The following is a 144,179-nucleotide window of genomic DNA, read 5'->3' as shown; positions in this document are numbered from 1 at the left end:
TGTACATAAACAATCATTGGCCTTTTGCTGTGTTCACATGTGCTGCGCAACGCAGTACACATGAAAACAGAAAAAACGAGGAGAAATTAAAAAAATGTCCTCGCTTCACCAGGTTAAGACTAGATTTTCCCTGGTCTTAATTCTGGTGCTGCCTCATATTTATGCCTCCCTTGTAAATAGTAGGCAGCGTCAGAATCAATGGGTGTTGCGGTGGAACGCCCACCGCAATACCCATTGCCCTCCTCTTTCATGCTAAGCATAGCGTGAAAGGGGGCCTTTTTTACAAGGCAGTGTTAAGCCACGTTAAGTGGCTTAACTCTGCCTTGTAAATAAGGCGAAGCCCCTATCGCCACAAGAATGTCGCAAAAAGTGACGTTCCCGTGGTGAAACAGGTTGTACATATGCCCCTTAATTTAATGTACTGGGAATGAGGGCCCAAATCAAAATCATGGATTCAAAAGCTTGAAGCAAATGTTTAAAAGTAGATACTGCAATGTTTAGAGAACATCAGGTTAGGCAAGGTGTTGAAGGTCACAGAACTAAGGGGCCTATTAGGATGGTGGTCTCCCCGACCGCCAAGGTAGCGGGAAAAGACGGCAAGCAAGGACCGCGGCATAACCGCCAGTCCAATTAGGATGCTCTGCAGTCAGAATCCGACCACGGCGGTCGGATTCTAGCGATCAACATTGCGGCGGTTGCTGCTGCCAGCAGCACCGCCACGGTGTGAAAATGAGCATGTCATGCATGTCAATGCACTGCGTGGCAGGTACTACACAATGCCTGCCACCTGGCACAGGGACATGTAGGTACCCCCCAAATGCACCCACACCCCCCCCCAACCCATTGGGGGCCCGCAATGGGCTCCCGGAGACATTCTCCGCATGCCTTTCCATGGCGGTTCCACCGCTACGGAAAGACTGGCTACCGCTGGCATCATAATCATGCCGGTGGAGCCTGGCTCTGCACTGGCATCAATGTAGCGGTCCAGTTCCGCCCGCTAGGCATGCGTGCGAATTGGTACCGGCGGAAAAGTGGCAGGAGGAGATTCTCACCGCCATGCTAATGGGACTGGCGGTTTTCAGGGTTGCGATCGCGGGCTGATGTCCGCCATCGGTCTGTCGGTTGCCACCGCCGACCCGGCGGCGCCATCCATCAGCCATCCTAATAGACCCCTAAGTGTTAATGTACAATTTTATTGCATATTTCCATGCTAATGGGAGTAGATTATATGTTCAGTTCTTGGTATTTCCCATTCTATTTATGCTTAACAATATTTCCGTCGATTGTTAACTTGCTGTAGCAATGGCTACAGCAAAGTGAAGTTCTCTTCTTCACTTTAATTTATTTCAACATCTTTTGCAAAATGTTGTTTTGTTTCTGACGCCGAAGTATGCCCTACTCTCCAGCTGCAGCTTTGCATCAGCCTCTAGTTTTACAGAGTATACATTTAGCATGCCAGCGGATCAATACACATTGGCAGTTTGGTGTACGATCATATGACAAGCAAATGGAAATGTCAAACAAGCTATGCTCACTATAAATCACGTCCTGCTGTATTTGCTGTGGTATTTGTTGCTCGCAGCATGTACAGGTATGATGTTTTGGCTCCTGCTGCTGAGATAGTGTGATATCAGTTTATGTGCATATTGCTGAGAGACATTAAATCCGTCACATTTTCAACTATGCATAACATTTTATAAAGCAATTCCAGGTGTAGGAGTATTTTAAAAAGATAGAAATTAATGCTTAGTTCAGATGTGTTTAAATTATCATAACATGGCCACAGTCGACATGAAAAAGGCACAGACAGCTATAGATATCTAGGAAATGTGCATTTTATTTCACATGAACAAGCCTATCCATCTGAAGTTCTTTGAATTATTTTTCCATTTTTGAAAAATAAGCAAAATAGAAGCTCTCTACATAGCCTCTGATTGTTGTAAAAACATCTGTATTCATTTGTCTCCACTCAAAGACGTGCCTGGGATAATCCTGTATGTTGTAATATTCAAGGCCTTTTGTGTAAGCTCAGACGAGAGAGCCATTCATGCTCAACACATTTTGGTGCCAATTCCGATCCGGTAAAAAAATTCCCCGTCCGACTCGTATCCGGATTTTTTTCCGTCCGAATCGTCAAAGTAGCGTACAAACTGCCAAGTACGATTCGAACGGAAAAAAGTCCATACGAATCGCATTGGGAAGATTTCCCCACACGTCCTCGGGTCGGGAAAAGTCACCGACACGTCCCCGGGCGAGAAACCCACCGTGCGGAAAAATAAAGTCCGACTGCGCAAGTACGATCCCTCCCGTCCTCCCCATTTCACAACCGTACGCAAAAAACACCGTCCGAACCGAACTCCCATAGCAACCATGGAGACATGTGCCCGCATACGCGCCGAACACCCCACCACCCCCCGCCCGCGTATGTACGCCCCGAACCCCCACCCGTGTATGTACGCACCAAACACCCACCCGTGTATGTACGCCCCCGAACCCCCCCCAGCCGTGTATGTACGCACCGAACCACCAGCCGTGTATGTACGCCCCCGAACCCCCCCCAGCCGTGTATGTACGGACCGAACCACCAGCCGTGTATGTACGCACCAAACACCCACCCGTGTATGTACGCCCCCGAACCCCCCCCAGCCGTGTATGTACGCACCGAACCACCAGCCGTGTATGTACGCACCAAACCCCCACCCCAGCCGTGTATGTACGCACCGAACCACCAGCCGTGTATGTACGCACCAAACCCCCCCCCCAGCCCTGTATGTACGCACCGAACCACCAGCCGTGTATGTACGCCCCCGAACCCCCCCCAGCCGTGTATGTACGGACCGAACCACCAGCCGTGTATGTACGCACCAAACACCCACCCGTGTATGTACGCCCCCGAACCCCCCCCAGCCGTGTATGTACGCACCGAACCACCAGCCGTGTATGTACGCCCCCGAACCCCCCCCAGCCGTGTATGTACGCACCGAACCACCAGCCGTGTATGTACGCACCAAACCCCCACATACGGGTGGGGGTTCGGTCCGTACATACACGGGTGGGGGTTCGGGGCGTACATACTCTGCTGGGGTGGGGGTTCGGTGCGTACATACACGGGTGGGGGTTTGGTGCGTACATACACGGCTGGGGGTTCGGGGCGTACATACCAGGGTGGGGTGGGGGTTCGGGGCGTACATGCACGGGTGGCGCTTGGGTGCGTACATACACGGGTGGGGGTTCGGGGCGTACATACACGAGTGGGGGTTCGGGGCGTACATGCACGGGTGGGGGTACGGGCCGTACTTCCACGGGTGGGGGTACGGTCCGTACATACCCCTGCCCACGCTCTGCGTGCCTGGGTACGGGCCGTACCCATGCCTTTGGTGTGTGGGTACGGTGCGTCCCACCATTGTTGCGGGCCGTGGGGTCCGCACCGTACACAGGCCTTGGGGGCGTGGCTACGGGTCGTACCACGCGTACCCCTACATGACCCCAGCAATGCTGGTACGAGCTGTACCAAGGCCTTTCTGACGTGGGTACGGGCCGTACCGCTATTGTTGGAGTGACGTAGGGGGACGCGTGGTACGTTCCGTACCCACGCTCTTGCGGCCTGGGTAGGGTACGTACCGGTTCGCGTGACCATCCACTTCCGTTGTGGCGGACGCTTGCGTTGCTGGCCTTGCCCCCACCCCCTGGAAGTGACCAGGCCCTGATGGTCAGGTATGTCCAGGCCATGTGTGATTTGGTACCATGTGTTGGTGTTGTGTGTCCTGCCCCTGCCCCCCCCTTTGCCCCTGGTTGTTGTGCTGACCTTCTGCGGCGTCTGCGTCGGTTCCTGTACGCCAGGTGGACTGCTAGGAGGGCAGGGATGGCACGTAGGTTCGGGTCCATGTCTGTTCGTCGCGTCCAGCTGCTCCTTGCGTGTGTCGTCCTGATTTCCCGGCAGTTTTTGGCAGCCGGTAAATATTTTCCGTGCGGGATGACGTCGGTTCGAATCGTACTTCCTGGTTCGTGAAACGTAGGCTGGATGCGTACCGACGTCACGTCGGCTCCTTTCAGGATCGGAATTGTGTTTAGTTTCTGTTCGGTCGGTGTTTTGTTCGAATCGTACGGAAATGGTGTTTCCGTATGAATCGTACTTGCATTTTCGGATGGATTTCGCACCGGGTACGAGTCGGACGGAGAAAAGGCTCCGTCCGACGGTTCGTACCCGGTTTTTACCGGATCGGAATTGGCACCTTTATGTTATGAGACATAAACACACTAACATTTCCTTCATTTAATATGTGAATAAAACATATTAATGTACAGCAAAGTAAGTGTTTACTTGATGTAACTTATTTGATGTATTTTGTGTATTCCAGTAGTCATTGGTAAATTCACATGTATCTTTGTTAATACAGCCATATTATGTCATTTCAAACCACGTCGAGTGTGTCTCTTCTGCCTAAAACCCTATTTTTATGGTGATGTTTTTGGAAAATGTGCCAGTCTTTTGGCTTAACACTTAGGGACAGATTTACAAGCCCCTTGCGAGACATTTACGCCGCCGTTGCGTCACTTCTGTGACGCAGCAGCGGCGTAAACCATGCGCCATGTTGCGCCTTATTTACAACGTGACGCATCTAGTGAGATGCGTCACGTTGTAAAGCCTTGCGCTATATTAAACCTGCGTCAGGTTTAATGTATGCAGGGTGGGCGTTCCGTCGGAAAATGCCTCGGAAAAGTGACGCAGTGAAATCTACAAGATTTCACTGAGTCACTTTTCCGACGCTGCTGCGTCAAAACCTTGCGCCTGCTTGAAGCAGGCGTAAGGCATGACGCAGCATGTTAGGTATGGGTAGCCCCTGAGCATTGCTGGAGTTGCGTCGTGCTTGCGACACGGCTCCAGCAATGCGCCGCCCTTATGCCATCAGATGCGTCACGCATCTGTTTATCCTTGCACCTCGATGCGCTGCATTGTAAATGCGGCGCATCGGTGGTGGCGCAAGGGTAAACTTGCGTGACGCATCTTTCCTGGCGCATCCCTGCTGATTTGCAGGGATGCGCCATGAAACATAAATCTGCCCCTTAGGGTACAGATTCAGTGCTAATCTGTTTATTCACTTTTTACTAAGACTTTTTATACCTTTCTAATTGTGCAGTCTCTGAATTAGTCTATCATTTGAAGTATACTTTGAGAGTTTTGCAAATGTTATTGAGGCAGATGCTTAGTCAGAATTTTTGCTGAAGTATACTTTGGTTCTGGAAGTTTGCTTACTTTTCGGATTTACCTTATGTTGATCCTCTTGCATTATTAGATTTTTATGTATTATACATGATAATTCCCAATGATTTGACTAACACATTTTTGTTTATGTAATGATCCTAATTCTGAATAAAACGATATAGTTTTGACTTGAGTTCTTGTGTTAGAAAGCTTTATTTATTGGTACTGGGACTTATTTTGTTTGAAGATATGCTGTCTTACAAAGACTCAGATAGTTCTGATCCTGCACTCCATCCCTCTAATCATTTAATTACAGTGTTGACACATGTTACTTAGAGAAATGAGATGCAGTACTTGTATGTAGCTATTCTGATACGGCTGATTTATGGAATTCCCTACATATTCTAAATCTGGGCAAGGCATTTTGCAGTGGGTTGCATTTGACATGTGCTCATTGCATCCTCATCAAACTGTATCTTTTCATTCTGTAATGAAAGGGTTCTCACACCAGAGGCATTGTTTTCCAAAATTATACATTCGAAGAAAGCTCCTATGTTTCTTCTAAGAATCCATGGGATTTCCTACCAGTCTTGTTGGTCTCTCTCCCATGGAGAATGATCTTGAATGCACTTTTACCAGCTTGACCAAACTTGTGTTCAATTTTGTAATTTTTTGTCATGATGCATTTCTGCAAATAATTGTTGGCCTAGATTGCGTACTGTTGGAAAGTGGTTTATTAGTAGGACCCAGTCAAGGTCTCAAGAAATTATTCAGTTGCTCATTCCTTGGTAGCTGGCTGTAAGCAGGCAGGCTTAACTTAGGAGACAGGTGGTTAAAGCATTTAAAAACACCAATACATTAAAGAAGTAAAACACCATACACAATACAAATCCAACACCAATTTATAAAAGTAGGTTATATTTTTATGAACAAAGAGACACAAAAATAATAAAAATCCAATGTGGAGAACCAGAGATATCGTTTTTTAAGATTAAAAGTAAAACCAGCTCTTAGAAGCAAATAGCATTCAAAGGGTTAAGAAAAGGAAATACTGGACCAGGAAAAAGTCAAGAGTTCTGTACACTTACTTCCAGAAGTGTTTCTTGATGTAGGATAGTGGTCCACAGCAGCAGCCAAGGGTTCAGATGCTGTGGTTTGCCTCATGGGGTCTGTGACTGCATCTCCCATAATGCACTCGGTCAACTTATGGAGCTTTTTACAAAAGTTGCTCCAAACTTCTGGAACTTCTTCCTAAAGTTCCTCTTGTGGGTTCAAAGTGTCCAGAACACCAATCGAAGGGTCTAGGAGCTCTGAGATGGTCCTTTGATTATTAGGATTGCAATTCCCACAATGCACCTGGCCAAATCCTTAAAAGTCCACTGGATGCACTGCCGCTGGGCACTTCTTGGAGTAGACGGTGCAGGTGAGCTCTGTTAACCTGTTGCTGTCGGGGAGTCCACTCCTTAATCCTTGTGAAGCCAGGCAAAGTCCTTAGGGCTGAAGTCCCAGATTGCGTGCAATTCTGTAGGTGCAGATCAGGGTTCCAGCAGGGGCAGTCTTTCTTTTCTTTGTTGTTTTGGGCAGCAGATCTGAGTTGCCATGCAGCGCTTCCAATTTATTCAGTGTTCCTGGGATCAATCAGGGGGCACCCTTGACCTATGAGATGCAGGGTGCCACTCAGGTGTTTGACCACTTCCTCCAAAGTGTGGCATATTCTTGTCCCAGAAAGCACTGTTCTTCCAAAATCCAAAATTTAGAAAGTCTCTTCTGAAGAGTTAGATGTGGCTAAGCCAACCCACTGGCGTGGCTAAGATTATCTAACACTCCCCTCGCAGCCCTTCTCTGATCTAGTTACAGGGGCTCCTGTGTGGCTGGGGGTGCAGGATGTGTGGTTGAGACTGTTCTGTCCCATAGTGTCATTCCCCTTATGAAGACCAGTTTGGCTACTCCATCCCCATCCTACCTTCTGCAATTTCAGTTCTTCTCCCACAGGAAATCCTTTGCCTCTCTAGCAGGCCACTGCACACCTAATTAAGACAGCTCGGCTTAGCCTAGCAGAGTCTGGCCAATGAGGAGAGGGCAGCTGAAAGTCAGGATTTTGGCTTACAGAAAAGAAAGTTCTATAACTTCTTTTCTGTAATAATTATGACAAATCTCAGAATGGCAAGGTGTTGGATTTATCATAACTATTCTTTTACTCCCTTGAATTATACTTCTAGCTCACTCCTGTCAATAGTTATACTTTATTAAAGTATCCCCATGTTAGCTTATGAAGTCAGTGCATTACAAAAGGAAAACATTGAATTGTCAGTTTTCCCCTCAGCAGGGCATAAACAAGAACTTTTATAAGTCCCTGCTTATAGTTGCAAGGCACTCTACCCCTCGGGCACCTAGGGGAGACGTTGGGGTGACTTATATGTAAAAATACATTAATTTACTACTTTGGAAGTACCTTGAATTCCAAAATCGAATTTTCATATAATTCTACTTTAAACGTAGCCTGCAAGGCAGGGCTGGTTTTAAAAATGACAGCAGACACAACAGCATTGCACACTCAAGTGCATTAAATCTACTGGGCCTCTAAACCTAAATGCTCTACTATATACTTGTGACTTACTAGTAGGTTGTCAATACCAATTCTAATTATACCTAACTACCATATACTTTTAATCAAAGCACAGGCCCAGGGTCGGGTTAGCAGAGCCCAGGGCACTGTCAGAAAACCAGCATCTAGTAGTCAAAATGGGGGCAAAGAGTAGGGGGATAATGCCATCATGTCCTGGTTTCTCACACGTAGTAACCAATATTCATGGAGTCTTGATACAACTAAGTGAAATTTATGAAGTGATTTAAATCATGCTGGTTTAGCCAGCTTCCTTATAGCTATGCCAAGAGATCATGGTACATTTTTCTGTCACTATTTGCCACTGATATTGATGGACTGTGGGGCACATTTATCAAAAAACCATGCAGCTCAGCAAGCCATCTTGCTGCACTGCACTGCGTGATAGAGAAAGGGCAGGAATGTGCCATATTTAACATTATATGGTGTATTCCTGCTTTTCCGTGTACTGGCATACAATGTGCTGCATAGCACCAACGCAGGCACCCTTGCACCATGGTGCAAGAGTGCCTGCGTTCTAAGCTGGATTGTTTTTGTGCAGGGAGGGACACCTTCCTGTGCTAAAACAGGCCTCTGGGGCATTTTCCTCTTTGTACGTGTGCTGCAAAATGCAGCATGCAGCACACATAGAAAAAGGAAGTCGCAAGGAGAAATAAAGCTATTTCTCCTTGTTACGACTCACCTGGGGAGGAGTAGCATTTTGACACATTCCCAGATCTGCCAGTAATGGTAAATCTGGGAGAACCCATGCTCCACCCATGGAATGCCTCCGTCGAGCAGAGTAATGTAACACAGTGATTTGCACTGCATTGCAGTGCTTTACTCAAGATTAATCAGCCTCACAAGGTGGCCTTGTGTGGCTTGATAAATCTTACTTACTAGTTGGGTCACTCTTGCGCCCAATTGCATGATGAAAGGGCAATGTAACCGCTTAGTAACTATGCCCCTGATTTTTCAGCAGGATTTCTCTCCAAACCCTGTATTCCTATCCAACCTCATTTGACAACAGTGGAGTTTCCATGGAAAGATTGTTGTGTATGAATTCAAGGGTGGTGGTACTGTGTTTTGTTTCCCCGTTACCGCCAGACAGCAGAAAGATAACCCTATATTAGTGGGTCCTAGTCTTCACCTATTAGACAGGCCCTCTGTTTGCTGGAGCCATACCCAGCATTACGACCAGTGCATACCATGTCTAATTTCAACTCTGAGGTTGCAGGATAAGCAAAAGTGAGAGTATAACACGTCACAATTGCTTAACCACTGCAGTTACTCAAAGTTACTCGAAGGTATTTGGCTGTTATGGAGGTGCATTATAAGGCCCTGTCATACATTTCTTTAAACCTAATCTTAAGCAATCAAGGGCCCCTACAGTTTTGTTTAAAGCACAAGCCCGATAGGAAAGTAACTCTTATATGAGTGTCCAGTTACTTTGCCTGTCCCCATTGCAGAATTTTAAAGTGTCACTGTTAGAAATGGGATTCCTGTTTGCCTGAGGTATGTAACCAGGCCAGGCAGGAATCACCACTCTAGACAGGGTAAGCTAGATACACAATATCATAACCTGTGCTAGCTCTCTGGTAGCTTGGCACAGAGCAGCCAGGCTTATATACAAAGGTAATGTGTAAAGTATTTGTGCAACACACACACACACTCACAGTAACACAATAAATACACCACAGAAATACTCCACCCAGGGTCGAAAAAATCTAGATTATATTTTTATTAATAAAACAAGACCAAAAGACAGAATAATCCAATTGGTAGAATTGGAGTTGTGAATTTTCAAAGAATAAACCAAAAACAGTGCTTAGAAGTCAATAGCAGCAAAAGATTACTTTAGGTCACGTTAGACTGGGGTAAAGTTCAGGTCAACTGTGACTGAGCGCGGCCGGATATAGTTCAAAACAGGTCCTGCTCAAGCTGAGCAAAGTGCCCTGTTCACGGGGGAGACAGTCACCGGGACCAAGTAGATCATTGCCAGTGTTGTTTCTGCTGGGTGCAAAGAGTTGGCTGGCCCTCGTGGTTGGCAGACAGGGCCTTGCAGGCGGTGATGCTCGCTGTGCAAGCACACAGTCCTGCGGCAGATTGCTATAAAACTTTGTTTGAGTGGCGCAATCCCAGTGAGAATAAGCCAATTTGCTGATGCGAAGAGCCTAAAAGCTTGATCTCCCAGGCTGCAGAACTCACTTCTGAGGCCCAAAACTTGCAGGGGGCACCTCAGGGAAGGCAGAGCCAGCTGAGTAAGCTTACATGTCGTCGCACGTTATGGGCAATATGAGCAAAGATATTTGACTTTGCTACTACGCAGGTTATTGACTTATGGTTGTGTACCTAACTTGCAGAATTAAAATGTATCTTATCGCATTGTAAAAAACATCACTTCAAGATGGCAGCCGCTCTGGCTCAGATTATTGAGCAGTCCAGCTTTATTGTTTCTTCTCTGAAATTTTTTATAATATAATACTGGTGTCCTAGAAACCATAAGTTTGTAACCATTTCCTTCATGATATTACATTTCTTTGTTTTAGTTTATTATAACTTCCGCCTAATCCTGACACTAGGCTAAGATGGCGGCCGATTGGGTTTCTTTGTAGGCAAGCAGATCTACTTCTTTCTTTCTGTTAATGCGGTACGCATTATAAAAAAAAATATTCGGCTCCAGATGCTTATTTCCCAGACTATGAGAGTGAATTCTAATCTTCTTGCATCCCGGTATCCGGAACACCATCATTGTAAGATGGCTGCCATAGGCGCACCATCAAATGCAGAATACCGGAAATCGGCACTTGTCACTGCACACAGCTGTTTTATGTTGCCTGGGATAGACGCGGGTATTGAAGCCGGGATTCGGACACTATTTCAATCTGTCCTGAAACTTCTGATAAACTTATGTAAGGAACTCACATACCGACTGATCCTGGTAAGAGACCCGACGCGGTTTGGCTTCTCTAACTTTTATCTTAGAGATTTGGTTATTTTACTTTAAATCTCCAAGTTTGTCCTGGGGATAGTTTAAATGTATATGGTTAATATCTGGTGCTCTTCGGCTGCTACTTTGTTTGTCTATGGGTCTAGCTAAATAGCCTAGCCCCATAGGCAACAGGTTCCCTTGCTCATAGCGGTAGCTAATTCTATACTTACTTTGGCCTAATACTTCTTTTGTAACTGGGGAATTGGATGGGTATAAGCCCCCATCCTTTCCTTATCATGAGGTTTTCTCTACAAATTACCAACTAATAAGAAATAGAATAGAAATCACTATAACGACTGTTAGGTTGATCTTGCTAGCTTTAGTATTATTTTTTCGGTACATTATTAACATGAGTTTTTATTATGAGTCTGATTATCTCTTGCAATCCAGGCCGGCCGTGGCACTTTTGCCAATTACCTTGGTTCCCTCTTATTCACTTTGGACCATGGATTGTTTCACCGTGGAGTGCCTATACAATTATTTGCCTTTCTTGGTAGATAAGGCGCTGTTTTAACACAAAGCAAAATGAGTATTGGGACCATGCTTTTTGCCTTATCACCTGCGCTCCCATCCAGCTTACTATTGCATAAACATAAGTGCCCAATTATCCTTACTCCCCTCTTTTTCAATTTTAGGTCAATTGAAGCCTTTAACCAACTCGATATCACTAGTGGCATTAATCTCTTGATTATCTGGACCACTTCCTTCGCTCAACATATGTGAAGAGCTCTTTGTCTATCCTACAATGTGAGTACAAAAGCAAATTTCTTTGGACTGTTCAGGATACTCATATCTCAGTCAAAATTGGAAAATGAAGTAATTTTACTTTTCCCCAATCTAGACAGTTAAACTGACGGAAGTATACCATATCCTCTCTCACTCCTTGGATCGTTCACCGCCCTAATAAGTGTACGGATTTATTTCAGTGGGTACACTTTATAGTTTTAACACATACTGGGAAAAGGTTCCTATGGCCTCTTACACTCCTTCTCTTGACGTACCACGCATTTGGTGTTTTATTCCCCTCATAGGCATTCATTTCATTCTTTCTCTCTGTACATACATATATAATATTCTTTTTGCGTTTCTCTTGATTCCTATCTTTTATCTGTAGGCTCTTCTTTTTTCTATATAAGCATGTAATAGGCAAGCTCCCGCCTGCCCGGTGTAAATATCAGATCATGAGTGTTTGTATTCATAAACCTCTTTGCTGTCTTTGTTACTCAATAATGCAAATTGATCTTTCTTCTGCATAATGACAGCAATAATTTAATGATTATTATTAGTGTTTTGTATCAGGATAGAACATAATTGATATATAATATTTACATACAGAGCAATTTGGTTTTAAATGTTTTTGAATGTTGTTATATTTCTGTCAATGTCCGTTGTTATACATATTTATGTTTGTATATATGTTTGTTAAATCAACAGCCCTGAAGAAGTCCTTTTGTAAGGACGAAACGCATCAGCTGTTTTTTGATCACCCTGATCATGTTTTTAAACCTTTATCGAAATAAAAGAAGAACTTGGAAGAATATATTTGTGGACACGGATTCAAAGATTCTTTCTCCTTGTCTGGGTCTCTTGGTGGTGCACCTGTGCTTTTGTTTAAAATGTAATATGAGGCACCCTGCCTTAGGGCTGTAAGGCCTGCTGTAGGGATGACTTACAAATATTACATGCAGTGTTAGGGGACATGGCACACAGGATGTGTGTCATGGTTTCACTTTTGTCTGCACCAAGACAAGAAGCCTGCAATGGCAGTTGTATGCGCATGGTGAGGGTTTCTTTAAGGTGACCCAATTCGTGCTGCAGCCCTTGGGGGCCCTCTTCATATCTCAGGCCCTATGTACCAGGTGTACCATTTACTAGGGCCTTTCAGAGGGCAGTAAAGGTATTGCTAATTGGGGATAATAATGGCACAGTTTTGGAAAGATTGGTTGGCAAGAACCCAGCGCACTTCCAGTCAAAATCAGATCAAATACCAGGCAAAGAGTGGGGGGTGACTATGTGACCATGCAAAAAGGTGTCAAAAAAGGCACTTTCCTGCAATAACGGTATATTGCCAATAATTTTCTCACCAAGAAGATGATCTCCAGCTGAGATAGACTGAGATAGTCTATACCTGACAGAATGTAAGGCCCTGATTTACAATGCTAAACGCCATGGTGAGTGCGTTGCCAAGTCTTTGTGTGTTGCAGTGCAAAACTGCCTTGTTCTTATCATGTTTTTGATGGTTTGATGTTGAGTCAGATTGTAGAGCCAACGAGAAATGTAATTTTGCATTGAGTCATTCAGAGACTCTCCTGCTGGGTGGAGAAAAATGGACAAGAGGCCAAAGTTAAAAACCGATCAATATATTGTTATAGGCACTTTGGTAATATTGGAGATGCAGATGTCTAGTTAGGTTGACAACAGAGTAAATGGAAGTAGGAATGGACAAGCGGATTTTCTGGTAATGTATAATGACTGCAATCTGCTGAAGGTTTATCAGTTTGATTCCTTATTGAGGCAGTCTTTTAGGGGAAATAGATGGATCAGAAGCAGAACTTTATCATTTGTTTTCTGGAAGGCGTGGCATCAGAAGTAGCAGTTGGTGCAACCACAGGCAGTGCCTGGAAGTTTGAACGTTGGGAGTCGGCATATCTTAATGGAAAAAGGTCTTTCACCACTGTCTCTTCAGAATTCGGGGGTAGTGGCAGAGTACAGTTTAAATATCCCTATTTGTGTGGTGGGAACATTTGTGCTGCAAAGGGAAATCCATTCACAGCATTGAAGGTTTGCCAAGTGGGTACCATGTCTAAAGCATCCACATTGCAGACTATTTTCTTCAGAGAAAACAAACTCTCAAACCGGAAGTTTGATTTCTCTAAAGAGAAAAAATAAGTGACCCCAATGCTTAGGGAAGTTTTTCTACATTTCCCTGCCTCAATTACCCATGCATAGTGTGGTGTACATGGGCAGTGATAATGAGTGATGGTCGTTGCACTCTCAACAGTGTTTTGTGACCATCACTGTGACCTGGCAGCCCCCTTATAGGATGGGCCACCAGGTTAGAGCTTTACACTGGCAGAGTGAGCAGAGGCTTTGCCAATATAAACCTGATGCTTTACTAGATTCTAAATAGAACAGGGAAGGGACAGTGCCAATTTACAGGACTTCTCATTCTAAATCAGACACTAAGGCACAAATTTACTATGGGTTTTGTGTCGGGGTTGCATCACTTTTTTAGTACAGCCTGACACAAAATCATTTTTGGCATTCATTAAGCCACACAATGCCACTTTGCATGGTTTAGCAAATCCAAAGTAACAGAAGGAAGCGAATAGCTCTGCCTTGCATTAGTTTGCATCGAGTAGGTGTTGCATGGGTGGAGCATGGGCGTTCCCATGCATAAACCCATGTATGTTGATGCAAACACGGACTTTTAAACCTGAGTTTGCCTCAAAATAGTGTGCCTACTCAATAGAGGCATAACAAACAGAAATATCTTGATTTCTCCCTGTTACTCCCTCTCTCCATGTGTACTGCATTCTGCAGCACACTTAGAAAAATGAATATTTCTCTTTGGATTGTGTTTGTGCAGGCAGGCACCATTGCATCATGGTGCAAAGGTGCCTGTGTTGGCGCTAGGTAGCACACAGTGCACAAGCACATGGAGAGACTAGAGATGCTCCATATATTTGTAAATATGAAGCATTTCTGCTTTCTTCCTTTCGTGCAATTACGTGTCGTATCTTTATGACTGCAGAGAATCTCCTATCGTATATGCAGAGTTCTCTGCAGTCGTAAAAATACCACTTGGAAAACTATGCTCGTAGTTTGTAAATAGCAAAAAAAATTACCTGTGGCGGCTCATCCACACTGCCAGGTCAGTTCCAGAGAATGTAAAATTAAATGTTGTTCTTGTATTGTTTTATTTTACATTTGCCAGCTCTTAGTCAGCGGTGTTGGGAGGGGTGGGGCTGCGGCATGGGAGCGGGAGGAGTAATGCTAGTGCACTCCACTCCCTAAGTGCTTAGGTGTGTTTGGCCAGCCATCTCAGACCGACCAAAACACACATGATCACTTAGGTTTTCTCCAGTCCAGCTGCATTGAGTAGCTGAACTGGAGAAACCCCACAGACTCCCTGGTCTGAGCAGGGCGTCTTTCCTGCATGCTCAGACCAAGCCTGCGCTGCTCTGCAGGAGAGGAGGCATGACGAGACACGAGGTGGCCGGGGGGAAAAGTTAAGGTTTTTTTTATATTGTATTCCCCCTCGCAATTCCTCCCGCACTACCCCACCAGCCCCACCGCCCTTTGTTTATGGCGCTGGCCGCCAAAACTTACATGAAAAGTGTAACCTTAATGAATAAGGCCCATGATGCATTGCAGGTGAACTGCAATGTACATTTGTGTGTTTGAGTTGAAAGTAGAAGTAGGGTGGTGAGGCGAACCTGAGGAGCTGGTGCGTGGAGGATGGGTTGCGTCCCATCCTGCACATTCTCCGCACTGAAATACCTAATAGAGGGCATGGTCACAACAACATTCAAGTTTGTCAGCAGAGGAATAAAATATCCAAACCAACAGCCTATCTGTACCCTTCCCCTGCGCTTAACTATCTGGTATTTGTGAATCCCCACTCAATATCCACATTATGTCTACTCCTTCCTTCAACACTTTCTACGCAAAGCTGACCTTATGGTGGAATGACGGAATGTGTTTTGTGCATGCTACACATTACATCAATTGAATTAAGAAAGGAAAGACTTTTATAAAAATTCATGCATTTAATTATTCTATTCAGGAAGTAGAACAGCGTTTTATTTTATTTGGAAGATAAATGAAGTACATTTCATTCGAAACCTCAGTGACTTTTCTGATCCTTTTTCCCAAAAAATAGGGGGAAAAAATCTAGTCAAATAACAACCATTTCAGTCTACAACAACTGCGTTGACCCCTTTTATAATGTTAACACAAATCATATATGAGCCATTTTGTGAGAGGTGTTGGCAAATATTAAATCAGAATTAATGCAGTTCTTATTCAAAGTACACTACAAAGTCATTAAACCTCACTGCCAAAATTGACATGGGCAATTGCTCCAGCACAGCACAGAGAAACTATAGTTTAGATGTCATTAATATTGATTAATTTTGGGCAAACTTATAGGAAAATGAAAACGTGTACCGAACACTGAATATCTAATGTTACACTTCATATGTGGCTGAAAATAAATGTGGTCGAAAATAAGGAACTGCAAAAATGATTCTAAATGAGTCTACCCGCTTTGCTTAAATTGAAAAGGAGCCTTTCGTACCCTGTTGCGTTTATCTGTAAAACGTCTGATTGTTTGTATCTCCGTTTGAGAATATGCCTCTTGCGAAACCAGGCCTAGGGCTTAAAAAAATGCAAATATATTTTGCCCGTATTATATATAATGGAAGTTCCTCATATGGTAAGAAATAGTCACATAGACACGTTTAGCCAACACATATTGTTTTAGCTAAAAGTAATAAGCCAGCGAAAGACGAAGGGGGTCGCTCATGTTGAGTCTTCAAGCAATAGCTGCAAGAACATCCGTGGCCTGAGGTTTTGATGAGGGACGTGCAAAGTTACGTAACTCGTCCATAACTTACGTCCATTCATCCATGCATTCATGCATCCATCCATCCATTTTCTGTAAATCAAATTAGAAAATATTGCAAGAGCAACACAGTTCAGACAATATACATCTAGTTTTAATGTCCATGAAAGGCATTTCAAAGTCTGGAGTCCAAATGCATCAATTATTGTATGTTTTGTGGCAGCAAATCTACATAGGTGGCAGGCATAAGCATTGGCGGCTCCTCCGCTAAGGCAGAGGAGCGTCACCCCACAGCTCACAGGGCAGTGCAACAAGGAAAAATAAAATGACAATAGTACATTAGTATTATAATTTTATTTTTCTGCACAGAGCACGGTTGGGGTGGGGCTGGGCTAGTTCGCACAGTGAGTGTTATAGACACTACTAAGTGTACATGACATTTTGTCCGGCAGTCTTGGGCCGGAGAAACTGTCATGCACACTTAGCATTTCTCCACCCGGCTGTATAGCACAGCCGGGTGGACAACTGTCCCAAGGCTCCCAAGCATTGCCTGAGCGGCCAAACAGGACGCTCAGATCAATCACAATGCTAGTGTCATGCTTGTGTCAGCAGCGTTGTGATTGGCTTCGGGGAGCCTGGGAGCTTCCTGCTTCCTGCTTCTGGGAGCCAGGAGAAAGAGAAGAGGATGGAGGAGAGGCGGCGGCCGTAACCAGGTAGTGATTTTTTTTTCAATCCCCACTCTCCCTCCCTGTTCCTTAGCAAACTGCCACTGGGCTAAAGCTACTAAAACAAGAAATTAAGTTACTTATGGGTAGCCCAGTAACCAGGATATGTACAAGATTATGCTTGTGTGATAAAAATTATGCATAACCATATTTGAGATCAACGTGAAGGAAGCTTGATCCAAGAGAGACACACATTTGAAGGCAGTAAGTAGACAACATATTGAACCCCAAACTGAGAGTTGGATCAATATGTTCACCACTGATCAGTTATCACTTTCTTTGGTTGCCTTCTCACTGTGAATGGTTTGAAAACTTAGTGGGTAAAATATATGAAAGATTACCCACTCGAAGCCCAGCAAAATGTTTTTGGAATTCATATATTTTAAACTCGACTCAATAGAATTACACCAAACCAAATATATTCTCATAGATGATCTCTCTTCATGCCAAGTAAACTTGTTGAGTAGTTTTCCCATAAAGGATAACAAATCTTTTTTTGGCACTTAAACTAGGGACTGTTGTCTTTTGGGGTGCCCTAAAAGCTCCTGTACTGTTCGCCCCAACCCCTGATACCTACTGAAGAGGGAATTCAGGACTATCCAAAGGTCTCTGGTTGCAGAATCAGGTATTTAGCAAAGCTCTGCAATTTATATCCATCTCTTAAGTGCACCCTGGCCATATAATAATCCAGGACCAGTGATATCAGGTTTAAGGATGTATGAGCAAGCAATGTTTAACACCCCTGCCCGACAGACCACGGTAATTGTTTGTTAGCTAAACCCATTACACCCCTGCCATTACCACATCTTCAACAAAGGACTGGAACCCATCAGCATATCCCTCCCCAATACTGACTGTCTCAACCATCACAGCCACCTACCTGGATACCTGGAAAACATCACAGTACTCACACTCTTCAAGAAAACTTCAGCAGACCAGAAGATGCTAGGCAACTACTGGACTATATCACTGCTACCCTACCTGGGAAAAGCCATGGAAAGATGATAAACAAAAGCCTAGCCACCCACCTCAATGACAACCACCTCCTGATATCACTCAATCCATATTAAGGACCAGCACAGTACAGAGGCCACCCTTATCATCGCCATGCACAACGTCCGGATGGTCATGGAGACATGATACCATGGTCCTGATTCTACTGGAACTTTCTGCAACCTTTAACATCGTCTCTCAACCGTATTCTTATCCAATGATGAATGAAGCAGGCATTTAAGAATCTGCACTTCACTGGATCTCTCCTTTGTGACAGGCCCCACCCATTTGGTAAACTTGGCCCCCTTCACCTCGGACGCAGTCAATGCCATCTGTGGAGTTCCTCAGGGAACCTCACTGAGCCCTAACCTGTAGTGAGGCAGCTTAGAGTAAAAAAACAACAGAATCAGGCAAAATGTGATACTAATTTGGCACTTGGCACAGTGTTAGGTAGTCATAAGAACATCATGTTTTTGTATAGAACCCAAAAATCTGACCCTAACAAACATGGGTAGTGGGTTATAGATACCACACCCACGCTGATATAGAAACAAAAATATATATTGCGAAAAATATATCACGAAAATACAATGAATTCTAATCAGATGTTCCAAAGTATGGTGATGTGTTAATCTAACAGCGATAAACTTGTTTGTATTGTTGTTTTCCTCCCCCCTTTTTTCCTTACAGATACCAATTTGGTTTTGAATCACTGGGGTCAATGTACCCTGGTTTACAGATCTACAAACTTTGAAAGGTCTGGTTTATTAGAATAATAGGCATACCAACAAATTAATAATTCTATATTGAGTGCAATAGGGATTACTAATTGTCGGTCCTGATGAGTAAAGCAGTGGGGACTGCTTACGAAACATGTTGACCCAGTAGGCAGCCACAAATTTGTGACACCTCCTACACTCTTCCCCATTTTTAATGCTCCCAGCTAGAGAACTGAATAAAACTGAATAAATTATTTTTTCTACTAGCCAGGGTCCTTTTAATTTTTGGATCTTACACTTAACCCTAGCACTCACATCCCCTCACTACACATAGCCTATCTATTCATAACAACAGTGCTCCCACGTATTCGTAGGTAGTAGCACGCCCCGCCCCGTAGAGGGACGGGAAGACCCCCATGATGAAGCATGACACTATGGGACTCATAGTGTGTGAGGGGTATTTTAAAAACACATATTGACTTCCGTGACACCTCATGGATCACTCATATTCACCTTACTTGTCATCACTTAAAAATAAATAAATATTATTAATTTCCATATCTAGAGAGGGTAGAACCACTTTTGTTTATGATATAATCATATAGGAGATAGGTTCTATCCAGTTACCTCTTCACTCCCCCTCTTTGATATTGTTTTCGACCTGATGTCATAATACAAAAAAGCAGCGGCAAGGGCCATTAAATTATAAATGTAATATTAGTCTTCCAGCACATAATTGCAATGGTTTCCTAGCCAAGGATTTAAAAAATGTTGCCATTTTATTGACTTATGGTACACTATGATAAGCATGTAGATATGTCGTAGATATACAGTACAGAGTGCTACACATAACTTGCTCTCCCCCCTTAACTTTTGAGTGGCTAAAGATGGAAATTTCAAACAAAAATCATGGGTCATCATAAGTGTGTAGTTTATGTTGTTACTATTTAATGGTACTTGGGTCTCATATACAAGGTGTACTAAAATTCTATTACAAAATTATAAATGACACTGCATATTTTTGCCATATTTTTTGTTATAATATAGAAATGGATTTTGGAACATTTAAACATGAAAAAAATATATTGAAAAAGAATTAAGATACACATGTTATTGGTATTAATGTTTATTGCTATTTTTAGTCAGTCAACAGCTTTTTTAAAGGTTACAATGTGTTCAGTCATCTAAAACGTGTCCTCCTGATTGCATTGTCCATCACAAACACAAAGACTAGTAGATGGAGGAGACAATTGTTTACATTTGCAATCATGGGAACCCAATGTTTTACTTCCACATTTAACAAGTTCCCTGCACTATTGTGAAGCATAAGGCAGCAGTTACCACAGAGGTTCGTATCCAGAATGTTTCCTCTGCCATCCCCGCTGAGCTGGATCAGGTATATCAGGATACATATTCCACCACTGAGACCACACATAACCCACTTGGAAAACATCTCTCTTGCTGTGCTGTAAACGAGCAGCCTCACTTGGTGGCACATTTTCCAGAGAGAGCTTAAGTTTGGTCATCATCATTCTTTGACACTCTGTAACAGAATCTGTTTTAATGTGCATATTGTATCATCTAATTACAAATTGCTGAAGATGACGGAGACTGTTATTTGAAATATTTTGTGAGTAATGAGAGAGCTCAATAAATGTTTGTGTGACAGCCTGGAAATGTTGCCATGTTTCCCAACCAGTTTTTTTGCTTCGATCTTCAAATGCATATACAGTGTCACAACCTGTATATGCATGGAAAAATAAAATACCATCACAAACACTTTTGCCAAGTTTATTAGCATACTCATGGATAGTTAGTAGCCTTTGATGTTTCCCAGTACCAAAATCAATCCAGACATTTTAGAGATTTCAGCTGCTAAATTCACAAAGAGCAATAACTGCTACATCGGAATCAACAGTACGTATTGTAATAGACCTTTGACCACTTTCACTAGCATGTTTTGCATGTAATAATATTTTGGTAGCAGCTTCTTCTTGGTAACATGGTCTGAGTTCAGATACATTCAGATTTTCTGGAATATTCATCACGTTAGCAACCTTTGTAAGTACTGCAATTTTACCTTCTGGTATCTGCCAGGAAGTTGCACCAGAGAGGACAGAACGGGTTTTGACTGGGCACAGGGCTTCTCTGCCACCAGAGAACAAAGGATTTTGCTGTAAAATTTTTGGGGACTAGACCCCAGAACATTAGATCACCTTTTGACTGCAAGAGGAACCACTGCCAAGAAGAAGAGCCGGAGAAACTGGAGGAGTACTGCCCCTTTGCTTTGTGCTGTCTGTAGTTGGCCTGCAGTGTCTGTTTTTGCCAAGGAGAGGAACTGTGTGTGTATCCTGCTTGTAATGTGTCTCCTTGTGTGGGAAGTTGAGCTTCACCCTGTTGAAGAGGTCTCACAAACAACAAAGACCTCCCAATCCTACTGGCCACCGCCTCTGGTTCCGCTGATTCCAGTCGCCACGAAGAAAAGGGCAACCAACCACAGAGTCTGTCGCAGACTCTGTGTTCTGAAGGCACTGCTGAGAGCACCGCCTCGCAATGCAACCCTGGTCGTACCGACTCCATTAAAGAGACACTGCTTGCACCGTGTCCTGTGGGCACCGCACTCCACACCGCTTCTCTACATGCTGCACAGACGTCATCGACTCCATTGCTGCCCTGGTCAAACATCAACTGGCTCCATCGCAGCACCGTGACCTGCCAGCACTGCATTGAGCACCCTGCAACGAAAGCCTTGGTCTCACCAACTCTGTAAACGAGCTGCTGCCTGCACCGAGCCGTGAGGACACGGCATGCTGCAATGCATCCATTTCACATTGCAACCCAGAGGGTTGCCCCTGGCCGACTCGTACCATTGTCAGCCGCAACAAGAAAGGTACTGTCTCCGAGTCTGTCGACACTTTAGCTACCCCATACTGATGTGGTTGGCTGGAATTGTTGGACTCTGTTGTGTTCAGTATCGCGGTAGCCCCCAAAGGAGCTACTGAGTCAGGGGAGCTGCGTTTTCACGGTGTTCCTGCAATTTAAAGGTTATTTTGCACAGTAACTATTTTTTCCAGTATTGTATGTTGGATTTTTGTTGTTTTTGGTCTTGTTTGCTTTAAATAAAGTTTTACTTATTTTTCTACACTGGTGTAGTGTTCATTTGTAGTGGTTTCACTGTGTTACTTTAAGCCTGCACAAATGCTTTAAACACTGCCTCTAAGATATTTTAGAAGTGTATTCCCCTTACCCTGACTAGGAAGAAGGGTCCCTACTTGAACAATGGTGCAAACCATTGCCAACCAGAGACCCCCATTTCTAACATGGCTGTTCCATGGAATGACTGAGTGGATGAAGATGAGGAGGGATTGTGATTAATATTATCTATTGCAGCACAAGTGAAAGTGGAGAGTTGAAGGCCTGTAGGACCCGCTACCATGTCACTGCAGAATTGCTTACATTGTTTGTTAGTTATTGTTGCTACCACTTCTCGGACACTCTCATATGCATACGCATACCTCTAATTTGTTTAGTTTGTCAACTAAATCCCATTTTCTAGTTTTAGCATGCACCATTAACCCAATGTAAAGAGGTAGTGGAGTTTCATTATCTTTTTTGTGGTGGATGTTTCCTTTAGGATTTGCCTTCTTACACTTACTGGTATGATACCGAACAAGCTGTGAGGCTGACAAAGCTGCACTCCTCTTCTTATTTACTGCGCTGACATTTGAAATGTTAGAACCTTCCATAATCAACCGTATTAGATTTGACATAGCAGTCCCTACCGACTTTTCTTGGCAATTTTGATCAAACTGTCCACTAAATCCATCTACTTCAAGTTCTTTTCAAATAATAGCAGCTGCATTGGATAGGCAGATACCATCCTGAAGAGCATTTTGTTTACAGATACTGAATTTATTTTCTCCTAAATCGTTTTTGCATATTAGAAGAATATCTCTACCTTTTGGTTCAGCTGTAAGTTCTGAGCGCAAGAATCTTTTCTTTTAATTGTGTGCTGTGTTGATATTTGTCTGCATTTTTTTCAACTAATTCTGTCAAACAACGAACTACAAGTGATTTGATAGATAAAGTAAATACTGGAGATACTTCAGAATTTTGAAGTGCATCTTCGAGATAGTTTACAATTTCAACTAATACCATGTAATAGATTAATGCCAATTTGCTGTCTTCACTTTTTCTTTGTTCTGTATTTGCCGAAGCAGGTTATAAAAACTAACAGTACACTTTTTGGGGTACTTCACTTCAGTCCCAACCATCTCACCACCACTTACATTGGTGAGTCACTTAATGCAACTGCAGCATCTCAAACTCGATTACTCAATTCAAGTGTACGCACATTTTTAAGCTCTGCCCCAGGCTCTTTGTCACAGAAGAAAAAATTATCTCTTAATTCGCCAACTATAAATGAAGCATGCGTACACATTGACGTACTCTCTTGAAAACTGTTTTGAACTAGTTTAGTTTTTTTTTATAACCTTGCAAGTTTGCGTTTGTCAAATTTGTTTCTACCCATTTTATGGAATTTTCCACAATTTTCATTTAACAGTTATTCAACTACATCAAGACTTTTTATTAATTTTGTCTTGATAATTGATGGAAGTCCTTTTATTTCGACTTTTGCAACCAATTCCTTTATTAGAATGCTTACTATTAGCTGGACACACTAAAACTTCTGGTGAATCTTGTTGACACAATACACACAGATCTACATCAATCTCAGTTCCCATATTTTGTATACTAGATATAAGCTCTTCATTAATATTTACAAATTCACCTCTTCTTTTGGTAGACATATTTACTCATTGACAGAATATACTCTTTTTACAATTTCAGAAATACGCAACAATAATTTGTTGGTTTACAAGGGCAGAACAACATACCCTTTTATTTACATCATTAGGTATTTATTTACTGGATCCATTATCAATTTCTCATACTTCGTCAGGGATCAACTAAAATGCAGACTTTATGCCACTTTTCGCATTCCTGACCAGAAAAATGTGTGAAATGATGTGATGGATGCCTAACATTAGATTCGTAATCGCTATGCAAATAATAGTTGTGGCCATTTTCTTTTATGGTGTTATGTGGGTATAGTAGCCATACGATTTTTGGGGTCTGTATCTTCACTTATTTTTTACCTTATTACTAAGCCCTGTGCAAAGTTTCATGTTGGTATCACCTTTTGCACGATTCTAACGCTAAGGTACCCCACTACTGTTCAATGTCTACATAACTTCACTTGCCAGCATCATCCATGCCCATACAATCAATATCATATTTTATGCTGGCAATAACCATCTCATACTCTCCCTCTCTGACAAGACCCCAAACACCCAGACCAATTTCTCCATCTGCAGGACCAAAGTTACCAGATGGATGAAAAACAAATGTCCCAAGCTCAACACATACAAGACAGAAGTAGTAATCTTCAGCAAAGACACCTCGCCATGGGACTCCACCTGGTGGACTGGAGAACTTGGACCCACGCCACTCCTGGCTACCCATGCAAAGAACTTCGGAATAGTATTTGAAAACTAACACCAGAACTGGTCAATTGAACGCAGTCTCCATCTTGTGCTTCCCCACACTCAAGATGATCAACAAGATCTTCAAATGGCTCCCCATCAACACTCACAAAACCATCATCCATGCCCTCATAGCCATCAAGTCTGACTGCAGCAACACACTCTATGCCTGAATCAATGCTTAAAAGACTCCAGACTGTACAAAACTCAGGAGTCAGGCTCACCCTCAACCTCCCACCCTACAACTCAAAGAGCTTCACTGGCTCCGAACCCACAAACAGGCACTCCTAAAAATCATCACAGGTACATACAAAGCCTCACATAACATTGGCCCTATCTACTTCAACAGTCACATAAACTTTCACAAACCCCCACACAGAAGGACTCCTACTAGCTCACTGTTGGAAATGGGATTTCTGGTTGGTTAAGGCTTGCGCCAAAGCCAGGCAGAAACCACCACTCTAGTCAGGGCAAGGGAGTTACACTCTGAAGATAACCCCTGCTCACCCCCTTAGTAGCTTGGCACGAGCAGTCAGGTTTATTCCAGAGGCAATGTGTAAAGCATTTGCGCAACACACACACACAGCAGCAACACACTAGGCACTACAAAAGAGACTCCACACAATGTTATATAAAAATAGCCTTTGTATTATCCAAAACACATTAGAATCATAATCAGACATATACACTCCGACAACAGGCACCAGGCAATATTCACAGGGGATTATATACAGGACGGCCAATCGGGTCACTGTCAGAACCTTTAGAAAGCACTAGTAGCATATGTAAAACACAACCAGTGACTACTGGTAAAATACTGTACTTGGCATTATCTCTAGCAACATAAACTCCTTATGTCTGCACCACAGTAGGCATAGAACACATTAGCATAAACACACTATGCACAAATACCATGAGCATGAATCACATTTGGCAACCATCAGCATAAACACATTATGCACACATTTGGCAGTGCACCACAGTAACACTAACTAGGTGCATTCATCACCTTTCCTTAGGGCTTTGCGCCATCCTGGTAACACAAGTACCAAACCTGACCCCAGGCCAACTGGCCTTTCACTGGGGCTCAACTACCCTTTATCCTCCAAAGTCAGGGCACTAAAAGTAGGGCCTTTCACTGGCCCTCTGGCTGCCTTGCAGCAAAACCACTGTGTGTCATGCACTGGAGCACAGGAGGCGTCTCACCCCCTCCCTACTCATCAAGAAGGAAAATGCCCCAACGTTGCAGCTGCTCGCTCTCCTGCGGGGCAGCTGTGAAAATGGGCCTTGGCACCACTGTGACCCTGGAGAAGAAAAAAGCAACCCTTTAGGCACCACCCGTGCCTCTAACGAGTCCCTCTCATCGGGACTCCTTGCAGTGCAGGAATCAGGCACACAACTCTGGGGCACCACTTAAAGCCCCTTGGAGCCCCTCGAACCTGGGGCTCCGTTCCTTAGTACTCTCCTGCCAGCTCCCTGGTACCAATACTCCTCAGGGCACGCGGGACATGCACTGTCCACTCTGGTGGGGCGACCTCCTCCGGCCACCCTCCCAACAACAACAAAATGCCTCAACAAAAAAAAGAAAAACAGCCCCAGGGCTCCTCACCGCAAAGCCAGCTACGTGGCTCCCCCGGTCTCCTTCTGGGGACTCCTCCCACCCTTGGGAATCTCACCGGTGTCTCTCCTCAAAACTGGCTCACTTTTGGGAACATGGTCCCGTGGATCTCCGCCCAACTCCAGGCTCAAAGGATCTGTGGAGCTCTCTTCCTCTTGGCTAAGTGGCCACGCCTCTGATCACATGGTAAGATCACGCGAGGCTCTCGTCTCCTCACGGGAGCCCCGCTCACAACCAGGCGCCCGCCGCCTGGCTTCCAGTGTTTGTTAGTGAAGCACTCATGAGGTGCTGGGCATCAGGGCCCCCTCTCCTCGAACTCAGTGGGGGTAGGCAAAGGAAAAGCGCTCACAACGAGCATTCAGAGGGTCTGGCCCCTCTCTTTAGGGAGCCTCCATCTTCCTCTTTCTGGAGCGTGGTCCCACCCACCAACTAGGCTCCAATGCTGCCTGACTTCCGGCGGCTTCCTGGCCACAGCACTCGCTATGAACAAAGTTGGAGCCCCTGCCCCGGGCTCTCTGAGTAAAATTACAAAGCGCCCACCATGTGCTCCAGGTGTGTGGGCACAGAGCTGAGGGGAACAGTAAGGCAAAGTGCTCTTCGCGCTTCAGAGGGGCGCATCAAGAACAGCCCTCACCACGCCCTGCTGCAGGTCAAGCCCTCACCAGGAGCTCAACCCCTACTACTCACGCAGTGCCCCAAGTCCCAAAAGCAGAGGAGCAGAGCTGGGCACAGGTAGGCCAGCACATGGGGACCCCCAGGAAGCAGCAGCTGGGTCCCACGGTGGTTCCTCCTTGCCCAGCAGTCCTTTCAGTCCCAAACAGGTACATAGTAGCTCATCAACCTGGGGTCACAGTCCCAGTACTTATACTAAATTTTCCTTTGTCTGCCCTTGGCACAGGGCTTGGCGAACCAGCCTGAACTGGTTCTGGGGGTCTTTGGAGCACTCTGTTTACAGGGCTTCTCTTCCCTATAATCAGGTGGGGGCTCGGTCATCGGACCACCACAGGGGGCGGAGCCAGCATTCACCCAGGCAAGCACAGACCTATTCAGGGTCAGGGGACTACTCCTCCCACTACTCCAAATGCAGATCTCCTATTCGGCCTAGAGCTGACTCACCCTGCCCTCCCTGGAGCCACACACACCTCACCAGCCCCTGTCACTCCAAAGCCAGACATGCAATACACATCAGGCAGGCAGACACATAGCACACAGAAATGCCAACTTCTAAAAGTGGCATTTCTAAAATAGTGATAATAAATCTGTGCACACCATTGCGCAGCATTTATTATTACTATTCCAACCCTACCAAACTTGACCAAGCTGCTCCTCTCATATCAGGAATAACCACTGAAACACTTATCAGGGAATCCCCAATGCATTCCTATGAGAGGGAAGCCTCACAGCAGTGAGGAACCAAAACGGCTGTTTGTTACTACCAGGACATTTCACACACTTAAGGTACATGTCCTACCTTTTACCTACAATGCACCCTGCCCATAGGGCTAGCTAGGTCCTATCTTAGGGGTGACTGACATGCAGTAAAAGGGGGGTCACAAATATGGCACACACTTTAGTTGCCATGTCACAGCGGCAGTAACAATGCGCGCTCAGGCCCTGCAATGGCCGAGTCCTGAGATAGGTTTGAAAGGCTACTTTGTTTGGTGGCGCAATCAGCGCTGCAAGCCCACCAGTAGCATTTAATTTACCGGCCCCGTGTATCTGAGATACCACTTTACAAGGGACTGACAGGTAAATTAAATATGCCAAACTGGTGTAGACCAATCTTACCATGTTTACCACAGAGAGCACACACACTTTACACTGGACAGCAGTGCTAAAGTGCCCAGAGTCCTTGAACCACCAACACCATGTCAGAAAAAAGGATAGGAAGAAGGCAAAAAGTTCAGGGATAACCCTGCAAAAGGGCAAAGTTCAACACTCACACTCCCCCCATCCACAGAACCAAATCCAGTGGTTGTGCATTGTACTAGCTGAAGCCTGGACATGCCCTGCCACTGCCCATAAAAGCCACCTCCTCAGCTCTTGATTTCTCAAAGAAATTGAAGACTGGCTCTTCACCCTGGCTGTGGCTCAGTCCATACACCTCCTGTTTCAGCACCATGATACCCTCCCGGGTGAGTTGTGCACTATACAAAAAAACATAATTTAAGATAAGATAAGAACATAACATAACATTTATGATGCTTTTGGTATGTAACTTGTGACATAATGTTTCAGGTTATTAGCAGGTAAGTGGGTCGAATTCTGGGTAAATTGTTCACCATAACTAATAACTTCAGAGGTTGTCGGGTTTGCCATACAACAATGATATCTATTTAACCAAAATGTTTTAGTAGAGTTTTATTAGTTTTCAAAACAAACATATTCTGGTGTGAGTAAAGAACTGTACCTTACAATTAATAAAGGTTTTTTCACATTAAGGGCAAAAACATTTTTCTGTCAATGATTTAGATTTTTAAATGGTAAACGTTTGGTCCAGCCAAGATCTCATATCCATGCACAGTTCATGGTAGGCTCTAGGTGCAAGCTCCAGTCTTCCTATATGCCTAGCCCCAATGCCCACTTAGTGGAAGATCTATTATGGATTTGTGTTGTCCTTGCATCACGTACGGTCGTGCAAGGCAGTGCAATTCCTTAATTGAGATTTACAAAGCCACTCAAGGGGCAATTTTCACCACCTTTCATTGCTTTGTAAAGTAGTGTTATGCATTGCAGCTGCTTGCACTGCCTTATGTTGCCTTTCAAGTTGGGATGCGTTCTGTGGGTAGAGCATGCACATTCCTGTGCATCCTCCCATGGATTTGTGGCATTTTCAGATTTACAAAAGTTTGTAAACCTGGGATTGTGTCAAATTGGTATTTCTCCATATGATGGTGTAATGAGCGGGGAACAACATTTACAACGCAACTTTTACAACGCACTACACTTACAACGCATTTTTTACAACGCAATATCCATTACAACGCATTCCATTACATAGCATGACACTACACCGCATTTTTAAAAACTACCTTTACAACGCATTCCATTACATCGCATACTACCTTTACAACGCATACCATTACAACGCATAATATTACACTACACTATCCAACACTTACCCTACTGTTGCACCCCCTGGAGTTAGAATAGTAATTTTTACCCCTATACTATCCAACACTTACCCTACTGTTGCACCCCCTGGAGTTAGAATAGTAATTTTTACCCCTATACTATCCAACACTTACCCTACTGTTGCACCCCCTGGAGTTAGAATAGTAATTTTTACCCCTATACTATCCAACACTTACCCTACTGTTGCACCCCCTGGAGTTAGAATAGTAATTTTTACCCCTATACTATCCAACACTTACCCTACTGTTGCACCCCCTGGAGTTAGAATAGTAATGTTTACCCCTATACTATCCAACACTTACCCTACTGTTGCACCCCCTGGAGTTAGAATAGTAATTTTTACCCCTATACTATCCAACACTTACCCTACTGTTGCACCCCCTGGAGTTAGAATAGTAATTTTTACCCCTATACTATCCAACACTTTCCCTACAGTTGCACCCCCTGGAGTTAGAATAGTAATTTTTACCCCTATACTATCCAACACTTACCCTACTTTTGCACCCCCTGGAGTTAGAATAGCAATTTTTACCCCTATACTATCCAACACTTACCCTACTGTTGCACCCCCTGGAGTTAGAATAGTAATTGTTACCCCTATACTATCCAACACTTACCCTACTGTTGCACCCTCTGGAGTTAGAATAGTAATTTTTACCCCTATACTATCCAACACTTTCCCTACTGTTGCACCCCCTGGAGTTTGAATAGTAATTTTTACCCCTATACTATCCAACACTTACCTTACTGTTGCACCCCCTGGAGTTAGAAAAGTAATTTTTACCCCTATACTATCTAATACTTACGTTAAATGCAATTTAATATTATGCGTTGTAATGGTATGCGTTGTAAAGGTAGTATGCGATGTAATGGAATGCGTTGTAAAGGTAGTTTTTAAAAATGCGTTGTAGTGTCATGCTATGTAATGGAATGCGTTGTAATGGATGTTGCGTTGTAAAAAATGCGTTGTAAGTGCATGCGTTGTAAAAGTGTGCGTTGTAACGACATACATCCAATGAGCAGTACAACTTTATTCTCCTCATTATTTCCTCTATGTATGATGCATTATGCATCACAAATAGAAAAAGGAAAATGCTTCTTTGGATTATTTTGTGCAGGAAGTTATCTCTTCCTGCATAGAAATAATTCTCCCCGTAACGCAGGCACCCTTGCACTATGATACAAGTGTGAATGTGTTCGTGATGGGCAACACACAGTGCATCAGGCCCCTTGATGCACCACACAAGTGTGAAATAATAGTAATTGAGCCACTTAATGGGCTGCATGAGATTCTGTGCCCTGCACTAATGTCCTCCAGTTTTTAATAGCAAGACTCCATGAACTTTTCAGATTTACCTGGCCTGTGCATGTATTCCCAGTTTTGAAGTACAAAAGTCACATCATTATTTCCTTTTTCAATTTTGAGGGCAAGATGAATCCTTCTGTGGTCATCCAAACTCTTGCTCGATTAACTGAATGCTCTATTGCATCTTGTAAATGCAACCACAATTTATTTTCTATGGCTCTGGACAACACATAATTTTGACTTTCCAGTCCATCACACAAAGCATCAGTACATATCCTGCGCTCACTCCTCTGGTTCAGTAGATCCTACAGCAGAAAACAATGCATTGTTATCATTTTGAAAACAGATTCTGCAACTTCAGTAATCTTCCATAAATTACACATTAACTACAAATTGTTGAGAATCATTTTTTATCGCAGAAGTGTCGCAACACTCCAATTTATTTCAGGCAAAATGGATAATCAAACTGATTGGATTCATAGATATGGTACCGAAATTGCTGGTGTGAAAAGTATGCCATTCAACCAATTAAACTTGAATATTTTCAACACTCTTACCCTAGGATCTGAATTTGATGTATTATCTGATATAACTGCCCAAACATATAAAATATTAACTCTTGGAAGCCAACCTGGTACCTTTTTGTAATTCAAATACCATGAAAGCCTCTGAACAGATTTATACCAAGGAACAAAAAGAACACGTTGTAAGGAACATTCTTCCTTCATAGACATTGCATTCACTCCAACCAACAACTGTAACTAAGAGCAACATTCCATATTGGATTTGAAATGGCAATGCTTTTTTTAGGTCACACAACTAGCTTGTTATTCCCTGATAAATCTTTATGAAATGTCATATGAATGAGCAACTCCTAAATATCAGGCAGATAGACTAAACAACGCCAATTCAAAAAATCTGTTTCAGGGAAGCTGCAGCTCAATCATAATTACTTTCTCAATATAGTTGCCTGGGGCTGATCCTATGAGGCAGCAACAATAATGCCACTTTTTAAGTCTCTTAGATTCATTTGAGCTGTTTATTTTCTGACAAATCAGCATTCAGATCAATCTCATCTCAACGTTAACTTGGGGTATCACATCGGTTATTTAATCAGCCACAAACTCAATAACTGCCATTTTAACAAAGATCATACCCTAAAGCTGTAGAGGTATACAAATACTTATACAATACAATGCAATGCAATTCAAGATGTATGCTACTGTAGATGAAGGGATTCAGTTGAAATACATGGGCACCAATTAATGACATCTACCAATTTAGGTATGGGTCACAAATAAAGTATAGGCCTCATTTATGGGGATTTGGTGTAGGGCAGCCAGCAAGTCGCCTTGCTTCACTGCACTACGTCACAGTGAAAAGGCAGGAATGCACTGTATTTATCCAATATGGTGCTTTCATGTCCTTTCCCTCTGCACTGGTGCCATTTTGGCATCATAGCACCAATGCAGGAGCTCCTGCACCATGATGCAAGGGTGCCTGTGTTGTAGGCAGGATTGTTTAAATGCAGGATGGGGCACCTTTTTTGCACAGAAACAATCCATTGAGGTTTGTTCCTCTCTCCATGGGTGCTGCAACATACAGCACACATGGAAAGAGGAATAAACAAGAATAAATAACGTTATTTCTCCTTGTTACACCTCACCTTGGGAGGCGTAAGGTTGTGGAGCATCCCCAGGTGCATATGGACTTGTAAATCGTCAAAATCCATGGGTGTTGTGTGGGAACAGCCACTGCAAATCTCATGGAATTCTGCCCTAATGCAAAGCGGCTTTGTGTGGCCTCATAGATATGATTTCAAGGTTTGCCCCGCCGTAGCATCAGAAAAAGTGACGGTACAGTGGTGCAAGGGGGTCATATATTTATTCCCCTAGGTGCCTCATATTAGCAGGCAATGAGAAAAGAGTCATAGAAAAACACAGTCGCCTCTAATATGTGGCATCTATTAACGTGGGCCAGAGCTAAAGATGAAGTATGAACTAATTTTGGCAAGTGTCACAGAATCATTAGTTGCATTTGTACATTATATACAAACTATAGAAATTATGTCAAATTTAATTTAATGTATTTACAAGATTGAGCAAAGAGGCTTAGTCAAGGCTTCTTCCAAAGTTAGCGGAAGGATAGTGAATGTGGCCACAGTACACAGTGCAGTGCATGGCTAAGCCTGCATAGCAAGATAGAAATAAAATGGCACCAAGGCAAAAACAGCATAAACTCTTCTGTGACAGTTGTCAACAAGGATATGATCAGGATTTGCATAATATGTTCCAATGCAGGAGGCTGGTCAATATGAGCCAAGAAGAACGTTTAAGCCCATGTTTCAAGCAGAAAAACATAAATAAATATGATTGAGAAATAAAGTATTTTTACAATAACTTGATCATGGCCACTGTTATTAAAGAGATACAATTAAATATCGGCAGGAGGAAAGGAAGAATTGTGACCACTCACCAGTGCCACAAGCGACTGCATCACAGACTGTATTAACTGTTTAATGTTACCTGTTGGCAAAATAGATAGTGCCCACTCAAAAAAACTATAATGCAGGCCCTAATCACTTACTACATTGATTATGGCAATGTGCTTTATTTAGGACTAACAAAGACCTCCTAAAAAAGACTCCAAACAATTCAAAATGCGCCCTCTCGCCCTTACGCCATATTCGCATGTCTGCTTCTGTGACTGCTCAGCTAAGAGAATTGCATTAGTTGCCTCTTGTGAAGTGCTTCCAACGTAAGGCTCTCTATTTTACCTATAAAGCTTTATCACAATCAGGACCACGCTGACTTAGGCATTGCGGAGTCCCTCACCTTCCCATCAGTTCCGTCCGTTTGGCCAATCTCAGAATGGCTCAGATTCCTCAGTTCAGTCCAGAGACGTTTTAAGGCATGGGCAAAGTGGGCTCTGGCCCAGGGCCCCAGCCTTTCAGGGGGGCTCCTTGGAGCCAGGTCTGTGCTGCAGATTCTTGTCCGAATGACTTTGAATAATTCTTAAACATATTTTCTAAATACCGTTTTCCATTAAATTATTTTAATTGAGGGTGATGTGTGAGAGTGCATTACAGATATTTTGAAGAGAAAATGTTGTATTTATGTTTCATGCAACATCCCTAAAAAGAAGTTTCTTTTAGACCAAAACAGGACCTCACATATGAGAAATGGGAGGGTGTCACACAGAGAATATTTGCAATAATATTAGTTAGCTGCTGCTGTGATACAATATTGAAAACACATAATTATATCTGAATCTTAGATATAAACACAGTTAGAATTTCAACAAGTGTGTCTATGCACTGTCAGTCACATGTCCAAAGAGGGCATGAAATAGCTAAAAATGGATCATACATTCGAAGCTGTTCCAAAGAGACCTATGGCCCAGGGCCCCCAAAATCCTTAAGATGTCCCTGGTTCAGTCATGTGAGACAAAGAGAGCTCTCTTTCAGATATCTGGCACTGGAGAGATGGTACTCTCATCCCTTACAACTTCGTTTTAGCCCCACGGAAGCAATTTTACGGAAACAACTCAAGACCTGGTTATATTAACGCACCGTGCCGGTATCTATGAGGCTGAAATCTGTTTTTTTTCCACAGTGCTAGGAATCCCTATTTGGGTAGCCTTGCGCTCTACAAGTCAGATCACTAGAAATAAAAAAGAAAAATGTATTTCTGTTATTTATGCTTAATTCTTTTAATGCACCCTTGTCACTCAGTTGACCCGTAATTAACAGGTCAGCTTTTGAAAGCAGTATGTATTCTGTGCAAGCTAGCCCCTGTGCTAAATGTTAAAAATATGATCACAGACAATACAAATATATTGCACTGAAAATTTCACAGGCAAATATTGCTTATCATGGATAATGTGTATTTAAAATCATTCTTCAAAAACAATTAAAGAAACCCTTTCATAACCTGGGGTAGCTGGATGTAGCAGTTTCCAGAGACAGGACATTAACAATGAAGTCTTAAACACATTTCCTTTGTCTGGGGCAATGTCAAAAGGAGCGCAGTGAGCCAACAGGTTTGCTTGATGTCCAGTTTGTATACGAGAGTGACACGAGCACATTCTGCCTTACCTGGTAGACTTTAATACTTGGAAAAAGGAAGGAGAAAGCTTTGCTGCTAATACACAGAGAGTAAACCTGTCAAATGTATGACTGTGCGTCTAACATCTGTGCTAGGAAGTGCTCTCAAATGTCTTTGCTAAAGAACAGATTGTGTAGCATCTGGGCAGAAAATGGCTAATTAATACAAAACAGCACGGTTTTAGGTAAGCATTTTTTAAACTAATGTGATCGCTTTCTTTTTATGTGATAAGTATCATTCAGATGCATCAGGCCATATGGGACCATTTGCAGTTTTGGGGGTTGTTAACCAGCCTCTCTCCTTCAAATGATAATATTAAAATGAATAACAAAATGCAGGAATTTGAAAAGATTATCCAAAATGTACAAATTCTGTTCTATGTTAGATGTAAACTCATTCCTTTAAGTCATAATAAGAGTTAATTTGATTAATTTCACAAGTTGATTTTGAGGAATAAACAGTCTATTCCTAATAATGAAAATAAAGTAGGTAAGGTACTGCAATGAATATCTGATGTTTCTTCTTATCAAGATACCTAAAAACCTCCCATCTGTGATGGAATGCAGTATTTCTGCATCCCTGAGACGACTAAGGGTCTCATTTATGAGGTTTCACCGTAGGGCAGCGCTACAGGGCTTCCTGTGTTGCTGCCCTACGGCAAAAGACAAGCTCAGGATTGCGCCGTATCTATCAGATATGACCTATTTGTGTCCTTTATCTCTGTGCGGGTGCACAATGGGGTGTCTTGCACCAACGCAGGCGCCTTTGCACGATGGTGAAAAGGTGCCTACATTGCCGGATGATTATTTTTGTGCAGGAAGGGAAACCTTCCTGCACCAAAACAATCACAAGAGGCTTTTTCCTCTTTCTATGTGTGCTTCAGAATGCAGCACACATAGAAATAGAAAAACGAGGAGAAATAAAGGTGTTTCTCCTCATTGTGCCTCCCTTATGCCTCCCCTGGGGAGGCATATGTTTTTGATACAGTCTCAGATTTTCGACTTTTCATAAATCTGGAGCTGTGGCAAAAAGCTATGGATGTTGCTGGGAACGCCTCCAGCAACACTCATGCATGCCCCTTTAAGGCAGTAAACTGTGTTAAAGGGAACGATATTTACAAAGCAGCATTAAGTCAAAAAAAGTGTGGCTTAGTGCTGACTCGTAAATATGGAGCAGGCTCCTGCAACACGGAACGTCACAGAAAGTGATGTTCCAATGGGGCCAGGGACCTCATAAATAGGGCACTTAATGTTTGTCATTGTGCTTACAATTATAACAGACTACATAAAATGGCAAAAATCCCTCTGAGAGAAGGCAAACATTTATTTTATTTTGTATGAATTTTTTTATTACTATAATATAGCTCAACCGTAGTGCTACACAGCAAGTTCATGATACAGCTACACGAAAAGTACAAAAGTGGACAACCGAACTCTTGAAGATTCACTGTCAAGGGTTATACTAAATCATGAAATATCCAGAGGCTTCGGTAAGAAACGTGTAATTCAAAGTATTATTGGACCACAAAGACTCTGTGTGTATTTTTTTATTTAATGTTCGGTTAATGAAAAACCATTACAATAGATATCACAAAATATAACTTAATAACATCACACCATTTAAATCGTATTCCTCCATGGGCCAAATAAATTAGTTGTTACGGTGCTTAAAGCTGAAATCTGAAATAAGTCGATGTGAGATTTAATAAAAACTAAAATAAGCACAACCCGTCGCAAATCAAAAACTCTAAAAATATCGAAAACCATATTCCTATCTAAATAATATAATACATCATTAAGGTGCACATTGCTATCTTTGCCCGGCGGACCTGAAAGTGCTGAGATAAACAATAATACTTTGGAATCCTCCAGCTCACTCCCCATTAGTCAAATCTTGTAACTAAATCGCAGTGTGCTCAGAGAGTCTCCTCAGCTCCAAAATGTCTTAATCTTGTTGTTTCCTAGCTCCTATGGACAGCCTATAGAACTCCCATCTAACGCCATAGGGGATTAGAGGCCACTTGGACATTAATTTCTGAAGTCGCTCCCTTCATTCCAATCCAGGTCCGTAATCCTAAAGTCCCTGGGACTTTGTTTCTCATAACAGAAGAAGCAAAACCAAGATCCATAACCAATCACAGTAGTTTCAGCAGAGTCGACGGCAGGGATCACGGATTGCCATTTCTACTTTCTGCAGCTCAATTACTACTTGTTACTGGTTGTTGGACTTGGTCCTTTTTAGCTAAAGTTTCCTAAACTTTTTGCTTTCCCCCTAGACCTTTTTTCTGATATGGTGTTGTCAACTTAGATGCTTTGGACACTTTGCCACTACTAATCAGTGTCAAAGTGCAAGTGCTCCCTGTGTAACGTGTAATGGTAATTGGTTGTCCATGATTGGTATGTTTGCCATACTAGTAAAGTCCCTAGTAAAGTGCACTATGTGTGCCAGGGCTGGTAATGCTAAAAGATGTGTACCATGTCCTGTCAGAGAATTAATCTCCATTTCGTTTTTCTATGTTGAAAGGCCATCTTGCCCATAGGATAGAATGGGGAGGCTGTGTAATATGTTTTCCAGCCTATCTTCCCAAAGACTTAAGGTGGAGAGGTGAAGTTTAGTGTGCCTGAACTCACAATGTAATAACACATCTTTTTATGAAGGTGGTTTTTGCATTGTGTGTTTAGAAACCACTCTTTTAGAAGTGGCTGAATTGTTGTGCTCTAACATTTCTTTGTGTCTCTGCCTAGTTGCGGATTGACTATCTGGATTTGAAAGTGATAGGAATTGGGGAATGTCTTGACCCAGGGAAGGAGGTGAGACAGCAACAGGCTGAACTGTATCTGAAGTGTAGGGGGAAGGAGTAGCACCTAGAGGTGAAGAGGCCTGGGTTGCTGCCATAAAGCAATGGCACCATCTCCTGCTCAGTGATTGAGAATCCAGACCCCCACTAATCAAAGGAAGAAGGTGTCACTGGCAGGGAGGCACCCAGAACTGGTTTGAACAGGGGCCAGTGCCCCCTTGAACCAAAGACTTCAAAGACATTTAGGGGTGTAACTATGAGAGCTGAAGCCCCTGAACTTTGGAGAAATGGATTGATCAAGAATGAACAAGACTGAAAATACTTTGTGGTCAAGAGGAACCTCTTCCAATGAATAAACAGCTGAAGAGACTGAAGGAAAGGACTGAACCTTGCTGTGTGTTCTGGGGCTGCTTTAACCAAGGAGGGTCTAAAGGGACTTTGCTGTGTTCTGTGTCCCCCTGCTTGAAAGGACTTTGCTGTGTGCTGTGTCCAGAAGTAACTTATCCCCAAGGGCCCGAGGTGAGCTGGCTCCCTGTTGCGGAAACTCAGGAACCCAAAAGTTTCCAGGATAGTCTCAGCAAAGCTGTGTGCATGTGCTTTTTTCAGCCTGAGACCCTCGTAAGAATTGCCCTGAGATCGTGGGCACCTGAAGTTCAAGCGAGTCTGAGCGACACTGTGTGTGTGTGCTTTTTGCAGCCTGAGCCCTTTGTGAGGATTGTCCTGTAATCGTGTGCACCGGAGTCCACGTGAGTCTCAGTGATGCTGTGTGCGTGTGCTTTATGCAGCCTGAGACCTTCGTGAGGATTACCTTGTTATCGTGCACCCGGAGTCCAAGTGAGTCTCAGCGACACTGTACGTGTGCTTTGTGCAGCCTGTGACCTTTGTGTGGATTGCCTTGTTATCATGCAAGTGAGTCTCAGCGATGCTGTGTGTGTGTGCTTTGTGCAGCCTGAGACCTTCGTGAGGAGTGCCCTGTGATCATGCACCCAAAGCTCAAGTGAGTGTCAGTGACGCTGTGTGCGTGTGCCCTGTGGCACCCTGAGATCTTCGTAGCACCAGCGGCTCAGACCGGCAGCCCCAGAGGAGCTGAGCTGCTGGCCTGAGCCCACCGTTGCTAGAGCGGGACCTCGAACCAACCTCGTCAAGGGAGGGCCCGAGTCCCACTGCCCGGAATCCACAAAGATTGCATCGGAGGCCCAAGTCGCGGGAAGAGGAGAGGAGAGAGTGAGGTTGCACCCCCTAGGTAACGTGTCGACACCTGGGATGGGGTGCAGGCCTCGGAGGGAGATGTTCTTGGTCTCTCCCATTCCTGCAGCGCGAGCCTCTGCTTCGGCTCGTATCACGGCCCTTACTTGCCAAAGGAGTGGCAGTACCCGGGCCGGAGTGCGGAGCTGCACTTTTGGTTACACTTTACCCGTGTGGGGGCAACTGTTGACAGAAGCTGACTGCCAGTCAGTACAAGTGGTGGAGAGACCGCCTAATGCACCGTGATCGATGCTGGAGTGTAATACGCATTGCATTATTTCTGCATTACAAACTACCTGATTGTTGAATTACGCATTGCATTATTTCAGAATTACGAACTACCTGATTGTTGCATAATGCATTGCACTATTTTTGCATTACGAACTATCTGATTGTTGCATTACGCACAGCGAACTATCTGATTGTTGCATTCCGCATTGCGTTAGGTTGTATAACGAACTACCTGATTGTTGCGTTACGCATTGCATTAGTTTGGCATTACGAATTGCATGATTGTTTCATAACAAACTGCATTATTTCTACATTGCAAAGTGCCTGATTCTAGCATTACGGACTGCATTATTTTTACATTGCAAGGTGCCTGACTCTAGCATTACGAACTGCATAGCATTGCATTAGGACTGCAGTGGATCATTTAAAATTGCTAACTAATATTGCCAGAACTTGCAAGGGCTGGCTGGCCTAACAACCGGCCAGGAGGGATATTACAAATACGCATATGTTGGATCTATATCGGGTGGTCTCATCTTATATTGTTTTATTTAAATATATACTTGCTTTTATGGATCTCGTGTGGAGTCCATTTGTGGTGTCATCATTGGGTTACTGAGAGCATGGTTGCAAATACTTTACAAATTTGCCTTGAAGATAAGCCTGGCTGCTCATGCCAAGCTACCAAGGGGGTGAGCGAGGGCTATCTGAGAAGGCGTCCTTCTTTCCCTGACGTGGAAGCAAGGGATCCTATTTGGTCTAAGGTACCTACCTCAGCCAACTAGCGACCCCCCCCGGTCTAACACTCGTCCTATAAAAGATGGTTCATTAACTGTATATCTGCTCCCTGCAGACAAGCTGTATTTGCTGTCTCCATTGTCATTACACCGAGCAACCTGAAACACGGGCATAGGAGCTTTCCTCTTATAAACAGAAAACGTAGGCATAGGCAAATTGTAATTGGCAATGATTACACACGATGTCCACAGCCTCTGCAGCATTCACACATAGAAAGGTTCATCCATGATTCAAGTGATTTAAGAGGTAAAAAAAGCTCCTAAAACAAATATATTTCACTCGTAAAGACTGTTTCATACTCAGCAGGAAATAAGGTTGGAGGAGCGGAGGGTCATATGATGATACTAATAACTGTGCTCCCTACAACTTTCTAAAAGCCTCATTACTTTTTTATTTATAAAGACATCCTCGCCACTAGCTTGGCTTGGGCTACAAAGACGATGTCTTCAGTCTCTCTGTTCCAATTTTCCATTAACTATAGTTCACTCAAAATCTTATTCAGCTTTGCAATGCCATTACGCATGTGAGTCTTCAGATAGCCTTGCTGCTTTCTAAATCAGACATTTCAAGGATGTTTGTGATGCACTCCCCAATCAAAAGCAATATTTGATAAAGATTGTCTCTGCTAAGATAGTAGGTTGACCGTGCAAAATTTCAGTCTAAATTGGCAGACTGGTGAGAATTTTGGTGGCCAAATACAGTCCTGATGGCATCCGAGTAGATTTTCCCCATATCTCCATGCAGCTTAGAGGCCCAGGTTGGAGACCCATATGAATTTGCTGGTGCCATGTTTGCCTTGAATACGGCTAGCACACTTGCCTCTGGGGCTAATTAAGCTGCAATTAATTTCCACAATAGGTTTTGCTGATGACAAGCATGGATCGAAATTGCTTTTAACTGGCTTTTACACGTTAGTTTGGAATCCAACCATGCTCCTGGTTATAAGTATGATTCTGCAGTGGATATCTTTTGGTCATCTATCATCCAGGTGTAGTTTATCTTGGAGGCATCACACTTCATTTTCTTTGTTTTTGCAGTGTTTAACTTCAGTTCATTCAATTTATTATATTACTGGAGGGCATTCAGAGCCCTTTGGAGGACCATTACAGTTTGATTCCATAATACTGCATCATCCACATACTATAACATGGCAAACATTGCGCCCCTAGTTCAGTTGGGTAGGTTTTTAAATCAGCCAGTGTTGGCTGCAGATCTGCAGTATATGAGTCAAAAAGCACAAGTGCCAACACACATCTTTGTTTTAAGCCATGATTGGTTGGAACATTTTGGGGAAATAGTAGATCCATTGCCTAGTTTCACCCTGACCCGGGTATCTATGTGCAGCAATCGAATGACAGTGTAAAGTTGTTCTGGGGTGTTCCATGCATTCAACTTACTCCACAGTGTACCCCTGTCGACTCTTTCGAAGGGTACACTGTAATCTCAAAAGCACACATATAAGGTGGATTGATGATTAATCGCTTTTTTGCCAGTAGGTTGATTGTTGTAATATTATACAATGTCTCAAACTTTCCTAATATATGTCTGAAAGATAGGCCGATTATTTAACATGTTAACCTGGTCTTCAAGTTCATTTAAAAATAGCCTCACAAATTATTTTGCTTCAATATGAAGGAGCCCTACAGTTCTGTGCTTTTGAGGATTATTATTTGTTGTCCCTGTTTTGTGATTGGGGTGCAGGATTGAACCCCCTTCCCAATTATATGGTTGAGTTTCAGAGGCCAAAATCCCAATATAAAGGGTTTACTAACGGTGTACTCCATGTATCAATATTATGCTGTAGACTGCCAGCTCGACTCCGTTAGGGCTTGATGCCCACCAGTTCTCGTTAAAGATATGGTTCTTACTATGTCTAATTTTAAAAGCACCTGCGATACATTGCTGCTGATTGGTCGTAATAAAGTTGTAATAGATACTTCTCCAAACAATCTGCCTAAATATTATTTGTTATAGTTTAAGACTTTTCTAACTTGCAGATAAGCTTCCAGAAAGAGCTATTATCCTTTGTGTGTGTCCATTTGCTGATGTTAAACCATCTCATGGTCTCAAGTGCAGACTTGGCTTCCCAACAGTTCCTTCAATAGTTTTGTCTAAGTTCTTTGATGGTTGATTTATCAGCTTATTGATCGTGTTTTTTAATTCGCCTATCACTTTTGGTATTTCTTTACATGGTCTTCTAAATTACTCCGTGCTCCAGATAATTTCTTCCACGCTTTAACAAGACTTGTTCAGTATCAAATGTTGCTGGCTCCTTTGATTGCTCCTTGGATTATAGTAATCCACCAATCAGGTGATGATTGACACCCAAGTGGTATTAACTATTAAGACTGCACTAAATCAGTTTAAAATGAAGAGGAAAGGAAGATAAACTCCATCTTTGATAGATTTAGTTCAAGATCGAAAAAGGCCACAGAGCTCTCTGTGGCTCTCTGAGAGTATGGAGATTCATTTATATCTAGGATCTCCACCCTGCAACTCCATGTAGATATTAAAGGTAATTGGAGAAAGTATCAAGAACTAGAGTGTGCCACATGACACAAGAATTGAGATATGATCTGGAAGAACCAAGTTTAAGAAACTGCAACCAATCAGAACTGAAGGTGCCAAAATGCTGCACACTAACATTATACAGCCTAAAATTAATTAATGGATTTCACCCCACAGATTGTGTTTGTCTTCACAGTTAAATACAAAGTTGAAAATCAAAAGAGCTACCAGAAATGTATACTGGGAATAAAACATATAGGGGACAATCCACAAATGCATGTACGGGTGAGGGAAGGAGTACTATAGAAGTACTCTTTTACATACTCTTACATGACTTTGTGAATTGGCTCCGAAATGCCTAACTCACTATTAGTAAACGCACAAAGGTGGCACAGTCCTGTCTATTTGTACTAATTGTATATGAATATGACCTAAATATTCTCATTTTATATTTTTCACAAAGGCCACAAACGTCAGAAAGTGCAAAGAAGTTCCAAAGGAGTAATCCTTTACATACACGTGTATGCTTTTCTGAATCAAACCCATTATTTGACAATGAGTTTTGAAAAGGTTTCAATTTCAATTATAATGGTCATCACAGTTCAATTAATTCAGATTGCTGTCGGGCTGAAAAAGGCAGATACCCCAAAAGCTTGGTCTTTATGGTGCTTGTCAACAAGAACAGTCTTCAAAATGCCCCACTTTAGCAGAATATCCAAACAAAAATTCAAACAGTATACCAAAATGGACCAGATAAGTGGTAGGTAAGGTAACACTTGGCTCTAAAAATGCCAGGGAACGGCAAATACTTAAAGTGGCGAAGCCCAGGCCTGCCAGATGTCACAGTATCGGGTGAGGGCACTTATGCAAGTGTTAAAAAACCCATAATACACCAAGGCCATCATTTAGAGCAGAGTTCTTCAAACTGTGGGGCGCGCCCCCCTGGGGGGGCACGACACCATCCTAGGGGGGGCGCGCACTCCACTCTAATTTACCTTTGTTCCCTGTCGCAGGTCTTCTTAGAGAACTCCGGTATGGTTGGAGGGAGGGGAAATCGACCGGCACGATGTGCCCATGCTTTTATTATGTTCACCGTCCCAGGAGGGGGTTAATTCATTCAGCTTCAGCTGCAGTGAGGAGGCAGGAAGTCTCCTCTGCTAAAACCGAAGGTAAACGAACAGACAGCCTTCACATTCGATATTATAGTAGAGGAGACTCCTAGCCTCGCACTGCAGCTGAAATGCCTGTCTGTTCGTTTGCTTTCAGTTTAAGCAGTGGAGACATCCTGCCTCTCACTGCAGCTGAAGCATTTCAGCTCTATCAACTAACCCCCTCCTGGGATGGTTAGCGCTTCCCAGAAAGGAGACAAAGGGGCATATTTACAAGCTGGCGATTAAAAATTATCGCCACTTTTGCGGCCGTTTTTGGCCGCAAAGCGGCGATAATTTTATCGCCTAATTTGCAAGGCCATGCTAATGCGTAAAACCTTGCTTTAGCGTGGGGATTCCTAACGTCCAGCTTTGCATCTCTAATGAGATGCAAAGTGGGCGTTCCTGACCTAAGATTACAGGAGAAATGTCGCTAAGCGACATTTCTCCTATCATCAAGCCCCACGCTATGAAGCATAGCGTCAGGAAAAGTAGTGATAACCCCTGTTATCGCTACTTTCCTTACACCTGCTTCAGAACTGATTTAGCCATGATATCCTATGGAAGGTGGATATCATGGCTAAGTTTGTGAGTCCCTATCAGCAAGCTAACACCACACTACGTGAGATTATCGCTGGGTTTCCAGCGATAATCTCATGTTAGGCAGTTAGCGTGAGGTTTTTTATCGCTGAGGAGATAAGCGTTGCTAATAGCACGCTATCTCAACGATAAAAATCCAGGTTAACCGGCGATAATTATCCTCACGCTAAGAACGCTGAGCAATAATTATCGCCGGTTGTTGCTGATATGCCCCAAAGTTTCTTTTAAAACTACACAGGCAGTCGCGCAAAATGCCAGACAACCATGTGTTCTTTTAAACAGACTGGAAATTGCTTGTCTATAAATAAAGAAGCACGTTCCCTTTTATTATCAGCCACAGATTATTCAGGCAGCCCTAGAACACAAGTAAAAGTTATTTCTATTTATATTTGCTGTTCAAAGTATGCATGGACAAGTACTGACAAAACAGCTTTAGGTGACTGCTTATTTTTGTACCGCCTGGGACATCAAAATAATGAGCTGGCAAGCCAAATCACAAGACCTGGAGTTTGTTGCAGGATCACCACATTATTTTTTTCCTCCACCCTGATCCCTGGTTACTGCCATATTAGCAATAGTTTAACATATTTGAAACCCAACGCTGCCGTCAATAACATTCTGAGTTACTTCAAGTGTCTGGGAATGCACCTTGCATTCAGACAACTCGCTCCTCATTCTCGCCCTTCACTTTCACGCTCACCCTGCACTCACACTGATCCCCATGCACTCCCACCATTCACCCACTTACCCTGCACTCACAATGATCACTCTGCACTCACAATGCACTTGCACTGTTCATCCTGTACCTGACCCTGCAATCACACAAGCACACTACTCAACCTGCGCTCAAGTGACAATTCACTCACCTGTCCCCCTCACTGCTCAATCTGCAATCTCACTCAAATAAGCCCACCACTAACCATACATTCATTCGTCCCACTCTGCACTTATATCTGCAACCAAATTCATATGGTCACCTCGCTCACCCTGCAGTCACTCCTCTTACCCTACTTGCAAACTGTTGCATGGCTCACCGTGCGCTCACATGAGCACTCCTGCCACCCACACAGCACAGAGGGTTAATGTGCCTACTCCACAGAATGTGTACCATGCAGATCACAGAACTGAGTGTGAGTAAACAATGAGTAGTGCTATAACGAAATAAAGAGAGATGAGGTACATCGTTGGTAAGTGGTAGTGAGGGAATTCATGGAGAAGGAGGAAATGTGGGAGGGGGCACCAACAAAGACTGTTGCACTGTGTGCAACAAGTGCTTGGGCCAGCCCTGGCTGGGAGTGTTAGCCCCCACCCGAAGTTCGGGTCTAGTTGCGCCCCTGTACACGAGTATGGGCAGGTTGTCCTAAATTACAAAAGGACACATTTACATGCACTGCAATCCAGCCTTCTAGGGGTCCCCTTGATAGAGACAACTCTGTTTTTGCCCTGATGGCCTGGAATAATTCCTAAACAGATTCTTGTAAATACCGTTTTGTTTCATTTCTTTGTAATGTGATTGATGTAAGGAGTCTATTACTATTTGCAAAGAAATGTGTTTGTTTCAAGCAACAACCATAAAAATAAGTTTATTTTAGATCCAAGAGGGTCCTCACATATGAGAAATTGGAAGATATCACAAATATTATTCGCTGTAAAATTAGTGGGCTGCTGCTTTGTTACAACAGTGAAAACACACATCACTATCTATGAATATTAGATGTAAACGCTTTTAGAGTGTCAACCATAGTGCCTGTGCACCGTTAGAAGCCTGGCTAAAGAGGGTATGGCAGAGCTGAAAGTAAATCATTTAGACTCAAAGCTGTACTGAACAGGGGCCCCCAAAATAGTTTTGGCCCAGGGCACCCAAAATCCTTAACATGTCCCTGCCACCACAAAGTCTGTCAGACAACATTGCTCTGAAGTAAAATAGACAACATCATTCATTTATTATTAGTTCTATTTTTTTTTAAACATAAGTCCGACGTGTCCTTAACCCCAACTGCTTCAGGCAAGCAACTTATCGTACTACTAAGGAATTCTCAATTAGGTGTTCGTTCAACGCCCTCTCTGTGGACTTTCAACTTTGTCTTTGGCTCCATAACAGGTTGGTGGGCAATTATCCCATTATAATGCTGCTTAAAATGGTTGTTAATGATTTCTAGAGAAGATTTGTTTCTCGTGTACCAGCTCTGAGCTAGGGAGTGCTCGGAAAAACTGACAACACTGTCTCCCTTACAGTCCCTGTTTTGGCTCAAAATGTCTGCAGAATATTCAGCTTTGAGAGAAACTGCTATCAAAACTCTCTTGCCTTTCAGCTTGTCCTATTTATGTAAGATTGGGTTCTCAGCACTTTCGGTATTAAAGACTAGGGGGCAGATGTACAAGCTCCCTGCGCCACCAGTACGTCACTTTTCGTAACATACTGGTGGCGCAGGGGGCTCCTGCATATTTACAAGGACAGTAAAGGCCACCCTGCGTGACTTTTCCTCTCATTGTAAATATGGCCCCTTCACACACAGCACTTTGTGTTGAAGGGTTGTTCCATGGGTAATGCTGTGGGTGTTCCCACGCAACACCCATGGAACAAGACACATCTCCAGATTTACGAGGAATCGTAAATCTGGAAATGCGTGTGAATGCTACGCCACCCTAGAGGTGGCTTAGCGAGGTGCAATGAGGAGAAATGTTTTCATTTCTCCTCGTTTTTCCCTCTTTCAATGCGTGCTGCATTCTACAGCATGCATTGAAAGAGGGAAATTCCTGTAGTGATTGTTTATGTGCAGGAAGGTGCCCCTTCCTGCACAAAAACAATCTACCCACCACGCAGGCATCCTTGCACCATGGTGCAAGGATGCCTACGCCAGCACATGGCTGCAGTTTGTTCGCCAGCGCAGGGGGAAGCACAGAGATGCGTCATATTCTTGTAAATATGTTGCATCCCTGTGCTTCGGAAGTGCCGCAGCGTGGCGCAGCCAAAGGGCTTGCGATGCCACGCAGCGGCACTTCCTTGTAAATCTGCCCCTGGATGTAGAGCACTACCTGAGGATGGCAGCAGCAAAAATCCATCCACAGATTGACCATCTGTGGCAAAAAACAGGCCCACCCGTCACATTTTTGTTGGTGGTGTCATCAATCAATGTCATGTGTAAAACAAAGCATCCTAGTAAAAACAATTTGCGCACATTTTATCTAGGAAAATGGTGGTTTGAGCTGTGTAATAATCTGTCATTGCAGCACACCCACTCACAAAACTACACTTTACTAAACACTCTTATTATGTTGAACATTATTTGCAGGATTTGGCCCAGGATATGCGCGCGGCGGTCAATTATGCAGTGTACCAGATTCCAGAAATTTCTGTCAGGTGTTGGGGGGCCCAACAGCTAAAAAAATTGAGCTGGGGGGGCTCAACCTACAAAAGTTTGAAGACCTCTGATTTAGAGTCTAGAGGGAACTGGAAATCCTCTGTTTTATACAGGAAGTAATAAATGCTGAGTAGAATACACAGGTTGAATGTCCTCTACATTTATATCCTTATCGTGGAGGAAATTCTCCTTTGCATTTATTGCAGGGGTGTAAATAAAGTCAGAGGCATCCAGATTTGAATTTGGAAGATTGTCAACCCTCCCAAAATTAAAAACAAATGACACCATTAGCGAGGTTAGAGAGGAACAGTGGGACATAAAAGGAAGCCGAAATGTGCCTGTGCTGCTTCTCTTACAATACATTTGATCTTAGCTGCTAATTTCATATTTGCTAGTTATCATCCAAATGCATTTCTATTAGAAATTCAAACGTTTGTGTATGTTTGGATTAAAATAAAGTTGGGTTTGGTCAAATGGAAAGCAGGTTTGATTGTTTCCGGTTTGTATTGTTTCAGGAGCCATGGTGGCGCTTTCTTCTTTGGCTTTGCACACTAGTATGCCCGAGTAGTGCTATAAAAGGGAGGGACATTTTGTTGTTGCCCATGAGTATGGCCTGCCGGCCCAGACTATTCATAGAGATGCCTTGCAGAAATAACCCATCATGAAATTAGAACTTTTGTATTGGGAAGTAGACAGGGTCCAGCTACCGATTCTACACAATCCTCCTTCTAGCCATCACAAGGTTAAGCCTGAAATAAAGCTTTTCCTCATCCGAAAGCAGCACCAAATCTAGAAGCCTGTGCAAACTTTCACTGCTCCCAAGTCAAACAACTACTCTACTCGAGTTTAGATCCATGGCAAAGAACGACTAAAGGGGTCACAACTCGCCCTGCGGGAATGTCAGTTCTGCCATAAATCCGAACTTACACCTAAATCAGTATTTCAAGATAAGTGAACATTATTCCACCATTGGGTTTTACCATTTTCAGGGGGTAAAAGGCTGAGGAATTTGAGTAGGGACAGCCACAAAATTCAAAACTTTTGCAGCTGCGAACGAAAGGCAGGGATTATTACCGTATTATCATTCATTCTTATGTGCGCAGCATGAAATGGTGTCTTAATCTAGTATAGGATAACCACAGAACCATGTGGTTTCTGAAATTATCTGTTGAGGTATTTCCACACTAAAATACACTATGACTCATTGGGCCATATCAGCAACAGACGGCGATAAATATCGCAAAGCGCGCCTATCGCTTTTTTATTTATCACCGGCTATCTCTGGAATTTATCGCCCGGTTAGCGCGTTATTAACAACGTATTTCTCCAAGGTGAGAAAGTTCCAGTGATAGCGGCGTTGTAGGTGGGGATATTGCCGGAAATCCAGCGAAAAGTCCACAGGAAAGGCGAAAACATTGTTGATAGGCCAAGGTGCACTCAGCCTGACGATCCACCTGCCATAGGATAATACAGGTAAATCAGGTTTTCAATAGACGTTAGTTTTCGGCGAAAACCGCAGTTAGCACGGATTTTAAAATCGCTAACGGTGTTGTGGGCCGCCTTGTAAATATCGCAATGTGCACACAGCGATAATTTACATGGTATTCCGTGAGGGGTACGCCCAGTGACGCCCACTTTGCATCTCATTAGAGATGCAGAGCGAGGCGTCGGGAAAACAGCTGCTAATCTGCGCTAAAGCATGATAGCACCGCCTTGTAAATGGGGCGAAGATATTATCTCCGCTTTTTTGGCTTTTAAATCCAAAAAAGCGGAGATTAGGCCCTTGAGAATATGCCCCATAATGTTCATTGAGGTGGCATTTAGACAAGCGCCCATAAAAGTCACCCAGTGGACCCATATGGCAGCAGAGATTAGCCACATACTAGGCTGGGTCTGGAAAAAAATCTCTTCACCTCATATGGCAAAAATTGTTGCACATACCCTGGCTGAAATACCTGTCAAATGAAGCAACAGCAACCAAGGGCGTAGGTTACTGCTGATGAGGAAGGAAAAAACACACCTCCAGAAACACCTGATGCATAAGGAACTATTCTGATATTGAACAACGATAAAGGAGCAGCTGTGAAATACACCACCAAATACGAGGCCATATTTGTCTTGAAAGTCTGGGATGCAAGATTAATATTCTGTGGTGACTGAGAACTGCAACAAAAGGCATGGAAATATGATAGTCTATGTAAAATAAATCCAGGCAGAGTTAGTCTGGTTCCTGATCCTCACATCATAAATATTCACTGAATTAATTCCCTGGTGCGCATGATGAGCGCGAGCTGAGCAGATGTGAGGATGCTCGGGACAATGGGAATGATTTCTGGTGATGAAAGGTTTGCGATTCCGCTTGCACAGCTCAGTTTCCACAGTGTAACTTATCGGGTGCTACACATGAGCCATTGCAATTTTTTGGAACAAATTTAGAGGGGTTGGGAATAGCTGAGACTAACTCATGATGACTTATATGATTACCCATAAAGCTATGCATCAGGGAGAATATATTTTTCTGCTCTTTGCCGATAAATAAGGTCAATTTATTAAGTTTACAAAGCTGCAGTGGGAAGCAGTCTTCTTCCGGATGGAGATCAGTCGTTCCCTCGGCGCCTTGCTAGTTTATAGACACGTAAAAGGATTCACAGCTTTGCTTTTTACAGTTGTTTCAAATTATGGAAAATATCCAGTTCACAAATTACTAATTAGTGTAATTTATTGAGGATTTTTTGCATGAACCGCTCCCGCGAGGGCATCGATGCGCTTTATAAAATAGCACAGCTCGGATGTGCGAAGCAGGCGCCTCGTGAAACATAGTAATGAGAGTGTTACATTGGAAGGGGCTCGGAAGATGAACAGATTATGCATGGCAGTGGCCGTAAATGTAATACGTGGCCGGGATACAAACATGTACTTGCCAACGGTAATAAGAACTTTGATGCGTTTTGCTCTTGTTTTTCCAGCTATTAGAAAGGGGCACAAAAAGATCGCTGCAATTACAGTGGGAATTTTCTCAGTTTTTTTTAATTTGTAAATGAACACTTTTGCGTCACCAGAAGGTGTTGAAATGTCAATGAACAGAATAAATAATGAGGTAGGACGCCAAGAATGTAGAATTACGCAGGTGGCCAAGGCAAGGCTAAACAATATATTGAGGCTACATCTAGACTGCAATCACAGAGTAACATAAATATTTTGGATCATGGCAGTGTATTGAAAGCTCCATGAATAAAAAAAGTTTAAAGGGCTTTCCAGAACTGAATATATGGAATAAGGGCGGGACTGGACCGGTCGTTTTCCTGGTGGGCCGCAAGGGTGGAGGCCAGTTTTGGACCGCTAGGGGCCGTTTTTTGGTCTCGCCTGACCCAGCGCATGCGCTGGTCTGGCGAGACTTATTGAGAGGGCTCCAAAAAGTGCTACCAGGCCAGCCTAGAGCTACAGTGCATGGGCGCGCGCGCCGCGCTTTACCGCGATTTACCATGATTACTTTCACTTTGGCGGCCACACGGCCGCTTTGATGTTTGATCGTTTTCGCGATCACTTTCACGGCCGCTTTGCATAGCCAATAGGTCTCGCTTTTGAGACCTTATAAGTATTTAGTTATGCAACTGTTGCATAGCTAAACACTTATAAGGTCCCAAAGGCGAGACCTATTGGCTATGCCAATGCTTGTGTTACTGGTGGCTGGTTTTGCAACAGTGCAGCAAAATCGGCGCCTTGTAACAAAAGCGCAGCAGCAGTGTTCCCACCAGACCCCCGCCCTGGACGAATGTAATTGCCAGGGCTAGTTTGCAACCCCAGTCCTGCCCTGTATGGAATCACAAGGACCGATCAAGTTATGGAGTCGCCTTAGTATTTTCAGGTCAAGGTAAATATTGCAGGTATGAAGGACTACAGCAGCCACGCGGTCTGAGCGACCAACAAGCGAGTTGATGAATGGTCACATATCAGCCCTGACAAATTTTGTAATGAAAGTAGGCAAAGAAACATGTTGGCCTGTACATTTGTGTATGGCCAAATAGATGCCGTTTTTATTTGAGGACGCTCACTGCATTTAATAAAACTTTCCCGTGCAAGTGATCAGTATCCCATTTTAACTTTAAGGATTGTATCTCCTCAGTTAATTGTTTTTGGGACCTGGTGGGCATCCAGTGATTTTTGCACTAGCAGTGCTGTCTTTCACTGATTTTGTTTCTTTGATTTCTCACATCGGAGGAATTTCTTTACTTTCACTTCTTCTTTCATCTGGAAAGTTACCGATGATGATAGTGTGGGCACACTGGTAAACATATGCCAGCAGCCCCCCCTTGGTGATACTAACGTGAGGTACTTTTCAACCTTTTCACACATTTTTCACATAAGGTTATCTGGTTTTTGTGGTGGTGGGTTTTCCTCTGTAAAGGCTTCTTGTGAACTGTGGTACATGACGGCGCTCAGTTGAAATTGTGAATAGTGGGACATAGAGGGAAGTAACGGTTGTACTGATGAGCATGCGCCTTTGGTCTTTGAATTACAATTCACTGTTCTGAGTATGTCAGGTATTTTTGAGGTAAAACACAATGGAAACACTCTCTGCAGGACAGCTATGCCTCTATCAGGGGGAACCCTTAAAGGCTGGGGCCCTGGGCCACAGTACATTTTGTCAATAGTATAACCAAGTACCAGACATGTGTAGGCAATGGGTAAGTGAAACACAGCACAAACAGCATGTGCCACACATCTAGATGAAGTAGCTGTAAGGTACATAGTGCAAAATAGACACATGTCCATGCTGAACTCCACAAAGGTATGACAAGTTGACACCCTCCATGTGTGGATATACAAATACCTAACTTCAACACATTAAGCACACAGCTAACCTGAATCATAGCGAGAAGCGCAACCTCAATGATGTTGACAGTGGCCAGGCCAAGCTGAAATACTTACCATATAACATGTCACCCAATGCAATGTCTTCCCAATTTGGATGTCATTCCACATAGACATCCAACAAAAATTCCCCTTGTCCTTTGTAACTCCATCACTGGCTCCAAGGTCACAAATCGTACAAACCACTTCAACTGGATCAGCAATCAAGGATCATTCAAACAAAACTGTACTCACCAATTACTACCTATACAATAACATCAACAAGTAAGAAAAGTAATGGCAGGACCAATCTCATCAAAAGTAAGAAACATTTTATTGACTGGATGGACAACATCTGGAGAAACAAAGGCCAATAGCCAGTCAATATCAGCACACTGTGTCACAGCACAAGGCTGTTCTAACTAGCTTGCCCTTACTGACATTGCGAGGGAACCTCCCCACAAAGGGGCATCCATTGTGCAAAGACGGCACCTCGAAGATGTTACTCTGGAAGGGGGCAGAGGTTTAGGGAGGGGTGGGTTTAGAGTTGGGGTTCTTTTGGGGTTTGGGAGGTTTTGGACTGGGTTTAGGGCAGTGGGGAGGCAGTTTTTCAGGGGTGGAGTGGGAGGTTTCTTTTCTTCTTTTTTGGGCTGAGTTCAGGTGGGTGGAAAGGCTGTATTTAAAGGTGGAGTGGTAAGTGGAAGGGATGAGTTTGGTTGTGGGAGAGGGTTTTATGACTTTGAGGGGGTCAGAGGAGTAAGGTCAAGGGCAATCATGACATCCTCACAGGGAAAACAGAAAGGGTATTCGGGATGGAGTTCGGGTTGGGAGGAAGATGGAGTTGAAGTATGAGCTGGGTTTGCTGTCTACATTATGTGTTATGTTGGTATCTGTTGTGAGGGTGACTGTGAGCATTCATATTTGTTTGACAGGAGTGATTTGGATGTGCTGGGTACTGTGGAGGGGTCTGTGGCTATTGTTGTAGTATCTGCAGGTATGGTTGTGTCTGTGGAGAGGCCAGTGTGTGTTGGCATTGTGTCAACGGGTATGGTTGTGTCTGTGAAAGGGTCAGTGTGTATTCATGTGGTGTCTGTAGGTATGGGTGTATCTCTGAAGGGCTCTGTGTGTGTTGTTGTGGTACCAGGGGGTATGGTGGTAGCAGGGATTGTGAGGGAGGTGAGTGTCTGCTGTTTTCATTGATGTTTGAGTTCTTTTGATGTCTTGTGTTTGTATATGCTGCTTGTGTCTGCGATAGTATTAGGAATAGGGAATTTGGGTAGGGAAGGGGCAGGAGAGGGGTGCAAGGTTGGAATGGATGGAGGGCTTCTGTGAGACCCACAGAGATGCTCCTCAGGAGGTCAATAGCCTTCTGACTCAGGGGAGTGGGGCTAACAGTGAAAGAGATTGCTCCACTCTTAGGGGATCAGGAACAGCCAAATTGTGGGGGAACAAAGGGAGGGTGGCAATGAAAATAGGGGTGCGGACAAGGGTGAATGTGGAACTAATCCTGTTGGGTCTGCCACCACTCTGTAGTGTTCACCGGAAGATGATTCAGATGATGACGGTCTTGAGCTGCTGTCCTATGGGGCACTCCTCACACCCTCCTGGTCACTGGGTCCATCCATGTCTGACATTTCACGCCCAAAACTGCTGTGACCAGCTGTGTCCCCACCGACATTGGCCCCTTCTCCTCCACTTGCCCTGGATGTATCTGAAATGACAAGTAACATTGGTTTATTGCCACTACATTTCCACACATGACCATCACAAATCAACAGAAATTATAAGAGAATTCCAAATATCACACCACCTTAATTGTTCCCTCTACAAGCTTCAAATTTAGTATGAGTGCATGCATACATGGTACATAAACTGCAACCTGTTGGGTCCACTAACGTCATAACCCCAGACATGCCCAAATGCATTGATGGAATTGTCTACACTCCATCCTTATGTTCATACTAGGATAGTCGATCCCCTTGCATACTTTGACACTTGTTGCATACCATTGTAACAAGATGTCACCAAATAGGATGGGTCCAAGTTTGAAATTTACACAATGCTCATAAAAGGCCCAGAGACAAACAAATTTAACTATTACTCATAACACATCATGATGTCATGAACATCAAGTTGAATACCAATGCACCATCAATTAGTGTTATAGCAGACATCAACAAAAGCTAATTGCACACTGATGTCATTTTGCACTCCAAATTACATCATATGTCCACTACCTGAAAATTCAAATTAAAGTTGTACCAGCACAACATTCCATATAGCCATATGCACATCCCCAGTCCTGCTTGGTGATGACGCCAGTCATAGATTGTATATCCACAAGCCAATACACCTTTGAAGGTTTCAGGTGTCCCTGAACATCTATGACATCAAGATGTGGGATCACTTGAGTCCCAATGGCCACCAACATCACACCACTCTTTGGTGTTGTATACTCAAATTGCCTTGTAAAGGTTCAGTGTAGACACTCATATAAAATCCCCACAGTTCTGGCAAAGGCACACTAGCCAACATGTAGGCACTAATGCTGATGGCACCAGTGATGTTTGCATGCTCATTTCACTGTATGACCAGTGCACTCTATGTCATGTTACATGTAATATGGCCACCATCACATGAGAGACAGTAGTGAGGGAACATCACTCCTCACACAAGCAAGACAAGTTGCCTGTGTGGTACAGTTGTCACCCAGATTTACTGAGAACATGAGATGTTTACTCACTTCACTCAGCCAGGGATCTGCTCAAAAAGAGAGATATTGATGTCAGCAGGACTCTGCTGTGCTCCAGGTCAGAAAAACAATAGTCAGAACACAGCAGCATGCACCTACTCCCACACACACACTATCAATGACTCATCTTGTGTGTGGCACATGGGCCACCACCAATATGGTTGGTGAAATGCCTGTCTGTTGCACTGAAAGGTTCCAATATGACATGTATAACTCTGGCCAGGACACACCCCCATGTAGCTGCTATTGGGCCCTCAATTGCCCATCAAAGTCTGGGTAGGCCACCACCAGTATGCAGGCCATCAGGGGATCAGGGTCTGGCACACACCCCTTACAGCTGGACTTCCACAATCTTCCGAGTACAGTTTAGCAGGTCATCCCACCTCTTTCTGCAGTGGCCACCACGCCGGTTGTAAACCCGTAGGATCCGCACCTTCCAGATGATGGCTCTCCAAATGGCCTTCTTCTGATGGATGTTGAGTTGTATGGATGTAATAGATATAGAAACAGAATGATATCTGTGTGGTTGAAACACATTTTATTACACCTAGCACAAACATTCATCAAGAGTCAACACGATGCATGTTTCCATGCCACATGCTAAGCACAACTAAAGCATAGATACACACGTTTGTGATCATGTGATGAATAACCTCAACCCTGATCATGACCTACACTGACTGAGGCAGCCCACTAACATCATGTAGGTCAGGGTCATCCTACATGGAATGTGATGTGAGGTACCATGACACACAGCACACCATTTGGACCTTCCGAAAGGTAAGCTACCTGTGCATGACTGTCCATACACCCTTACTGCCAGGCCCATTGCATTGATGCATATGGTCCATAGAGGCAAGTACCATAGTATACACAACTTCCTAAGACTAAGACCACAAGTTAAGGGCTGGTATATGTGACACTCAGCGCTACCTCTCTGGGGGCTCTGTGGACATGTGGACTGCTTATATGAATATCCTAGTAAAACATAATTTGTTTGTCATGTTTGTACTGCCATCACAGGACAGCCCTTTTGCCATATGAGGCACAATTACAAGGATGCCAATTAGAATATCATTGCACGTGTAGTCCTTATGATTTAGTTTTCTACGTGTATTCAAAAGTAACCCACTGTCTACCCCGGTCATGTCTCAGAAGTTCAATAGGCCTGTACACTGTTAGCAACACTATTAGAAAAGTGTCAACAGACCTGAGTGAGTAAGGGGACAGCATTGGTGACAGACACACATTGACACTGTGGGTCAATGGAAATAAGTATCATGTCAGGGGATCACCTCAGTCACCAAGCCTCATATTATCCATGTAACAGCTATTAGGGCTACTACTGGTACAGATAACTCTTTCCGGAAACATGCATGGAACAGCAGTTCTACAGGGATATTACTCTGTGCATCAAGTCTCCTGCCATAGTCAGGCATTACTCTCTGCAGATTGAGGCTACTTATCCCACATGAACCTCCCATTTCTATAAATTCAATACAGAAAAGTGACATTTCTGCCTATTTAAGTGTGAACATATGGTTGTATGGCACTCGGAAGGGGTCTGTGAGGTATAGCCCCCTCCCAGACAACTGTTTTACAAAGTCTTATGTGGGCTGAGTGATCAGTGGGGCAGTAAACTTGGCTAAATTCATCCTCAAATGCTTATACCAGTACACAGACATGGCTCATGGTGTGAAGCTTATACATAACGTTGCACATATACCATGATGTTGTTTGAGAAATAATTGTAGCTACTATGAACTTGAGCCTTGCATAGAGATATACATGTAAAACAAGTGTAAAAAACATGGCCTTCTCTCCACAACATCCAGGGCCTCATAGTCCATTACATATTTGCCATATGTTGGTGCCACACAATTTATGCAATCAATATAGTGCCTAATCTCTGACACTCAGAGGCATAATGTAGCCTATGGAAATAGAACTGAAGCAGTGAAATGAAGTTCAATATGTATTTGAGAAAAGTACCTGTTTCTCTGGTGAGCCATAAAGAGATGGCATACATGGCAAGAACATCGTCCACCAGGGCATCGAGCTCCTCTGTGGTGAAGGGACAGGCCCTCTCCCCTGTAGTGCGTGCCATGATTGCTCCCAGAGGTGGCAAACAGAAGCTAACATGGAGGAGGTGTTGATAGCAGTAGTGTCAAGTGGCAAGTGAGATGTACTTCATGTTTGCCGTCATCAGCGTTGGCGCACACAGCCATTGGGCCGCAACCATCTCTATCCCCAACTAAAGCCTATGGCTGCGACCGCTGTGCATGCGACCACCCACTGCGCAGTCGACTACCGCCTGTGGCATACGTTCAACATGTCCTGTTAGTGAGGTCAGGCATCTGCCATATTAGTGATTGGGAAAACTGTATTGGTGACAATTAAGTGCGTCACCACCACTCCAAATTAGAACAAACATGTTTACATTTGAAATGCTTCATTCCATATCATGTCCATTACAAAACTTCATCTGTGTAGTTCATTACTGTGCACATACATAAAATGTGCATGGCGCACTGTACACCGCAGTTGGTGGCATTTAACATGAAAAGTTATACTACCCTCACCAAAATGGCAATTCATATTTTCTGAATTGATGATGTGCACAGTTCTGTTACAGACCCGTGAAGGCACCTTGGGGATGACTGGTGGATGTTCAAGATTTGACAATAATGATGTAAAATGTGTAATGCTTCATGAAGCATTAATGTTCAGCCAAATGACTTTTGCCGTACCCTTCACATATGTTACATATGTTATATATGTCGCTCTGCACACTGTGATCAATCTACATTTTTGTGTTACTCCTCACATATGTATCCTGGGAGAGGAAGAAGATGCCAGGCTTCAGTGTACCACCCGTTTCCAGACCTACAGGCCTTGGAAGAGTGACATGTCAAACAGAAGTTCAGTTTGAATCGTTGAACAGTCCTTAATATAGGTAATCAGTTGGAGACTGACCTGCTACCTCACATCAATAATCCTACATCAATCCCACCAGATATTAAACTCATGTCTGCTATCCATTTTTTGGCCACATGCTCATTTCAATTGACTGTGACTATTTCAGGTGGAATGTCACAATCTATGTTCAGTCGGGTACTCCAAGAGGTGCTAGCAGCACTTTTGAAACACGTGGCCAGATGCATCCATTTCCCCAGACATTAGGATATAGCTAGGCTTTCTGGTTTTAGGTTTAAACCTATAATAGCTGATAAAACCCCACGGAAAGGGAAATATCCTGCATCAGTGTAAACATATAAACACTGAAAAAACACCTGCACAACCAGAAACTAAATGCTATTCAAAGAGAGGAAAAGGAGAGTGAAGGAGTCATTTTTTTCTTCCTGAAGGGGCCAATACAATGTAACTTTGCAATGCAAGCTAGCAGCAAAAATGACTGGGCTAACATTATTCTGCTTAAATTTTGTTGTTTATGGATGTCACTAAAATATTGTTTCTTCTTCCTTTTGCTTTTTTTTTTTAGATTTTTGGTATTTGATCTAAAGATGCAGGGTTTAGAAGCATGTTTATGTCTTGTTTAATTATTTTATTAACCATGGAGAATCAGGAAATATGAAAATTATACTTGATGTTTTGGCTGGTTTTGATTCTTTCACTGATAGGTAAAATGGCTGGTTTCATAAGAATCTTTTCCAATATATACTATCACATTTACCCACAGAGAATGGGTAAAACCCTTGATACATCAGCCCCCAGTTTCTTGTGAGTCAGTATTGATAATAGCTGAATTGACAACACCTCAGGCATTAAACATTTAATGCAAGGTATAGTGGCAAGTAAATGTGAAAAGAGTGCTATCACAAAGCATCTGGGATAGTGGTGAAAACATGACACCAGACTTTTGTTAAACATGGAACGCAATGTCACTTGGAATGCTGCTTCAAAAAAGGTTCTTTCCAAGTTCAACAAAGATTGGATTGATATTGTTAGTATTTTCAGTGATTCAGCTACATTTATGAAAAATGTATGTGATGGCCTGTCAAAATCGATACCTGAGCTGAAGTGCTACCCTCTAAGAGATCCTTGCCACTTGTTAGATGGTATGCTGAAAGCATCTTTACAGTCTTCAGTTAATGAAGAATGCACTTGTGTGGGAACTAAAAAGAAAATATTTCTCAGTTTGTGCTTTGTGTGGCATCAAAGAAAGAGTCATCCCAACTGTGTCACTTAGCTGATGGTTCTCAGTACAAGGGGCTGTGAATACTATATTATCAATGTGGCAGCCGTTTACAGAACTTTTGCTCAGTGATGATGCCAAAGGCAAGAAATGTGAGAATCTCCCGTCGCATATTGATAGTGATGTGAAAAAAAATACACTCTACTGCATGCTTAGATTTTTACATGAAAACATAACTGCTGTAGTGGACATAATAAAAAACCTAGAGTCTGCCAACACCCTTGCCTGACAAGTGTTCAGCATAATTGGTGAGATGTGAAACATCTCCTTGAGAGGGGACCTCATATACATTGTACATACACGGTCTATATACCATGCAGTATTAGTGCAGAAAGCAAGCTATAAAAAAAGGTTCCATAAACACCGGAAAAACACTGTTTCTGTTGTTTTTAATGGCGTGAAAATGTGTAACCACTGATAACCACTGTTTTCTTAAGGTATTAAAATTACTTGAAAACACTGAAAAAAAACCACCAGAATTTACCAAAAATAGAAATTGAAAACAGGAAAGCCAATGTGAAGGCGGATTTCTATGCTTTTAGTCACATCGCACATGAGATTGGATCCATTGATAGCACACATATTGCCTTAGTACCACCGCATACCAGGGAACAAGTGTACTGCAACAGGAAGAAGTATCATTCTATCAGTGTGCAAGTTGTCTGCTTCGCAGATTTCTACATCTCAAATGTCTGTGCCCGGTTTCAAGGATCTGCCCATGATGCCTTCATACTGCAGAAAAGCACCTAACCCCAGCTAATGTCACTATTACTACCTGAGAGGGCCTGGCTTTTAGGTAAGTGTGATCTCTCCTAACTTTGTGTGGGTGATGTCAAGTGGTATGATCTGAAAGCGTGTAACTCATTGTTGCACTTTTGTTTATCTTTCATCCATGAGACTCAGCATATCCTAACCCGGCATGGTTGTTGGCACCGCTGAGTAATCCTACTATTGCAGGGGAAGTACGCTTCAATGAGGCCCATGGAAGAACACGGTGGCCATTGGTGTGGGCTTCTGGGCTCCTGAAAGCCAGATTCAGCTGTCAGGACAAGACTGGGGAGCCCTCCTCTACTCACCCGGGAAGGTGTGCAACATCACATTGGCCTGCAGCATATTCCACAACATTGCCCTGCGACAGAGGATGCAGGCTATGAAGAGCCACCGGGTGAGTTACCTAAAATGCCAAATGTATAGCGCGAGAGGTCTGGAGCCTCGGGACTTAATTTCTTTGAAAACGGGTCTATTTTCTGTTGGTTCCCGCCTCTGCTGGTTGTGTTTGGTGCCCCTTTCCCTTCGCCTGCGCTGCCATGGACCAGAGTGCTTCTGGTGCTGCAGCTCCTACTTTGGATGCCCTGCGCCTCCTGATTAATGAGGCAGTTGCTGCTGCTGCTTTCCAGGCTCGGTGCCTCGTGGGTCTCTTGTTCAGCCTGACCCTTCAGCTGACGGTGTGGGGACCAAGGAGGATGATTGTGTGTGTGGTTGCTTTGTTCAGGATGCGGAGCTCTCTGACTTGTTTGACCATTTGAGTGGCAATTTCGGTTTTGCTCCTGCTGTGCCGGATGTCCTGAAGGTTGACTTATTTACACAATATCGCCAGCCGGATCCTGAGTCCTTGCTTTTGCATGGGGCCGTGTGCAAGGTGCTTGCACATGAATGGAAGGATGTGGATAAGTCCGTCTTCCCTCGCTTTTTGGATAAGCGATATCCATTGGAGGGGTTTGCTACTGAGTTTCCTCAGTCTGTCAAGGTGGACAATTTGATGGCTGGTCTTTCAAGGCAGGGTTTGGTTCTGTCTGATGATGCCCTTCCTTCTGATGCTGTAGATAAGCGGGTGGAGGGGCGGTGAAGCGTTCCTACGCTGCTTCCAACTTTGCGGTCAGAGCAATGACCTACTCCAACTACGTGGTACAGTCCCTGCTGAAAGATTTCCAGGCCATGGCTCTTCTTTTGCAGGACGGGAAGGATGCCTCCTCTCTCTTGGCCCTCATGGAGCTACAGGTGTACTATTTGTCGGACATTTCTTTTGACAATTTGGGTGCCGCAGTGACTGCTTCTGGGGCTTTGATTGCTGCTAGGCATCATATCTGGATGTGTTCTTGGAAAGCTGAGTCCTCTCAGAAGTTGGTCCTGCTTAAATTGCTCTTTGTGGGGTCCAGGGTGCTCGGGCCCCAGCTGGAGGATTTGGTCAAGCAGTCGGCTGAGAACAGCAAGCTTGTGGCTCCTATTCGCCCTCCTTCTCGGGGGTGAGGGTTTGGCTACCACAGTGCCTTTGATTTTTCTTCTCCACAGGGTGCTCCACAGCCCTTTTGTGGCAGGGGTCATGGCCGGAGGGCCCCTGGTAGTGCCAAGTCCCAGGCCCCCGCCAGTAGTGCTGTCCCCACCCCTTCTCCTTCTCATTGACTGTCTGCCTTTCCTGGTTGGGGGTCGCCTTCGCTTTTTTCTGCATCAGTGGTTGACTCTTCCGGATGCCTGGGCGGTGCAGACTGTGTCGGCAGGTTATCGTTCTCCTCTCCTCCCCCACCGGTCTTCCGGGAGACTCCCATGCCCCTTCACCCTGTGAGGCAGGCAGCCTTGCTGGAGGGTGTGCGCCTTCTGTTGGAAAAGGCGGCTATTGTGGAGGTTCCTCCTCTGGAGCAGGGCTGGGGTTGGGTATTCGATCCTCTTCATGGACTCCAAGAAGGATATGACAGATCTGCGCCCTGTCTTGGATCTGAAGAGGGTCAATCTCTACGCTGCCAAGTGTACTTTCAAGATGGTGACTTTGCTGTTTGTCCTGCATCTGGTGCTCCCAGGGTGTTTCCTTGCTTTCCTGGATCTGATGGACGCATATCTGCACGTCTCTATCCATCCTGCAGATCAGCAGTTTCTCTGCTTTGCTGTGGACTCCTGGCATTTTCAGTTCCAGGTGCTTCCTTTCAGCCTTTCATCGGCGCCAAGGGTTTTCACGAAGCTCTTGGCCCCTCTGGTGGGTATTCTCCATTCCAGGGGTCTTCAGGTTTTTCCCTACCTCGATGATTGGTTGATTGTCTCTCCTTCTTTCTCTCAGGCTCTGTCGGATGTGGACCAGGTGTGTCGTCTTCTGGAGTCCTTTGGGCTCCTCATCAATCACAGGAAGTCCTCCCTGCTGCCCTCCCAGACTCTGAAGTTCCTGGGGGCTCTCTTCTGCATGGATCTGGGGATGGTGTTCCTCTCCCAAGAGAGACAGTTGAATTTGTTTCGTCACCTTTCGTGGGTTCTGTCCCAGTCCCATGAGTCTGCCCGGCTCTGGTTGCGGAGTCAAGGGGAGATGGCTTCCACTCTGCATCTCCTTCCTTGGGCCCATTTGCATTTGTATCCCCTCCTGCATCACGTCCTGGCCCACTGGGATCCTGCCTCTCAGGACTACAACGCTCTTATTCCTGTCACGCCGGGGATTCAGGCTGCTCTCCAATGGTGGTTGTCCACTCCGTCTCTTTCCAGGGGGTTGTACCTTCTTCCTCCTCCGGCTATGGTAGTGTTGTCCACCGATGCCAGTGCCATGGGTTGGGGTGTGGTCCTGGGTGCTTCCAAGGCTCAGTGTTGGTGGTCCCATTTCAAGTCCCTCCATTCCTCAAACTGGAAGGAGCTGCGGGCGGTTTGGTTAGCTCTGCAGTGGTTTGCTCCTCTCCTTCTGGGCCATGCTGTCTCTGTTCAGACCGACAACCAGATTGTTCTGGCGTATATAAATCGTCAAGGGGGCATGTGCCGGTCTCTGTTTCTCCTTTCCAGGATAATCGATCTTTGGGCCGAGCGGAGTCTCTTGTCTTTGACGGCTGTCTATCTTCCGGGGAGGGAGAATGGGCCTGCGGACTCTCTGAGCAGCGTGTTCCCTTCCTCTGTGACCATGTGTCTGTCCCCGGTTCTGTTCGATCAGATTGTCCTCCGGTTCCGCCTTCTGTCTGGATCTGTTTGCCTCGGAGGAGTCGGCCCTTCTTCCTCATTTTTTCAGCCTCGTTCCATCTCGACTGGCCTGGGTGATCGACGCTTTCTCCATTCCGTGGTCACTGGGTCTCCTGTTTGCCTTTCTGCCGTTTGCTTTGATCCCCCCGGGTCCTCAGGAAGGTTCGATTAGACTGGGCAGAGGTTCTTCTGGTGGTGCCGGAGTGATCCCGTCAGCCTTGGTTTCCACTTCTTCTGACTTTGTCTGTGTGCCCCCATTGGAAGATTCCCCTGTGTCCCTCCCCTCTGAGGGCTCCTCTTCTACGCATGTCCTCCCTGCGCTGCCTCCGGCTGGGGGTTTGGCACTTGAAAGGTTGAGTCAGGGTTGTTCTGTTGAGGTTGCCCAGTGCATCCTGTTGTCTAGACGCCCATCAACCTTGAAGTCCTACGACCGTCATTGGAAGAACTTCTCCTCCTGGTGCCTTGGGAAGGGTCTGTGCGGGTGCTGAACTTCTTGCGGGATGGGTTTGTCGTGGGGCTCGCTGTCTCCACGCTATGGGCACAATGGTCTGCCATTCTGGCTTTTTGTGGAGGTTTTTGATTCAGCGGTCTGTCTCTCACTCTCCTGTGCCGGCCTGGCATCTTCCCCTGGTTCTCTAGGCCTTGACGGGGCCCCCTTTTGAGCCTCTGTTCTTGGTAGACCGTAAGTTACTTTCTTCTAAGGTTCTTTTTCTGGTTGCCATAACTTCTGCGCGGCGGGGGGGTGAGCTTGGTGCTTTGATGGCTTCCCCCCTTTTTTGCGCTTCTGCTCTGACAAGGTCATTCATCGTCCTAATCATTTTTTTCTGCCCAAGGTTTTGTCTTCTTTCCACTGTCAGGAGGATATTGTCCTCCCTGTGTTTTTTCCGGACCCCTCTTCCCCGGAGGAGGTGGTTCTCCATTCTTTGGATGTGCTGAGAGCTCTCCGCATCTATTTGGAATGGACCAGTGGTTTTCGGACGGTTGATTCCTTGTTTGTCACCTAGGGCCTCTCTGGGAAGGGTCTTCAGCCTTCCTTGTCCACCTTGTCTTGTTGGGTTAAGGGTGCTGTTGTGTTGACTTACGAGTCTGCTCGCTGTCCTCTCCCTTCTTCTGTCCAGGTTAGGTCCATCCGGGGTGTCGCCTCCTCCTGGGCCTTGTTCAGCGCTGCCTCCTTGTGTGACATTTGTAATGCTCCCATGTGGGCTTCTCCCCATACTTCTGTGTCTCATTATCGTCTTCAGTTGGGGGTGGCGGCCTCGGCTGCTTTTGGCACTTATGTTTTGACTGCTGTACATGGTTTATGATTTGTGCTGCTTGCTTTTGAATAAATTGACCTGTTTGCCGCATTCTCTGGTCTTTATTTCTTGCAATCACCGTGTGCTTGGGTATGGGCTCACTGTTCAGGAATGGGATGGGAAGACAGGACGAGGAGGTAATGCCCAGTTACTCACCGGTAATATTCATTACTCCGAGTACAGGTCTTCCTGTCCCATTCCTGAGCCCTTCCCTCCCTCCCTGGGGTTTGTTTGTGGTGATTGTTTTTTGGTTTCTGGGTTTCTTTGGTATTCTCAGGATGTGGTGTGACGCACTTCCCTCTATAACCTCACCTGATTGGTGGCGCCATGTTGGGGAAAGCATTGAAAGCTCTGCTAGGTATTAGGTTTCTGGGGAGCAGACTAGCTGCTCACTGTTCAGGAATGGGACGGGAAGACCAGGACTCGGAGTAATGAATATTACCGGTGAGTAACCGGGCATTCCACTTAAATGTGGTTCTTTTTTTTTTTTAAAGGAGACATAAGGGGTGCACTGTGTCTGAAATATCTAACAAATTTGGATGTATATTTAGCTAGCCCTAAGCAGGATTTTAACTCTTCTTGGATAGAAAAGGGACATTTCTTACAGAATCAATGAGATTGATTTCAGGTTTGATTCCTTCACTGGAGATGGTGTGACCTAGGTAATCGACATCAGTGACGCCATTTTTACATTTTTCTCTTTTTATATTTAGCCTTGCTAGTTTAAGTTTATAGAGGACTTGCCTCAATTTTCTATTGTGTTCTTTTTCAGACTTCCTTATGCTAAAATATCTTCTTGGAAGCATAGAATAACTTAACAACCTTTTAAGATGTGGTTGTATTACCCTTTAAAAAATGGCTGCCGCTAGCATGAAGCCTGAAGGGCATTCTGCAGTATTGGTATGCCCCAAAGAGAGTAGTGAAGGATGTTAGTGTTTTGGAATCCTTGTGTAGCACTACTTGATGGTAAGCAGCAGATAGATTGAGCACGTTGAAGTTTTTAGCATTGTGGATCAAACTCAATATTTCGTTTATACTAGGGAGTGGATGTGTATCCACCCAAATGTTTGCATTTAGGTCTTAGAGGTCCACACATAACCTGATGTTTTTGGAATTGTTCTTGGAAGCAATTACTATTGGTGCTAGCCATTTAGTGATTTCTAGTTTCTCAATAACTCCTTGAGATTCTAATCTATCCCTTTCATTTATCAAGGATTTTCCATTAGTAATGGGATAGGTCTAGTTTTATGAACCATGGAGATTGCATTGCTCTTTAATTTAATTTTATGAATGAAGTCAATGGCACTTTGGACGTCATCATTTTCCTTGCCCCGGATCCTGTTCTCCACACCCCTTTCACCATGAGGTCTATCAAGGCAACTGGAGTACTGCTTACTTCCAAGAGCACCGTGCCAGCTTTTAGCACTGCTGCTGCTGTCCCCAGTCCACTGCCACTGTACCTGACCTGCTTGTGAAGACAGGTAGGTGCAGGTGTATAGCAGGGCAACTATTGTATACTTAGGAATCAACAAAGAGGTCACTCGTCGGCTGCAAGTGATCCAGAATGCCGCAGCCAGACTACTATTTTGCCTCCCTAAAAGGAACCATATCTCGGACTATTTACGCGACCTACACTGGCTTAAGATTGGCAATCGCTCTAAATTTAAGGCACTTTGCTTTATGATTGGAATTAACACAGGAATAGCGCCCAGCTATCTCTGTAAGCTGGTCCAGAAATACATTACTTCATGTCATCTTCGTTCATCCAATCAGGCTAAATTCGTAGTCCCCAGATTTAAATGTGTGCGGATGGGTGGCCGCTCCTTCGCTCAGTTGGCTCCTGCCCTGTGGAATTCACTACCTCTTCAGTTACGGTTGGAACAGAACTACGTAAAATTCCGTAAAGGCATTAAGACATGGTTGTTCAATCAATAATTCCTCCTGATCCCTCTTAAATTAGCATTGGTCCAGAGCGCTGTGAAACCTACGGGTAGCTGTTGCGCTACATAAGCTCACTAAATAAATAAATAGGGTAGGTAGCGGTTGTGCTAGCAGTTGTGCTCCGTGCTGAGTCACATTTTGGGCTGTGGTTTGGCACTCTGTTAGCACTTTGGTCTCCCTGCAAGTGTGCTTTTGGACATAAGCGGTTACCTACCACATACAATCTGTCCTGCAACCCTGGGGGCCCTGGGGCCCTACTGCAGCAAGTTTGGTGAGTCAGTGAACCATCAGCTTGAAAGTCAGAGACTCCCACAGGCACTTACAAGCCCAGCTTTTACCTGCTCTACCAGTCCTTTTACCAGTCTTCTTGCACCCATTCCTTGTGTGGGTGGAGGCTGGGCCTCCAGAAAGTCCAGGGGAGGAGGCAAGTGAACAATCCCGTTGCTATTGTTGCTATTGTTGCTATTGTTGCTGTTGGAGCCTCAGAATTACCTTACCCTGCTTCATTTGCTTTACTGTTACACTGCTTCCTATACTGCTGATGCATTCTGCTGGCCTTGTCACCAGTGTGATTGTTCTTTCTATTACATCTTTGTCCTATCTTGGCTTGTTCCTTGAACCTTGATAATTCTATTCATCCCCCTCCTTTGTAGACAACATGGGGAACTGGATGTTTGCTGGTATTGGTGGCTCTCTTAGTGCCATCCCTCTTTCCACAACCACACCGAGAGACCAGATGCTGCAGAGGGCAATTAGGTGGGGTCCACTGAAATTGAGTTGACAGAGAGACTTTCCTTGGATGCAGAAGGTATGCCCTAGGCATACTTCAATCTATCTGAAGCTGCTTCTGCTATTGTCACCCGAGGTAGAGTTTAGGGGGGTTATTGACAGCTCTGAGGTGAAGTCTGGTCGGGAGGATGGGATCACTCATCCACCAGCTGGTGCATCGAATGGGACCCTTCCCCCTGAGGCTGACTGTGTGGTACTTCAACAACCAACAAAAAAAACATGAAGAGTAGTCCAGAACAAGGAATGCATTACTGGTGCTTGTTTTGACTCTTCCTCTCCTACTCCTATGCCAAAGCAGCCACCCTATTCCTCTGTCAAATGGGGACTCGATCCCTATCGAAGCTGAACAGCTCAACTGGTGGTGGAGATAGTTGAAAAAGTCAAGACTGCCTTATGTTTGGAACTTACACCTATTTTTGCATGCCTTGCAACCATTGATCAAGCTTGTAAAGATTCTTGGAATACACAGTTTCATTACCAGCAGGCCACAGGGAGACGGGAATGGCACAATTAATCTTGCACCGTCTTGTACGAACCTTGGCTCTAGCCATGAGAACGGTAGTTCCCATCCTTCCCTTCCAATTTTTTGTTCCCTAACTCCTAGTGTAATTCCAACACTTGAAGACCAGCTCAATGTCGGGGACCAACAACAGGTGCAACCTGTTAGTAAGAGAAGCAGCATGGAGATCTTTGGGTCAGCTAGCTCATCCCGCAGTCACAAGCCATCGGTCATCAACTTGCCTTCAGTGTCTTGCCCCTATATGATAATTCTGTCAAGAGTACTCGAATTGCAAGAAGGTCGGAGATAGACGGAAGCGGAAGTGACCAGCAAATGTCTGAACTGGCTTGTGAAATACAAGAAGTTTCTTGTGGCATTGGCACGTAACATTCTCCTAACATGCAGAGTTGGGTGGGATTAGGCAGGGCAGGTAGACAATCTAGGCGATTGTATCATTATTAACTTTAAAGATCCCAATTTGGTTCGGAGGCTGATATTTGAAGATGAGCACAGACAGGTAGGGGAGTCCAATATTGCCCTTTTGCCTTTGAGATATTTTTACAAACCCAAATAATATTTAAGATATGACCACCAGAGGCCGCATCTTTTGCCCCCACCCTCAACCAAGGCTATTTGCTATGATTAATACTGCTCAAATAGGATCTAAAACATACCAGTCTCAAATCGTTTTGATGTGCTGGATAGAACTGAGTGATGCAACGTTGGAGTGGGTCATCAAAGCAAAAGCCTTTTAGAAGGGGCAACTGTTGGCTGCCTCCAGGGGGGCGGGAGTAGGCACAACACCACCCCCATGAGGGTCCAAATTAATTCACACTGTGTGCCCACTGCTAGTACTCCAACCGTTCCTTCATAATACTACAACTAGACCCCCCACTCCTATTCCACATGACTGCTGCCATTTGGTATCTGTAGTGAATGGAGAGGCATCATACTCATTGCATCTCCTTCTCCTGATGTCTGTGAATCTGGTAATTTGTACAATGTCAGCAGCCTCTCTAACAGCTTAGGTGCTCCCAGTCCTGCAACCATGAGCCCTTACAGTGGGCCTATGGATATGCAGCTTGTGGGTATCCAGCTTGTGAGTTGGAACTTAGCAGGCATTAAATCAAAGATTGTGGCTACTTTCTGGAGGGACTTCAAATCGGCATTTTCCAAGAAACTTGGGCAGTTGACAAGCTTTATAGGCTAGGCTATTCTACATTCAGTATTAATGCCCTTCCCTCCATAGCAGGTGCTCAAATGGATTAAAATCACCCTAGACTGCTCAATTAAACTTATCAACGCTGATTTCACACCTCCTCACAAGTAATCTGCCCCTGAAGCTTTTACTACCGTCCTCTTGGTGAATGTCTGCACAGGTCTTCTTCTTTTAATAAGTTATCTCACACTAAAAAAATCCTTGCAATAAAATCCTTAACACAGTACGCAAAGACAACAGATCACAAGATCATTGCAGGCAATTTCAACAGCTGGTTTGGGCCCTACCAACCCCTGTTAGATTCGCTTCAGTTAGAAGATGAACTTTTTGGGGGGTCCCACCTACTCTTCAGCTAAAAAGAGCCCCAAGATGAGTCCAACCACCATTCAGATTTCCGATATTACTGCAACCAATGGCCTAATAGCCTGTGATGGATGTATCCTGTTGGCTCTCACTGCTAAGCCAACCGTAAAGAGGGGAGACTACTCCAACATCAGTGATTACATTCTACTGGACCTTACGATTTGGCATGAGATGGTTGATATGGAGATCATTGATCTCCTGGAGAGCGGTCACATTCTTCTTGCCCTTACACTAAAAGGGACCCACATCAAGGATAAAGCTATTATCGGGGTAACATCCCTTTACACCATGGCCTTGAGCAATAATAGGCATGAAGTAAAGTGGGTGGATATTGCAAAAAACAATGCTTAATTGAAAGAGATGTATGGTGCTGTCGATAGCGTAATAACCAATTGTATAGAACAGGCCTGCATCCCCCCTTCACATATTGGCCACGCATGAAGCATTATTTGGGAAACTCATACTTTTTTTTTAGAGGAAAACCCTACCTTGTGAGCAGCCATTAGAACACATGAATGGTTTGACAACAATTCAGGGTGGCTAAAACAGCCCTAATGGAAGCCTTAAAAAGGAAAATGAGGTCAGATATTTTACAAGCCATATAGAATCACGCTCAAGAAATTAAATCCAGTAAGTCTCAGTGGGAAGCTATGGTTTGAAAGGGTCTGTTGGAAGCTGCTAAGGGAAGGAATGCTAGGTTGCCCTGGCCTTTGGTTACCAACAATGGCAGCAAAGAGTATGCATCCCCCGAATACCACATCTCCAAGGCTGACTAGGTGGAGCACTTTACAACACTCTATGCAGAGCCGCTCTCCAAAACATTGTAAATAACCTGGATACCCATTCCTCAAGAAGAGCAATAATGGAGAAGGTATTATCTTTCACCATCAATGAATCATACAATGCATTGAAGGACCAGAAAGTGGGGGAATCTCCTGGCATTAACGGGATCCCGGTATTTTTTATCTCACTTTCTCTATTCACCCCCGACCCTTCCTCTCACACCCTATCAAAACACATAGTTGTCTCACAAAATCAGTGCTCCCACGTACACGTAGGTCGTAGCACGCCCCGTCCCGTAGAGGGGCGGGAAGACCCCTATGATGAAGCATGACACCAAGGGCCCTTTTGGTGTGTGAGGGGTATTTAAACAACTAGTGTGTACTTTCCACCATTGTGGGGTTCTACACTTTATCTGGGGAAATTTTGACATTTGTGGGTGGATCACTATGTTTATTGACTGAATCTTGGGAGGACGTATCCACCTCCACCACTCAGGTTGAGTGGTACCTCTCTACTCCCCTTTTTGTTTTTTTTATATTAACGGGATCCCCTCAGACTTGTTCTGTGCCAAACCTCTGATATGGGCTCCCTATATAAATATCCTGATTAATGGAATCGCAGCGAGTGCCTGTATCCCTATCTCACGGAGAGGGGCTGAAATAAGGCTTATTTATAAAAACGGGGCCAAGGCAAGAGTCTGTTAAGTACGGCCCCATGTGCCTGATTGATAACATCCCAAAAATGTACAGTAAACAAGTTCTGGTAAGACTTTGGGATTGGATTAAATCCACTGAGGTCCTATCCTACCTCCGAGCTGGCTTCATTCCCAAAACTAGAACTGTGGACCAGATTTCTTGGTTTTTGACCCTAAAATGGAAAGTTGCCAACCTGGACAGTGGGGTGCTTTTCGTGGCCTTAATTGATCTTCGTGCAGCATATTGACCTTGTCCCAAGGGCAAAACTTTGGGAGGTCCTCATAAAAATCGCGGTTCCCTCGGGGCTACTGATGTTGATACGGAATCTGTACACCGATAACTATGCTAGAGTCAGATGGGGCCCAGGGTATGAAGCCACAGATAACTTTCCAATAGAGTGTGGTGTTTGGCAAGGGTGCCTCCTTGCTCCCACATTATTTTTATTATTCATTAATGAAAGTATACCCTCTTTAATGAATTGTGTGAATGAGAGTCCCAAAATTGCAGGCTCTTAAATACCAAGTCTGCTATTCGCAGGTAATACACGCCTCTTATCCAAAACTGCAGTGGGCCTTAATGCCTTTTGAGGAAGTTTAACAAATTTTGTAAAGACAACAGCCTTGAAATAAACAAAATATATGATATTTATACATAGCAAGAAAGTCAAAGGAAATGTAGCTCTATGTGGTGCCAAATAGAACAGGGTGACAGAATTTGACTATCCAGGGGAGAGGTTGTCTAACTCCACTAATCGGTCAGTGCAGACAGGAAAAAGCTTTATGTTCCTTAACCTTAAAGCCGGGTCTATCGTCATATTTGCTAACAAAGTCTCCTCTTATCCTATTTCTCCGGCTCTGGAAATTTATAGGGCCCAAGCATGCAGTGACGCTGATTTGTGGGAATATTGCAATCTGTACGTATTTGAAAAATTCCTTTGTAAGATCTCTAATGAAGCTACCAAAACAAAAGGTACTCCATTACTTCCCCCTAAGGTTTTACCTAAATGTTAGGCAAATGTCAGACACAGCCCATCTTAAACCTATTTTGTTTTGGGCAAGGTTATGAACAACTGAGCAACTTGTACCATGCCAAGAGTGCCTTGCGAAAATCCTAGCCCACCACTTTGGCCCTAGATTCCCATTGTTAGCCCATGTCAGACTATGGCTGGTTAAAATAGGATTACCTGATTTTTGGCTCCAACCATCATCAATGACCAGCAGCTCATGAGGTCTCAATAAAGACCATTACTGGAATGTTGTCCTTTGCTCTAAAAGTTTGCTCTCCCCGCAAGCAGTCTATCGGATCAGTACCTGTCTTTTAAATATGGCTTTCATTTTGAAGATGTTATGGATTATGTGAATATGTGATTGTCTAGATCTCTTTATATCAAATTTAGATTGGGGATCCTACCTACACCTTATTTTACCTCGTCTTGGAGGAGTAATGTTAACTCCTCCAATCTCTGCCCCATGGGTTGTCAGTCAGTGGAGAACAACAAGCACCTACAGTTTTTCTTTGGTGCATACACCAGAGTGCTCGCTGGATTATCCGTCTGTGCCACCTCCTTGGGCTTGACAAAAGGCACTATGCCTTGAGAATATGCAGGGCATATATTAGGGGCTGTGTTATTTACTTGTTTGCCAGATACTTAAAGTCTATATGGCATGTCAGAAAAAGACTTATCAATACCCTAACGCACCATGCACTTTCAGTTCAAACAGGTTTATGGCTCCTTTTAACAGATTTTCAGTATATTTTATGCTTTTGTATATTTGTAGCTGCAAGATATTAGGGTTTTGTTGAAAAGCCTTCTTATGTTCTTGTTTGTTGGAAATATATTTTTTAAAATGTTTTTTGCTGAATTGAAATGTTTATACTCTGCTAGGCTTTTAAATCTATGCTGCTATGTGTACATTTATGGTTTTCAACAACAGAAATAAATTCAAATTATGATTTATTCATTTATATATTCATTGTAAAAAATTGTAACTTTATTTAAAGAAGAGCGAGATGTAGTGTCCTATAGATAACGAATGACGGAAATATTTTGGTTCCTGGTGGACTCCGTAAAACTGTGACATAAGCGTTAAAGGGTAATGAAGTGAATTCAGGTTTAGAATGTTGAGTTGTTGCTTACACACTGAAGAACAAAGACCTGTATAACTCCTCTCTGTGTGTGGTGTAGTCATTGGTGAGTACCGGGGCGGGGTATGACACCATACATTCGTGCACAAAATCCTACTTGTATGGCAGGCACACTGGCAAGCAGGCGCGCAACGCCCATTGGAATCAAAGGGCTTCAGCCCCCCCGTCGTGTGTGGCAGCCCGGGATGAGAGAGCTTCCCGGGCGAACACACAGCCGCACCCGAGCACTTCACAGGTCTTTAAAAGACCATTTGCATGTTAATGAGGCCTTGCTGTTGTTTCACCCCTTCTAAGAGCCCCTGCAGCTCCACTCTGCCTACTGCTTAAAGATTCAGCCCCCACCAAAAAAAATTCTTAGCCCCCCCCGAAATTTGGCTCTAGTTGCGCCTCTGCTGGCAAGATTGTGCAAGTGTGCCTACATTAGCACTAGGCAGCTTACTGTGCGCCAGCGCTAGGAGACAGCAGAAATGCGCCATATCTTAGTTGACCCGGCACACTTCTGCTGTCTCCCTTTCACGCAATGCAGTGCAGCAACTTTGCTTGCTGCCCTGCATTGCTTAAATGTAAGTACATCTGCCACATGATTTGATCAACTCCTCAGGTTAAGATGGAAATGTGCTTTGGTTAGAGATGTTTTAAATTATGCTGAAAATCTCAAAACTAAATTTAGCTTAATAATATCAGTTACAAGCATTTAACACCATTTGTTTATGATAGCGTTTCTCTGAAGAGACTAAATGCTAGGCATTGTCTTCTGTTTTATCACTGTATTCAAGTAGCAGATTTGTTCTTTCAGTGACAGCGTTTCTGATTTTATATCATTGGATGCCGGGGGAATTCACATAACAGATTAACGCACAAAGCTGACCTTTGCAAGTCAAAGAGATGTCTCCTCACTGCAGCATGAAATAATGTGCAATTACCAATGACAAAAAGCTGTAATATAAATTACTCCTTTGAAAAGTTTCTCACATAATCCATTACATGGCAGGCATTTTGTACTGCACAGTGTGGTGTATCTGCTTTCAGCAAAATGTTGTGTTGTTGCAGGCCGTTTGACATGGACTGTTCTATAACGAAATGGTTTTGCTTCACTGGGTTGTAAAAGGTAATTTGTAGCTCTTTTGAGAATAGCAGATGAAGGCAGAGACAGAACTGCTATTTGAATCAGAAACAAAAATCACATTGTTCTGGCTAATTCTGCTGTCCTGAAATATAGTCTCTCAAATTGTATAATTTGTTATTTTTATAATTGTCAGCTCTGTTGTATAATCTGAAGATTTTAGAACCCTTCGACGACATTTACACCAAACGCAAGGTGAAGGTTGTAATCTAAAAAAAAAGGATGGGAATCGGTTTTAAACATGACCCAGCAACCAATTAGTCATATCTTTTGCATAACGCAAAATGACCGATATGATTCTGTCCAGGAACAAGAGTTTTCATATCTTCTTAGATAGATACAATTTATACTGAGGTGTCTTACATATCGAGCTGTAAATCAGATCGAGGATCAGAATACCTTTTTATGTACTGCTAGTTATCACTCAGGTTGTCAAAAGGAGAATATACTATTTGACCAATTCCTCAGGTTAAGAAGAACATGTACTTTAGATATAGTTGTTTTAAAACATGCTGAACATTTGAAAACAAAACTTCTAGATAGGGGTCATCCCCCGTTGTTTATATGTCATGTATATAAAAGAAAAAAGAACAAATGATGGGCAGAATTCTGAAGAAATCAAACATTCACTCCCAGTCACATTTGTTCAGCATTCTGTCTATCGTTTGTTCTTTTTAATTTTGCCACCCTAAGTGAGAAGGGTGTGCCCAGACGTGGGTCACGTGGGTTACTGTGCCACTGGATACAAGCCAGCCTGGCTGATACCCTGAAACTGGTCACAGGATGCCTGCTGCCAGTCCAGGGAGGACCCGGTCTGGAATTTGGGCTGTACTGTTCCCATGGGGAGCAGGGGCAAGACTGATTTGCATATGGCTGGGTCCAAATTTGGGTTGCACGGTGAGCAGAAAAATTATCGATTAAACCCAGATCTGTGACTGAGGAAGAATGTTTGATTTGTTCAGCATTCCGTTCATTATTTGTTCTTTTTACTTATGTACATAAAAGAGCCAGATTTTACAACTGAGAGAGTATGTTTACTACAAAAATAAACACAAATAAAGAATAAATGGAACAAATAGTGAGTGTGACCAACTAATCAAGTATGAGCAATACATTGAAAAAGCACTGGTCAGTTTTTAATGATGCCCAGAATGGCTGTAGTGATCCCTCTTCACATACAATAGATACAACACTTGTGGAATAGTTTGGTTCAAATGTATAGATATAATAGGTAGAAGGCAACCAGTTAGAATTTAGAATGGGCCAAGAGTAAGAGGAAATGTTAGATGTATCATGTTGAGCGTGGAGTATAACCATTTTAGGCAGCACAACAGATTGCAATGGTGTGCACTTTCAAAGCTAATTTGTTACTAGATGTCATTTTAAGAATATTGTTTATTTATTGATATGCCCCACAAATAAGAGAAATGCAGGGGAAAAGAGTCATGAAATGCTGGGGCTTCTGAACAAAATCAGACAGCCATTCGAACATAGAAAGGGGGGCCCTGGTACAAGAATGTGTAGATCTAAAGTATGCACAGAATGATCTGCATTGGATTGCTTGGGTAACAGTAGAACTGACCTTGACCAGAAACAATTTAGAAGCCATTTGAATACAAAATGTTAGATGGGGCAAATATTTTATGTCCAAATTTGGTAGTTAGCATTAAACAAAAATAAGAGTCAGACAGGATGCCTATGCGAATATTCCAACCGAATGATATAATGTTAGAGTAGTATTTGTAGTGTCTTGCGAATTAGAAATTAAGGAACCCTCTTGACTCTTGCTAGACACCATTGAACTGTGCGATAAGTGTTAGAGTGGAATGCAATGAAGGCTGTTTTAAAATGTGGTGTTGACAGTTACATGCAGATGAATAAAGACATGTAATAATTAGCTGCGTGTTTGGTGTAGTCCTTTGCAGGTACCGGAGCTAGGGAGGACACTACAACTGGTGACGAGTTACGGGATAAATAACCTCAACATCGACAGTGCTGGTCTAGAGAGCTTGCTGTGGTCTAAACAAATTGATTGTGTGTGCCATGTGTCTTGCAGTCTAAGTAAGGAACCAATGCTTAACAAATGTGGAGTTAAAGTGCAACTCCAGTCACTGCAAAGAAGTTAATAACAATGAAAACATTGTAATGAAATCCACATATCGGTCACCGAGAACCTGCTGGTCAGACCCTACATAAAGGTACTGTGCTGCTACGCAACAGTCATACATAATACAGAGAATTAACGCTGAAGGCGGATACAATCAGATTTTCAAAGAGCAGCTATTGATAATTACAAATTGCAAGATAATGTTACAATTAGAAAGTGGTGAAGATAAAGAGCGCATAAGGAGTCGCCAAAGGATAAAACTGTTATTTACTCACTAGAACCTGAGAAAAGTGAGCCGGTATGATGTCAGAAACAGGCGTTGCTACCCAGACCAAACAAAGGGGTTGTGTATGACAAGTGCGCGATAATCAACACAATCTCTGATATCTTCAGATTAGTGAAGGGTGTTCATGAAGGTGGAGCCTGAGACTGTCTTTCCAAAAGTCATCAAAGTGGATCCAGAGGCCAGAACATCTCAAAGCCTTAGAGATGTCTTGCGCAAACAGGTTCAAGATGAACAGCCAAGGTAGTCAGAGAGAGCTCCACCCTCAATGTCAGTCACTCCCAGTGAAGGAAGTGGCCCTTAGGGGCCGCTCAGGTTACCTACACCCACCTGCATGCTTTCCCAAGTAATGAAGAGTCAGTCAGACAGTAGAGATTACAAACATACATTTATTAGCAATACTCTGCAGAGGAGTCCAATCTGACCTGCACCCTAAGATGTCTGCCGAGGGACTGAACCCCCAACTGTCTGCAGTGAGTAATCATTCTTCCTAAGAAGCCTCCAACCACGCCCACAGTGGAAAGATTCCGGCCTGGGCCGAAAATGAACAAAGAAGACACAGGAGGATGGGCCACCACCTGCCAGATGGGTACATGCTATCTGCAATGTGAGGGCACCATGCTGAGTCTCAGCGTCTCCTAACGTGGGAGCAGAACTACACATTCAGATAGGTATCCGATGGTAGAATGGCCTATTCATTAGTAAGTCGGAAAACAGCCTTGGACAGAGGGAAAATGATAACGAAATACCGTGTTCTGCTGAAGCAAGCAATATGAATGATGAGGACTAGTTTAGACACGGCCTTAGCAGCCTGATAGGGATTACGAAATACAAAATGAAGTAACACTGGCTAACTACAGGAAAGCTTGCACGTTGCATGGATAACTCAGTGGGTTGCATAACGTGAATACAAATGGCGTATATTTAGCCAAACACTGCTAACCTAATATAGCGTGAGACAAGTGCGTTGCAGAGATGGGATTTTCAAACCCAACAGACCCTCCTTTTAGCATGGGTGGCTAAATGCTTTATTGGGCTATCCGGTAGGGTCTTCACAATTCTAAGTGGGGAGGAGGAAAATGCATAGTTGCTCAAGTTACAGGAAAGAATACAGTAGCACACGAGTATCAAAATCCACTTAGTATTCAAAAATGCCCTCGTTGATTTGCATTATGTCATGGATATCCTGCATCATCATAGTAGAGACCTTATTATCACATCCTAACAATTTAGGGGCAGGAGTGAGCTTGCTCATTCAATAGGTACAACAGGCTGGAATGCCATTGATACATAAGCAACATGTAAAGATGGCACCTGCGATAGCTACTAGGAAAAGTAGTATCTTTCAACCCCATGACGTCAGCAGACCCCAGAACCACCCTGTCAAGGACCATGACCCATTGTCTTGATGAATATCAGATGTAAACTTGTGAAACTTCTCTATAGCAGAATATACTTTCGGGGCGTGATCAGGAATGTAGACACAGCAGCTGCTACCGATGATGCGACAAGCTCCACCCCATTTCTGTGAGAATGACGTTCAAAACAATCCGGTTTTGAAGAGCAGCAAGGCTCGTAGCCTGAACCTCTACCGTAATGTTGGTCAATATTCCTGCCGTCATATTGAAAACCCCTCGACCATCCGGGTGAGTCGTCTAATATTGAGGCTATTGGCCAAAGTGCTCCAGAAGGGTAGAATGCCTTTCATTGCATCAGTAAACTGTTGCAAGGTCGTGTCAGTCTGTTCTATGTCGTCAGTACTAATCATCCTCTTAAATCAGGAGGCTAGGATACCTCTACACTGTAGGCGATGGGTTTTGTGGTAGTTGGGAGGGGCTATATAAACTGGGGGAAGGAGATAGGAAAGGTAGCACCGCCCAGACCATCCCTCAGGGAGCCACACATATCCAAGAGCACCCCAAACAAAATAAACAGGTGGTAGGATCAAGGGCGGACTTTTGGGCATCCTCAATGTAGAAGTGGTGTTGCATCTACTTTCCCCCACCTCTATGTCTCCTGCCCTTTAAACCCAAAAAGGAGCCAGTACATCCACCACCACCAGGGGTACGGGCTTATCTTCGGTGACATTGCGGGCTTGGAAGGATTGGTAATATTCTGATACATTGAACTGCGAGAACCTATCTCTTTCTATCTCTATTCTGTTTGCCTTTCTACCTCGATCTGCTGCTCTGAGGCAAGAACTCAAGAATACCCGGTCAAACTGCCCATTTCCAGGGGAAACACCAAGTGGGGCCCTATGTTGGGAATACACATTCATTGTCAAGGAATGGGAACTGGTGCCTCTTCCAAGGAGTCAACCGGAGAGAACGAGCGGATCATACTAAGTAAGGTGAACCACCCCTCACAACTATTAACATAGGATAAGAGCATAGGCAACAAGTTCTCACTTCGATGTGTGACAGAAAGTAACAAGCCACACACCCAACATTTTGTCATATCATAGGCAGCATGCGCTTGGTGCAACGTCTGAATAAAAACCTTGTCCTTGCGCTAAGGTACAAAAAATATGTTCAGGAGGGGCTGGCGTAGTACTTATCCAAGCATGCACAGGGTATTTCTCTTCTAAGAAGAACAGCACTGCAAGTACAAATATCAGGGAAAGCAAAATTATTGCAACAAACACTTTTTTACTCTTAGTTTACCAAGAGGACCACACATGCCCATCTGAAGAGGGACGCAGAGCCACAAAGGGCTGCTCCTCATCATGGATAGGGTGACCAAAGGGATACATTTATAAAACTTCAAAAGCAACTTAAATGTGTCACAAGGGAAAAGTCATGAGCTGGAGCTCCTATTGCTACAACAGTACCAGGGGGCACATATCACCCAGCGTCCTTCTAGAGCCTCGCTGGTAGACTCCTATTGTTCTTCTACGACGTTGCTATGGGGGAGCTGTGGGATCGCAGCCCTTGCTGGAAAACAAATCCTCTTCTTCCAGGATAGGGCACCCTACCTCCTGGGCAAATACCCTCAACGATCCTGTCTAGTGTCTAGGGCAGTGCACCAGTGCTGTTCACTCTAATCTAAAGCAGGCACCATAGACATAGCACCTTCGCCCTAAGCTCAAGTCCTTCCCTAACTCCTGGACTGTCCTACTGGCACACTGTACTTCCGTCGGGCCGCAAATTGTACCTGGCGACCCCAGGCACTTCTTCATCAACAAAAAGGGGAATAAATTCAGGATCAGCAGGGCATTGAGACTCAGGTGTCTGTGCACCAGAAGTGGAAACATCTGGGGCAGCCCTTATCTCTGGGGGGGAACGCCTCAAGTAAGGCCGCGTCGCTCTCTTCGTCTGTCTGCACCCACCTCAATCGGGCATCAGAGAAAGGAATGAAATGGGGCACTCGCTCCCCTTCCTGGTCAGCAATGCCGTAGAGGACCCACCTATCATACGGAAGTGGTAGAGGTATCCTTTTGGCATGCGATGTATGCACCTAGTGTTTTCGGCCTTCGAGCTTCACTGCGGTGCAGGTGGCAAGCAGGACAAGGAGGGACCCCTTCCACCTCGGCTCCAGGCAGTTCTTTCATTGAAAATTCCTGACCATCACAAAGTTCCCGGGTTGTAGCTGATGCCCAGGCCCCTCTGGTACTGGTTGCAGCGTGGCGTGAATCTGTTGGTGGACAGAAGGGAGATCTTTAGACAATTCATACAGATAATCTATCAGCAGGGTGTACTCTATCTCGTAGAAGCGCGTGGGTCTTTCAATGCCCCAGACATTGGTGGGACACCCAAAGACCACCTCGTATGGGGACAACCCTGTTCTAGAATGCGCTGTCGCTCTAGTAGACAACAAAGCGAAAGGAAATGCATTTGGCCATTTTATGCCTGTCCTTTCTTGGATCTTCGCTAACTTCAGTTTGAGAGTACCATTGTACTTCTCAACCAGGCCCTCTGACTGGGGGTGCTTTGCTGCATGAAACCTCTGCTTAACATGCAAGCCCTTGCCCACCAAATCAATGACTTTTGAGTTGAAGTGACTTCCGTTGTCACTCCAGATCACACGTAGCAATCCATAGCGCGGGAAGAATTCTTTTAAAAGCGCCTTCGCCGTCGCCATGGCCGTATTCTCCTTAGTAGGATAAGCCTCACTCCATTTACTGAATGCACAAATTACTACTAGCACATACTTCAAGTTTTTAACTCGTTCCATTTCGATGAAATCCATCTGGAGGACCTCGAAAGGGGAGGAAGGCGGTGCAAAGTTACCTGCAGGTGTAAGGGTGCTTTCCCAGGATAATGTCTCAGGCAGATAATACAGTGCTTCACTAGGTATGTGACTACCTTAGCGATATTATCATTCTGCTATACTGGATCCGGTAGCTTACATATTCTTTTGGCACTAATATGTGCTGGGCCGTGGGCCATAGTAACAACAGGGAGAACATAGGCGTTGGGCAACAACCATCTTTGTTTCCCCGACAAGTCAGTCCAACACCCATCCTCGTCCAGGCACCCTGTCCTCTCTTCCCATATTGCCAGTTCATCTACAGTCGCCTCCCTCTGTATTTCCCTGACATTTTCTAATGTGTCCTCGGACATTCCATTGTCTGGAACCCATCTACCAGGACCTGCCACAAACATCTTGTTCATCTTCGATCTAGATGTCTCCTTAGCTGTCTGATCCGCAAACGCATTACCCCTTCCAACATCGTCTATCACTGCTTTGTGAGCGCTACATTTTATTATTGCTAGCTTATCAGGAAGTATCAATGCTGACAACAGTCTATGTATCAATGGGCCATGTTGCATTTGCAACCCATGCGAGGTCAAGAACCCTCTCTCCGCCCAGAGGTGCCCAAAATGATGGGCCACCCCAAAGACGTACTGTCTGTTGGTGTACACATTGACAGTCAGTCCCTCACTCAACTCACAAGCCCTAAGGAGAGTGACCAGCTCTGCAGCATGGGCCGATTGGTATGGGATACGGGATGTCTCAACTACAGTGTGTACTATTGTGATTGCATAAGCTGCAGTGGTAGTGCCATCTGGTCATTTGAAACAAGAGCCATCAACACATGGTTCCCCTTGGGGGTCAGATAAAGCAACATCAGTCAGGTCTACCTGTCCTTTTGTTTCTTCCTCAGTCCGAAATAAACAATCATGGACATCATTGTCCTTTTCTTCTGAAGGGTAGGGTAGTAACGTGGCTGGGTTGAGAGTAGCACATCGTTTGATGGTAATGTGCGGAGCAAACAAGGTAAACTCATATCCAGTGAGATGTGCACTAGTAAGGTGCTGCGTCTTTGTCTTGTTCAAAAGCGTGTCCACAGCATGGGGTACTATTACTGTGAGATAAGCATCAAGGACGAGCCCTGCCGGTTGTCTGTTAGAAACTGCTGCGGCGGTTGCAGCTCTCAGGCAGCTCGGGAAAGCTCGGGAGAGCTCTGGCGACGTTATCAAGAATAGCAGAGAAATAAGCGCAGGGTCTCTGCTTACCACCGAAACCCTATGTTAGAACAGAAAGCGCACAACCGTCCGCCTCATGTACAAAGAGCACAAAAGGCTTCTGGTAATCAGGAGTACCAAGAACAGGAGCAGAGCAAAGCGCAACCTTTTATTGCTCAAAAGCTTGCTGGCATGCAGATGTCCAAGACAATGGTTCATTCACTTATTTGGTGGTTAGGTAAAGGAGGGGTTTTGTTAGTAGGGAATAGTTAGGGATCCAAAGACGACAATATGAAGTTATACCAATGAATGCGCGTACCTCGCTTTTGGTCAGGCATATTTCTGCAACCCTCCTTCGACAGTAGGTGACCTAAATAGGTGACCTCCTGTCGACAATATTGACATTTTGAAAGTGACACCTTGTGTCCATGGTGTGTCAAATGTAGCAGTAACTTAACCGTGGCCTCTTTACAACCCTCCTCAGTGTCCGAAGCCACAAGGAGGTCGTCAACGTACTGCAACAGCACATTACCAAGGGAAAGCTCCAAGGAATGCAATTGAGTTTTCAAAGCTTGGCTATAGATACTTGGACTTTCTGTATTGCCTTGTGGAGCACGGCAAAATCTAAAGCTCCGGCTATTGCAAATCCAAACAGATATTTACTATCTGTATGGATTGGAATGCTGAAGAAAACATTCTTCAGATCGATCACTGAAAAGGATTTTGCTGACGGGGGAATCATTGTCAAGATCGTGGTAATATCGGGAACCACAGAGTACTGGGGAACCACTATTTTATTAACCTCTCTAAAGTCAATGACAAAACGGTAAACATTAGAGCGGGCATCAGAAGAATCCAAAGGTGTCTTTTTAAGTATAGGAAGGATAGGGCTATCACACACATTTGCTACTGGCTCTACAACCACAGCAGACTTAATCAAATCCTGTATTATTTGCAATAGGGCCTTTTCTCCTGGCTGGGATATCTTTTACTGGGGAATACTTGGCATTTTAGCATTGTCTTTGATCTGTATAGAGACTGGTGGGATCTGGAGTAAACCCACATCCGTGTCTCCTGTAGCCCATAATGTGGGTGACACATCTTTGAACTCAGCGGGGAGGGGGCATCCTTTGCGAGGCATTGATTAGCACGGGCCACTTGCGGTCCAATAGTCATGTAAACGCAATCTGGAGAACAAAAATTGTTGCATGCAATCTTTTTAGCAAATCCAATCCCAAAATATTCTCCCCACAATTTGACATCAATAGAAATGGTGAATCAATTGTAAAGGGGCCAAAAGTCAAAGCAAGAGGTTTGGAAATGGGGCTAACAACCGGCACCCCTGAGAAACCCACCGAAACATTGCTTTGACCAGACAAAGCTGCCCGCAGGACCAGTGAACAGGAAACAGAGCTTTTCATAGCCCCTGTATCAACTAAGAATTTCTCATTCATACCTTGTAAATCCACAGTAACATAGGGTCCGCGCTGATCTACAGGCACAGGGACTTGTCCCTTGCCCTGTCCCTGGCTGTGAGACATCCCCGTCACTTCGTCCATGTCCTAGTCATCATGATAGTACTGCCTCCCTCGAGGGTCATCAAAGTAGTTCTCTCTGTCTCTTAGACAATGTGTTCTCTGACCGCATCTCCCCACGGCCTCCTGCTCCACATCCTCTAAAAGGACAACCTGTCTGGTCTTCACTTTTCTGTAATAACTCCGGATACTCATTCCACCAATGTCCCTCCATCTTACAATATGCACGTTGGTTGAGCCCAAGGGGTGCATTCAAAGCACCACCCCTGTTAGTCCGGGGCAGCCGCTGGGCTGCACCCGAACCTCTTCCTCCTCCGCTTCCCCTCGCAACTTGCATCAACACCCTCCTCTTCAAATCCTTTGACTTTTTCTCCACCTTTTCTTTGTCCTCATTCTCTCTATGCTCATAGTACTGTGCCATACTCAAAATCACCTATGGAGATGAGGTCGTCCAAGGGCTTTTCGAAGCTTACAACCTAGTTGCATTCTCAGGAAGTAAATTAGTGACAAATCTGTTAACAAACAAATTAACACCACCCTCCTGTGACAGGTCCTGACCACTTAAATCTAAAAACACCCCATTGAATGTGGTAAAGAAATCGGACACACTTTCATCCTTCTTCTGAAGACATGCAGTCAACTTATCCCAATCTACTCAACTCGGTGAGATAAGGGAGTGCATGTAAGTAATAATATGCCCCAGCAAAGCTAGGAGCTCTGCTTTCGGCTTCTCGCCGGGCTTGCGCTCCTTATCCCATGCCCTGATCTCATCCCTTGTGCCGCCCAACTCCAGTGCATGATCCTGCGAAGGGACCTGTCTCCATTTATCTACCGGTACCAGCAAGCCCAAAAAATAACTCTAAATCAGCTAATGTCTTCACTGTGGAGGAGGCCGCCTCTGTCAATTCTTTATAATATGCAGTAGGGTTTTTCCAAGCGTCCGGCAACTGGCTCTTTAGGGATAGGATCTCACTCCTCTTCCAAGGAGTATAGATCCACTGTACCTGAAACCGAGCTTTTACTTGTGGCCTAATTGTGTGGAGTCGCACAGTTCCAGTATTTCAGGATGGTAAATGGGATGGACATCCCTCATGGGGCACTGGGTAACTATTGTCGGAACCCTTTGGAGCAATCTGCCCTGATAACCTACCAAAGTAGCTACATATCTAAAACCTAGGGGCAGATTTACAAGCCCCTTGCGCCTTCTTGCGCCGTCATTGCGTCACTTTCCTTGACTCAACAGCGGCGCAAACAATGCGCCCTATTTACAACGTGAAGCATCTAGGGAGATGCGTCACGTTGTAAAGCCCTGCGTCACATTATACCTGCATCAGGTATAATGTATGCAGGGGGGCGTTCCTACGCAGGAAAGCCTCGTAAAAGTGACGCAGTGAAATCTACAAGATTTCACTGCGTCACTTTTAGGATGCCACTGCGTCAAAACCTTATGCCTGCTTGAAGCAGGCATAAGGAGTGACGCAGTGTAGTGGGAATGGGTCACAAAATGCATTGCTTGAGTTGCGTCGTGCTTGTGACACGACTCCAGCAATGCGTGACTTTTGCCCCAACAGATGCGTCAGAATTTCTGACGCATCTGTCAATCCTTCCGCCATGGTGCGCCATATTGTAAATACTGTGCATCCATGGTGGCGCAAGCATTTTTTAGTGTGGCGCCAGGAAAGTGACGCATCTCTATAGTTGCGTCACTTTCTTGTAAATCTGCCCCCTAGTTGGGACCCATACCTGCAGCGTATACCCTGTTCCCACAACCCTATCAGCATGGCCGACATGTGCTTAAGGGCCAGCTGCTGTATAAACGGCTCGTAATCTTTCATCACACTCCACACATCCTCCACACTATAGATCGGGTTCTGGGCCCACTGGGCTGCTTGATTTGCCACCATTTGCTTTTCGTCATCACCCACAGCAGAATGCACTAAAACTTTCTCCATGCGATCTAGCGCTGCTGCCCAATTCCCTTCATGTCTCCCTCATACAGGGGTCTCGCCATTCGGCAATGCTTGGGATGGCATACTCGAGGGAGAAAGGGCAGATGAGGAGACGGGTATCATCATGTAAGGAGACAGTGTTGTAGGGGTGAAAGAGGGTGTAGCAGCAGATGCAGAGTCAATAGACGGGGAAGGAGAGCTAATGGGTCCCACCCCTGGTACTTGCGTGAGCAGAGAGGGAGCAGGCGGGGCTCGGGCCAAAGCAGTTTGGCTAGAAGTGCAAATGCTAGAGTGAGCGGAACCATGGGCCGGGGTCTGGGATGTTGGAACCTGTGGGTATATTCGCTCAGGAGCATAAGGTGGAGGAGGGTGAGAATCCAGTACCTCTTCAACAAAATCATCACCTTCCTCTCTCGCAACATAACATTTATCAGCCTGCAATCAAAACTTTCTATCTCCACATTCTATGCCTTTCCCTATCTTCTCCCTCTCATGAGCTACCGCTTTCTGCATTATAGTTTGCGTCTGTCTCTTCGGGGCCTCTTTCTCTGCTCTCATACACCATTGCTTCACATCCTTCTGCCATACTCTTAGAGAATCAAACATCAACTGCTTGCTCTTTTTAGCAAAGAATTTGTCCTGCAAGAAATTCAAGTTTCTGTTCATAAAATGAGCCAGTAAGTGGCCACTGTAACTCAGCATTGTCCCTCGTATATTTATGCCACATTGTGCTAAACATAATAGGGCCAATACCGTGCTTGATGTATACATCAAAATTTGGGGTACCCTCCGGAGGCGTGGGCTGGCTCTCTTCCAATCGAGCCTCAGTAGAACAACACCGAAATCCAAAACACCTCAGTTTACTCAGACAAGGCATCTTAATATAAGACACACACACTGTCCCTAACGGGCAAGTATAACACCAACAACAGTAATAAAGAAAAAAGGCAAATATTAAAAATTGTTCAAGAACCAAACCAAAACGGTCCGGAGACTGCTCACTTCAGTCCGGAGACTATCAAGTTCATGAAGACTGGCTCTAGCCCCAGACCTTTTCGAACATTGACCAAATGGCAAGTTGGTCTGGCAGATTGTTCGCGAACAGTCCCAGACATTTTCAAGTGCGGGCCAAATTTCCAGTTGGTCTGGTAGACTGTTCACAAACAATCCGTGTCTTTTAAAAGGGTCCGCAAACCCACCAAGTTCAAAACAAGATAGCCCGAAGACCGTACCAAGACACAGCCCGTCGGCTCGTGCCGTTCAAGCAAGGCAGTCTGAAAACTGCTCCAAAACAGTCCGGAGACTGTATCAAGACACAGCCCGTAGGCACGTGCCGTTCAAGAATGGCGCCATTTTTCCAGGATTCAAATCACTCACCTGGTGCACACAGGTTGAGTCAAGTTATTCTCCAATGCCGACTCTTCGGACCAAACGGTCAACTCCAAGTTGTAGCATCCAATATTATAAAGATGACTCCTTGGTTGCTGTGTTACAGATGTAGATTTATTGTTGATATGAAGTCATAGGATAAATAGACACAGCATATTATCAAGATAGTAGAATCCAGTAAAAGGCTAAGGTAAAGGCCCCACCTGCAGCAGCTGCCCTGCTGCTCAGCCTCCAAGGTAACTGACAGGTACACTTAAACATACACAGATAGAACTCTAGAGGACATCACAGAGACAGGCTGAGGATCAGAGAACAGGACACTAATGAAGGACAAAGAGAAGGGAAAGCAGGGATACAACACAAGGTTTTGCCTTCTCAGGACCCCAGCCGGTAACCACTAGATGAGGAGTCGCCCGATCAGATGGGCATGGAAGCTGCGAGAACCAAGCTCGATCGGGTGGGGTACCCCGATCCACCCGACCGACCAGACGCAACCCCGACCCTGCAACCCGATTACGTGCGAGTCGGGTCACCTTGCGGGGCCCCATATTGTGTGCCAACTGAAGGAACGGGCCCTTAGGGGCCACTTGGGTTATTTACAACCACCGGCTATGCCTTACCAAGTAATGAAGAGTCAGTCAGACAGTAGAGAATACAAACATACATTTATTAGCAATACTCTGCAGAGGAGTCCAATCTGACCTGCCCCCTAAGATGTCTGCCGCGGCGCTGACCCCCCCAACAGTCTGCAGTGAGTAATCATTCTTCCCAAGAAACCTCCAACCACGCCCACAGTGGAATGTTACCAGCCTAGGCCAAACATGAATAAAGAAGGCACAGGAGGATGGGCCCCCACCTGCCAGATGGGTACATGCTATCTGCAGTTCGAGGTCACCGCGCTGAGTCTCAGTGTCTCCTAAAATGGGAGCAGAACTACACACTCAGATAGGTATGCGATGGCAGAATGGCCTATTCATTAGTAAGTCGGAAAACAGCCTTGGACAGAGGGAAAATAATAACAAAATACAGTGTTTTGCTGAGGCAAGCAATACGAATGATGAGGCATAGTTCAGACACAACCTAAGCAGCCTAATAGGGATTAAGAAATACAAAATGGAGTCACACTGGCTAACTACAGGAAAGCTTGCATGTTGCAGGGATAACTCATTGGGTTGCATATTGTGAATACAAATGGCGTATATTTATCAACACACTGCTGACCTAATATTGTGTGAGACGAGTAAGTTGCAGCGATGGGATTTTCAAAACAAACACCAGAATATCTACAATGCTGCTGCTTTCATGAAGCCAACGCATCTTTACATGAAGGCCATTGGTGCCCAGAATGAATCTGTTATGAGTGTGAAAAGTAGCTAAAATAAAGACTGAAGGAGACAAAGTGATGTCTAAACGTGAAAAGCAGTTGTGTTTTAGATGTGGATTTTCGTTTCCACACAAAGGTAAATGTTCCTCTCTTGGACAGATATGTGAAAGTTATGGGAAGGAGAACCATTTTGTGATGGTTTGCAAAGGAATAAGTAAGTGCATAACAGAAGCAACGTTCAGCACGCACTCACAAAGCCAAGTGGTGTCATCAGTTAAGACACATTGTCACTGAACAACGTTGATCATCATTTAAGTCATCATCAAACAGTTCTTCTGTTTCAGTACCAGTTGAAAGTGAAATAAATGGTTGTGCCATGTCGGGCACATGTTGGTCTGACCACTTGCGAAGAAAAATGTCAGTCAAAGATAGATCAACATGCCAAAGCATCACAGTCATTCAAACATTGTCCAAAGATTACACTAAAAGTAAATGGTTGTTCGATGCATTTCATTATCGATAGAGGTGCATCAATAAACATTATGTCTGAGGAGAAATATAATTAATTATCTCCATCGCCGCAACTTACACCAATGGAAATCAAAATGTATACATCGGCTGCATAAACTCCCTTAGAAAGTCTAGGTTAATTTATAGTGACAATGAAACAGAAGAAAACAAATGTGCAAACACCTATCCATGGGCTTCAAGGTACAGTGTTGAGTGCCTGTCTACTCAGCTTCAGCAAAGCTGCTGATATGGGGCTGATTTCCGTGAATTGCAATATGAATGCTCACCCCGAAATAGTAAGCCAGTTCCCTTCATTAATTCATGGTTAGGGAAAGCTTAAGACCATGGAAGTAAAGTTATATATTAATGAGGATGTCCAACCTGTTGCTCAGAGATATAGACAAATAGCTTTTCCTCTGCAAGACTCTCTTGAAAAAGAACGTGAATCACTACCTAAGCATGATATTATTGAGCGTTCCACTGGTCCAACTCCATGGGTTTCTCCCATAGGAGTAGTGTCTACAAAAAAGGACAATGAAGGAGCTGTACACATATACGCTGACATACATTAGGCAAACAAGGCAATTGAACGAGAACGACATCCAGGTTCACACATTGCTGACATGATAATGCAATTAAATGGAGTAAAGGTCTTCTTGATTTAAATAAGAATTATCTTCAGTTAGAAATCAAAGAAGATTGCACGTACTTTAAAATCTTTTCCACACATATTGGTCTATTTAGATACAACAGACTAAGTTTTGGTGTGTCATCCACTGCAGAACTGTTTCCAGACGACATTCGATGCATCATACAGCCAGTCATCAATGCGTTTAATTACAGTGATGACATACTGTTTTTTGGAGCTACACAAAAGGAGCATGATAAAGCTCTTACACAAGTATGTTTACTTGCCGAAGCAGGTTTGACTTTGAATGCAGACAAGTATGAGTTTCATAAGACAAAGCTAAAGTTCTTTGGTCATATCTTTTCTGATGGGGAATAACACCATATCCTGCTAAAGTACAAGTTCTGTCAAATGCTGACCCCCATAAGATGCTGCTATGATGGGTTCATTTCTTGGCACGGCCAATCATTGTTCCAGGTACATACAAGACTTTTCCACTGTAAATGCTCTGTTTAGAGACTTGAGGAAAAATAATATTTCATTTATTTGGTCATATGAATGTGGGAAAAGGTTTAGGAAAACCATAAAAGCCATTGAGAATGCTACTGAAATGTCATACTTCAGTCTGAAGCTTCATACTGAGGTTGTTGTTGATGATAGCCAAGTAAGGATAGGCGCTATCCTTTCACAGCACAGCAGACACCCAAATGCTAGAAGGCAAAATGTGGCATATGCAAGTAGGAGCTTGTCTTAAACAGAACGTGCTTACACACAACCACAAGAAGAATGTTTAGCCATTTTAATGGTTTGGGAACATCTCCATGTATTCCTGTACGGAAAGCCTTTCACGATGGGAACTAATCATCTAGCGTTATTGAGTAAATTTGTCAATCCAAAGGCCAAAATGTCTTCTCGCATTGAATGCTAGGGACTTTGGTTACAAGAATACAATTATGCCATTGTGCATCATCCAGAAGGGGATCAGAACCCTGCTGACTACCTTTCCAGAGTGCATATACAATGTCATGGTACTCCATCCAAGATTGCTGATGCCTGTATTAACTCAATAGTAAAATCAAACAGACCACCTGCCTTTTCGCTAGTCCAGATTTTCACTTCCATGAGCCATGACCGTGACATGTTAAAGTTGAAGGATATAATTATACGTCATTCCTGGAACGAACACACTTGACTGCTCACCAGTGATGGTGAATATCAAAAATACAAAAATTGCAAGGATGAACCGTCCATAACATAGGAAGGAGTTCTACTTGAGGGTCGAGAATTTGACAAAAAATAATTGAAGTGGCCCATGAAGGACATTGTGGCATCGCAGCCACAAAACAAGCTCTCGGGACTGAATCTGGTTTCCTTATCTTGATGACAGGGTTGAAAAGGAGTTAAAGGTCTGTCATCTATGCAACTGCCTTTCTACAAAAACTACTCACCACACCTTGAACATGTCAGAACTCCCAATGTACGCATGGGAGAGAGTAGCTATTGACTTTTTTGGTCCACTCGACAATGGACATCACCTGCTGATGATTATGGATGAATACTCATGATTTCCATGAAGTGAAGATCTTTCATCTACTACTCAAGACCACGTAATTGAAAAACTAGATGGCATCTTTGCATCATGAAATGTTCCAGCCATAGTTAAGTCTGACAATGGCCTGCCTTTCAACAGTCGAAAGTTTAAAGATTTCTTGGAGAATTTGAATATAAAGCAATTTGTAAAATGTGTTGAATTCCACCTTGAGAGTAACCCTGGGCGTAGTTTGCGTAGTCGCGCGTCGCGAAGCTATGCGAAGATGTTCTTGCACTACGCGAGCTACACGTAGCTTCGTGAGCTTGCGTAGTTGCTTGGGGCGCCCGTTCGCGATGGCTTTTTCTTGTTCGGGAGCGCAGTGGGTGTGTTCGGGGAGCTGTTTGCACGCTTGGGGGAGAATATCTCGCGATCTTACCTATGCGGTCGCCAATGGGTGCGGCCATCTTGTTTTTCAATTGTCCCGCCCACTCGCGATGCCTTATTTCCTGTTCCGGGTCGCGGATAGCGTATTCGCGATGCGCATGTCGTGTTCGGGAGCTCATTTTACTTGTTCGTGACGATTATTGCATGTTCGTGAGAAATATCGCGCGAACTTACCCACGCGGTTCGCGAATGGGCACCGCCATCTTGTTTTTCACTCTATGCTATGGTTCTGGGCCCACTTTTATATCCCCCCTTAATCTTTGTAATCCTTTGTATTTAAAAAAAAATTGCGCATTTTGGCAGCAGCAGGGGGAAAGACGCATTTCGCAGCCGTAAGGGCAACGGCCAGCTTTCCTACATCCCCCAGACGCCCTAGCTGGACGCCCGCAGCGACGCGGCCAAGCGTGCCCGGAGGCGCTTAAAACACCTTGTAGCCTCCCGCAGCGCGGGACGCGCATTTTGGCAGAAGCAGGGGGAAAGACGCTTTTCGCCACCATGAGGGCAACGGCCAGCTTTCCTACATCCCCCAGATGCCCTAGCTGGATGCCCGCAGCGACGCGGCAAAGCACGCCCGGAGGCGCTTAAAACACCTGGTATCCTCCCGCAGCGTGGGACGCGCACGGGCAGCGCCCGGGCAAAGCCCGGGCCACGGGCGGGCCCGTCCTTGCCCGTCATCGCCAGGAGGAGCCAGGGCAGGCCCCCCCCCCTAACAATTGGCACTTTTTTCTGGAACCCAAACACGTCTACTCCAAGGGAAGGTACAGTACTGAAATATACCTGTGTACACCCCGATTTACGAGGGAACAGTTTGCCATTTATGGTATCCATCTAATATTACTTGGAATTGGTACTTTTTATCCAGATATTCTTCTTTTCGCTGCTCCCATTTGCTGCTACGTTTCTGGATTATTTTTCGTTTGATACAGTGGGGTTTGAAACGATTGGAGTCCTTTTAATAATTTACATGATATTATTGTATCCTAGTACTGTATCCTTTGTTAGCACGTGTCACTTTACCTTGGCCCTATTTATTCTGCATTTGCACTTTATATTCAAGAGGCTGCCTAATGTTTAATAGCCCAAGTTTATGCACACTGATTACAGAGTGGTAGACTATTTTATTTTATCTTGTATTTTTATTGTGTAATATGGACTGTATTTTGGCATTTGTATAGTTTCCCCTGTAGTGAGATTATGGCTAGGAGGAAAATAGTGAAGCCCCCTATTGATCGATCATGTACTACGATCGATTCGTTTTTGGTTAAAGCAGTTAACATTCTCTCAGAAGAAATTAACCGAACTTAGAGACGTCTTTCTATGGGTCAAAGCTCTGTGGGGGTCAATCGGGGTAACGAGGTTAGCACTCCCCCTAGCCCACCTTGTGAGACCGAGATTGAGATCAATATGTCGACTAATAACTCACCGGTTACAGGGGAGCTGGACCCGGATACCATTGGTATAAGAGGGAGTAGTGGGGACTGTTCTCGAATATCACTGACCCCTAATTTGATTCCCCCCGAGAGCCCCCTGCCATTGGGAAAAACTAGGGGATGTAGAAAGAACATTTTGGAACGGGGGAATTTAAATTCTAACCCCAAGCCAAAAAAGGTTAATAAGAATACTCGTGCTGCGAAACTAGGTTTGCTAGTTGATCAGCCGAACAGAACAGATCCTATACTCCAGCATTTAACATTGGCTATTATATCCGATAAAATGATAGAGCTACTAAGGCCACTATATGATAAATTGGATACTTTGGCCAGGGAAATTCATAACATTACTGGAGCGTTGGATAAAGTTAATGACAAATTTACAAAGGAGCCAAGTAGAACTCAACAGAAAGATGCTACTATAGGCCCAATTAACTTGATCACCCCACAGGATAGGGAATCTCTTGATAATTTAAAGGAGCAGATTCTTGACTTAGATGGGAGGAACAAGGGTAACGAAAGAATCTTAGTATCAGGCAATTCAGCTAATAATTATGGACTTAAACCACTCCAGAAGGACAGAATAGTGACCAAGCCGGATAAACTTATTTTACCCAATTCTGTAAAACCGGTTGACCTAAGAGTGCCCCCCGAATGCAGCGCATATGTTGCTATCCTGGCCAACGTACCTAAACTTGAATTCGGCCAAGCAGAAGATCATGAGTCTCTTACAAATAAAGTAGTGTTCTGGTTAACTAACAATTGTAATTATCCAATGGAAGGGATAAACCAGATCCTGACAACACGTAGAGTAGGTTGGATTGGACCTTTAAGAAAATGTTTTGGCGGCGATTGTATAATTATTAATTTTAGGTCCCCGAGGTGGGCGTTTAATACACTTAATAATGCGCCATACCCTCTCCTCGGGAATTTAACACTACTCTTCTTCCTCTTGGATATTTTTATAGACATTTAACGGGAACATTCGGTGACGGATATTTAGGTCGACCCAGAAATGGACCACCGTCGACCTCTCTTCTGTACCCTTCCGTTTCTAACTTTGCTGTCCCAGTAACTAATAAATACCAGGTGTTGAGTAATTTGGACAGCAATGATTGACGTAAGGGATCCTTACGGATTTGCCAGGCAACAAGGGTAAGAACCGTATCCAAAGGTCCTAAAACAGGGAATTTAAATGCTAAGAATATAATTAGAAAGACTAATTTATGTATACTGGGACAGGGCGGGATTTTATCTAATAATGCAATATGTCCATCCATTGCTTCTAGTGAATGTATCTCTCCAGAAGCAATTACTACTAGGAAAGAGGTGGGATATGATAAAGATGTTATCCTGATCAATTTTTACAATAATGTGTTTAGCTCCTCACGTGGTCTAATTATTAATGATCTGGAAAGAGAACTTGAGAAACTGACCAGTATTATCAGGAAGCCAATTGTTATTGTTTGGGTGGGTGATTTTAATGTTCAAATATGTCCATTATCTTTAACCAAAGTTTGTGGCCCTAGGAGGGGGGAATCTGAACTTGACGATGATTGCTATATGCATTTCCCTCACTGTGAATATGGTTTGGCCCTAAATGGTGCTATGGCCAAATGGGACCTAGAATTGTTATATTGTGCTTCTGATAAACATAACAAGAAATGCCCTACATTCACAGGCAGAAATGCAATGTCTATTATTGATCACATCATCATTTCCTGTAACAGTGCACATTTATTTTCCCTACCGTGGATAACGGTTCAACCCACTAGTGATCATAATAGCATCTCTGTGTATTTACTTTGTTGGGGACCAAAACATATTTTTAATGTACCTCAAAGTTCATGCATCGTCCCTATTAGACCAAATGGTGTCCGGATAAAATGGGCCGGTGTGGACCCATCTGAAATTTTGCACGAAGTTGTCACTCAATGCCAGAATGAAATTGAAGTTTGTCTAGGGGATGAGGTTGATTCCGCATTGATGCTAGAGAATTTTAACAAGATAAATAACACAGTGGAGAAGCTTTTGACGAAACCAGTCTGCAAAAATAAAAAACCCAAGGCGGGCTGGTTCGATACTAGATGCACGAAGGCCCTGAGTAATCTCAAACAAGTTTTGAGATGTAATCCCAGAAATTTGGATATAATCAATGCCTTGCGTGCTGAATATGTTATAGCTTTAAAAAAATAGAAAAACGGAACTTCAGGAAATAGCTTGGGAAGATTTAAGTCTGGCAAATTGTTAAGGGATACTGTAAATAGCACCTTTTTGAAGGACAACCACATCCCCGAAATTAATTCCCATATCAACTGTAATGATTGGGTAACCCATTTTTCTAATATTTTTAATCCTATTAATACAGCTGTGCTACCTACCCAATCTAACCAGTACTCTGTTGAATGGCCTATTATTCCTTTATCAATCAGCCTAGAAGAGGTTATCGATGGTATAATCAGTAGTAAGGGGGGTAAGGCACCAGGACCCGATGGGGTCCCCATAGATTTTTATAAGAATGAACTTGTTCTATGGTCCCCTTTTTTAACAAGAGTTTTTAATGCCGCCGTTGAGACTCAACTCCCTTTGTCATGGGGTCAATCCATTATAATACCCGTACATGAGAAAGGAGTTAAAACTGATGCTTGTAATTACCGCCCAATATCTCTACTTGACTCGTCTTTTAAGATCATGAGTAGGGTCATGTTATCGAGATTAGAAGCTTGGGTTCAGGAGAAGGAAGTACTTACTCCAGTACAATATGGATTTAGAAAGGGAGTTGGCACACTAGAGCAGTGTGTCAATTTGGACCTCTTGATTGGAAAGTATACCCTAGCCAGGGAAGGAAATTTATATTTATGTTTTGCTGACCTTAGCAGCGCCTTTGATTTGGTAGACCATTCAATTTTATGGCCATTATTGCTAGATATGGGCGCGCCTAAGGAGGTAATTTATCTCCTAGCGAGATTATATAGAAACCTGTCAAGCAAGGTGCAGTATGGACTTTTAGGCGAATATACTCCCTCCTTCAAAGTTAAAAGAGGCATTCGACAGGGCTGCGTGCTGGCTCCATTGCTTTTTTCTTTGTTTATTAATGAAGCAGACGCAGCCCTGAAACTGACCAAGTCGGATGCCCCTAGGGTCGACGGTTTGCCCGTCCCAATTCTTTTATATGCGGACGATGTGGTCTTACTCTCCCGCCCTCCCATTGGTCTACAACGTCTCATGGATAATTTTACTGTTTTTATTGCTAAAAGGAAACTTTTAATCAACAAATCAAAAACTTTTGTAATGGCCTGTGGCAGGAACCCTATAACATCTAATACTTATTACATCGAAGGCTCTAAGGTCCAGACAGTTAAAACCTTCAGTTACCTAGGCATTACGTTCGCAGGAAATCGGTCATGGGTTCAGGAACAGGATAATGCCTGCTCCAAGATGCTGAGAAACATCAATGGCATTTTTAGATTTGCTGCCAAACTAGGTAACCGACGCATCAGAGACATGTTGACTATTTATGAGATACGATGCGTCACTGCAGCCCTCCATGGGGCAGGTGTCTGGGGCCACTGTCAAGGCAATAAATTACAAGTTGAAAATTCTTTTTTAAAACGCCTACTGTGTGCCCCTTTATCCGCCTCTACTGAATTGATCCATAGGGAGGTGGGCATAAAATATATTTCAGACTTGGCTCTAATACGCCCCCTCCTATTATGGAAATCTATATGGTCAAAAGAGGAGACACTGTTCACGCAATCCATAATACGGGACTGCCTTAGTTTGGAAAACTGTTTAAAAATACCCTGGCTTAATTATAATATCCATTGGTTTAAACTCTTATTTAACTGTGATATCCGATTGGATCCAGAGTGTCCAGTTTCTATCGATAGAACTGAGATAAAAACAGTTATGATGGCTAACAAATTAGAGGCAAGATCCCACGGCATCAAGACTCAACCAACTCTCGTATTTTATTTACAAATGGATCTTAAAAAGGGTTTCCAAAGCTATCTGTCATTTGTGACCAGACCAGAGTATGGTACCATACACCATCTTGTTAATTTCCCAGTCACGAAACAGAATTCCACTTACCCATGCCCATTTGATGGAGTATCCCACCAAAGCTGTCGCCACATGCTACTTTTTTGTCATTTTTATACTCATCTTAGGAAATTTTATTTAAAACCTTTATTTTTATATTATATTACTAGATCTTTTAAAAATGCCATGGAGTTGCTTTTTAGACTAGATGATCCGCAATTGTGTTTTTATCTAGCCACATTTCTTATGAAAGCTATTAGTACTAGGAAATCTTTGATCATCGATAATTGATTGTACGCTTCTTTTGGTATATTTTGCACCTGCACTTTGAATTAGGCTTGCTTATGTTCAAGTAATATGTTAGGGGATCTTTGCGATCTATGCACTTGCACTTTTGTACTTTTGTACTTTTGTACTTGACATATCATGTTTATGAATTTTGATACTCTTATTTTTCAGCCCCACCGTTTTTAGATTTTATTGTTTTCTTTTAACCAGATTGTTTTATGGATGTATTGCTTATATGGTTGATTTATTTGACCGAATAAAAGCTTATAAATTGAATTGAATTGAAAACATTTTTTCTGACTTTTTTTAGTTATCATCTATCTCGCTCTTTCCCTAAGTTTATATTTTGCATTTTATTTCTACTTTTACTGTGTTTTTTTTAACTTTTATTACTTCTTTCTTTCTTCGTCCCCCTAACTTATTTTTCCCCTTCTAACTTTTCTTTTCCGCCTCCCACCGACCCCAGAACCATAGCCAAGGGCACACCTAGGCTAAGGGCAAGGGACCTGCAACAGACAAGAGCCGCCTGCCTTGCGGCAGAATGCGTCCTGCAGGGGTGCAGGCCCGGCAACTTTTTGGGGAGGCGGAGGTGGCCGCCCTTGTTTTTTTCATTCAGCCCCACCTCCCCTTGACCTTGGCAGCAGACGGCAGGCCCAGCTCTGGGTACGCTACCCAGGAGCGTCACTGTCGGTGGGCGAAGGTGCGCCGGGCAGTGTTCCGGTGCTCAGGGGTCCGGCGCACCCATAATCATCTGGCCCACCGGTGGTCCGACATCCTGGACCGGGAGCAGGACCTGTTGGACCTGCTAGGTGTCGAGGTCGTTGGGCTTGGTGAGTAACTTATTGTGTATAAATAAAATTTTTGACGAATAACAAGATTACTGCTGCGTGCTACGCGTTGCTGGTAAATATTGTTCCAAAAAGCAAAATCTTCTGTGATTGTAGGACCCAGGTGCTCGGTGGTACTCTTACTTGTTTGCAACTTAGTTTGCGCTAGCTTGTGCTGATTACTAGTTTATTTTAGAGAACTGAAGTTAGGTAATGCGATTTGCTAGAGAGACTCTAGTCCTTCTATTGTCCTACTGTGAAATAGTGGTGGATGGATATTGGATACTAGGTTTAGTTAGTATTAGTTAATAATTGTTTTACGCGGTCTGCGTGACGCCTCCTCTGTCACTGAGTGCTGCTTACCCCAGTCCTCCGTAGAACCTTTTGTACTTTGTTTAGTGAGTGGTAGGCTTAGCATGGTCAGTAAGGAGCAGAACTAGATCAGAATCATGCAACTGACCCACAATTTGTTGTATGTATGCACAAATGTATGCATGTGTCCTCCATCTCATCTATGCATTTGATGGCTAAAAAAAATGGAAATGCAGACTTAGTGAACAATTGGCCCGTCTAGAATAGGTGGTGTAGGTCAGGTGGTACTTACTAGGCTTCGTTAGTATTTGTAATCAGAATGAATATGGAACACTGGAGTGTTCATAAATAAGTAGACGATCCGTGAATGCAGGAAGCAGCCAGTAGTCGATCCATCTGATTAGATAGGTCAATTTTATTGCAATTGTTGTTTCCTAAAATGTGTTTTGACTTATTTTTCCAAATGATTTATTATTATTTGTTTCACAGCACTCCTTAATGTTTGTCTCTTTCTTTATTATATTTTACATGATCATCAGCACCACCCAGGGGCAAGAAGACGGGGTCGGAGCCGGCGGGAGAAGCACAGGACCCCTCCTCTACCGAGGCTCCTGCTGCTGGCCCCAGTAAGTCCTCCAGTGGTTATGTTAACAGTTATATTTCACTAACTTTTACTGCATCTTTTTTTTCCGAACTATAAATTATGGTTCCACTTTCTAATTCTATTTTTTACAAAAGCTTCTTTGATCTTGACTATTTGTTTCCAAATTCTGTTTATCCCTGCCTCTAACTAAGTTCCTTCTAACTGCCTCTGCTATGACTCTCTTTACTACTACTACTATTATTCTGTCTGTAGCGAAGCTTGCACAGTTGCCCACTCTTTATTGAAGGTTTTCTTTGGAATAATAAAACTCTGATTCACCAATAGCTCTAGTCACTGTGTCCTGTCCTTTGGGTTGTCCTCTTCTAGTCTTCTCAATGTTGTGGCTTTGACAATTCCCACAAACAAAATGCCCAACCAGATGTTTGACTAGTATTTTGGATCGTATAGTACATGATACTACTATTGTTGTAGTGATTCTGCAGAGCCACATACAGAACTATGCACAACAAAATAGGATGTTGGTGATGGGAGGTTGGACCTTATTGATCAAACCTCAGTCCGAAGAACCCAAGATCCCCTGACCGACTAGCTATAGTGTCTCACATTAGGGTCCCACTCCCGACCCCCCTACGAAGAAGATACACAATGTTGATGATGACTGAGACAGACAACCCAGAACATAACACCATTTTGCTCACTCACTTGTCTAAGTCCACCCCACCACACCAAATACCACAGAGTCTATGTGTAAGTTCAAAAGGTTTATTTGAAACAAGTAACAAGCTATGTACGTCATTATATGAAATTTAATTTACTACAGCCATCGTCAATAAGCCAGCAAAAAGCATAAGATTAAAACAGTAAACATTTAAAAGTGCATGACAACAAGAACAAGAGACAAGAGACTAAGGGCCCGATTCACAGAACGAACTTAAGACAAAATCCTAAACTTACTACCATTTTGGTATTCACAGAAGGCACTTACTCATTTTGGTATTCACAGAAGGCACTTACTCATTTCGGTATTCACAGAAGTTAGGAGTCCTAAAGTTAGGACTCCTAAATGCCTTCTGTGAATACCGAAAGTCTTAAAATTAGGATTTTTCTCAGTTTAGGAGTCCTAAAGTTAGGAGCCCTAACTTTACTACTCATAAACTGAGAAAAATCCTAATTTTAAGACTTTCGGTATTCACAGAAGGCATTTAGGAGTCCTAAAGTTAGGAGTCCTAACTTCTGTGAATACCGAAATGAGTAAGTGCCTTCTGTGAATACCAAAATGAGTAAGTGCCTTCTGTGAATTCCAAAATGGTAGTAAGTTTAGGATTTTGTCTTAAGTTAGTTCTGTGAATCGGGCCCAAGATCTTTTGAATTCCCTCACTGTAGAACGTAGAAATACTGGTTAGATCATGCATCAGAAGCTCTGTAAATCTCTGCTTTGTAGAAGGGAATCTTCTGCCTATTATATGAGAAAAATGCTGCGCATTAGCCGTTAGATAGTATACTGGTGAATGCAAGCATTTTGCAGTCATGGCAAAATGTGTGACATGTATGTGATGGCTAAGCAATACGGACTAACCAAACCCAATAACAAAGTGGCTTGTTTTTCGACCTCTTCACTAGTACGCAACAGTCATGTGGCCTCAAAGGCGTCTACTGCACATGTCAATAAGCTGCCAGGTATAATTAAATATGCGCCAAAAGAGTAGTAGTCGACATGATGAATCTAAAAGGGTTACACATGGCTCAGGCTAACTTTCAAAAGAGTAGAGTAGGACTAGATGACCCTAGGAACCATATCACTAGTGTCAGTCTACAGACTGTACTACTCTAGTGCTGATGTATGTTGTATTAACTTTTTTTTCAACGTTCCAAGTGAACACTAACAAAATAGGGGGAGGTTTCCAGGCATCTAAAAATGTGTTATGTTTTTTCTAGGCACACTACCAACCACCAGTGTCGGCGGGGCCAGCGGCGATGCGGCCATTCCGGAAGGGGCGGGAGAACTGTCAGCACCTGCAGGAGCGACAGGAGGGGAGCCAGCAGCAGTGGCCGGCAGTGTTAAGTTATATTCATTACTTCTTGACATTACTACTAGATGGAAGTGTGTTCACTACTTCACTGTACTGTGCGACTTATTAAGTTGTAGTGAACATTATACAACGGTTGAAGATGACACCCTTTACTTAGCATTAGCAGCGTGAGTTGAGTAACCAATTGCCTCTTCTATTTGACTCCAAAATCAGCTGTGAAGGTTTTATGGAGAAGACAAACTCAGATCAGATGACCTTGATGGATGTGTTGAATAAAGAGGGAAAGAAGGGTGGAAGGATGGGCAAGATAAATAATATGACTGACTGGCATAGAAGGGTATGTTGGAAGCATGCATAGGTGGCTGATAGTAAGCAGATCAGATGCATGGGTTGTTGAAGGATGGGTGGAAGGTGAAAGAGGATGCCTGCCTGGGTGGTCGACACAGTATGGGTTGATAGTACTAGATAGCAAGAATCAGCGGTGTTTGGTTCAAACTCAAAGCCAAGGCAAGCAAGGAAGGATCAGAAGCATGGGTGGTTGTTGGTGAAACCAACTAAGGTTTGTTAAGAGATATTTAAAAAAGAAGGATAGACGTTTACTTTAATGGATGTATGCCTGGATGACTGGATGTACTATCATCAATAGACAGCATAGGTGGAAACTGTCACTGGAGAGTCTTACTTTGAAGAAAATGTAAAAGAAACTGCACCACAGTAGAAAAGCGGAGGGGAATATAGGTAGTATTTTCAGAATACAGTTGACTCACAGTAGTTTGCAAGCACGTCTTATATATATAATTATATATACAACAAACACCTCTTCCTGGGAAAAGGAGACAGCCACACTCCACAGCGAATTCAATCCCTTTAATGAATTACCGGCAGAGTCCTAACATGTTTCGATCAGCATTGATCTTCTTCGGAGGTGAGCCGAGACATTCGATGAGGGGCAAACAAACCGACAATTCAATTACCAGTTCTTATACTGCTCGCCTCCTAGTGGACGCCCAGATGGGTAAACCAGATGTATTATGGTACTTGCGGTTTTAAGTCCCTCCGCATTTTGTATCCTCCAGTGGATTATGTCTTTTAATGATGTTATCGCATTCCGGGTTCACTGCGTCTCAAATCGCCCACTTTCAAGGCGACCGAGAACCATGCCAAAGTCAGTCTTCGGCAGTGCCATTGCCCTTGCGCTTTCAGCGATCACACACAAAGGTTCCATTTCGGGCAAATTAGGCACACTTGCTGGCGGTGCAGGCTCACGGCTGAACCACGCCGTTTAATATACAACAAACACCTCTTCCTGGGAAAAGGAGACAGCCACACTCCACAGCGAATTCAATCCCTTTAATGAATTACCGGCAGAGTCCTAACATGTTTCGATCAGCATTGATCTTCTTCGGAGGTGAGCCGAGACATTCGATGAGGGGCAAACAAACCGACAATTCAATTACCAGTTCTTATACTGCTCGCCTCCTAGTGGACGCCCAGATGGGTAAACCAGATGTATTATGGTACTTGCGGTTTTAAGTCCCTCCGCATTTTGTATCCTCCAGTGGATTATGTCTTTTAATGATGTTATCGCATTCCGGGTTCACTGCGTCTCAAATCGCCCACTTTCAAGGCGACCGAGAACCATGCCAAAATCAGTCTTCGGCAGTGTCATTGCCCTTGCGCTTTCAGCGATCACACACAAAGGTTCCATTTCGGGCAAATTAGGCACACTATATATATATATATAATTATATATTATCAAGCCGAAGCGCCTTCCTCCGACTCCGGGAACCACTCCCTACTTATGTTAATGAATTTTCGATTGGGTCAGCCAGCCTGCAAAGGGTGGCCTATCTGGTGGTTACACAATCAATGAAAGCAAAGTACCCTATGCAGTAGTGGTTGGTGGTGGGAGTGCTGGCGGGCGGTGACATGGGGAGGGGCAGGGTGGGTGGCAAGTAAACTATGTATTACGGCCAAATACAGGTAATCAACATAAAAATAAATAAAATGATTTTCATTGTGCGCACTGCACCGCCGAATGCGATGCAGTGCGTGCAACAATTTTTTTTATATTTTTATATGTATTGTTTAATTACCTGTGATTGTCCGTAATCCATGGTTTACTACCCCCACCCTGCACCTTCCCACGTCACCGCCCGGCAGCACTTCCACCACCGACCGCTACTGACCTGATGTCGTATTACCATCTATAATATAAATATAAGCAATGATCATTGGATCAGATAAATAATCAGCCTTTTTGTAGTACCCAGGGCAGGGTGTAAGTGAAATTGATCATTTGCCCTCATGTAACAGGCAGAGTATGGCCAGTGCCACCGGCCGTAATACAAAAATATGAGCTTCCCCACCTGCAGACAGTAGTAGTAAATAAAACTAATGTGAGTCTGCATCATGTGACTCATATCTGTTTCTCTTGGATGCAAGCTTAGCTGACTGAGCTGTCATGCCGGCTACAACAAGGTTATGTAATTGCACTAAACTAGAGATAAGAACAACACGACTGGTATACAGGAGTACATAGTACGAGTATAATGTTGGAAACTCCCACAAATGTTAGAGTCCGAGGAAGTAGGAGTATAGATACTTACCAGCAAATCACAAATGTTATGTACTGTGCTTGCTAGTGATACTGTGACACTATGTGTTGAATGATTTTAGTGTTTCTGTCTTGCTAAGAGTATTGGTTACAATATGTTCTTTTTCTTTCTTGATATAGATACTCCTTCCACATCAAAACCATCGAGGAAGGAGTTGGCCGCCAGAGCCTGGCGCCGTAAACTGGAGGACATTTGCGATGAATATCGCCGGCTGGTGGCTCAGGCGGAGGAGGAGGTGGCTGCAGCTGCAGCCTCCTCCAATGCCCCGGGCCCCAGTCAGGCCCTGCCTCCAGTTTTACGGCGCCGTGGTCCGGCAGCCGCTCGCCACCGCGCCTCCATCTCTACCACTGCTACCCCCCACCCTGCATGTAACTGCTGTGCATTTCGCCGCCAGCTGCTCTGCCGGATGGCCCACTTGGAGGAGCACCTAGAGGAGCGGGTAAAAATCCTGGTGGATAAACACCTGAAGGCCCGCCGACTATAGAGGACCTTGTCATTTGCCCCTTTTTTAATTCCTTTTGTTGGTGGGTGGGTTTTTGGGCATTGGTGTTTCACTTTCGGACATTGGGACTTGGACTTTCGTTTTGGACATTGGTTGGGGTTGGGGGGTGGATTAGGTCAGAGTGGGATAGTTTATTTTTGTTAGGGTATATTAAATTTGATATTATTTACTTAAACATACGATGTTAATGTTTTGTGGTGGGTTACTGTTTTCCGAATTCAATGTAAGTTACATGGTTTGTTACTTTGTTTCCTTTCTGCTGCATGCCCGCAGCCAGTGTTTGATTTAAATGATCTGCCGATTTTGTAACACACAAACAGATAAATCCGGTACCCCTCACTGAGTTATTTTTAATTGTCATACTAGTACTGTCAGTCTCTCCTCCTAGTCCATTATACCTCCCACCAAACGTATCTTACCTGTGATTGATGATGATGAAGTTCGGCACACTGATGGCTGCATGGTTGGTTTCCCAAATGAATGGAGAAGATGCCATTATTGTGGTGGTAGTAGTAGACACTGGCAATAGCATTTGAAAAAAGAAGGAGAAAGTCACTTGACTGAGAGACTGTGGGAGGAGTAGTAGAACAAAGTAAACTACAGCATGGGTGGGCAAGCAGAAGAAGATCCGTGCCCTGCCTTAGTTGAAATTCAATTAGTGTTGCTTTCACCACATCTGCCCCAGCAAGCGTGTGATCAAATGTTGGTGTACATTCAATGTAGTCACATCACACCTCAATATAAATCACACAGCCCGGGGGAAGAGGGTTAGGGATTGATGAATGGATGGGAAGGGGGTTTTGGGAAAGGTTTGACAAAAAAAACAGACAGTATGCATGGACACAACAAAAGTAAAACACAATCTTGTAAGACGACCATGATCCATTATCAAAGAAATCAAAGTATAAAGTGAGAAAAAGGAAATGCATGCATGCTGATGAAGAGAACTTGATGGTTAATGATAATGAGTTGTACTTACTAACTACTACTACACAATTAGACAGTACAGGGCAGAAATTATTAATATGAAATTTGCTTTGCCTGTCTGCCGCCCTCAGACCGACCCAAATTACATGCTGTACCAGGCTTACTTTTATTTTTCAAGCAAACAAAGGAAATGAAAAAATAGTTGTAGGGACCAATTACCAAACAAACCACAACACACAGTGGTTTTGATTGAAGAGAAAAAAGGAATCAAATACATTTAAAGATGAATGATGAATGATACTAAAGTTACTATATTATCCTGGTCCAAATGTGGAGTTGCATCATTCTCGTCATTCCTCTTGGTCCTCCCTTCCATGAACACTCCGCACTAGGGGTGGGCGGAATTTGCAAAAGTGACTTTCGCAAATTATCGCGAAAATGTTAAAAATCTCCGCAAACACGCGGAAATATCGCGAAGATGCGGACGTTTTTTTCCCGCCCGTTTGCGGTATTTTCTGCGTGGTCGCGGCTCGCCAACTTACCCATGCGGTTGCTGGTCGGCACGGCCATCTTGTTTTCACTCTTCTCGCGGTGCATGATCGCGAGAAGAAAGACGTGATCGCGCAACCAATGACATTGCTGCGGGCGCGAACTGTCGCGAGACAGCGCAAATGGCTACCAACAATCCAACATCTCGTGGAGAACGTGACCTGATCGGGAAATCTTGTCGCCGAACGCGGGGATTCAGGTAAGGCGATCGCGCGCGCACGAGAATGTATTATTTTACAGCGTGAGCAAGAAACAAATTATCACTAAGCTGCGGAATGCGGAAACTTTGACATTTTCGCGCACTCCGCGGAACGCAAAAATTTCAAATTATCGGAATTTCCGCGAGCGGAACGGAAATTTAGCCCAGGCCTACTCCGCACATCAATCTTGGGTACCACTGCCTGCCTGATGCAGCTTGGTAAGGTAAGTGTGAGTTGTTTCTCCCACTATAGCACAGTTTAAAGGCCGGCCTGTAAGTGTAGATGGAAAAACAAAAGGGGTATTGAAAAATAACTGAATTAAAAAAAATAAACTCAATTACAGTGGAGTGCAAGAAGAGAAGACAAGACTCTTGAGAGAACACTTTCAGACTGAGGCAGCTTGGATAGGATACATAGTGTCTACTCTACAGCATTCAGCTACAACAACAACGGGACAGGAGCCAGCACAGCCACAGAACAGGCCAACCGCAGCACAGGCCAGGCACCCTACCCCCATTTACCTTAAATTTTGACCGAGCCAGACAAAAGGCATATGCACTGCAGCAACCTAGCATTTTCCAAATGAAGTGACTAAATCAATGCGCCACTGTCCCTCATACCACTACACTCTACTCCAGTCCACACCACTACACGGACATGTAACCTAGGTCTGCTGTGGTTCTTGTTGAAACTGTTTACCTTTTAAGGCAGTCCATGAAATGCGGTTATTCCATCAATTATCTCCGAACCAACTGACTGACTGTGTGCAAAGATAGTATGCTCAGCAGCATCATGACCGTGTGCTACGTGTTCTCCAACACCAACTCAGTCTGTAGTGACTGATTAAGTTTATAATATATTCCATATTACATATTACATCCCAGACTGCCTAAAATCTGGTCAAGTCACCCCCATCCTAAACAAACCAACAGCAAACACCTCCGACCCCAACAACTTCCGACCTATAACCAACATCCCCATGCTAGCTCAGGTCTTGGAAAAATGTGTTCAACAACAACTAAATCAACACATCGCAACCTTCAGTCTATTAAACATCCACCAATCAGGTTTCAGACCTGGCCACAGCAAAGAAACTGCCATCCTACATATAGTAGACGACGCCCTCTTAGCTCTTGACCGCAATGAAACCTGCCTACTAATCCTGCTTGTCCTCTCATCAGCCTTCGATACTGTCAATCACGACAAACTTTTAAGAAGACTAGAAAGCAGGATATGTCTATCTGGCACAGTCCTTAGTTGGTTCAAATCCTTTCTGAAAAACAGAACACAATTGTTCATGACCAACAAGATTCTTTCTCTCTCCTCACCTAACCTACTGGGAGTTCCACAAGGCTCTACCCTATCCCCCACACTATTCAACCTATATGTCGAACCACTTACCGACCTACTTCAGCAGGCAAAGATCTCCCACCATATGTACACGGACGACACCCAACTTTACATTAAGATCACCTCCATGGAAGAGATAATGACAATGAATCTTGCTCTCGAAAAAACCGTCCAATGGTTAACAACCAACTTCCTCAAGCTAAACTCACAAAAAACAGAATTTCTCTTACTCTCTCCCCCAATAACTCCCAGGAAATAAAGGAGTGGACCAAAATAATCACTGCTTTCAACTGCACACCATCGTTGGTTGACTCCACAATATCACTTGGAATCACACTGGATAAGAACCTTAACATGCAAGCTCACATCAAGTCGATGGCTAAAAATGCCCGCTTTCACCTCAGCTACCTCAGAAAAATGAAGCCATTCATCGAGAATCCAGACCTCAAAATGGCAGTTAAATCTTTGGTCATATCGAAGCTGGAATATGGATGCACTACCCTCTCAGGGCTTCCCAAAATCTCTACCGCCCCACTAAAAGCCTGTCTTAACGCCGCAGCTAGACTCATAACTGGATCTAGAAAATTTGACCACATATCGCCACACCTAAAGGCACTCAACTGGCTACCCTATGATGCTCGTATTCAACTAAAGATGGCTTGCATCACACACAAGGCGTTACACCACAACACCCCCCAATACCTAGCCCAAAAACGTACTCTATCGGGAGGAAACTGACACTCTAGGAGTGTAGATAATCTACTCCTGAAACCCTCATGTTTCAACAAGACTAAAACCTCCAACAGAGCTTTTTCAGGTGCAGCGCCAAGAATTTGGAACTCACTTCCGCCATCCATCAGAAAAATCACCTCGAGACCCCTCTTCAAAAAGGAAGCAAAATCATTCTTGATGAGCAAACTCCTCCCCTAAAGTCTGCACAACACCATGCCAGCTTATATCCTCTAACTTGACTATAATGATCTTGAAGATCTCTGTTATACTATGCTGTTACTTTGTATTCGTTGGTCTTATTTTTATGTATGCTACGTTGATACTAATTGCGTTACTTGTACCCTGATCACCATGTAAAGCGCTCTGTTACCCTACTCTGGGTCTGGTTCGCGCTATATAAAACTCTAAATAAATAAATAAATACATTTTAAAAAAATTGCAACGGATATTGGGCGGCACCTGCAGTGGTAGGAGTACAATGTGGTTATTAAACAACAAGGAAACATTGACTGTCACCTGAGTCACTTTTACTTTGTAGATAAACTAGTATAGTTCGACATCATGCACATTCACTCGTAGTCAGCAAGCATCCAATGCAATGCATGCCATCATTCACAATAATCACTCATTACCTGTCTTGCTGTTCTCTTTGGCTGTCAGATCAGATGCCTGCCTAGCCTTCTGACAGTCAGTGATGAGTTTCTTTCGGCTTGGAAACAAAACGGAATATAGCTGGAGTCACGTTTCACTTCTTATGGAGGGACTGTTAGAGGCAACATTTATTGTACTATTTTCCATCTCCATTATCCATCCAATGTCTGGCTTGCTTGAAATGTATTTAGGGAGAGTAAGGAAGATGGAGCAGGACTCTGAGGAGTGGAGTGGACAGTTATGCACAGATGTGCAACTCCAATAGGGAAATAAAAAGAGGAGACTGTTGATGGATTTGTTGTGATTAGATTTTGAACCATAAAAACAGATACACAGTCACACATAAATAAAGGAAGGAAGAACAATTTGAAAGCCTACTTGTCAGGGAAGAGGATCTCTTCCTCAAACTCTGGTGGTACGGACAGAAGTACGTCATGTAAGAACCCACTACTTATGTCATCGAAGTCGCTCTCCTCTTCCTGCTGTGATTCACGTATTTTGTACTCCGGTGGTATAAAGTGCTGATTCATTTTGATCATAGTTAACCTCTCCACGCTTTTGGGTGAGAGACTGGTCCTGTTCACAGTAACAATGGCACCAGCAGCACTGAAAACATGCTCTGAAGAGACACTTGCAACAGGGCAAGCCACACACTTTATCGCCAGCCTGCTGAGCACTGGCCATTGGCTTCTTTTCCCATATCAATACACCAATGGGCTTTGCTCCATGAAGACCTCTGTTGTGTCATCTAGATAGGCCTGAACTATCCGCTCAATGTTCAGGGGTGCTCCGATTTGCTTGGCCTCTTTTGCCTTTGCATCAGTAATGGACGTACAAAACCCTTTCCGTAGAAACCAATCACCTGCCGTTTTTTAAAATGTGGCTGATGATCCTGTTGGTGCTGTTGATGTTATTGCTGGCAGTGTTGTTGACTGCTGGGAGGCAAACGCACTGCTCTCAGCCTCTGAAGTAGAACATGACTCTGGGTGCCCTGTAGTACTTTTTCTGCCCTGGGGTGGCGGGCCTCTAATTAAGATCCGTTCCTTTTCAAAGTCAGTGGCTTCCTCAGCTATCAAAGTTTTGTACTTGGCAACATCCACTTCTGAAAAAGGAATTACTTCATTACTGCTCAGCAATAATTTGTAACGTGGATCCAAAATTGAGGCAGTAATGTAATGTTGATGTGACACAATGTTATTTTGAATCCTTGTATTGTCAGATAAGCGAGCGGCTAAGGTGTCCGCCAAATAATATGTGTCTACTTTGTCATCCACACCTGCGTACATTTCTGAAACCTCCTTCAGCTCTTGCTCTAGCATGTACAACAATGGGATAGCTTGGCCCATAGTACAGTCCTCCCTGCGGAATTCACGTGTGAAGACCTCAAAAGGAAGTAGCATCTCTGTCAGGCATTTAACGAGGTCCCATTGGGCCATCTCAACGGTCATGCCTTTCAAAGTAGGATCTCCTGACCTTTTCATGACATAAGCATTGAGTGGTATATACTGCTCAAACAGACGCTCAAGCATGTAATAAGTTGAGTTCCAACGTGTTGGCACCTCCTGGATGAGTGCTTTGACTGGCATTTTATGCTCACGTTGAATGACCCTCAGCTGCTTCCAGGCTTTTAAAGAATGGTTGAAATGTGTGCATATTCTTCTGCAGGTGGTCAGTAAGCTGCTGACTTTGCTTTCATTTTTCAGAAAGTCTTGAACAACAATGTTAATGCAGTGTGCCAACGGGACCCTGAAATAGCCACCATCTTTCATGGCCCTAACTACATTGCTGCCATTGTCCGTGGCAACAAAACCAATGTTAAGCCCTCTTGGTCGCAGCCACTCAAACACCTTGCTGTTAAACTCATCCAAAATGTTTGCAGCAGTATGAGATTTCTCCATAGCAAACATGGCTACAGTTGCATGTTTGCTAGTGTCTTTAAAAATCTCATCGGTGTCAACAAGACCTTCAGATATCTTATCTTTAACACCCGAAAAAGAGACCCAGTGTGCAGTGATGCACATATAATCAGTGGCTTGGCAACTGGTCCACATGTCTGTAGTCAGGTGGATACTCTGAACAGCACTCTGTTGTTATGCTTTTCCAAGCAATTCCAGCACGTCGTGATGTAGTGCTGGAACAGCAACTCTTGCGAAATAGTAGCGGCTGGGAACCTTCCATTTTGGGCAGATGGTGGTCACAAATTCAAGAAAACCCACCCCTTCAACAAAAGAAAAAGGGAGAAGGTCCAGTGCTAACATTTTAGCCAGCTTCGCATTGTACAAACGTGCTATTGGGTGGTTGCGTTCGTACTGCCCCTCCAGCCTAGTAAACACGCTAAGAATGGTAGGCTGCGTGGTATTCCTTCCTGTGCTCAACGTCACACTTTTTTTTAAAGCAGTACTCCTTGGTGTCTCAGGCTGACTCTTACTCTTGTGCCACTGAGATGTTGCTGAGGACGTGGGCGTTACCACTGCAGTGCTGGGGACAGGGCAACTTTGTGTACCACTACCACAGAGAATGTCTCCCTATTCTTCTTCTTCCTGTTCCACCGTGAGCGGACTTTCTACTGGTTTATCCCCACCAACAGCAATGGTTCCAGTTTTTATGCGACGAAGGTGCTCCTCCCACTGGATTGCATGGTGTTTTTTCAGATGGGTCATATGGCCTCCGGTACCATAGTTTGTACCAAGTTTACCACGACTAACAGAGGTATGACAAACAGAGCATATAGCAATGTTCTCCTCCTTTCCGCTAACCGTAAAGAAGTCCCACACTGGGGAGTTTAACTTTTGTCTCCTGCTGGAGGTGCCACTTCCAATGCCGGATGAACTGGAGGGTGTGTGTTGAATTTGACTCTGTGCAGTACCACTACCTACTTCTGCTGAGGTGGTGCTTGTGCTGGATGTAGGACGCTGCTGGCCCTTTGCTAATGTAAATATGGAAGCTGGAGGTCGTGTTGGTGTTACATGTGTTGGAGGTATGCGTGCTACATTCCTCGCAGCCATTTTGGATAGTGTAAAAATGTCGGTCTCCATCTCCACAGGCCCGGGAGTGATGTTCGTGATGACTGGCTCATCATCATCATCATCATCATCCTGCTCTTCTACATCAACCTCCATAAGTGTAAGGCTTTCTGGAACCTTTCTTTTCCCATGTCTGCTCTTGTGACGTGTCTTCCTCTCAGACTCAGTTTGTGGCTTCCAAGTGGCATCTAGATCATCAGAAGGGGGGCTTGGTGAAGAACTTGATGTACTAACCCTCCTTTTCCTGACTGGGGATTTGGAAGACAATGGAACTTCTGAAGGAGTTGCTTCCTCTTCTTCCTCTGCATGAGGCTCAATTTCCTGAACTGCCCCTACTTCGGGAGGAACTACAGCTACTATTGCGGGCGGTGGTTGCGGCTGTTGTTGTTGACCACTTATCTGCTGTGTTCCCTCCTGTGTTGATTGTGTACTACTTTGAGATAGCGATAAGTTTAGTTCAGGCTCAGCATCACTGCTTTCCACCATAAGGCTGGCTACCTCTTCCACACTCATCTGCTTGGGCCTGGGTTGGTGGGCCCACTGATGTGGAGGTGCTGCCCCCAGCTTGGCCCCCGGACACCGCTGCTGCAGGTGTCATTTTTGGTGTCCCAAAAAAGGTTTTGGGAGGCACACCAGACATAAGTGACACTTCCTTCTTCTTCTGTTCCTTCTTCTCCATGGCAACTTTCTTGGTACCGGAGGACCTGCTACCTGCTTTCTTTGGGGGCATCTTCTTCAGATGTCAAAACAGCACTCAGTTGCACAAGTTGCAGAGATGCCTGGTCAGGTCACTCACACGTCACGTTGTGTACAGCAGCAGGACGTCGGTCTGGCACCACAACGGTCGATGATGATGACACACCTCCTCCGTCTTTTGTGCACCTAAAAGCAAAAAAGTCAGAAGAACATCAGTCAAAAGATCAATAATATAACATATAACTTCTTAGTGTCTGGTGGGTGGTCACAATTATTAAATTTTATGAAGTCAGTGAACAACAACATTATAGCTATTTATGAGACTGACAAGGCCAGGGCTCCTGGTGTACTTGTACTGTACTGTGTACACTCAGGAAGAAGAATAGCAAAGAACAAAAACATAAATGTAGTGTAGCCTCTTTGCCCTAAATACACATAAAAACTAAAGGCATTTATTTACAACACCTAAAAAGTGAAATATACCCCAGAAAAATAGTAAAGCCCACATTTTACAATTCAATCCAAAGCCATATATGATGTTGAAATTTAACGCACAACACAAAAACAGTTGTTTAACTTCCATGCACCCGTGATGATTGATGAGTAGTACCCCTTGGCCTACTGTCCGACTAGGCCACAAGCTTGGAGGCCTATTTAAAAAGCACAGTGGCTGGTCTCACAAAATGGCCGCCACCACATGGCCAGGCCACTCACAAATACAAGAAAAGGTCAGGAATACAAGACAGACAATGCAGGCCTATTGCAAAAGCACAATGCCTGTCTCCACAAAATGGCCACCACCCACATGCGCAGGCCACCCACCACAATAATAGCAAAAAAGTGATTACAAAGGACAGGAACAGGAAGTTGCAGTCTCTGTGGAACTTACTTTCTCTCCTAAAAATATTTTTTTTAAAATAAAAGTGACTCCGTGCTCCAAAACTACAGCAGAATGACAACCTGAGGAGTTTTTTTAGCAAAATGCACAAAATCAGCGTTTTCGAGAAGGATTTATGTTTCTCGCGAGATATTGTTTGCCAGATTGCAAATGCTGCGTGTTCGGGATCGCGAACTGCACAAAAAGTTGTTATCGCGTGCGCGAACACACATATTGAGAGCTCGAAAATGACAAAAATGACAAAAACTGTAACACAAACTGTTTTTAATGCACCAAAGATTTGAGGATGACTACCTTTGGGCCTACTGGCAGACTAGGCCACAAGCTTGGAACAGAATGGCAAAAGCAAGCACACTGCTTGGATGGCTCCACAAAATGGCCGCTACACACCCACAACAACAAGAAATGGAAGACAGACAATGTAAGTCTATGGTAAAAGCACAATGCCTGCCTTCACAAAATGGCCACCACACACATGGCCAGGACACAACAACAACAAGCATAAGCCAAGGGGAACAAAGAAAAGAAATGCAGGCCTTTATGGAAAAAGAAGCACACACTACTGAACTACCACCACAAAATTGCCACAAGCCACATGGCCACTCACAATCACAACAGGCCATGGAAAACAATGAACTGAAGCAGGCCTATATATGACCGGACAAAGGAGGCCTGCTGAACAACACAGCTTTAATACAAAAATGAAAATCAACAGAGCTACGAAAGGATTGGAATCAATCAATCAATCAATCAATACATTTATAGAGCGCGCTACTCACCCGTAAGGGTCTCAAGGCGCTGAAGGGAGGGGTGGTGCCGCTATTGCTCGAATAGCCAGGTCTTGAGGTGTTTCCAGAAGGTGAGATGGTCCTGGGTCAGTCGTAGGTGTGCGGGGAGGGAGTTCCATGTTTTGGCTGCCAGGTAGGAGAACGATCTTCCTCTGGCGGTGGTTCTGCGAATCCGTGGGACGGAGGGCGAGGCTGGCGGAGCGGAGCTGGTGGGTGGGAGTGTAGAACGAGAGGCGGCTGTTGAGGTATTCGGGGCCCATGTCGTGGAGTGCTTTGTGTGCGTGGGTGAGGAGTCTGAACGTGATCCTCTTGCTGACGGGGAGCCAGTGCAGGTTTCTCAGGTGGGCGGATATGTGGCTGTGGCGAGGGATGTCGAGGATGAGTCGTGCGGAGGCGTTCTGTATGCGCTGAAGTTGTTTCTGAAGTTTGGCTGTAGTTCCTGCGTATAGGGTGTTTCCGTAGTCCAGTTGACTGGTGACGAGGGCCTGGGTGACGGTCCTTCTGGTTTCGGTGGGGATCCACCGGAAGATTTTTTGGAGCATGCGCAGGGTGTTGAAGCAAGAGGACGAGATGGCGTTGACTTGCTTGGTCATCGTGAGGGAGGAGTCCAAGATGAATCCCAGGTTGCGTGCGTGGTCTGAGGGTGTTGGCGCGGAGCCCAGCGCTGTGGGCCACCAGGAATTCGTTCCAGGCGGATGGGGATTGTCCGAGGATGAGGATCTCCGTCTTGTCTGAGTTCAGCTTCAGGCGACTGAGCTTCATCCATTCTGCGACGTCTTTCATTCCTTCCTGGAGGTTGGTTTTGGCTGTGGCTGGGTCTTTGGTGAGGGAGAGTATCAGCTGGGTGTCGTCGGCATAGGAGATGATGTTGATGTTGTGTTTGCGTGCGATGGCGGCGAGGGGGCTCATGTAGATGTTGAAGAGGGTGGGGATGAGTGTGGAGCCTTGGGGTATGCCGCAGATGATCTCGGTGGCCGCTGAGCGGAAGGGAGGGAGGCGGACTCTCTGGGTTCTGTCGGAGAGGAACGAGGTGATCCAGTCCAGGGCCTTTCCTTGGATCCCAGTGTTGAAGAGGCGGGTTATTAGGGTGCGATGGCATACGGTATCAAAGGCTGCCGAGAGGTCTAGGAGGATGAGAGCAGTTGTTTCTCCGTTGACCATCAGGATCCTGATGTCGTCGGTGGCTGCGATGAGGGCAGTCTCAGTGCTGTGGTTGGCTCAAAATCTGGACTGGGACGGGTCGAGCGAGTTGGTTGCCTCGAGGAATGCAGTCAGCTGTTTGTTGACGGTCTTCTCGATGACTTTAGCCTGGAAGGGAAGAAGAGAGATGGGGCGGAAGTTCTTGAGGTCTTTGGGGTTCGCTGTGGGTTTATTCGGAAGGGCGTTGATTTCTGCGTGCTTCCAGCTCTCAGGGAAGGAGGCTGACGCGAAGGAGTTGTTGATGAAGTTCCGGAGGTGGGGTGCGATGATGATGTCGGCTTTGTTGAAGATATGATGGGGGCATGGATCAGAGGGGGAGCCAGAGTGGATGGTGTTCATGGTGTGGGTGGTGTCTTCAGTGCTGATGGGGGTCCAGGTGCTGAGGGTGGTGGTGGGGGTCGTTGGTTCGGTGGCTGGAGGCGGCGTCTGGGGTCCGAAGCTGTCGTGTATGTCTGCGATCTTGCGGTGGAAGAACGTGGCGAGGGAGTTGCAGAGGTCTTGTGACGGTGTGATGTCGTTGTTGCTGACGCTGGGGTTGGAGAGCTCTTTGACGATGCTGAAGAGTTCCTTGCTGTTGTGGGTGTTGCTGTCTAGCCGCTCTTTGAACTATGTCCTTTTGGTGGTGCAGATCAGCTGGTGGTGTTCGCGAGTGGCGTTTTTGAGGGCTTTCATTTTTTCTGTTGTCCGTTCTTGGCGACAGGTTTTTTCGAGGGTTCGGCAGGATTTCTTTGATTCTTTGAGGGCGTCAGTGAACCATGAGGTTTTCCTGTTGCCGGTCTTGCCTGGGGGTTCTTCAGTGGGGCAAGGTCGTCGGCGCAGTTGGTGATCCACTGTGTGAGGTTGTGGGCTGCGTCGTTTGTGTCAGCGGTGTCGGCTGATTGGTTCTGGCTCAGTGATGAGAGAAGCTGGTCTGTGGTGATTTTGCTCAAGCATCTGTGGGGGATTTGTTGCGTGCGGTGTTGTGCTGTGGTCTTTTTGAAGGTGAAGTGGATGCATCTGTGGTCGGTCCAGGGTGGTCCGGTAGAGTGGCTGAAAGAGACGTGGTTGCTGGTGGAGAAGATGGGGTCGAGCGTGTGGCCAGCGAGGTGGGTGGGGATGTTCACCAGTTGTTTGAGTCCGAGGTTGGCGAGGTCGTCGAGCAGTGTGGTGGTGTTGTTGTCGTTGTTTTTCTCCAGGTGGAAGTTCAGGTCCCCTAGGAGGATGTATTCTGGTGAGGCTAGGGCGTGCGGGCTGATGAAGTCGCGATGGTTTCACTGAATTGTGTGCGTGGGCCCGGGGGTCTGTAGATGAGCGTTCCTCTAAGGGTGCTCTTGGGGTCGGTGCTAATCTGGAAGTGTAGGTGTTCGGCGTCGGGGAATGTGTCTTCGGCGTTGGCCGTGATGTTGATGGTGTTCCTGTAGATGATGGCGATTCCTCCTCCGGTTTGGTTGACGCGGTCCTTCCTGGTGATCTTGTAGCCGTCCGGGATGGCTATTGCGATATCGGGGGCCGAGGAGGCGTTCATTCAAGTTTCTGTGAGGAAGGCGACGTTGGGTGCTGTTGTGTCGAGGAGGTCCCAGAGTTCGACGGCGTGCTTGTGGACGGAGCGTGTGTTGAGGAGGATGCATTTGAGGTGGTTGTTGTTGTTGCTTGGTCCGGTGGGCGGGCGGCAGGTTCGGAGGCAGGTGAATTTGCAGGCTCGACAGGTGAATGGTCCGTGGGTGCGCTTTGGGGTGGCTCGGTGGCAGGCATGTGGTCGTCCGGTGTTGAGTGCGTTGAGGGCGGCGGAGTTGTATCTCAGTCGAGGTTTCTGGCTCCGGCGGGGGCCAGGGGTTCTGGTGCTGGGCGCGGTCCAGGCACGGACGGGCGCAGATGGGCTTGCCTTTGGTGCGCCTTCGGCGTGCCATCGGCGCACCCGCTGCGCACGGCCACTGCGCGGCCTCATATGAGGGGGAGAGGGAGGGAGGAGCAGCTGGGAGGCGGGAGCAGGGCGGCGAATGGGAGACAAGGGGGCGGGGACGCAGGGACGCAGCGGCGGGAAAAGAAAAACGGCGGGGTCGCGGAGGCAAGGGGACAGCAAAGTAAGGGGGCTCAATGGGGGAGGACGAACACACAGGGGTACAGAAGGCAAAATGGCACAGGGGTACAATCGCGCAGAAACAACCAGGAGTAAACAAACAGAGGCAAAGACAATCACGCAAAAACAGCCTGGAGTAAACAAACAGAGGCAAAGACAAGGCAGCACAGTACTTAACCTGGAGGCAGGCGGCCTAATACGGGCGCAGTGGCAGCGGAGCACCAGTCACACAGGGGGCTGCATGGCGGTGAGGGGAGCGACCTGCCTGGTGACAGGGTCAAAGGTTGCTCTCTCTACCGCTGCGCGGCCTCCATATGAGGGGGAGAGGGAGGGAGGAGCAGCTGGGAGGCGGGAGCAGGGCGGCGAATGGGAGACAAGGGGGCGGGGACGCAGGGACGCAGCGGCGGGAAAAGAAAAACGGCGGGGTCGCGGAGGCAAGGGGACAGCAAAGTAAGGGGGCTCAATGGGGGAGGACGAACACACAGGGGTACAGAAGGCAAAATGGCACAGGGGTACAATCGCGCAGAAACAACCAGGAGTAAACAAACAGAGGCAAAGACAATCACGCAAAAACCGCCTGGAGTAAACAAACAGAGGCGAAGACAAGGCAGCACAGTACTTAACCTGGAGGCAGGCGGCCTAATACGGGCGCAGTGGCAGCGGAGCACCAGTCACACAGGGGGCTGCATGGCGGTGAGGGGAGCGACCTGCCTGGTGACAGGGTCAAAGGTTGCTCTCTCTACCGCTGCGCGGCCTCCATATGAGGGGGAGAGGGAGGGAGGAGCAGCTGGGAGGTGGGAGCGGGGCAGCGAATGGGAGACAAGGGGGCGGGGCTGCAGGCACGCAGCGGCGGGAAAAGAAAAACGGCGGGGTCACGGAGGCAAGGGGACAGCAAAGTAAGGGGGCTCAATGGGGGGAGGACGAACACACAGGGGTAAAGAAGGCAAAAAGGCACAGGGGTACAATCGTGCAGAAACAACCAGGAGTAAACAAACAGAGGCAAAGTCAATCACGCAAAAACAACCAGGAGTAAACAAACAGAGGCAAAGACAAGGCAGCACAGTACTTAACCTGGAGGCAGGCGGCTTAATACAGGCACAGTGGCACCGGAGTACCAGTCACACGGGGGGCTGCGTGATGGTGAGGGGAGCGACCTATATGGTGACAGGGTCAACGGTCGCTCTCTCTACCGCTGCACGGCCTCCATATGAGGGGGAGGGGGAGGGAGGAGCAGCTGGGAGGCGGAAGCGGGGCGGCGAATGGGAGACAAGGGGGCGGGGCCGCAGGGAAGCAGCGACGGGAAAAGAAAAACGGTGGGGTCACGGAGGCAACGGGACAGCAAAGTAAGGGGGCTCAATGGGGGTAGGATGAACACACAGGGGTACAGAAGGCAAAATGGCACAGGGGTACAATCGCGCAGAAACAACCAGGAGTAAACAAACAGAGGCAAAGGCAATCACGCAAAAACACCCAGGAGTAAACAAACAGAGGAAAAGACAAGGCAGCACAGTACTTAACCTGGAGGCAGGCGGCTTAATACGGGCGCAGTGGCAGCGGAGCACCAGTCACACAGGGGGCTGCGTGGCGGTGAGGGGAGCGACCTGCCTGGTGACAGGGTCAAAGGGTCAAACTTCTTGGAAAGAAGTTACACATCAAGCACACAAATCCAACAAAGGTATTTAACACACACACACACAAACAGTGAAATACACCACAGCCACATTTAGCATTTCAATCCTATGCTATCCATGCCCTACATGATGTTTAAAATAATTCAACAGACACCACAAAACATGGACCCATGGGTACCCTACTGGCTGAAATTGCAGAGAAAAACAACTAGGCCCCTATTGAAAGTTCAGGCCACCCACAACAATAATTTTTAAAAACAATAAAAATTCCAGAAAAATGTAGGTACAAACAAGCCCCAATGAAACAAACACACCAATTCTCCAACTTACTTGTAGTAAATTAAATCTCAAATCAAAAAGTCCTCAAATAAATCCAATCCAATGGTATGACACAAAAAGTGATCCTTCCAGCTCCAAATCCAAATGAAAGTGAACAGCACACAGACAAAGCACTGGGAGGAGCCTGCTGGACAGGAACAGGAAGTTGGAGACTCAGGGGCACTTCCTTCCTCTTGAAAAAAAAGTAGAAAAAATTAAAGGACTCCTTAAACAAAAGACTACAGCAAAATCACAATCTGAGGAATTTTTCTGAGCAAAATGATCATTTTAGAGAAGGTTTTATGAAGCTCGAGAGATATTCTTCGCCAGATTGTAGTTTTTGCATGTTCGGGATCGCGATCTTACCAAGACAGCCGCCGGAAGTCAGCTCGCGTGCCTGAATGACGTGTTCGCGTTCGCACACTCTCGCGGGCGGCCATATTACAAATCTCGTGGCGCACGCGAACGGACAGAAAAGCGAGTTGGCGAACGCAGAATCACGGTAAGACGTTACCGCGCGCGCGAGAATGAATATTGAGCACGCGAGGAAGCAAAACTACTACGCTATGCAGTAGATTGCGTAGCAATCTGCAACTTTGCGCTCTACGCGAATCGCAAAGTTGCCTACACTTCGCAAGCTCCGCGAGCGGAGCGCAGTTCAAAGCCCAGGCTTACTTGAGAGCTTATCCTTCAACAACCCACTCAACCACAGGTGAAAGTCTTGCAACATTGATGTTCAGGAGAACATTGAACACCAAGATACCTCAATGAACCAATCAGAGACAGAAAGAGAGACAGCAACTTAAGCGAAGGACTTGATTAACAAACAAAAGATCAAAGTGTATGCTGTCAAAAGCCGATGTGCCAAATACATAATCTTTAATAAAGGAGATCTAGTGCTCACACGATAAATGCTGCAAAGAAAATCTGATGCTCCATTTGATGCAGAACCTTTTCAAGTGGTGTCTACTAAAGGACACATGGCGACTGCCCAGTGCCCTGGGAAGTCTATTACCAAAGACTCTTTTCATTTCAAGCATTTAACTAATCATTCATCAAATGTAACTGTTGATGGAGAGACTGGGTCTAAAACATTAGTGACTGCTACTGCCTCTAAACCGTTAACACATTGGTGATGACACTTCCCAGTTTCCCAGAACAAAATCAGGATGATTAATTTAAGCATAACAAATGATTGATTGAGTAGATTTAATTGCATATGTTAATTCCATATGTTAATTGATATATATATATATGTGTGTGTGTGTGTGTGTGTAGATATTTATATATTCACTGAAAAAACCATAGGTTTTAGGGAAAGTTATAGTTAGTTGGACATTGCACTCGTACAAAACCATAGACATTCCCCCGTTATAGTTAGTTCAGCTAACTATAGCTCTCGCCCCCACAATACACTGCTGTTGACGTCATATATTACATTACTCATGACTTGGTCAGTGACATCACTGATGACATCACTGATGACATCTCAAATGACATCACTGATGACATCATCCAGTGACTGTGTGTTTCTGTAAAGTTTAACTATGTTTACTATATATAGGGAAACGCGTATTGAAGAATGAGTAGGTGTAAGTGTCTGAATGGATGATTTATTTAGTGGGTGCGTAACTGAGTCTATAAGTGAGTGATTAAACGTATCTTACTGAATGCATGGGTTGGTGAATAAACTGTGTGAATGTCCGTATCCATCTCTCTGTTGGTGTGTAAGCGACTGCATGGGTTTGTGAATAGCTACATCAGTGGGGTGTGTGTGACTGTGCATAGATGTGTGAGTGGGTGATTCACTGGGTGCATGGTTTCAAGAGTGCATCTGTGATAGACTGCATGGGTGGGTGAGTATGTATATGGGTGTGTTAGTGAGTGAATGTATATCTCAGTGTACATGTGCGAGTAACTACATATTTAAAAGGCAGTATATATGTGTGTTAGAGTATTTAAATGGCTATAAGTGAGAGTGTGTAATTGTGAGAGTGGCTGTATGGATGAGTGTGTGGTTGTATCAGTGATTGTATAAGAGCGTAAGTATGTTCTAGTAATTGTATGAGTAAGTGAGCAGGTGTGTGTATAACTATATAGGTGAGTAAATGGGTGTGTGATTATTTATTGCATAACTGACTAGATGTGTGACTACCTCTCTGAATGAGTGGCGGTGTGTGAGTGTCTATATAGGTGTATGAGTGCATATGATAGCCCTGTACTGAGTGACCATAAGTATGAGTGACTGTACGGATGAGTCAGTGGATGTGTGTGTAGACCTAAGAATCAGCGAGTGGGTATGTAGTTATTGATATTGGGGTGTCAATGGTTTTGATAATGGCCGTCTGTAATTTAGAGTGGGTGTTTCAAAGGTTATATTAGGGTGTGAGAAGATGCATCAATGTATCACATGGATGATGTCACCAGTGATGTCATCAGTGATGTCATTTGAGATGTCATCAGTGATGTCATCAGTGATGTCACTGACCATGTCATGAGTGATGTAATATGTGACGTCATCAGCAGTGCATTGCGGGGCGCAAGTTATAGTCAGCTGAACTAACTATAACGGGGGAATTTCTATGGTTTTGTATGAGTGCAATGTCCAACTAACTATAACTTTCCCTAAAACCTATGGTTTTTTCAGAGAATTTCGAAGGTTTTTTAAATGCTCATTTCAAACTATAACGTGCCTGAATCCTATGGTTTTTTCAGTGAATTTCAAAGGTTTTTTAAATGCGAATTTCTAACTATAACGTGCCTGAAACCTATGGTTTTTTCAGTGAATTTCAAAGGTTTTATAACTGCTAGTTTCTAACTATGCCTACAGAGGTAGGACATGTGAAGAAAGAAGAAAAAAAGCACAGAAAGAAGCAAAAGAAATGCCGAAAGAAGCAACAAAAGTCCACAAAGACGAAGAAAAGTGCAGGAAGAAGGAAGACGTACAGAAAGAACCGACAGAGGAGCAGAAAGAGGCCTTGTTGCAAAATCATCCTGTGCCCACAACTTTTTAGACGGGTACTGGTTGTAACTGACTCTAACTAACCAGGCCTTGAGCCAGTGCTATGCTAAAAGACACTTAGAATACAGTGAAAACACCTACATACACTAGGGAGCACTATGCGTTGGGGTATCCCTGTGATTAGCATGACCTCCTCTGTAAGTCCCTAGTACATAATAGGGCAGGGGGATTAAAAATACATCTTAAAACGCGCCACTGGGCGCGTTGCACAGTGGTGAAGGGAGGGGCGGCCTGAGGTGATATGTGTGCAAACACGCCCTGTGGCTGTTTTAAGTTGGGATATTAAGTCCCCTGGAATCCTGAGGGTCCTTGAGTTCCAACTAGCCCACCAGGTACCTCCAGTAAGTGCCACAGAGCTACGTTGCAGAGAGGTGTAAAATGGGGCGCGGCCTCTGAACACCTCTCTGCAACGCAGCTCCCTGGTGCATACTGGAGGTTCCTGGTGGGCTAGTTGGCCCCCAGGGAACCCCAGTATTCAAGAGGAATTACTTCCCCATCTTACAACGCGCCAGGGGGGGCGTTTGCAGAGTGCTGCAGGGAGGGGGCGGGGCCTCCGGCGTGATGCTGGTCTTTTTTTTATAAAAAAATGTTTTAAGAAGGGGGGCTATGTGGCCCCCCTTCCTTTTCTATTTTATGGGCACTGGGGACCCCATCCCCCAGGGCCTGACCCCCATTTTAATTTTCTTTAAAAAAATTTACAGGAAGGGGGCCACGTGGGCCCCCCTCCCATGGCCAATTCTGGCCCTAGGGACCTCATCACCCAGGGCATGGCCACATTTTTAGTTTATATTATGGAGAGGGGCTGCGTGGCCCCCCTCCTTGGCCCCAGGGACCCCATCCCCCGACCTTTATTTATTTGGGGGGTTTTTTGTATTTGGAAGGGGGGCCACGTGGCTCCCCTCCCGAGCCACTTCTGGCCCCGGGGACCCCATCCTCCGGGGCCTGGCCATTACTTTTTTTTTCGAAGGGGGGCCTCGTGGCCCCCTTCCTCAGGCCTATTATGGTCCTGGGGAACCCATCCCCCATGGCCGGCCCTATCCGTTGGGGACCATGGGGGTCCCCAATCCCCCCACGGTCCCGCTGGCCGCCCGGGTCCTGTAGGAGCCGGCATTGCTTTTCCACAAGGGGAGCTGCTGACATGAAGCTCCCCTTATGGAAAAGCAATTCTGCTTTGCTTCATTGAAGCGAGAGCATGTTTCCCTGCTCTAGCTTCAATGAAGCAAAGCAGAGTTTGCAATGACAAGGTGGGAGCCGCAAGGCTCCCGCCCTGTCATTGCAAACAGCAGTGTCTCGGGGGTGGGTACCCCGGGACACTGCAGGAGCCGGCCCTGGGGGGTGGCGGTCCCCAGGGTCATCATTGGCTCCAGGAGGGGGCTGCATGTGGCACAAGATGGCTGCCAACAATTCCTGGTTTGGAGTGTTGACAGCCAATTAGCATGAAGCTCGTGATCCAGAGGGTGCGCGGATCCACCACGGCCATAGATATCTCTATCTTTTTTCTTAATTTCTCAAAAACTGATGAACGGATTTACACCATCTTTTAAAAGGTCGCTTTCTGAGCCAAGCAGTACCTTTTTGCCAAATTTGGTGAAATTCTGTTCAGCAGTTTTTGCGATAACTGTGTCTAAATTTCCTATGGGAAATCAAGTTTTTTACCTCTATTTTTTGAATTTCTCAGGAACTACTGAACGGATTTACACCACTAAAAAAAGGTCTCTTTCTGAACCAAGGGCTACCTTTTTGCAAAATTTGGTGTAATTCCGTTCAGCAGTTCGGGCTGTAGCCTGTTCCAAAATTTCCGTAGGGAAATAACATGGAGAAAACACGTTTTGGGACCCCCTTTTTTCTCAGCCACCGCTTGACAAATCACCCACAAACTTTCAGGATAAGAGCTGACCGGAGCGCCCCACCAGTATATATATATATATATATAGTAAAACAATGTAATTTTTTTAACAGAAAAGGAGATTTATTGTCAGACAAGTCAGAAATGTTGGAATTTTTTTGGCTCCTGATGTGAAGTGGCATACACCCAATAACAAAATAGGTGCATGTCTTTACAGCATTGAGACCTATTACTGAAGACACCCCGTATAGACACCGCTTTAAAATAACTGGGCACATAGAGATTGGTTATTGTGTGGAACAATAATACTCACAACACAGATTTGCAGCTCAGCCTACGTTTTCATGTTTTGAGCGGACCATCTTTTGTGTGCTATTCTCCCATATTGTTGCCTTCTTATGCTGAACCTTTTTTGTTGGCCATAGCACTCTGGGCACTTTACTCCTGCTAACCAGTAGTAAGGAGCGTGTGCTTCTCCTTCTAAACATAGTTAAATTGGCATAAACCTAATTACCATTTTTTAATTACTTATTAGTCCAAGGTATGTGGCACTACATTGGCCTGGGATCTGTAAAATAAAAATGCTATGAGGGAGCTGCAGCTCTCATTGTGGTACTCACTACTGTAGCACTGTAAACATGTCTCCATACCTGCCACTGCAACCTGTGTATTTGGTTTTATACTGCTACTTTGACTAACCCTGGGCGTAGTACTATGCTACACTCGTGAGGCGTGCGTAGTTTGCGCTACTACACACTACGCAAATTGCACGTAGCACAGTGCAAAAACGTGTAGCTGGAATTTTTTGCTTGCTCGCGGTCCTCAACATCAAGTTGGTGACCGCGAGCGAGCAAAATCAACATCCCGGCGAGACCTTTTCCTCGTTCGCGATCAGCAGCATCAAGCTGCCGATCGCAAGCGTGGAAAATAAACCTCCTGGCGAGATTCTCAACGCGGGGAGGACAGGTTTCTCATTGCGAGTGGTCGTGTATGCTCGTGACCGCTCGCGATGAGAAACTGCCAGTTCACATTGAGAAAGCTGCCGCTCAAGTACAAATCTACTCGAGCGGCAGAAAACGACCGCTTGCACTGTGCAAGATGCTGTTTGCAATGATTGCACAGTGCGGACAAGCATCCGGCACTGTGCAATCAGTGCGAACAGCATTTCCCTACCGCACTACGCAGTTCGCGTAGCTACGCGTAGCGTGCATACTGTGAAGTGCACTTCGCGCAGCTACGCGTAGCTATGCATTGCGCTACTACACAAACTACGCCCAGGGTTAACTTCGACATATAAAAATAAACTTTTTGACAGGCCTAATCCTTCCTTTTTAAAAGTTATAAGCCACCTCCAACGTATGACCTTAATGCATACATTTTGTCGCAGTAAACAAATCTACAAAGTCATTTTTCACTGTGGCAAGGCTGACACTCTCATAAGAAAACACTGGGTTACATTATGACAGTTTATAATGCTTAGCTTCAATTTGGGAGCACCTAAAACTATGATTCAGGGACTCATTTTAAAAGCCATTTCAAATGCAACATAATGGTTCTGTCAGATGTAATATTACTGTTTTAGAAATTACACTTTTAAAAAGTGATTTTTCTGCTTAAGACGAATGTCTCATTCTGCCAATGTCCGGGGGCACCTCACAGTTAATGGCACTCCTGTGGTGTTATGTTTAGTGCTGCCAGGCAGTGGATGCAATGTTTGGGTGTGGAGAAATGTTTTTCTTCCTTGAGCAGTATGGCCTAAGAGATGTGCCCAGCCACTTCCTGCCCTTCAAAGGATGCTTACCCTGTCACTGGCAGATGTAGCTCACAACTAGACCTGCCTCCTTTTGTCTTATTAGTCATCTTGGCTCCACAGCCAGTTGGAGTGGGGAGCTGCTCTGGAACTGGTTTAGTGTGATCAAATGGAAGCATCATCAAAACCAAGCCTTTGAGCGGGTAAAGGAGCTCTTACCAGGGACACAAAGGTTATACTATGTTGAAATTAAATAGATAGGGGCACTGTGAGATAATGTACAGTAAAGACTCAGGAAGTGCTGCAAAAGTGGGCAGGATCACCCTGGGAACTTCAGGAGTGGCCAGGAGTTTTCCGCACCCACATGTTGGCACTGCAGCATTCTCAGTACACACCCTAGATTGCTTCAGTAACTGTGGAAGAACAAAAAGAGACTGGACCTGCTGTCTGTGACCTGAGAAGAGTCTTGAAAACTGGACCTGCTCCACCTCTTTTACCCAGGATAAAGAAGTGAACTCCAAGGGTCATAAGGCTGTCTTCCTGTTGGAACTACAAGGAATCAACAAGCTCCAAGAGGCATTGTCTTGCATTTCCAGCTGAGCAGTTTCTACTGGACCTGCCTAGTACCCTGCTTCAGCAGTGATTTCCTTTTTGGGCCCACTTTGGTTCTCCCTTAATTTAGCATATTACCTGTTTCAGACTGTTTCTGCTTGAACAGCCGCACATAACACTTTTGCGATATTATTTTAGAAATATGCTGTACATGTTGTTTTGTTATTTAGTGCTTCTTCTTGGGATTTAGTCCTAACGTTTTGTGCAAGGTCTTCTATAATGCATAACACCATGTACTGTTTTCTGCTTGGGCAGCAGCAGCAGCTCCTAACATTCTGGATGTAACACAGCAACATAATTGCAGCTTTCCAACACAGTAGTTCTATCATATATACTGTTTTTTGTCCTTTTTTTGAACAGAGAGGAGAATTCTGGCAGAGAAACCTGTCTTGGAATGAACGCACACCAGGTATGAGTCTGTTTCTAATCCCAAAGATCACTAACAAATCCCTTTGCTTACACAGTAAGAATATGCCTAGACAGATAATTTGCCATGGTTGGGTTGTTCATTGTATACAGTCTGCTAGCAATGTTGATTACTTTGCTACTAATTACAATACATCTGCTTCATAATAGACTTTGATAGTTTCAATAAATGTTTTTTAAACTTTCATTGTGTCTTTATTTTGTTTACTAAGGGCATGCATAAGTTAGATACAAAATGTGTTGATCTGTTTCCACAGTTCCCTTGGGGACCAGAGGCTCATGTCCTAGGTTTGCCAAAATCACCTGGTACTCTGGGAGGGTTAGGAGTTCAGTTGAGACACTGTGAGCTAGCCTGGATTTGGACTCGGTACTGACGTGGAGAGGGACAAAGTCCCTACTTTCTGACGTCCTGTCATCCCAAGGCACAGTTCTGTTTACTAACATAATCCCTGCAACACTGCTGTCCTCTGTTGGAGTGTGTCTTGACCAACAAGTGCTCTCTATGTGGGTTCAGGACCCATGACCGGCATCAAAGTCTACTCCTCCTGAAGTTTCCTGAAACCTGGGACTTGAAAACATTTTGCCAACTTTTTGCTCTGAGTACTGATGGGAGACCAGGACCAATCTGGCAAGCTGATCCAACAATGGTGCATTGCTGGTGGGCCAAGGTTTCAGGTTACTCCCGCTACTTTCTTCTCTGTAGCATCAAATCTGATCCAGCTGGAACCTGCAGAGAATATGTCCAGCCTTGTGAGACCCTCTTCAACAACAGCCTGCATCCGTGCTATGCTGGAAGAATATGATATCCAGAGAAGTGACTAAGCCTGATTGTAGAAATCTTCATTGGGCAAAGGTGTAAAAAGCATGTGGCCAGCGAGTAATCTTCTCTGGGCATTAAATTCAAATGTCTCCCTCTCTGAGTTTTCTTGTCAAAAGACAACAGCTTTTACCATCCTGCAACTATCTGACGAAACAGAGCACTCTCTGACCACAGACTGCTGCTTTGCTCCACTGAGGATTTTTGAATTCTATGTCAGGAACTAAGTTGAAGGGTAAAACTTTCATAGGGATGAACCTGGTTCCTGTATATGACCCACACTCATTTGTGATTGGCCTTAATATTTGACTTTGTCATGGTCAAGTGATACAAGATAAGAGCAATTGGAACTTAATACTTTTTGACGCTGTTTTGAACCTTAAACTTAAAACATTCATAACTCTTGTTCAATTAAGTAGAATTCTGTCATTTTTATGTATTTTAGTTATTAAAAAGATATTCATTTTTTTGGCATTAGTTTAGGATTTTTCATGTGTTGAGTTTTTTCACTTTATTATTGTTTGAGTACTGGATATATAATTTGCACATTACCTCTAAGAGAAGTTTGAATGCTTTGTGCCAAACTACTAGAGGGTTAAGCACATGTTTATTTAGTGCCTTCTGTGGTTTAGCCTGACAAGGATTGCGATTATTATTTGAGGTGGATTCTCGCCCACCTTAACTAATACACCAATCTGTCACAACTCCTAAAAATAAGGTGATTTAGTTATTGAGTTTTATATAACACGAATATGACCCATGAGGGTATCAGAGCACATTACAGGAGGGGTGAATAAACCAGTAACACATCAGGTAGTTTATCTCCACAATGGCTCAGACTTCAAAAATAAGTGAAGCCTTGCTTTCATAAATTACAACAGGAGACATAGATACCCATAATAGTGGGTCATTCAATGGAACGACTTTAACAAGAAATATAGGAGCAGAGATTTTGTTCAGGCGTAATGGATGCGTGGTACAGTCCGATTAATTACTTCTAAGGACAGTCTCTTACTAGTCTGCCCAATTGACAAATTGGCCAAGCATTAGTAGATAAGCAGAGTATCAGAACAATATCAATACGTGTATCTATTTTCTCGATCTGGAGGACACGAGAACTGTGGAACATTGGAAGTGCGGATAGGCACTCCTTTGATGGACAAAGATATTATTTTCATATCTCAAGGCTATACCCAACCACCTGCCTCTATTATATATTTTTTGTATTTGTGGTCCTGAAGAAGGTGGTCCCAAAGTGATAACCACCACCGAAACATGCGTTGACCTGTTTGATACCCAGTGACACACACTGTCACAGATACTTTTGTACATCTGTCTTTATGGTGACCATTGTAATGTAATCTTGGGAGGGTTTGATATGATGTGTTGAATGAAAGAGTATGTATGTTGGTGGGTGTGATAGGCCAGTATGCAAGTGTGGTCAATCAATAGGGGTTACACAAATGTGAGGAAATTAAATAAATCATTTTGTCCATGTCAAAGAATTATGTGCATGTTGACTTTTTGTAATAGATGAAAGTGTTGGATATCTATACAAAAGAAATGTGGAAGAAAAAAAGTGTTCCATAAACAAATCTATGTGTTTTACTCATTTTAATATACATAATGAAATAATGATTTTGAATAAATTATATAAAAAAATCTTTTCTATAAAAATTAAAAAAACAATAGATGTAGGAATTGTTAACCTGTCATGTGGTCATTGCGAATAGCCCCGCAGAGCCATAGCCAAATCATAAAAAAGTAACATAGGTCTAGTGGGAGTTCTGTGTGCTTATTTATTATTGTCTCCCCCTTCTCCCAGACCTCAAAATAATCCATAGGGGGTACCCTTGATAGTGTGTAAACCAGTAAAAGACACAGTAATAAAGTATGGCTACAAGATAAATACAATCATAGAACAATAACAAATCGAGGACGCAACTTCCCCAGGAGATCACAAGGAGGTAGTCATGATCAACAAAATAAGAGTACAACAGGTAAGGTTGATCGATATACGGCATGGTGATGAATTTTAGGCCAACCACTTATTCATCAAGAATGTTTTCACTTCTCATTTGAAGGAGGTTGTGGAGGGAATCAGACGGATTTACTTTAAAAGAAAATTTCAAATTTTCGGTGCGATGCCTGAAAAAGCTCTGTGTTACAACAAACAAATGATGGACGGAATGCTGACAATGCATACATTCTCCCCCAGTCAAGAGATCTGGGTTAAATCCATCGTTCTTTTGCCCACTACACCACCCCAGTTTAGACATGGCCATATGCAAATCAGTCTTGACCCTGTGCCTCATGGGAACAGTCCAGCCCGAACTGCCAAGCCATGTCTTCCCTGGACCGGAATCAAGCATCCTAGGACCGGTTTCTGGCTATCAGCCGTCATCAGCCAGGATAGCTTGACTCCAGTGGCGTAGTGAGCACGGGTCCCACGTCTGGGAATACCCATCCCACTTAGGGCGAAAAGCGTTACAACAAACAAATGATGGACGGAATGCTGACAATGCATACATTCTCCCCCAGTCAAGAGATCTGGGTTAAATCCATCGTTCTTTTGCCCACTACACCACCCCAGTTTAGACATGGCCATATGCAAATCAGTCTTGACCCTGTGCCTCATGGGAACAGTCCAGCCCGAACTGCCAAGCCATGTCTTCCCTGGACCGGAATCAAGCATCCTAGGACCGGTTTCTGGCTATCAGCCGTCATCAGACAGGATAGCTCGACTCCAGTGGCGTAGTGAGCACGGGTCCCATGTCTGGGAATACCCATCCCACTTAGGGCGAAAAGCGTTACAACAAACAAATGATGGACGGAATGCTGACAATGCATACATTCTCCCCCAGTCAAGAGATCTGGGTTAAATCCATCGTTCTTTTGCCCACTACACCACCCCAGTTTAGACATGGCCATATGCAAATCAGTCTTGACCCTGTGCCTCATGGGAACAGTCCAGCCCGAACTGCCAAGCCATGTCTTGTTGTAACGCTTTTCGCCCTAAGTGGGATGGGTATTCCCAGACGTGGGACCCGTGCTCACTACGCCACTGGAGTCAAGCTATCCTGGCTGATGACGGCTGATAGCCAGAAACCGGTCCTAGGATGCTTGATTCCGGTCCAGGGAAGACATGGCTTGGCAGTTCGGGCTGGACTGTTCCCATGAGGCACAGGGTCAAGACTGATTTGCATATGGCCATGTCTGAACTGGGGTGGCGTGGTGGGCAAAAGAACGATGGATTTAACCCAGATCTCTTGACTGGGGGAGAATGTCTGCATTGTCAGGATTCCGTCCATCATTTGTTTGTTGTAACGCTTTTCGCCCTAAGTGGGATGGGTATTCCCAGACGTGGGACCCGTGCTCACTACGCCACTGGAGTCAGGCTATCCTGGCTGATGACGGCTGATAGCCAGAAACCGGTCCTAGGATGCTTGATTCCGGTCCAGGGAAGACATGGCTTGGCAGTTCGGGCTGGACTGCTCCCATGAGGCACAGGGTCAAGACTGATTTGCATATGGCCATGTCTGAACTGGGGTGGCGTGGTGGGCAAAAGAACAATGGATTTAACCCAGATCTCTTGACTGGGGGAGAATGTCTGCATTGTCAGCATTCCGTCCATCATTTGTTTGTTGAAACGCTTTTTGCCCTAAGTGGGATGGGTATTCCCAGACGTGGGACCCGTGCTCACTACGCCACTGGAGTCAAGCTATCCTGGCTGATGACGGCTGATAGCTAGAAACCGGTCCTAGGATGCTTGATTCCGGTCCAGGGAAGACATGGCTTGGCAGTTCGGGCTGGACTGTTCCCATGAGGCACAGGGTCAAGACTGATTTGCATATGGCCATGTCTGAACTGGGGTGGCGTGGTGGGCAAAAGAACGATGGATTTAACCGAGATCTCTTGACTGGGGGAGAATGTCTGCATTGTCAGCATTCCGTCCATCATTTGTTTGTTGTAACGCTTTTCGCCCTAAGTGGGATGGGTATTCCCAGACGTGGGACCCGTGCTCACTACGCCACTGGAGTCAAGCTATCCTGGCTGATGACGGCTGATAGCCAGAAACCGGTCCTAGGATGCTTGATTCCGGTCCAGGGAAGACATGGCTTGGCAGTTCGGGCTGGACTGTTCCCATGAGGCACAGGGTCAAGACTGATTTGCATATGGCCATGTCTGAACTGGGGTGGCGTGGTGGGCAAAAGAACGATGGATTTAACCCAGATCTCTTGACTGGGGGAGAATGTCTGCATTGTCAGCATTCCGTCCATCATTTGTTTGTTGTAACGCTTTTCGCCCTAAGTGGGATGGGTATTCCCAGACGTGGGACCCGTGCTCACTACGCCACTGGAGTCAAGCTATCCTGGCTGATGACGGCTGATAGCCAGAAACCGGTCCTAGGATGCTTGATTCCGGTCCAGGGAAGACATGGCTTGGCAGTTCGGGCTGGACTGTTCCCATGAGGCACAGGGTCAAGACTGATTTGCATATGGCCATGTCTGAACTGGGGTGGCGTGGTGGGCAAAAGAACGATGGATTTAACCCAGATCTCTTGACTGGGGGAGAATGTCTGCATTGTCAGCATTCCGTCCATCATTTGTTTGTTGTAACGCTTTTCGCCCTAAGTGGGATGGGTATTCCCAGACGTGGGACCCGTGCTCACTACGCCACTGGAGTCAAGCTATCCTGGCTGATGACGGCTGATAGCCAGAAACCGGTCCTAGGATGCTTGATTCCGGTCCAGGGAAGACATGGCTTGGCAGTTTGGGCTGGACTGTTCCCATGAGGCACAGGGTCAAGACTGATTTGCATATGGCCATGTCTGAACTGGGGTGGCGTGGTGGGCAAAAGAACGATGGATTTAACCCAGATCTCTTGACTGGGGGAGAATGTCTGCATTGTCAGCATTCCGTCCATCATTTGTTTGTTGTAACGCTTTTCGCCCTAAGTGGGATGGGTATTCCCAGACGTGGGACCCGTGCTCACTACGCCACTGGAGTCAAGCTATCCTGGCTGATGACGGCTGATAGCCAGAAACCGGTCCTAGGATGCTTGATTCCGGTCCAGGGAAGACATGGCTTGGCAGTTCGGGCTGGACTGTTCCCATGAGGCACAGGGTCAAGACTGATTTGCATATGGCCATGTCTGAACTGGGGTGGCGTGGTGGGCAAAAGAACGATGGATTTAACCCAGATCTCTTGACTGGGGGAGAATGTCTGCATTGTCAGCATTCCGTCCATCATTTGTTTGTTGTAACGCTTTTCGCCCTAAGTGGGATGGGTATTCCCAGACGTGGGACCCGTGCTCACTACGCCACTGGAGTCAAGCTATCCTGGCTGATGACGGCTGATAGCCAGAAACCGGTCCTAGGATGCTTGATTCCGGTCCAGGGAAGACATGGCTTGGCAGTTCGGGCTGGACTGTTCCCATGAGGCACAGGGTCAAGACTGATTTGCATATGGCAATGTCTGAACTGGGGTGGCGTGGTGGGCAAAAGAACGATGGATTTAACCCAGATCTCTTGACTGGGGGAGAATGTCTGCATTGTCAGCATTCCGTCCATCATTTGTTTGTTGTAACGCTTTTCGCCCTAAGTGGGATGGGTATTCCCAGACGTGGGACCCGTGCTCACTACGCCACTGGAGTCAAGCTATCCTGGCTGATGACGGCTGATAGCCAGAAACCGGTCCTAGGATGCTTGATTCCGGTCCAGGGAAGACATGGCTTGGCAGTTCGGGCTGGACTGTTCCCATGAGGCACAGGGTCAAGACTGATTTGCATATGGCCATGTCTGAACTGGGGTGGCGTGGTGGGCAAAAGAACGATGGATTTAACCCAGATCTCTTAACTGGGGGAGAATGTCTGCATTGTCAGCATTCCGTCCATCATTTGTTTGTTGTAACGCTTTTCGCCCTAAGTGGGATGGGTATTCCCAGACGTGGGACCCGTGCTCACTACGCCACTGGAGTCAAGCTATCCTGGCTGATGACGGCTGATAGCCAGAAACCGGTCCTAGGATGCTTGATTCCGGTCCAGGGAAGACATGGCTTGGCAGTTCGGGCTGGACTGTTCCCATGAGGCACAGGGTCAAGACTGATTTGCATATGGCCATGTCTGAACTGGGGTGGCGTGGTGGGCAAAAGAACGATGGATTTAACCCAGATCTCTTGACTGGGGGAGAATGTCTGCATTGTCAGCATTCCGTCCATCATTTGTTTGTTGTAACGCTTTTCGCCCTAAGTGGGATGGGTATTCCCAGACGTGGGACCCGTGCTCACTACGCCACTGGAGTCAAGCTATCCTGGCTGATGACGGCTGATAGCCAGAAACCGGTCCTAGGATGCTTGATTCCGGTCCAGGGAAGACATGGCTTGGCAGTTCGGGCTGGACTGTTCCCATGAGGCACAGGGTCAAGACTGATTTGCATATGGCCATGTCTGAACTGGGGTGGCGTGGTGGGCAAAAGAACGATGGATTTAACCCAGATCTCTTGACTGGGGGAGAATGTCTGCATTGTCAGCATTCCGTCCATCATTTGTTTGTTGTAACGCTTTTCGCCCTAAGTGGGATGGGTATTCCCAGACGTGGGACCCGTGCTCACTACGCCACTGGAGTCAAGCTATCCTGGCTGATGACGGCTGATAGCCAGAAACCGGTCCTAGGATGCTTGATTCCGGTCCAGGGAAGACATGGCTTGGCAGTTCGGGCTGGACTGTTCCCATGAGGCACAGGGTCAAGACTGATTTGCATATGGCCATGTCTGAACTGGGGTGGCGTGGTGGGCAAAAGAACGATGGATTTAACCCAGATCTCTTGACTGGGGGAGAATGTCTGCATTGTCAGCATTCCGTCCATCATTTGTTTGTTGTAACGCTTTTCGCCCTAAGTGGGATGGGTATTCCCAGACGTGGGACCCGTGCTCACTACGCCACTGGAGTCAAGCTATCCTGGCTGATGACGGCTGATAGCCAGAAACCGGTCCTAGGATGCTTGATTCCGGTCCAGGGAAGACATGGCTTGGCAGTTCGGGCTGGACTGTTCCCATGAGGCACAGGGTCAAGACTGATTTGCATATGGCCATGTCTGAACTGGGGTGGCGTGGTGGGCAAAAGAACGATGGATTTAACCCAGATCTCTTGACTGGGGGAGAATGTCTGCATTGTCAGCATTCTGTCCATCATTTGTTTGTTGTAACGCTTTTCGCCCTAAGTGGGATGGGTATTCCCAGACGTGGGACCCGTGCTCACTACGCCACTGGAGTCAAGCTATCCTGGCTGATGACGGCTGATAGCCAGAAACCGGTCCTAGGATGCTTGATTCCGGTCCAGGGAAGACATGGCTTGGCAGTTCGGGCTGGACTGTTCCCATGAGGCACAGGGTCAAGACTGATTTGCATATGGCCATGTCTGAACTGGGGTGGCGTGGTGGGCAAAAGAACGATGGATTTAACCCAGATCTCTTGACTGGGGGAGAATGTCTGCATTGTCAGCATTCCGTCCATCATTTGTTTGTTGTAACGCTTTTTGCCCTAAGTGGGATGGGTATTCCCAGACGTGGGACCCGTGCTCACTACGCCACTGGAGTCAAGCTGGAGTCAAGCTATCCTGGCTGATGACGGCTGATAGCCAGAAACCGGTCCTAGGATGCTTGATTCCGGTCCAGGGAAGACATGGCTTGGCAGTTCGGGCTGGACTGTTCCCATGAGGCACAGGGTCAAGACTGATTTGCATATGGCCATGTCTGAACTGGGGTGGCGTGCTGGGCAAAAGAACGATGGATTTAACCCAGATCTCTTGACTGGGGGAGAATGTCTGCATTGTCAGCATTCCGTCCATCATTTGTTTGTTGTAATGAAAAAGCTCTGTTGCACATTTTCTTTTTTGCAGAAAATCTGTGGTTTCAGCAGCATGGAGCTGTTACTTTACGATGATCTACATGTGCCAGATAGTTCCAACTTTTATGCTAGGTACTAGGGAGGGTTGAAATGTAGGGCTTTATGGGTCATGCAAGTGATTTTTAGATGAATTTGTGCTTCATAAGGGAGCCAGTTTACGGATTTCAGGTCAGGGGAGGTGTGAATGTTTCTTTTTGTTCTGGTGACTCTGGCCACAGCATTAAGAGAGGTCAGAAAGGGGCCAGCTTGTATCTGGGAAGGCCATTGAGCATAGCACATCCCTAATCGAGCCTGGGAATGACTAGGGCTTGGACCGCAGATTTAACTTAATCCAGGGGAGGAAGGGTTTTAATTTCTTTAGGAGGCTCACCTGGTATCTTGCACCTTTGCTGGCATTACTGATGTGGTTCTGCATATGCAGATGTTTGTCTAGTATAATTCTCAGAGATTTTGCAGAGTCTAAAAAGTGAGGTGTACAATTGAGGGCAATTAGATGTTTCATTCAAAGGTTGATCTTGTGATTGTGTTTGAGTGGGGTAATGAGGAGGTTTTATGTTTTGACGGTGTTAAGTTTAAGATGGTTGAGCGTATTTTGAAGCATAACGTTGAGGGTATTGAAGTCATCAGGGGAGGAGATTTTCAGGTACAATTCTGTGGTGTCTGCATACATGTGATAATGAATATTGGAGGAAGCTAAGGGGTCTGCTAAAGGTTCCATGAATAAATTGAAGAGAATGGGAGAGAGGGCAGATACCTGTGGGACTCCCAGTGTGACAGTGTGACCATAGAGGGCTTCAACAGAGAATGGATGACCTTGATTCTTTGGGTTCTGTTATACAGGAATTAAGTGAACCATTGCAGGGCTGAGGCAGCCCCTGATAACTCCATCCTTCTTCCAATTAGGGTTAAAAGGCCGATGTGTTTCACAGTGTCAAATACCGAGGATAGGTTGATGAGGATGAGAGGACACGCTTCAACATTGATAGAACGTCATCCACTATGTGTTTGAGTGCTGTTTCTGTGTTGTGATCTTGGCAGAAACCAGACTGATATTGATCTAGGTGTTGTTACTGATGAGATTATGTGATTGCAAAGTTGGATCTGTACAAATTTCATGATAAGCTTCGCCAGAGTGGGAATGTTGGAGCTTGGACGGAAATTGTTTACGTCTACACAATTTGCCGTTGTTTTTTTTAGAATGAGGGTTAACTGTCCTACTTTTAGACAACAAGGGATGGTGCCTTGAAGGAGAGAGGCATTTACTACCTTGGTCCATAGAGGGAGGATAAACAATTTGAGCTCTTTAAAGCTAATCAAAGGTAGAGGTTCGATGAAGTGATTTGACAGTTTCAGCACTGCGAGCAAGTAGTAAATGTCACTTTCATTGAGGGGAGTGAATGTGTGTCAGGAGGCATTGTTTTTGGGGGAGAGGTCAGGGTGACCAATAGGGATAGGTGACTGATGGATGACTAATGGTGAGCAAGTTAGATGGTATCAGCTCCTTCATTGTCTGTACCTCCTTTTCAATAATGACCATTTTTTCCATGAAGAAGGAAGCAAATTCTGGAAAGGTAGGGTTGGTTGTTGGATTGTTGCATGAATATTTCAAAATGTTTTTGGGGCTGATTTCTGGCTTGGTGCAGCAGGGTTCTAAAGAAATTGGCTTTTGAGTTTCAGATTTGTTTATTTATTTAAGTGTTTCTCATTGACTTTAGCCTAATTCCCAAAAATGAGGTGATGCTGCCCCATGTGTGTGACATAAGCCCAGTTAAGGTTGTCTTTGTATCATCTAATATTGAGAATACATGTTGGATTTGGTGCTTGTTCCCCCCACCATAGGTGGAAGTAATATTGTAGATGAAGCAAATGTGGGTGGGGTAGTAATATTTAATTATGAATTTTCAATATTTGATAGAGAAATGCTTAATTGACTGTCAATAATTCTCTCTTAAATGAGAGGTGGGAATAACACCTTAGAAATAGCAATAGCATTAAAGGTAACAGAGCAAGGTACAATACTAATGATAGCTTTGTTTCAAATTGCAGCACTATATTACAATCGATTATAGGGTCATGTTGAGCCCATATTAAGAATATGAAACTATGTGGCAGCTCTGGTCCAGTTTTAGCCTTTCTTAAAGCATAGGTGTTTTTTATGTGAGGCCGGAAGCTATACATTTATTTTTCAATGCAATATAGTTTGACATGACATTACAGAGGTGGTAAAAGCCCTCTATGATGTTAAATAGAAGCGGGCACACCATTTTAAAATGGTGACACCCTAATATTATTAACTGAGGATGTACTTGAGTCCAGACCAGAATAATGAAATTGTCTTGGGTTGTTGGTACAGGTCTGATTTGTTTTAGACCTAAGGTGGATTCAATCTAAGAGTAAGTATAAAAAGTGAAGGTAGGTTAGTGTGCGTTTTTTATGCTCACCCACACAATGAAAAAAGATGGATGAAGTCATTTTATATGTGAGGTAAATACAAAAATCAAGGAATGAGGGCAATTTACATTTGAGAGTGTCCATTGACCAATGTCTTTTTTCTTTCTCAGAATTCATACCTTTGAAGTAGGAACAAATCAACTGGATGCAATAGAATGCCAGCTTCTTTAATACGCCACTAGTCTTTGGGGAATGATTGATCTGGGGGTCATGGCATGCTAATGGTTAGCAATAAAGTGGGAAGTTACTAGAAGTGCTGAGATTATAGCTTGACAACAAGGTAGGAAAAATTATTGGCCCACAAGAAACTTTTATAGAATCTTTATAAAAGTGAATATATAATGTAAAAAAGTTGTTTCTGCCCTAGCGCAAGTCTATACATTCTAGAAGAGCTATACGTTAAAAACAATGAATTAAGACTACATTTTATAAATGCTGGAACACTATTCCAAAATAAAGTTACTTAATTTACACTTGGAATCGTTAAGAAAGTTATTGTTATAACTATTTTCAGATTCTAATCATATTTGGCTATTAACATGAGTATTTTACAATTGAAACAATTATGATGCACAGACAGGTTTTCCTGGAATCTGTCAAGCTAGACCTCAATAAGGCCTTGACTCCATCTTGTATTTTTGTGGCCGCATTCAGAATATTCATTATGTGTTATTTCTCATTGGCCCTGCATGCAGCAAAATGTATGCTGTTATTTAGTGATGACATGCTGTTCTCGAAGAACTCCAGAGGAAGCCTTTCGGTACTTTTCAAAGCACTTCCTGTTTCCCTGGTACTCCCATCGGGAATGGGACATACATTTTAAAACTGTTGGAGGCTTTACAGCAACCTAAAGAAATTTAATTTGTGAAATGAAAGGCCTTTAAGAGTGGTGATGACATGATCACCTTAGGCAAAAGTATGGTGACTAGGTTGCTAGCTATTGTGCTCTTTAAACTGTAAAAGAGCAAAAAGAAGAACAATGTAAATCTGAGCTGGTGAAACTAACAATGTAATCTGTTTTTGTTGACTCTAGTACACACAACATTGAGTGAGCTCAGAGAGATTCAAGAGGATGTTCCAGAGGGTAAAAAGAAAGAATGGGAAAATGCTGGTTGTAAGAAAGATCTCAATAAAGAATGGGTAACTTCCTTACCCAACTTGCTTGATTAACTGATGCCAACTATGGTTAGGTCCATTCATGGCCAAACACATGTAGGAATTGATGGCATGATTAGAATTTTCAGGAAGTACTGGCATAATATGCATTTTAGGGCTGCAGCTGGAGATCCATGCCAAAATATAATTACTTGTCAGAGAATTAATCAGGGCAAATGTACATCGATAACCATGAGTCAGTCACATAGGTTACAGACAGATGATACACATGCCTATTCATAATGGTCTTAGATGCATCTTAGTAATGATCTGCACGTTCTCCAGATGGGTTGAGGCCTATGCAACTAGGAGATGTGACATTATGAATTTGTCCATATTATTATAAAGAGAGTTGATCCCTCGATTCGGTATGCTTACTTCTACTGAGACAGACAAAGGAACGTACTTCAATAAAAATAAAACTACTATGTGCAGCTTTACAAACTGAGCAAAAGTTTCATTGCAGTTGCAGACCTCAAGCATCTGGTGTGGTTGAGAAAATAAATGGAAGTTTAAAATCCATGCTGGCTAAGGCATGTGGATAGAGTACTTTGAAGTGGCTGATACACTTGCATGTGTGCTAATGAGCAATAGAAGCACTCCAAATAGAAAGACTGGTCTCTCTTTAAAAAATATGCTCATGGGGAGAGGTTTGAGAATTATGTGTGTTTCCTCAGCTGCATGTATATCATTAAACTATGACATTGTGTTGGATTCCTGAAAAGGTGATGGGTGATGTGGTGCTATCTGTCTCCCATCAGGTGAGTTTGGCAACATCTTCGGCAAGAGAAGTTATCTGCCATTTATTGCAACTAGGTGACCGGGTGTTGGGAAAGAAGCATGTTTGCAAAAACTGTTTAGAATCACAGTAAAGAGGCCTCCACCAAGAACTGCATCTGATTAACAATACTGTGAAGTGTGATGGTATCCGTAGAGGATCAATTTAGCTCACACAAGAAGAGTGACAACTAGAGAGGAAGAAGTGGTTAAAACATCGACTGACTCATAGAGTCAAGATCAAGCTTGCTGCGTGGTTCCAGAGGTCAGTGAAGAAGGAGAAATAAAAGCCTCAGAAAGGAATGACATAAACAAAAATCTGAATCAAGTAGAAACATTGCAATATCACAAGCCAAAAGAACAAGAGACTAGACTCCAGTTTATGAAAAAGTAAAGATGAAATTCAAGTTTCAAGAGCGCCTACGGGAGAGTAGTTTACAGCGAGTTAAGCTACTGATGCAGAAAAAAACTGAAATCCAGATACAAGTGAAGAGGAAGATTCAGCAGTAGATTCAAAATAATCTGAAGATAATGTGCACTGAGGAGACAAACGTCCTCAATTATTGCAAAGAAGCAAATGATCTCACTGGAAGACTCAAATGCCAGTTACCATCAGAGAGCTGCCAAAACAACTGAAGTAAACTCTGCAACGATATAAAGTGAATCACCAGTTACCAACAGACCAATAAGTGAGGGAGTGCCAAGCAGAAAGTATGCATCTTCTGAATGTCCTTATTTACCATCAGTATCTGCAGATGAAGATTCAGATGTGGAGGTATATTATCTGATAAATTGCTGCCAGTTCATGTTGGAGAAAGACCCACCTTGAAAAAATGTTTTTTTTAGATTGTTTTTGATTATTTTTTCTTTTTAAACTGAAAGCCAAGCACAGAACTTGAGACACTTCACAATAAGGGCTTGTGCATTTTGCTTTGTACCTTAAGTTTCTAGTTGAATACAGTAAATTAACTGAACATTTGAAGTAACTGAAGTTTGATTCATGATTCTGTACCCTTTTAGGAGTTATTTTCTGTCAGACATTTATGCTGCAAAATGTTTGGTATATTCTTGTTGAGAATAATAATTTTAGTTGGCCAATTTTTGATTTCTCCAGTTGGATATTCTTCACCAGACCAAGCTGAATTAACCACGAAAGACAATCATTTAATAGACATATGATAGGTCTATAGACATCTTTATGGAGAAATTATACTCACATTTATTAGAGAAGTACACTAATATTACATATGTGGAAATTTGTTTTGTCTGTACTTACTTTGCTTCAGAGGTTGCGGAGCAGGCAACATATCGACAATTGCCTATCTCAAATTCATCACCCTTCAATGATTTTGATTTTCCTAAATAGAGAATTTCAGTCACTGTATCTTTCAGACTTCAATATTTTTCTAACCATTTAAAGCTAATTACACAAATTCAGATATTATTAAAACTAAAAATGAATTTGTGTGCAGCTTGAGAGAAGTGAAGAGTGTGAGCTCACTAAGGAGTATATTAAAGATGGGTGAAAAGTCTGAGAAATTCAGATGATGTGAGCAAGATTAAGATGCAAATAAAGCTGAAGAGAAATTTAGAAATCTTAATGTCCCTCCCAGATTGAGAATAGAGTTTGTTAAAAGAGGAGTGTTGTGTATAGTATAAAAAGTCTTAAAGTACTAGTTCAATAGAATTAGTTGGAGTGAGTAAGTGAATGAGAGAGTGAGTAAATGAGTGTGTGAGTGAGAAAGGAGTTATGTTGTGAAGAGTCAATATTAAGAGGAAATTATTATGTGTGTGGTTAGACATCCTATTTTAACCTGACATGTAATTAAGTAGGAAGCTGCAATCTGGCTTGTTATTCCCTTTGGTTTACTCTGTGAATGAATGATGCTTTTGGTTCGAAAAAACTGAAGCATGTATTTGGACAAATTGTGTTAGATGTATTAGGTGCTATGATTCCATTTACTAATATAGCTTTGAATGATGTAAAAATTAGGAGATTGTTAATGCTTGAAGATTGCATTGCATCTAGCATTGCTGGTGCATTAACACAAAAAAATTAGGAATTAATGGCTACCATGCCATAATTATTTGAAACTGATAACAGTAAACTCATTAATGCTTATTGTTTATATAACCAATATGACTGATATTTCTCAGAGCTCTTGGGGAGTATGGTTTGTGGGAATCAGTTGTTTCCTGAGTGATTGGGAAGGGATTTGGAAAGGCTGGTAAGGTAGCATTGGAGGGCATACGCTTTGATCTATTGTAATTCCTTTAATAATTTGTTAATTTGTAAAATGGGACTAAATTGTGGGGGTAAGAAGGTGTCATCAATGTCTACGAATAAAGAAAACATGATCTTTATTAAATGGAAGACATCAAAGTATGAACCATTGATGAGATCAAGTTGTTGGAACAATTGAGACACAAGGGACAGAAAGTGATGGAGAATGTATTATTAATGTAATAGTGTGATATTGGGGATGGTTGTAATCATCAGAGCAGGTACTTTGCTATTAGATATTGAACCTATCTTCTAGTTATATGGCTGCATTCACAATATTCATAACGTGTTTATATTTCTCAATGACATTGCAGACAGCAAAATATGAACTTTTGTTTTGTGATAACATGCTGTTTTTGATTAACTCTGGAGTAAGTCTTTCGTTACTTTTCAAGGACGTTCATGTTCCCTCACTGTGGGATATTCATTTATGGGTCTTTTCACAGTTTATGTATCCAGATGTGTTCCTCCGATGACATCAGAACAGAGAAAATTAATTCATATTCATATAGGGAGCTAGTGCTAGGATGGTGGTATTACATGACATTGTTTAATGCTGTGTTACAATTCAAATATGCAGTGTTACATTTGCTCACCGCTTGCTGATTTCACTTCTTTTGTAGAGTGAAACTCATTATAAAAAGATCTCAAAAATGGAAGTGAGCCTGATGTTTTCAGGTGTCTACTAGAAATGCTGCCCATTTCTCTATTGGTTTGCTGCTCATTTCGGGATTAGTCTATTTTTCAGATTTTGCTTGATGCTACATCTATTTAAATGCTAAGAGCCTTCAAGGAAATTGATTTCTAAGCTTTATGACTTATTTATTGAGACTAGTAGAGTTTTTGCCTTTCATTGCCTTTTAAAACCCTCATGTTTTTCTAATTTTCTAATCTTTAGCCTTTTTGAGTGAATATATATTTATTGATTTATTGACTTATTTGAAATGCTTTTTTGAATCTTATCACACATTGTCTCATCTATTCTTGAGGATAAAACCATCCCAGACCATGTTGGGCACATCATTGCAATCATGCAGATTACCTTAGAGACAGCACCCACAGTAAGACATAGCCTCTTCCTAGATATATGTATGCCAGAAAAAAGTGTTATAATGGATTAACCAAAAAATAAGCTGGTTCATGATTAATATGATGATTCTCTTTTTAATGGATTTAATATGGTGAGAAATGTTGGTCTCCACACTAGGAAGGGGTAAACACATCATGCAGTAATCTAAGGTGAATGATGGGTTAAAAAAAAATATTGTTTGCTAAAATGGAGAATTACTGTCAATGAAGATAATCTGTTTGATATTTGTGTGAGGATGATACCTTTATAAGAGATTAGCCTTGACCTGGTGCCAGGCTAGGGAGTCAAAGTATTTGACATCGCACTCTGGAATATGTGGTTGTTCGTAAAACGCACACAGAGCGTGATAATAACATAATTGCTCTCACAGGTGAAACCGAGCAAGGATGATATTCTTTTTTCTCTTTAATTAGAAACAAGTACATAGGGCCTGATTATGATGTTGGTGTGAACACCATTGACAGGCCGTTGGTAGCGGTCCCACCGGCAGACACACCTTTGGTCCAACCGCTGCATTAGGATGCAGGCAGCCAGACCACAGAGGTCGGGGGAAAGACCGCTGCCTCTGACAGGATCTAGGATCTTGTTGGAGTGGTGGTCGGAATCATATCCCTAGCATGGAGGCGGTGCCTGCGCACAAACCACCATAAGGACTACAATGTCCCTTTCCAACAGCCTTTTCGTGGCGTTCAGACCACCTTGAAAAGGCTGTTGGAAATTGATTTTGCAGGCTTCAAGCAGGGCCCTTATTCTCCGTGGGACACTGTAGAGTGGCCCTGGGGGCACATGTAGTGCCGCCAAGCACATTTATGCACTGTGTGCTAGGCACTACATGGTGCCTGGAACATGATGCATGGATGTGCACAAAGTGATCTTTTGCACTGCAGCTTGTGCATTGGCCATTTTCCTGGGACACAGCACAGGCCGCAATGTAAAATAGCACTTTTCCAACCACCAGCATGGCGGTCTCATCCTAATTAGGTGGTAGGACCACCGCCTGCCTGTCGGTCAGCCTCCTGACTGATGTGATAGTAGCCGGTAGTCCGACCATCCTTTATCATAATGAGCCCCATAGCAAGGAGAGGGATAATTATACATGCAGCCTTGCTATTGAAGAGTAATTCATGGAAATAGATGCTAGTCAGCTAATTAATACATCAGTTGAATGAAACCAAAGTGAGGTGATAATGATTTCATTTTTAAATGTATTATGTTTCCATGTGCTAACAATCTATATTAATTATTGTTTATATTTTGTTAGATGATTTAGTGTCAGTCTGGTATTTAAAAAAACAACTTGACTGTTGAATGGTTTTGATTCATGAAGAAGGTGGACACAAAATCTGACTACTGAAACACTGCTTTAATCTTTATAAGACACCTGTGGATTCAGGATGCACAATATTGATAATGACAGAATCACACTTTTTTTTGTTTAAATTTGTTTATTGGGATTTTACATTTCATGTTACATA

The sequence above is a fragment of the Triturus cristatus genome, chromosome 9 (genome assembly GCF_964204655.1).
Source record: "Triturus cristatus chromosome 9, aTriCri1.1, whole genome shotgun sequence".
Classification (NCBI taxonomy): domain Eukaryota; kingdom Metazoa; phylum Chordata; class Amphibia; order Caudata; family Salamandridae; genus Triturus; species Triturus cristatus.
The sequence above is the reverse complement of the archived record's forward strand: the minus strand, read 5'-3'. Positions refer to the sequence as shown.